Source organism: Simochromis diagramma, unplaced genomic scaffold (genome assembly GCF_900408965.1).
Source record: "Simochromis diagramma unplaced genomic scaffold, fSimDia1.1 OVJJ01000510.1, whole genome shotgun sequence".
NCBI lineage: Eukaryota > Metazoa > Chordata > Actinopteri > Cichliformes > Cichlidae > Simochromis > Simochromis diagramma.
Genome location: NW_024387326.1, coordinates 1159251 through 1279637, shown reverse-complemented (window position 1 = coordinate 1279637; position 120387 = coordinate 1159251). Strand labels below are relative to the sequence as shown.

Here is a 120387-nt window from a genome sequence, read left to right as displayed (position 1 = left end):
ATACCTTTACTCACTGATTCACAGCTACTTAATGAGCACTGGCATGTTTCAGCTCGCACTCACACCAAGGCAAAACGTATCCTCACCTGAATGAGTTTACCGATGTACTTAGAAAATCTAACTGAAAATTATAGCAAAGGCCTTAAAATTCCCTCTAATCATGGCAGCATACACCAAACATCCATAAACCAAAAGAAGAGAACAGTTAGTAACATGCATTATGCAATGGAGTTAATAGCAAATGCCAAAGAGGCAGCTTTTGTTGCAGATGCAATGAACACGTTTGAGCAGAGAGAAGGAATTTTGGCTTTAAAGTTGTTTTTTGCCGAATCATGCCTTCATACAGTAAAGCACCATGCACCCAGTATTTTTGTCTCAATGTTTTTGACACCAAACTTAAGTGATGGCAAAAAAAAAAACATTGTTCAGAAAGTTCAGACCTGCCCAGTGTGAAACGATTGTTTCAAAGTTTGACTTGGGATTTTCCTCATGTTACAGTTTGAGACATGCTGTATCCTGAGGGCCAACTCCCCAACATAACTGCATTTATAAGTCAATCCCTCTCTGGAGTTGACAATTTGCTTCAGGTGATAGTGTAAATAGTGTAAATATCACTTTACTGCATGAATGCAGATGACCTATTGTCTCAGCACCTTTATGTATAAAGCACATCTATGCCCAGAATCAGTTCATGAAATATGAATGAAATAAATATGTTTGAAGTGTGTAAAATCTGGCCAGTAATCACATCAAAATCCTCGGAAACTGAAACTAAGGTTTTCCAAAGTGCTCATGTATATGTTGTATGTAAGAAAACTATGAAAGCTGAGTGTAGCCCTCGAAGTAGCTGTAGCAAAAACTCTGATGTGGGAGGAGTTCATGGAACAAGACTTTCAGCCAACCTTGGAGGGATTCTGGCTAACCGCCCGGTGACTCACAAGGGGAAATTGGTGCTTGACTCCCATCGTGTAATGTGGGAATATGGCACTGCTCACTTTAAGATATAGTAAGGCGTTAAGTCCCACTGACACACTGGACGGGAGGGGGTGTATTTGTTTGTATTTGTGTGTTTATAGCATGCCTGTGTTTTGTCATCCTGCTTCCTATTTTCACACACAGCATTGCTCCATTTCAAGCACCAACACCTGTCTGATCCCACACATTCCCTAATATTTTGCCTTCTGCCTGTCTGGGAACTGCTTTATCATTTATCACACTGTCAATCTGCAGGGCCTGCAAAACCCCTATACAGGAAGTCTGCCTCAGCTCTCTCATAAAAAAATGTCCTAATCCCTAATCCTTTGGGTTTTACCCAATAGGTATGTGGTGGTCAGCTGGAGCCAATGTGGGTGAGGGGACTTGCCCAGTACTACCTACCTGGATGTTGTCCAGGTGTTTTTCCTGCTAATCCTGATAAGAAGAAACTGGAATGGTCTTCCAAGTCAAATTTGATTAGTCCCGCCTCTTGATCATGGGACTTGTTAACATGGCTTTGGTTGCCTGGACAGCAGGCTCCAAGGAACCAGTAATTTTAAAAACTTTTCATCCTGGATGACACCTAGAAAATCATCCTGATCAGGAGGTGCTGGGCCCGAACAGAGATAAAATATCTAATAATATGGTCTGTACTCCTTGAAACTGCGACAAAGTTAAACATTTTAAGATACTAAATATGCAGTGGGTCTGGTAGACCCACTGCATATTAAGAGAGCTAATTAAGCATTCACATCTATGGTCAGTTTACAATCACTAATTAACCTGATGTGTTTGGAGGACATGTCTGGAGTAGCTGGAGTGAATCCATGCAGACACAGGAAGATTATGCAAACTCCAAAAAAGGTCAGGGACTGGATCTGAAACCAGGGCTGTAAAGATAACACAAAACGAGTTGTGATCAGAAGTATCTAAATTGAGTAATCAATTGAATGATATTGACTGGAATCTGTGAGCTGTATCGGTGCACAGCCAGTGCTGGGAGCCAGAATTCTGGCTGTCTTGTGGCAGATCAATTACTTATTTCGCTCAAAAACATGCAAATCAATTCAAAACTTTTATATAATTTCTTTTGCTCCAGATTTTTTGTTGATATTCTTTCTCTCTGCATTAAAATGAAACTCCCATAAAAATGAGAGACTGTTCATTTCTTTGCAAGTGAGTGAACTTACAAATTCAGCAGGGGATCAAATAATTATTTCCTCCACTGTGTTTGTTGCATGCATATTTTATTTGCTATGACATACACAGTCATTCAGATCTTAATGGATCTGACTCTTGATGGAACTGTATAAATGACCATTAAGACTGGTGCTTTGCTTGTGCTCAACACCAGTATCAGTGCATCAAGCGCTATGCATCACTTACAGTTTTTTATGGGAGTTATGATATTTATGTCTCTGTTGAGCAGGGGATCTATTTGTGAGTAGTAATCTGACCAAACCCCCACTAATGGAAATAAATCACTGGGTGCTAGAAATGAGGATGATAGTTTGGAAAGAAGTAATAAAGAATTTAAATGAAATAATGACTGAAGAAAGTGTCAAAAGACCGTGGCTCTGACATGAACTCAGAATCACTGGCAGTGAAACATGTTGAACACGTTTTCACAAGCCCGTAAGACTCTGTGTTGTTCACTTTCATTCAGATTAGCAATGTGCAGCTATGTATGTGAGCTTATATGTGCAGTGTAACTGCTTTTAAAATATACTTTCATAGACCTTAAAAAACAATTTCAACCTATAACTTTATTTGGACATATATCTGTAAGAGAAAACATTTAAACCTTCTTTCAAAAAGTGCAGATAAAGCTGACATACGAAAAGAAATAACGCGTGACATTTCATGACATTTAGATTTTTTTTAGGTCTTGTCGTGATTTAGGTGAAAAAACCCACCCAGTCACATTAAAAAGGGAGTATATTTTTTAAAGCTTGTAGATAGACCTTTCTTAGAATCAAAGGTTCAAATTTACCTCCTTCACTAATGACACCCTGTAACATTCAGGGTCTCTTTTCCAACAACAGTTCAACATGCCGAGTCTCAATAAAGATGATTGGAATAAATAATTCTACCATAAGAAGAATAATCTACAAGTGGTGTAGATATTAGAATGTAGCAAATATATCCTAGAGTGGAGTGTTTGATATGAGAATCAGGTCTGATTGTTTTTAAATAGAACTTATCCTTTCACTTGCAAACTGCAGAGAGTAAACAAGTCTTGAGTAGTCCCCTGAAGATCCAGGCAATTAACTTCTATTCACCTACACCCTGTAGGCGAATAGAGGTCTCTGACACAAAGCTCCTAAACATGCCAAAGGAACCATCATGACAGGACAGGCCCCTGCATGGCATGTACAACGGGCAGACAAAAGAGTTGGCTGATATTGAGAAATTCTATCAAAACTGAGAGACAGCACTGAGGCACTAATCATGTTAGCACAGGTACGACATCTAAGCATAAGATCCATAGATAATACTATATATGATTACCATTTGGATTTATTCATAACTTGCTTCCAACACCTTTACAAATGGAAATATTTATAAGTTCAGCAAGTCAGAAAATAGCCAACAACGGTGATTATATGGAGACCTATAGGACAATGAAATTGCTTTAAAATTGCTCGCTGAAAGCAGGTAAAACAAAGCAAGTTTTAAAGCTCCCACTGCAGAAAATGTCTGCCTCTCATTGATCCTTGTCAGGGAGAGTCAAAGTGTTGAAGTGGCCTCAAAAATCTAAAGGCCCTCTTATCCGTGCACTGAGGTTCATGGGGTCTTCTAGGAATGAAGCAATTTTCCAGCAGGGTTTATATATAGTGGTTTCTTATCTCACACTTAACCCGCACCAAAGCAGGTTAGGTCTGCAGCATGAGTTACCATGGTGACACACTCTTTTATGAAGTATACTGCCTCTGTGACCCTGAAAGCCCTGGGTTTAACCTAGTGGCACAACGCTAAGCCCACACACCTTCGTTAAGTATGTGTCGAAACCCATGAATCACGGTAATAATTACTGGATATTTCCACAAGGGCGCTGGATATACGGAGATGTTTTAGTGCTTCAGGTATGTGCGCTGCCTTGAATGAAACTCAGCAAGCAAAGAAAGTTACGTGGGCTGAAGAACTGTGCACTCAGTCCCCTGATTTTCTCCCACACATCTTCCCCTGCTAGACACCAGGAAAAAAAGATGTAATATATTCACTATGACTGAATCTCATGATCACAAATATGAAGCTTAATACATCTGATTTTCTGCCAATACCCTAAAACATTCTGCATTTTCCCCAGGTGCATAGATCCCTATCGAATACTAACTCAGTGTTTGGTATAACACTTTTAAGACTTTGTGTGTGTGTGTGTGTGTGTGTGTGTGTGTGTGTGTGTGTGTGTGTGTGTGTGTGTGTGTGTGTACACCCTTGGGCATTTGCTTCTGTGAATTTTCAGCAAAGCAGAGCAAGTCCAAACCAAACAGTGGGAGGGTGAGAGAAACAGCAGTGGAAGCAGATTCTCAAGGGACAAGTAAACAGACAGAGAGAAAAGATGGTGAGATTAAGATAAGGTTAGATAGATTGAGAGAGGCTGTATGTGGAGAGTGCGGAGACGGAGGGGTCAGTGAGAAGATGATGGCTTATGACAAGAAGAAAATCAAAAGAAGATATTTATTGTAGCTGATAAAAATCCCAGAAGAAGAAGAAAGCAAATAAAAGAGAGGAAATGAAAAAGAAGATGTGAGATATTTAAGAAGGTCTCTGTGGTTAAAAGAAAGTAGAGCCAAAGATAGTTTAGCACTGATTTATGAGTGAAATCTTTACATCTAAGTAGAAACTTTTTTGCGATTAGGAAAATACAGGTCAATAAATCTTTCTCCAAATGTGCCCCAAAGTTAATATTTCCAAAACCCGTTTGCTTTGTATGAACTACAGTATTTTATTAACCAGTAGTTTCCCTCAGTCTGATTTTCACCATGTCGTTCCCATCCGAAAGCATAAGCATAAAAGAGTCCAGATTCTGGGATTGTGATGTCCCCTTGAGGATTTTTCATGAAAGAACACCTGAATTGAACCTGAATTAAGCTGGGAAATCCAATGATTAATACTCAGAGGGCGTCTTCTAAAAAAGGATTAGCATTTGAGAAATTATGTAATACGGTGTGGAACCCTGTAATTAAATGGAATTTCAATGTATTTTGTTTGAAAATAGAATGTAATTATACTAACAGGTAGGTACACTGGAATAAGTGAGTAACAAGTCAGACTTTTACCTGGAAACAAAGAAATAATTCAACTGCAAGTCAGTTTAATTAAGGTGTAAGTAATCTTAAGTAATGCATGACTAATCTGTAAATAAATGTAAATTAATTTATTAGTAATTTAGCAGGAAAACAAGCAACATGTCTGTATCCTACATCATAAGAAGGCTGTACTTTTTAGTATTATTGCTTTGAAACGTCTCACCTTTTCACATCTTCATCTTTATTTCATTTTCATTATGCTGATGTGAATGGTGGATGTTTTATTATTTAGCTTGCCTTTTATTTTAACAATATAAATGCGATCAGGACTGTTCTCTCCTACCATGTTACAAGACAAAAACAGTACTGTCAAAATTTGCAGGCCTATGTCACCACATAGCTATGTCTATGGAACCAATTTTGTTTCTTTCACAATCATTGTTCAAACATAACTTTCAGACGGAGTGACTCCTTTTCTGTAAAATCCCTGGAAGTCAGGCAAGGTTAAACTACTCCAAAAGCGCCAAAACAGCACGATGACAGGACGGAGCTGCTCGTGCTCAGTTGTGAGGACAGTGTTTATCATGTACATATCATGTAATTTGCTTAAATACCTCCACGAAACAGACTCCCAGAGCTCTGCAGGCCTATCCAAATGTCTTCTTGCACATTCAAGTCCTCTGTTATGTGCCAGAAATGCAAAACAGACCGAGGTTTTAAGCACGGCCTCCCTGTCTGTTGTTCTTCTAATATTCTTCTCTGATGTTTTTGTTCCTTTTTCTCCTTGCGCTCATTTTCTCAGCTGGTGTTTTCAGTTGCCTGCTGCACCATGTGGTTCAAACTCAGACACAATGCTGCTGTTTCTCTTAGAAACCAACACCTCTTAAATAAAGAAATGATTTCTTCTGTTAGCCTCGCCGTGTTTGCCGTTCAACCCCAACATGACACTGCAAAGGTGGGATTATTTACCTGAATCACAGCTGATGCACAAAATCCATGCTCGCTTTGCTCATTTGTGCAGCTGCATCTACATATTGCTTCCAAATAAAAAGACATGAATGACATGTGCATAAAACAAACATCATTTTAGCTCTTATAAGCACACAGACACATAATATGCTGTCTGTCATGGGTAACCCTTGCTGGGATTTTGCATTCTGCAGCCAGTCAGAAGAAGGCCTGTCATGCTGTCATTTTACAGTAAGTGAATGTGATCTCACCGGTGATGAATTTTAAATGTCAGCTTGGGCTCGTAATGTCAGCAGAGCCAGCCGAACTGGTCTGCGGGCCAAGAGCCAGCGTAGCAGCAACAGATATAGCCAAGACAAAGCAAAGCAAAAGCAGTTTCTATGGCAACAGAGGAAGCTGTTGTCTGTCGTTCATTAGGATGGAGCGCCCCCAGCCCCCCCCCCCCCCAAATAAATAAATGATAAAGAAATAATAATAAAATAAAGTAATAAACCAAATGGTATAGTAACAATAAATTAAATGGCTCAAGTGTCTAAAGAATGGTGCCAGATTTTATTTGTTTGTTTCCAGAAGCTCACTAGAATTCCTCATGGTGCCAGATCATAAAGCATCAGAAGAACCTTATCTGCTGATATCTGTTTTCCTTGCTTTTCCTTGTTTACTTGGTTATTTCCATCTTTAAAAAAATCTTATTGTTATTCATCTGAAAGGGCCAATCCAGCCACTACCTGCTGTAAACTCAGAGCTACTCACTATGGACTGCCCGGTGATGTGTGTTTGGAGTTTAGAATGAAGTCAACCTGTTAGTCTGCAGCATCTTATTTTAAAATGATCTGTGGCCTATAAGTCAAAACGAGGCTCAAAAGAGGACGATGACGCTCCTGTTGTTGTATTCTATATTCCGCCCTCTGGGTGTCGCTGCTGATCTGCTGTTTGCCTCGCAAGTGGAGCTGTCCTGGGTGCTGAAACGTCCCCACAAACGGAAACCTGCTGCTGGGGTAGTATGAGTATTTCTGAACACTGACTCCGAGTTGAAATTATTTGTGTTGCAGATTTTCCAGCTTTCATGGACGTTCTCAGCATTCTCAGGCTGAAGTTTTCCCTCTGCTCTGCTGCTGCAGCTTTGGATTCAGTCTATGAGTAAAGAACACTTCTCTATCTGCTCTAAACCAACAACAACTCCAAAGGTCTTTCCAAGTTGCCAGCCTGCACGACGGACACATTATTCTTCTCCATAATGGCCATCGTAAAGGTATTTTATAGAACACAGCAGCTCGTGTTCTTTTCTGAAAGGACACTTCCACCGTGTTTTATTCCCTTACAGCACACCGCGTCTTGTCTTTCCCGAAAGGCCACTCGTCATGGCATTATGCTTTGAAAGAGCACCTAAATATACACTTCAGTGTGTTAGAGTATTTTTGTTCTCCTAACAGAAGAGCGCCTATACAAAACCTCCAGCTCACCCTTATTACGCCAACAACTCAGAGAACCGCATTACATTTTCTGTACACCAGAGCGTTTCATCATGTTTTCTAGTTTTCCTTCACTTAAAGGACCCTTCTGAGGGCAATCGATTTCAAAGTGCTTGTAGAGGCGCTCCATCCGGATTTATCCACAACTGAGAAAAACATTACAGGACTGTGACGTGTTTTCTCCTTTTTGTTGGGCAATTTAAGCATCAGTCAGGTTCATTTTAATTATTGCAGATTTTTATTTTTTTATTTTTTATTTTGGTTTTTTTTTTTGGGGGGGGGGGGGGGGGGGCGTGGTGATTTGAAAAAATATATTAGAAATTATGTGTTTACCTTTATCCGCCCATTCATTTCCAAGAACGGTGTCAACTTTTGTATATCAGGCTGGATCAATAGATGGCGCTATCAGTAACGCATCCCCAGCTAAAGAGCCACTCGTGTAATAGGAACAGAGTCAGTGCTCCATCCACTCAGAGTAATTCAATGAACTCAGCAGTCCTGGGTTATTGCGCTTAATGCCGCGTGGATTTTCAGGACAATTAACCAGCACCGGAGCTACGATCATAACTTATTAAAAGAGACTATCACGGCTTACATCGGTCCCGGTTCGCTCCTCAGAAGGACCATCCACCCCGCTGTCTGCACGACTCACCGTCAGGATTTCCGCTGAACTTGTTCCCAGCGAACCGGGAAGGCTGAGAAGTTGCGTTGTCTTGGACGCACTTCCCGTCGTTGTCCAGGACCCCGGCTGAAAGTTATGCCTTTGACGCCGCTCGGCACGCACACTCGCACGATGTTAAACAGAGCCGACGCTTTCTGTGAGTGTGGAAAATGATCGCAGCCAGCAGCGAGCTTTCCATTATGCTGAGGAGATGTCTTCTCACTTTCAAACCGTTCAGGTAAGAACACATTAGTTTGGCTTTCCCACGGCTTAACGCACTAGCCTGCTGACTTTAGAAACGGTAACGCGAGAGTGCATTTCCTCTCCTTTTTGATTTTTAATATGACTTTATTTTATTATTCTTGCCGCAACGTCGTAAAAAATAAATGGGATTCAAGAGAAATATAGCAAAACCACTGCAAATTGATCGTTTAGTGTTTCCCAGACTGTGACCGATTAGTGTTTCTTGCTTTTCCCCCCACAGTAGAGCAAGTTTTAAAAGTTCAGAGCTTGTCGATTAATTGGAGTAAAGAAGCGGCCGCTGTGCCACAATTAAGATTTGCTTATTCAGCTAAAGCTTCTCCACACAAGCAGCTTGGAGAAGCAGTGGAAGCAAAGCCAGCAGACAGAAACTCATTAAAACTTCAGAGTTTGACAACACGGGCTGAACGTAAGCTCGTGAACTAAACAGCCCCGCGTAATTAGCAACCTTGACCCCGCGCAATTATCTCACATGCGGCTCTATCACAGACACTGAGGCTGTAGTTGAGCGGCTGCAGTCAGCTTTCAGCCTTGCCTTAAAAAAAACAAAAGGTGTGTATGATAGAAGTGCAGGACCATCCGACCTGCAGTTCTCAGCACGGCTCCTGGAGCGTTCAGAGGAGCCTGTCTTAAGTCAATCGCTCCAAAGCGTTTGTTTTTTAAGCTTTAGAAATGTCGTGCTTCTCTCCCACATGCAGCCATTTGCCTGTAACAGAATGCTTTTGTTTTGGATTTCTGCTCGCTGAGCGCAGTGTGATGCAGCAAACCCATACATGTCATTGTTAATTTGAAATGACACAAGAGTACACAGTGCCCCCCCCAAAAAAAGGTTTTGGCTTGACTGAGACAAAATGAATTTTGAAAAATAGGTCCAAAATGTCATGAAGTATTCAGTGTCCTAAGTTTGAACTGAACTCTGCTGCACTTCCTCTGTGACATTACTCCACCTGTCCTTTGTCTTCTGCTTCTTTCTGTCTCCTGAGCTCTATCCTTGGCTTTTGGTCTTATGTCACAAATTGCCCTTTTGTCTGTCTCCCTCTCCTGCAGGATCTTTGTGGTGGGGATCGGCTTCTTCAGCCTGTGCTTTCTAATGACTTCTCTTGGGGGCCAGTTCTCGGCCAAGCGACCCGGAGATTCCCCCTTCACCATGCGAGCTGAAGGTAAGCCTGCGGTTATACATCAGTGCCGCTCGGCAGCCTGTGACTTCAGTGGCTGTGCCCTGCACTTGTAATGAACAGGCTGGAAACATGCTGAGAGCTTCATGGGGCTTCCTTGATTACTGCCAGTGAACTGACAGACCTGCTCACTTTGCTCATCAGGAGTGCGTCAGGGGGTACCATCGCCTGGAGAGGCTCCTCTCATCTACACGCCATTTTTTTTTTTTCCTCGTCTGCTTTCACGTCATGACCCTCTTCTGACCCAGAGGGACTCGATTTTAGTTGTAGTCGCAGCTGAAAATTGACTCATGGTTTTGTCCATCTTTATGCCGGTTATTTTACCCCGCGTGTGGGCAAATAGTGCAGGGCCATACGGTGTGTCATGCAGAGGAAGTAATCTACAAGTCGGCCAGATCCCGCAAGCTCAGCCAAACAAGTATAAGCAGAGCATTTAAAAGTGAAGTAGAAAATGACTGAGGCTATAATCATATTTACTGGTGATTTCAAAGATAGTTTGATCAATGGAGGGCTGGAAGCTGCGTGTTTCAGGGTGACAGCTACAGTTTTCACAAGATAATTTTAAAATACCAACAAAGGCTTTACTGTCACAGAGATCCCTCAAATGAATTCCACTCCAGAAAGAAATCCGAACTATGCGCAGCCATCCCTCAGAGAAACCGGTTATCTTTCAGGGCACGTCCTCTGTGTTTGTGCTATGTGCCTCTGCATACAAACCACTACAGCACAAGCCATTTGGGAGAGTCATTGTTAGCTTTTTGGACTTTGTGTCTCTCACCTTTTTATCACCGCTTGGCACAATGTTGACACTGTGTGTCATCCTCTGTGACAGAGACCAGCTGGCATTAGAAGAAGCAATGCTCCCTATCCACTGCCACCCATCCAAGGACGCCAGTTGTTACCAGTTTGTGTTAGCAACACACCACACTGATGCCAATTCATTCCTATGTAAAGTAGACAACGGCATGAATTTAATCTCTGCTGAAGAATGCAGTTTGGCTCTGGGTGGGTGAGTAAAGGGCACACCGTTGTGTGGTTTTTGTGCATGCAAGCTGTAAAGATGTTGCTGACTGAATTAGTACTAGAAACGTCTTGGTTATTAAAACTAATAATTCTCAGACCAGGAAAAAAAAATCTGTGTAATTCTGTAGTGTAGATGGGAATGTTGTATCAGGTGTGATCATGGGTGATAATTTTAGGGATAGCACCCATTTATGAAAGGGTATACAGAGAAGTGGTTCAAGGTGAGGAAGCCAGAAAGGAGGGAGTGTAAGACAGGAGAGCTGTCTGATTAATTAATCGCTCACAGGCTGCAGTCAAGGGAAGCCATGAGGCCTCCGGCTCATTAAACGCTGCTAACCAGGGAGAGCCCAACCATGTAAAGGCTCATTCTCCATGTGCATTTGTGTGTTTATGCACACGTGCCTGCTAGGGAGTGAGGATTAGTGGACCAGGAGTTAGCATAATAAATTAAGTTGGGATGAGTTACTCAGTGGAGCGGCACCTCGAAGGCGATTACTGTAGCTATCGCACCCATCGAGCCTTTGCACGGGATGCTCTGGAGAGCTGCAAGAGCAAAGGCTGGATGCATCGGACCCCACATTGTAGCTCTTTTCAATTTCTTTGTGATCATTTCGTAAAAAGAGTAGAAGCACCTTAACGCCCACAGTACTTTTGTATCGATGAAAATGGCCAGGCTGTGCTGACAGGAACCGCAGCTCTGTTTACTGCTCGTCTTGTGAATGACAATAACTGCCTGAAGAGCAAAAGGTGTGGGGAAAAAAATATGTAATTACTGGGTTGCTACCTTCTGTTTCTCTCCCCTGCCTCTACATTTCTATCATTCTCTTGGCTCTTTTTTTTTTTTTTGTTGTTGTTTTTTGTGGCTCTGCCAGAGACGGAGAAATGTACTGGGATGCAAAGCTCTATCCAGATTTAAAGTGCATGCACTTCCTTCATTACTTCCCTTTGAAAATAGGGGAAACTAATGATGTGGAAAAAGTAAGGGGGGGAAGGGGGTGGTCAGAGGGAGACCATTTCTTCCAGAGTGGGGTGCATGAAAGGCGGAGGCGTTTGATCCTAGATATCTTAAAGGCTCCAGAGGCGTACCGTAGCTTTCTAATAAGCTCTTTGAAGACCACCTTCACAGTGTGTCCTTTTGCCACGGGGGTCTTGATGCAGTTTAGCCATAAAGAGAGAAATGGGCCTAGCGCGGTTTCAGGTTTTTACCCAGTTCAGAGCAAGACTAAATGGTTCGGATGTTAATGTGCTCTTCATTCTTACATGCAAGCTCCATTACCTGAGTTGTTTTTTTTTTTTAACTGCTTTTCCTGCATCCTGTGAATTTGAATTTAATGAATATTAATTAATGAGTGAATATTAAACAGTTTTGCAGAAATTGCTCCTAAAAGAATAATAAAGTCATACAAAAGGAAATAAGATAATAATGAATAACAATCAGCTGCTTACAAGCTGCTTTAGCCTCATAAAGTGCTGAGTTACAGCAGGGCAGCAGGTGTGCGGGGAGTGTTGTTCGGCACCTTGTTTACTGCCATCCTTTCACAGATACTGATGGAACTTTTTTATTTCACGGATCAGCGATCTTCACTACGTGATGGATGAAAATGAGCCTTTTCTGACATCGATCATAGCAAAGCAAGGGTGTGGCATCTGCACGTCTAGCAAAGCTGAAAATGCGAGTTTGTTTTTTTGGATTTTTGAATAAAAAGTTTGATAATGTGCTTGAAATCGAAGCACTGTCACTCCACCGTGTGTGTATTGGTACTATGAATAAAATAAACCCAAGTTTTCTACTGCTGGAGCTTCACCAGCAATTGAGAAGAAATAGGAAATGATTGTGCAGGTGACTGACTGGATCTGTGCCTGACAAAGAAGAGGTGTGGATAAAAGATGACTGCTCATCATTCACACTTTCGCCTGGTGAAGAGAAAAAAAAGCAGATTTTTATTTTTTGGCTTGGATTGTGAGGGGGATATGACAATGCAGACACTGATTGCTGTTTGTGACAGTTTGTGGCTAGATTCAACCGCTAACATGCTTTCTCAGATTGTTATTTACAGCTTTCTGGTGCTGAGCATCTTTTATTTAAAGAATTGTCATCAGGGTGTATTGTGGCTGATTTATTGCATGCTATTTCCCCCCCCCTCCCTTGTTTTTTGGTATTACAATAGACAGATTTAGGCGGAGATAATACTCATGCAGTGTTTTTGCTGTGAACTATAAAGAAAACTGTTATTTATTAGTTTTAAGTGGTTAAGTTGACTGGACTGTTGAATTTTGTGTGTACATGTTAGCTAATTAATTGTGACCTAGGGAAATATAAGTACAACACTTTTGATTACAACTTTCTGCAAATTAGTAGCAGTAAAATAATTGCTTCCATTGGAGTGTGGCCACAGTGCTTGTAAAGTCAAAATAGAGCAAAAAAAGAAGCAATGGATTTCACACAAGCAATATGCTCTTACACCATACCGAGTCCTATGCTAGATGAAATTATTATGGTAGGCTGGTTGATTTCAATGGCTTTTTTTGGGTGGAGAGGATACTGATCAAGTATTGTCACTTACGTGAGCTGCAAACTGGGTCAGGAAGTTCACTTTCTATTCTTGTTGTATCCCTTTGCTTCCATGTATTTTTGTGTCTGTGCAAAAACAGGAAATATGTTCATGCAGAATAGTAGGCAGTGAAAGCATGAAAGAGGATAAAAGTACTACACTTCCATCTTGGAAAATAAGTGGAGACGCTGTGCAGGCACACAGTATGTTTCTTAGTAAACTGAGCTTTAGAAATGTACGTTTCAGAAAGTGAATTTGGGAAATTCAAGTGTAATTGATTTTGTTTTTCATAGTAGGTCCATCTCGTCCAGGGGTGGGTGATTAATTTTCTCAAGTGGCCACTTGGGAAAATTAATCATCCACTCCTAAAGTAGCAAAGTCCCAGTTCTTAAGGTCCCAGCTCACTAGCATCATATGAGAAACCAAAACTGTTACCTTCCGCAACAGTCCCAGTTGTGAGCTGGTGCAGACCTCCACAACAGTCCCAGTTTCTCATGTGACCCCTTGACAAAAGCAGTTGCACACACCAGCTCCAGTTGGTATATTTTTAACCATTTTGAGAAGGTAATCACGTGACGCTATCACAATACATTTTCCAAAATTAAAGGTAGTATCAGAACAACCTGATGCATTGCGGTGACTGCAGAATGATCCGCAACACATAACTGCAGAAAAACTGCAAGTGAAGAAAAAAAATTGCCCTAAGATACAGAATTTATTTGCTGGTTGGTCATGTTTTTGTTGTTGTAATTATTCACTTCGAATAATTTGGCAGTTAGACTAATTATCTTAATTGCCCTAATTTATTTGATAAGGACCAATCTTGGAGTCATGATGTAGTGATGGGAAACATTTGTCACATGTCCTCCAGTGTATTGATATTTGTATCACGATTGGCTATCCCTACTCAACTGAACCATTTCAGAATGATATGACCTTACCACGGGTCTTCTAATTTCCCTGCAGCAACTGAACACAGCCTGGCTGCTTATTATCCAATCTGGGAGCTATTAGAGAAGCTCAGTGTGTTCCCTTGTCTGGGAACAGGGTTTAAAAAACAGGGTGGAGTGAAAGCGAAGAGGTGTTGTACACACTATACAGGTTACCAGTTAATTTAATGTTCAAGAATTTGGACTGTGAGGAAACTAGAAGACTCCAACATGAATCCAGAAAGGTTTTAACTTCGATCCTTCAGGCCCTGAGGCACGAGTACAAAACAATTCACCACCATGCAGCTTTCTTATAATAATCCGTAATTTTTCTCCCCACAGACATAAACACATTTTTTTCCAAGGTCTTTGCCTAAGCACATTCAATTTAAAATAATATACTGGAGACTGCACTAGAGTTTTTAAGGATCAGCTTTAATTGGAGTAGAATTAGAAAAATTATTCAAAGAGCCGCTTGTGGGATGAACCTCTCTCCTGGGAAGTCCAAACATACCTGGAGACATGCTTACCAAATGGTTCATAGGCAGCAGGTTGTTACTGGAATGTCAGTTCATGCACAAAAGAGTGAGTTTGAGTGAAAGTTAAGAGTTGTTATTTAGATTCGGGTTCAGATGCCTTTCAGTACAATGCATAAACATTTGGTCATGTGTAAGGGAAACTAATATAGAAGAGATGGAAAAAGGCGGTTACCACAGTGCAAGCTCAAACCCCAGTGACTTCACTTATAGAAAATCAAAGTCTGAAGAAACAAAACACAAACAAAAAGAGGAAAGCACTTGTGGGTGGCCATGACCCAAAAGAGCCAACAGATCCCATCCCATCTGCCGAACGTGGATAGGATCTAGCAGGGATCTTAAATGGCTGCCAATGGCACTGGCACACTGCTGACACAAGCTTCAGGATCAATGCAGATCTGTGTACAGGAGGATTCTTTAAGCTTATCTTCAGAAAACTGACAGAGTTGAAGGAGCAAATTTTATCACTCAGCGGGACAACATAAATCCTAAACCAACAACCTATGCATCCAAAGAGCTTTTCGGGATGTCTGACCGAGCCAGTCACCTTATCTGCTGGAGATTTGGGCTGTGAGACTTCACAGCAAGCAAAGCTGGAGCTTGCTCTGCTGAAGGTCTCAGAGATTATAGGGGGAGATACAAAGAGCTCCCAAACTTCATTGAAGATACAGGATTTTCCACAAAATAGTAAAATTCTTTACTGCCACCAATAACCTTTAGATATATTGTGTTAAAAGGGCTATATCTCACACATAGTTCTTTCAATATTAATATAAACCGCGGAGAAGTCTCCACTTCTTTTTCAAAATGTGCTGAAGTGCAAGGAACAAAAAAACTAAATATCTACAAGCTGTAAATTGTCAACCTATGTGCTGCTGCTCTGAATAAAAATCCTAAAAATCAAACATCCAATTAAAATATATTTTCACATTTGCAAATTGATAAAGGTGGAATTTCTGTGTTTCGCACCGTGCGGTGTAATCCAAAAATCATCATGCGTAGGACTAAATGTGTTGGTTTATCTGCACACTGTGGATAGAAGATTAAGGTTTTAATTGAAGTTAGAGGGAGTCGTGTTTTTAAAAAATAGTGCAGGTTGTTTCCATTTTTCCAGGCTGTCGGGCATAATAAGAGGTTGGAGCTGCACACAGGATAAGTGACAAAGGTTTTCTGCTCTAATAGCTTCTGGATCTGGCAGCTCCCTCACATGTGCCAAAAAGCAGAGAGCAACTCAATCTCAATCAGCCTTTTCTGTAATGAATATTTGAATCTGCAGCGTGAGGACGGGGGGAGGGTTAGCTGAGCATGTCTGAGTTCAGAGCAGGAGGGAATGTATGATTTTTATCCTGGTGACAGGTGAGGTGGAGAGGTTCAGCTCTAAGCTCCCTCACGGAGAAACCTTGCCAGCCAGAGTGGATAGCAGGGAAGATTGGATTTATTTATTTAGCTTTCTGTGGTGCTAATGGGGAAAAAGAATAAATTATTGAGTAAAAGTCAGACTTTAAACACTGCTGCAATCGATAGTTTGCTTGATAGTTTGGATTTGTTTGATTTTTTTTTTAGCATATGCTGTATATAGATAACAAAATCTTTAAATCCTTTGTTTTAACCTGACAAAAACCCAACATCAGTTGGGCTTTATTCTTAAATCTTATATTCTTAACTTATTCTTAACTTATAGAAATTATGTATTTATATATTTTGAAAGCTTCAAAAAAAGCAGTTGAACGGTGGTGCTCCTGCTCTAGCATTATTTCATTCGAATCAAACACATAAAAGATTTGGAAGTGATTCCAAGTGTTGAACTTACACTTGGTAGCTGTTCAGTGGAAGCGAGGGAGGTCATTAGGCTGAAACCCAAACTAATCCAATCAGGGAAATGGGGGAAAAAATAGGAGTAGCCAAATCAGCAATTTGGTTAATTATTTAAAAAAGGATGAATGCACTGATGAGCTTAGCAACACCAAAAGGCTGTGAAGACAACAGAAGACCGCTAAAGTGCATGATGACAGAATTATTTCCATTGTTAAGAAAAACAACTTCACAACATCTAAACAAGTCATTAACACTCTCAGGAAGGAAGGAAGGTGTCAAAGTCTAGAACTGAGAGACACCTTCTTGAATGTAAATACAGAGGGGATATAACAAGGTGCAAACCACTGGTTACACTCAAGAAGAGGAAGGGCAGATCAGACTTTGCCACAAAACATTTAAAAGAGACCGCACAGTTAAAGCGAGAGGCAACAACCCCATCTTTGAACCAGAATGACGGGGAGGGAAAAGTATGGAGAAGGAACAAGTCATGATCCAAAGCATGCAAAATCATCTGTCAGTCATGGTGGAGGTAATGGTACAGCACGGGCAAGTATGGCTGCCAGCGGAAATGAGTCACTAGTGTTTATTGATGATGTGACTGCTGATAGAAGTAGCAGGATGAACTGTGAAGTCTGCAGAGCTACAGTCTCTGCTCAGATTCAGCCAAATGCTGCAAAACTGACTGAACAGCACTTCACAGTGCAATTAGATAATGAGCCAAAGCATACTGCAAAAGCAACCCGGGAGTTTCTCAAGGTAAATAATGAGATATTCTTCAATGGTCAAGTCAGTCAGCTGATCTCAGGCTATAGAGCATGCTTCTTAGTCATTAAATACAAAACTGAAGGCAGAGAGACTCACAAACAAGCAGCAGCTGAAGGTGGTTGCAGTAAAGGTCTAGTAGAGCATCTCAAGGGAGGAAACGCAGCACTTTATTATGTGCAAGGGTTCTTTGTTAGATTTTAGGCTGTCAGGTATTTTAAACAGTCCTATTATGTAAAATGATCTAGGTTTGTCCAATAAATCCTCTGAAAATGGGGGACTGTGTATAAATGTCTGTAATTCTGAACCTGTTAATATAGTACTTAGATTAAAGCTGAAACTTTGCACTTTAGTCACATTGATTGAAAAATCCAATCTGTAAAAAACCAAAACTACAACAAATGTCATTGTACAAATACTCACTGGTCTAACTGTATGTCAGTACACAAAGCAATTAAAATCACTCCAACTAAAGCGACCTCAGAGTGCTGCCAATGTCCCTTTTATGCTTCTACATTAATCACCTAACAATGCAATAGTATAATGCTGGTCTATTACTGTTTTGACACAATTTAAACTTTTTTTTTTTAATGACAAATCTTCAACTCTATCTTTGTGTGCATGTTTTGCAGCTTCAGCTTTAGCTCTGGTACTCTTTGAGCATTTCTGCTGTACTGCTCTTCCTCTGTACCCACACAGATTTATTCTCTTTTTAATATTTCAAGCTGTATCAATGATTCTCATTGATCTACAATGTACAGGTGGGTGGTATGACCTAAAACATGATTCCTAAACCCACTATATTTTTCTCAGAGAAAAGGAAATTCTTCTCATTTATTTGTCATGTTGCATATGTTAAGAGTAAACTACCCATCACTTTATTACCTAGTTTTACCAACCCAGCCTTGATCATCAATGACAAGATTACAGCAGCGTAACCTCTAGGACTGATGACTAGCTGGAGATGGATTTCTTTGAAGGAGTTTCTGGCAGGAAGGACCCCCCCCCCCCCCCCCCAACTTTTCAGGGGTTAACCATGTCTGCAGAACCTTGTGTGGTAGAACGTCCTGAATCTGTTTCAAACGCAAGGCTGATCAAGTTCATCTGGACTTGTTAGAAATGCAGTACTCTGCAAAAGTCTTGAAACACTCCTCATTTATTTACATTTTGCTAGGAACATAAGAAATGCAATAATTTACTGAAAAATGCAAAATGCATAGAAATACAATATATAAGGCAAGTGAGCAAAAAAGCAGCAATTTGCAAAGAAAAACCTTGAAAGACCTTCAGAGAAGAACTATTGCTCGAGAACATTTTTTTTTTTTTTTTTTTTTTTTTTTAAAAAAGGACAAAGTCTGGAGGCAAAATGTAAAGAAATGGGGGTGGCTTAAGACTTTTGTAATGTTTTTGATGAGCTAAAACCAAAGTGAATGTATTTATCAATCTAATGATGGTATCATGATATCCATGTCTTCACACTAAAGATGGGATCCAAGCTGCTGTTTCTGCTCACAGTCATGCAGTCTAACCTGCTGCTGGCCTTTCCTGGTCTGCCTCCACACTCTTTTGTTCCCACTTACAAATTTGTTGCTGATTTAAGCAGACTTGCTCTTGCAAACAAACAAGGCTTGACCTTTTCCCTGACGTGTTTTCCATCATTGCAGTTCGTTTCTTTATATTGAATACATATTTTTGGAAATTAAGTAATAAAATACAAAGTCTTTTCAGCTTTTTCTTGTATGTAGTTCCTAATTACAACAATAGTCATTTCACAGCTATTTTTATTGTGTGGTATAGACTCCAGAACATTTATATAATTCAGAGGAAGCAGGTGCATTGCAGAGTCCTTCTAGCTTTATCTATCAGTGGGCTAAAGTTAAAATACCATCTTTCCCTTTAAGTAGCATCTGCACACTGCTCTTTCTTTCAAAACGGTGTACACGGCTGAAGTAGTATATGTATATAATATGACAACATGCATAAATAATAAATAAATCACCATCAATAAATGATCTTTAAAGCATTTTACTCTACACTGCAATTACTCCTAGCCAGGTAACCACATGTATGGGCCATTATATTAACCTTTCAATAAGTCTTTGTGGCAGTTTTGCATGTTCTTTCTGTGCCTGTGTGGATTCTCCCTGGGTATTTCGGCTTCTTCCCACATTTCAAAGACATGAATGTTAGGTTAACTGGTGATTTTAAACTGGCTCTAGGTGTGAATGTGAGCATAAATTGTGGTATTTCTCCTGTGATGGATTGGTAACCCGTCGCCCAGTGACAGCTGGGATAGGCTCTGTCTCAAATATTAATTTACATAGAATTATATGAAGTGCCCGTGTCATCCCCACGGAAACCTGCTGATAGTTTTTCTCCAGGCACACGTGGGGGCCACTTGCTATGCGTCTCTTTGTGCTTTATTGTCCTTACTTATCGAGCTCATTAAAGCAGTGTTCTTTAATTCATTTATTATGTAAGTATTTCTCTTAAAAGAGCAGTTTTTGCAGCCATGTCAAATACGGGGGGGAAAATGTGAAGACTGGGACTCTGTTAAAGTTGCCCAGAGGGTTGCAGAAGGCAACAGCAATCAGACAGAAAGCATGGTGTGGGCTGTACATGAGCGTGACATGTCCTACTTATTTTTTTATGCTATTATGCCAAAGAGTGCAGGGCTCTTTGTTTTTGTTTTTTTTGTTGTTTTTTTTATGTCTGCAACTAAAATGAACACACATGATTTGTATGAATTGTATGATTTCAACATTGAGGTGGTATTAAAATCAGTAAAGGCAGTGGCAATCTCTCTGTAAACAACTTAGGCTTCACACACTCACAGCCATTTTCCAAACATACCAACATTTTCTTGGCCCAGCAGAAATGCTTCTGAAAAGCCCAGAGGACGAGCTTTAAATGCCACTGACTTGAAGGCTGAACATGTAGGGTAAAAGCAAAGTTTGCAATTGTAGACTCAAACACTGAGGCTTGGATGGCACATAAACAATTTGCCGAGGAACTATGGCCAGAGGGCACAGACGCGGCCTAACACATTTCGCGGTGCTGATGAGAAAACTGTGTATGATTGTGGATCAAGTGATGGGGAAAGAATGGGGAAAACACAGAGGGCCACAGCTACAAAGATAAAAAGATGCTGTATATTGGGCGGACAGGCTGGGTAAAAACTGTGGTATTGAACTTCTACACGGAGCCTGTGGGTGTATTGGAAGGCAGTTGTTTATAGCCGGTCAGCAAGTGCTTTGGACACAGCAGGCTACAGTAAAGATGGTGACCTAACTGGAATTTGTTCAGAATATTGATTGTGCTGTGGCACTTCTGAAATTGAGCCTTTAAAGGAGATTAGCTGTTGTTAAATGTGCCTTTTATTAACCAGCTGATGAGAAATGACACAGAGGAGGCGCTACATTAGCACGTAGATACACTATCAACTCCTGCTGCACCGCTGTCGGTGCACTCAGATCTGCATGGGAAATAACACATTAGCGAATGTTTCCCAAGAGACGACAGAAAACAGGAGCAAAAGGCTATCTGATGAGCAGTTGATTGCAAACATATATAAGGTTTAGTGCTAAAAATGCACTGTGCAGGAAAGGTGGGGGTGGCGGGTGGGGTACAGTCTCAGTAATAGTGATTTACTTGCACAACGTGTGAGAGCTGGATCATTACTGTGGAAAAATGTGAATTCTTCCCACACTTTAGCCCAGGGGCTTTGTTTAGATTTACTGCAGCGAGTAGACGGCAACTGATAGGGGATCATCTGAACCTAGCAAGGTGTCTGAATCCCCCTTATTAAGAAACAGACTTTCCTTTTTGTTTGTTTTTTTTAATAGATGGCTTTAAGTAGTGGTTGCAATTTTCAAATAGACGTTTATTTATGTGGCCTTACATGCTACAGTTTAGACAACATGGTAATACACTAGCTTTCTTCTTTCTAATCTTCTTTTAAAAAAAAAAAAAAAACACTAAAATCCTGGTTCAGTGTTTTATAAAAGTGTAGTATTAAACTGCTGCTATAATGCTCCAAATCTTAAAGGGAATTCGTTTATTCTCTTTCTTTCTGCCTGTAGAATAAAAAATTTGTTGTCTAACTACTGAATTATTCAAAAGGAGACGTCTTTAGGCCAGTTTGACTGAGGATAATAGAAAAGCCTCAGCCAAAGAACAAAATATGCACAGGCAATGAAGGAAAGTATATCAGTGCAACATTTCTGTGAACCTTTTTTGAGAGGCACTCCTTTTTGGGGGGGGGGGGCACACATACTCTCACAAACAGCAGAAGAAGTTGAGTTTTTCTCCCCTCTCCTTATTTTATTTACTGGAGATGTAATGCAGTTTATTTATTTATTTTATGTGAAAGGTGACTTTTCCCTGCCCCGTGATAAATGAACCCTGACAAGGGAAGTGCAGCCTGCACACATTGCAGTTTCCAAAGCCTAATGCAATTGATGAGGGAACGCTCAAAGGTGAGGTTTTATTTTCACTCTCTGAGAACAATATGAGGCTATTGTTGGTTTCGGATATTTTCTTTTTTTCAGGAATTCAGGCTACAAATTCACTCCAAAGTCCCAAGAGTGGCACTCTTTTTCTCGGTTCTTCAATTTTTTTTTCTCATCAAAAGCGACTTAAGACCTACCGCCTGAGGCACGCCGAGCTATTTGTGTTTTCTTGGTAATTCGTGCATTTACATTTTAAAATGAATACTTGACGTTGGGCTTAGTGTGACTGAAGCAAACAGCAGAGGGTCAGGACCTTGGCTCAGCATTCTGCATTCTGGGACCTGCTTTGACCTGGTTGTCTGTTTCTGCAAGCCTGTTAATTGACTGGGTATTTGTAAACTGCACCCTTCTGGGTTACCACCAGTCAGGTCATTAATAATCTGAACTAAGCGTCAAAACAAGTCCAACACTGAGAGTCTAATTTGACCATTCCTTTGTTTTGCTGGGTGTGCTGGTTCCCAGTGAGCAGCTGGCTTTAGTTATGAGGGATGAAAGTACATAGAAAATTGACTGAGATGATGTTAAAGGTAAACCAGAGTAAACTGGGTAATGAATTAAAGTAATATCATAAGTAATATAGTAAGACAGGCTCTTTGAGAATCCATGAATAGGGAGCAAAAGAGGCTGAAGAGGTGGAGGTATGCTCTGGAGACAAAAAGAAAGAAAAGTCAGTAGAAGCAAGACAGAATACATTTGTGTACATGAGAGGGAGGCTGGTTTAACAGTGAAGATACCAGGAGCAGATGTAGTGAAGGTGGATGAGTTTATCTACATGTGGTCAAACATCCAAAGCAAAGGATGGTGCACACGAGAGGTAAAGAAGGATGAAGGCAGGTTGGAGTTTCAGGGGTAATTTGTTGACCCAGGAGAGTTCAAGATGTTAACATTTTCATTGAGAGTGACCGGACACTATTAGCAATGAGTACATCTGAGGGACAGCTCTGGTTGAGATAAAGGACACAAAGTTAGAGAGACAAGGCTGACATGTTTGGGTATGCCCACAGGAGGGATAGTGGGTAAACTGAACAAATGATGGTGAACATGGAGCTGCAAGGCAGGAGGAAAAAGACCACAAACAAGGTTCATAGACGTATTGAAGGAGGACATGTAGAGGTTTGGCTTGACCAGAGGAGGATGCTAGAGATGTGGTGAGATGGAGGCAGAGGGTCTGCTGTAGTGACCTCTAAAGGAGGCAGCAGTTTACACCTGAATGACTTCTGTGTTATTTCAATAAATTCTTGTGCCTTATCCTCTTGCTTTTGATTTCCTGATCTTCTCTGTGCCATCTTTCTGATTTTTTTTTTTTTGAGGTGTTATTAGTCACATAGTATTTATCTGTCTCTGTTTTTTGTTTTGTTTTATTTTAGTACTTGGTGGCCAAGAGTCTCGTGGGGTGCTGAGAAAAATCTGTGACATGCTGGAGGTAATAATGAAGAGGATGGATGTTCTGTCAAAACTGGGCAACACAACTGACACCCACAGGCTGGATGAGCTGAGCTCGGCGCTGGACAGGTACAGTATAGCACTGGCTTGCATTTCGATATGTGTATACATGGATATAGACGTATATATGATGCCAAGCTAGAGTTGTGTGTTCTGTGGTTTCCTTGGCAACTGACCTTTTCTTATGCCTGCACTTGCTCCAGGTTTAAGGATAGGAAGCTTCCAAGCTTCCTCCTTTTGGTGCATTTATTATTAGTTCCCCTGTTAGATATCATGTCCATCATCTATGTGTCTTCATCATAGACAGGAAATCTTTCCTCTCAGAATTCACTTCTGTTGATCTCTAGAGATCTGCAGGGACATTTTCTGTTTACAGTATGGCTTGTTCACTGTGTAACCGATTCGATCTGCATTTAATGAACGAAGGCAGATGTATAGTGCCTCACCTAACCTCAACCCTGATTTCACAAGTGTGATGGGAAAATATTTACTGGCTAAAGCTCCACATGTTTATATTTCTATGTTACAGTTTAGTTTCCACTGCAGAATGCTCCCTGAATACACCCTCAGTCTCACAGTTCTAACAATCATTTAATTGGCCTCTCAGGGACTAAACTGGAAATGTTACGGTGACAAAGGGCAAATAGTTTCAAAACCAACCACAAATGCTGATACGTATTGGGTAAAAGTTCACACTTGAGGTTAGCGTGAAATCTCCCAGCAAGAAAAATTTTGCTCACCTAGTATAATGCTGTGAAAGTAATTAAGCTGTCCTCTTGCTCTTCACCAGCTGATAGCCTTTTACGCTCCCAGATTCATGGAAATATGAGATGCTTCTGTGTGAAACAACCAATGTATGTTTGCACAATGAGAGGCTGTGCGTGTGACTCCTGTGCTCAATCCGGTCGTTAAGTCTGACGTCACTAGCCGTGTCTGGGCCTAAACTCCGCTGCAGGTCCATATATCAAACGATCACTATGGCATTACTGAGAGTTGAAAAACTGTCTAAAGTCTTTCATCTTTAATAAAATGACCAGCGTTCTGCTCTACCAGGTGTAACAATCGAGTATAACATTTAACGGAGTTAGAAGTTAGCTCGCTAGCTTCTATCTAAATACAATATAGCATGTCCTGACTGCGGGGTTTTGGAAACAAATTAAAATGTACAGCTCTGTTATCACTTCCAGCATAAATGAAGACAGAAAACTAAACAGCAGTGACGTTTGTAGGGTGACTGAAGTTGGTCTAGCTGGTATATAATGATGTGCTATGTGACTGCTAGCAACACAGCTATGTTAGCGTAATATAAAGAAGCTAACTTTTTTTCCACTCGATAAAAGTTAACGTGAGAGTTCTCGGTGGTCAGGAACAAATGTAATCGCATGGCAGGATGCTGTAAAAGGACCAAACTTCAGCCAGGAGAACAACTGAGATAATCCATCCACAATACGAGGTTAGTCATTCATATACTGCTGCATGGGCTGGGCTGTAGTTACATCCTAAGGTTTTAAAAACTGAGCTTAAATAAATGATTAGCGGTAATAAAAGCCGAGGGAGGTCAACAGTGATCACTGACTGTTGTAGGAGCTTTTTGAGATTAAATAGAAGAAAATACAAAACATTAAACATGTTACCAACACATAAGCCATATTAAACGCAGACTACTTTAGACCCGGAAGTGGGATTCGTCACGTCATCACTTAACGACCGGATTGTATATCTGTGTGACCGCTAATTAATCTGTGCTGCCCTGTTGCAACTTAAGGGATAGAAAAAGATCTTTGGCTGCCACTTGCTTCTTGGGTGCTGGCTCTGTATGGACTGAAGTGGAATGAGATTGGGTTTTAGAATTATGTTAAGTTATGCATATAAGCACAGTATGATTGCTTTCCCCTGACACACACGCGTGCACACACACAAAATAATAAATGCTGCCTAAATGAAATCAGACTTTTTCTGCTCGATCTGCATCTGGCCCTGGACCACTGTTTCATTTGTTTTTGCGAGTTTCTGCGGGTTTACATATTCAGAGCTGTTTAACGAGCAATATAAATTCCAGAAATACTACTATATAACACAAGTGCTCATTTGAATAATTCATTTAAGTGTCATGTAAAACAGCAATGATACACTGCAATAAAGTGGTTCCATTAATGAATGTTGGTTGGTTACAACGCAAGCAGCAACCGTCGTTAAAGTTGTGTGGTGATGTGCAAAAGTTTAAGGTCACGATGTACTTTTCTCTTAGTCTTTGCATGTCAGATGTTTATGAAGCAATGTGTTGAGCCGTGCAGAGACGAGGGTCAGGCCGCAAAGGATCGTCTTTAACCGTTTTAATAGTGTTCACCAGCAGCTGCAAACATAAAATATTTACTCTTGTGAAAACTCTCCCTGCAAGGCAAATCTAGTAATAGCAACCTATAATCGTATTATCTAACTACTTTTCTTTGGACACACTGGGCCTATCTGAAGTAGAAAGTGTAAATAAGTGGGGAAAAAACTGTTCTTCTCCACAGCATCAGCACTATTACACAGATTGTAATGCTACGAAATGCTAATGCTGAAGCTGTTATTTGCTAATTTGGTTAATCAATCAAGAGGATACAGATCTAACTTATTTCCTCTTCTCTAGTTACAGTTTAATCCACATGTTTTTGGACAGTGAGATATTTTTGTAATTTAGCCTCTGTACACCACAGTGGATTTAATTAGACAATCAAGATCTTCAGTATAAAATTAAAAACTAAATGTGACACTTCTGCTAAACAGCTTGAATTAAAACTGAAACTCTGCACTTTAGACACATCATGAATATTTCATTTAAAATCCACTGTGGTGGTGTACAGAGGCAAAGTTGTACACACACACACACACGTCATTGTCTAAATACTTATGAGAAACAAATGGTTTGGCAGGATCATTGTGTTACCTTACTTAACACTTATTTCAGCCACAAATGCGTATTACTTACTCACTTGCATGTATAACCAGAGAAAATAGCCAGCTAATGCTGTTTTCAGGTGAAGTGATGTCTGAAATTGAGTATTTAAGCTTAAAGGATTATTTAGTTTTTAGTTGTGTATGGTTACACTTGCAAGATAATATCCAGCAAGATATCAGGAGAATTATGTTTTTTGTTTTGTGTATTTTTTAAGAAAACTGATTTGGTTAATTACTACAACAAGAACTACTTCCTTAAGTTTAATGGAAGACCGTGGTTTGTCTTACAAATACACAATGCATTCAAATGTACCTGACATACATTACAAGTGAGTGAACACATCTTTTAGAGCAGTGTTTCCCAACCGCTGTGCCACAGCACGTAGGTGTGCGTGAGAAATGATCAGGAGTGCCATGGAAGATTGTCTGGCTCCACCTGATTAGTGCTGTAAGCGATCGTCGTGAGTAATGCGGAGTACAATTACATTTTTCTTCCACTAGAGGGCAGTACAACTACCTGCTCTAATTAATTGGAGGTAAATGATCTAAATTCCAGGAGCAGGACCACGCCTCCAAACACACCCACCCCCCCCACACCCTAACCGCAGCTCATTTCTTGATTAAGCCATTCGCCTTTATCTACTAAAAATGCTCATAAACCTAAAATGACGACGTGGGCCCAGCTAGTGAAATGGGTTACCAACTGTTAGTAAAACAGAAGAAGATGAAGAAGAAATAATAGTCATGCTGCGAGATGATGGCACGCGTAATAGTAATAGATAAATATTTGAAGAGAAAAAGTAGTCAATCTGACCTGGGTCCTGGAGAGAATTCGGACCCAGATGAACGCCCAACAGTTCATCAAAAAAGCAAAAAATGGTGCGCTTGGAACAAACCGAACCAATTCCGCTGTACCTGGTGCACGGAGAAAACTTATCAATATGTTTTTTGTGACATTTTTGTTTGGTGGTGTGCCATATGATTTTTCTAATGTGAACAATGTGCCATGGCTCCAAGAGCGTTATTAAACACTGGTCTAGAGCATATATGATAAGAGCAATCACACTGACCAAGAGAACTACAGTCTTCCCATAGTAAACAGGCCTGACAATTTCGGGTCCTTCTTTAGATTATTCCATTTAAAAGGTGAAGGATAATTAAAGGCCCTTTTTCCAACTGGTGTTCTGACTTTGAGAGTGTTGGCTGCACCGGTTATGTATTTATATGCACATGTACACAGATAAGAAAACGCCAGCCCAAGCAGAAAGGGATAATTTAAAAAGCAATTGGTAAAAAGTCTGTGGGCATACAGAGAGACTGTCATGTAATTTCCACATTCAGTAATAAAACATAAAGCACAATGGTAGACACTGATCAGATGCATTCAGAAAGAATAGGTCACTGTAATCCAAGAAATACTGGGAAAGAAACGTTGCAGAAATCAAGTATTTCCTCGCCTGGAGAGATGAACTAAATTTATTCCAAAGAAAGAAACTTAATTTAAGTTTCAGCTTGAACACAAGCTTTTCAGTGTGAATTTTAAATAAGAAATTCAGATCTATAATGATGCCTAAATATTTATATGTTGTAACCGATTCAATTTCAGTCCCTTGAGCTGTTTTCATGGTTTTGATGTAAGGGAGTTTGTGTGCCATCTTTTTGCCATTTAAAAATAAGTTGAACTAGACTTTTGTTTCTTCCTGCATTAAACATAAACTTTGAATTAAGTGCCACTAAACGACATCAAAGACAGGCTGCAGACCTTTCAGGGTTTGTATTCCTGAAGGGCATGAACAATAAATAACTGTGTGTTCTGCAGGTTGGGAAATATGGTGAAAAAGTTTTAAAACAAACTTGTTTAAGGTGTTAACCATGTGTATAAAAGTCTTTCTGTTCCAAAGTTTTCTAGCAGCAAGACCAGGAGACAATCTGGGTGCACTTCAAACTCTTGCAAACAAAATGACTCGCATAGTGAGGGGATGAAAGTGGATGCTAAGAAAAAAAAACAACATTTAAAGATTTTACACTTATTCTTGTAAACATAGACCTGAGGATTTCCTTTGTGTATTAAATTCTGTATACCTTTGGGTTTTCATATAGCTGGTTGGATAAGAGATTATAAAACATAATTCAGGGGACATTGCAGATCACGACATCTGACATTTTTTTTTTTTTTTTTTAATAAAATGATTTATACATCAGCTAAAAATCAAAATAATTAATGTCTGAGCTGCAAATGTTAGTAACATGTATCACAATTTATAGAAATGTATACACAGGTTTATAACAACTTACCGAATGCTCATACAAACAGTACATAACTACCTATGAATTTTAGACATCTTTAAAAAAGTGTTTTTTCAAATATCAGCAGAAACTCATTGATTTTTATGCTGAGGCATACCGGGGTTTCTCACAAGAGTATTTTATAATTCATCGCACAAATTCTTTAACAATTAATGGGGGCGTTCCCAAGGTGAGTAAGTTTATATTTTTGTAAACTTACTTTGGTATTTAGTTTTTTTTTTTTTTTTGTTTTTTTTCAGGTTCAGGTCTGGATTTTAACCGGGCCATCGCAACACCCTCATTCTTTTCTTTTGCAGTCTTTCTCTGCTTGACAGCTGATATGAGGTTATGTCTGTCCAAAGGACGTTATTCAAGAAGGCTTGTAGCTGGCTGAAATGCAAATTTGCAAACCTAAAGTGTGCTACCATGTTCTTCTTAGAGATGACAGGCTTTCTCCTTCCAACCAACCTAGTTTTTCATAGAGCAATGAATTCTGTGAAAGAATTTCTTTTTCAAATTTTTGTAACCTCTGGGTTGAAATGAAAGGTCCTGGATGTTGAAAAGTTCCTGATACTCCCCTGTTATTTTTTTATGTATTTAGTTTTGCCTGTTTTCTGGCATGCTACGAAATTATGGCAACTTAAAATTGCGATATTGCATAATGTTGCTGATTTCGGACTCTTCTTTTGTCTTCATCCTAGATGTTCTTTAGTTCATCCAATGCATCGTCTTCTCCATTGTAAATATTGGTTCCTGATCCTTTCGCCAGCAGCTTTTAGGCCACAGAGGTCAATTGGAGTGAAACACATTTGCTAACAACCTAATTGTCTTCTGTTTTTATTTCCCCAACAGACCCGCTTTAATATGCAGAGTTACTATATTATCTCAGCAAATAAATTATCTGTCAGTGTTTTAAAAGCTTTTTCGATTTCACGCCTCAAGATCTAGATAATTAACATTTCTTCTTCTGGTTCACACTTACTGTGAAGAGTGGGAAAACAACAAACTGAATGGAAGGAAGCTGTTATAGAAATATAGCGCTGTGTTTCATTGACAAGCCTATTTGTGGTTCACATTTAAGATATTTCGGGTCTTTACAAAGTGTTTGTGTGTGTTTTTGTGTTTCATATGCTTGATTAGGATCCAGCCCATTGGTCTAGTGGAGCGAATTCAGGCCATAGCCCAGAACATGTCTGACATGGCAGTTAGAGTGGAGCAGATCCTGCAGCGCAGCATGGCCTATAACAGAGGTATGATTTAAAATGCACACACAAACACACACACACACGAAGAAAACAAATACAGCCCCTCTGATGAATCTTCCCGTCAATCTCCAATCCATCCAATCCCACAGACGCCTTTCCTGCTGCCCACATACTATAAGCCAAACTGTCAAGTTTGGATCCAGTTTAGCACTTGGCTGCACAATTTATGTCTAACATCCACTCGCTTGTTGGTCATATTGAACATGATAGACATTATTCACAGAACATTACCCTGGAGAATAGCAATCCAAACATGCAATATCAAAACTACACAACTGCAGGACATCTAAATCACAAAGATGAATTGCTGCCTCGTTAATGGGATCCGGGTCTTGCCAAGCTTTCTTTATTGCCCTTCATTCTCAGTTACTTTATTGGGAAAAGAATAGAAATCAGCGTGATTTAATTCACAGCTCAGTTCCTCCTCTGTACCCCCACCTTGCACTTGACTGAAAACAATTCAACACGACGTCCGATTAAAATACGCCAGATCATTTTTCTGTTGACATAATGGGCGATATCACTCAAGTGGGGCTGATCTAGTTACTTTTGGTTACAGCTGAATGGCAGTGGCACTTTTCTTTGTGAGAGCTCTGTTGTTATCATGCTAATCAGTAAGAGTAGCTGGCAATTATTTGTCATCCATTCTGCTCTTTGATGCTCGGTAGGTGCTGGTGGAGGAGCTGCAACTTCTTCTTTTTTTTTTTAAATTAGGCTTACTAGTGCTGGGATTTTAGACGGGAAAGAGGAAGGGGAGAGATACTCAATGCAACAGGAAGGGGCAAGAGGGGAAAAGGGAAGCAGGATTGTGGTGGGGGCGGATTCCAATTTTTATGAATCGCACTAATGCAATCTATCTATAGTAAATCCAGTGAGCTGGCTGATGAAGAGATTTTGGCCATTTAGCAGGGGAATATGAGCTTTTACAGGAGCTTGTCTGTTATCTGCCTTTCTCTCTAATTTATCTCTGTTCATCCCAAGGGCTGGAGAATTTACAGTATGCTTTAATACAAAAAATAAACAGACTTGAAGCCCAGAGGAAAGACTGTAGACTATAGATCATGTGCTAGTCTTATCCTCATTTCAATGTGGCTGGGCTTTGTGCAGCTATATAAAATCTATTTTTTTAAAAAAATCTAATATACTGACAGGATTTCTAAAAACACTTAAAAGAAATATAAAGATTTTACTTTGGTTGACTGAAAACAGTCGAAATTTTGGTTGGACATTACCATCATGTTTCTCTTATCCTCCTCTACACTATATGGACAAAAGAACTGGGCCACCTACACATTACACCTACATGAGCTGCTCAGCCATGGAAAATGGTGCCATGAACCTCCCAGTGCTCAGGTTTTGTGCTGACGTTAATGCTCGAGTAGGTTTCAAGTTCTGGGGTTTTCGAATCAGCAGAAGGCGATGACTTTTACGCACTATGAGCCTCAGAACTCGACCTCCCTGCTCTGTAACTTTATGTGGTCTGCCACTTTGTGTCTGAGTCTCTGTGATTTCCAATAATAATACCACTTTCAGCTGTTGTGGAAAATCTTGGCGTGACAAAATTTCACAAACTGACTTGCTACAATGGCGGCGTCCTATTACTGTAGCATGCTCAAATACAGTGAACGCTTCAGGACTCTTATTGTAAATGTAAACAGTCGCAGCAGATGGCTGCTACTCCTTGACCTTGATTCTGCTGGAGGTTTCTTCCTGTTAAAAAGGAGGTTTTCCTTCCCGCTGTCACCAAGTGCTTGCTTATAGGGAGACTTTTGATTGTTGGGGTTTTCTGTCTATTATTGTGAGGTTGTTACCTTACAATATCAAGCACTTTGAGGCCACTTGGCTCTATATAAATAAAATTGACTGCATAGCTAGATTTTTATACAGCTGTGCCAATGAGACTAAAAACCCCTAGTATAGAATAGAATAGAATAGCCTTTATTGTCATTGTACAGAGTACAACGAAATTGGAGTGCCACTCCCTTGGTGCAAGATTCAATAATAAATATAAATGTAAAATATAAAAAGTACAATAAAACAATCGCAAGTATTCAAACAATAGTAAGTACGATATATACAGGATAGCAGCATTAATATAATGACAGTATGAATAGCAGCATGATATAATGGCAGTGACGGTATGGTATAGCTAAGCAGGTTCAATTGTTTTTGTGCTTATTTACTACGGTGATAGCTCTGGGAAAGAAGCTATCCCTGAATCTGTTTGTCCTGGTTTTATGTGACCTGTACCGTCGGCCTGACGGTAATAGTTTAAACAGTTGATTGCTGGGGTGAGAGTAGTCCTTGATGATATTGCCAGCTCTGCTGAGGTACCGAGAGTTTGCAATGACCTCCAGGCTGGGCAGAGAGCAGCCAGTGATCTTCTGGGCTGTGTTGATGACCCTCTGCAGTACTTTCCTGTCCGCAGCTGAGCACCCTGCACACCATGTTGTTATGCCGTACGTTAGGATGCTCTCTATGGTGGCTCTGTAAAATGTCACCAGCAGCCTCTCCTCCAGGTTGTTCCTCCTGAGCACTCTCAGAAAGTGGAGACGCTGCTGGGCCTTTTTTTTACCACCGCCGTGGTATTTGCAGTCCAGGAGAGGTCATCAGAGATCTGCACGCCCAGAAACCTCATGGAGTGTACCCCCTCCACACAGTTCCCGTGAATGTAAAGTGGGGCCGGGTCTGCTCTGCCCTTCCTGAAGTCCAAGATAAGTTCTTTAGTTTTCGTGGTGTTCAGTTGGAGGTTGTTAACTGAACACCACTCAGTCAGTCTGTTGACCTCATCTCTGTAGTCCGACTCATCCCCCCTTGAGATGAGTCCAACCACTGTGGTGTCATCTGCGAACTTTATGATGGTGTTTGAGAGATGGGTAGGGGAGCAGTCGGATGTGTAGAGCGTAAACAGGAGGGGACTCAAAACACATCCTTGTGGAGACCCGGAGCTGAGTGTGATGGTGCTGGACAGGTGGGGGCCGAGTCTGACAGACTGTGGTCTATTTGTCAGGAAGTCCTTGATCCAGAGGCAGATGGGGGTGGAGAGTCCCAGGTGAGACAGTTTCTGGACCAGGATCTCCGGGATGATATGATTGAATGCTGAGCTGAAGTCCAGAAAGAGCATTCTCACATAGCTTCCTCGGTGCTCCAGGTGACTCAGCGCAGTGTGGAGCGCTATGGTGATAGCGTCCTCGGTGGATCGATTTGTCCTGTAGGCGAATTGGTGGGGGTCCAGAGTGGGAGGCAGACCGGCCCTGATGTGCTGACAGACCAGTCTCTCAAAGCACTTCATCACTACAGGTGTAAGTGCAACAGGCCTGTAGTCATTTGGGCTGACCACAGCTGACTTCTTGGCGATGGGGATGATGGTGGAGGTTTTGAGGCAGGGCGGGAGTATATGTGTTAGGCTTTGTGTAGCAATATACAGCGTGAAAAAAATAAATCTCAACAATGCAGCTTTTCTTTGTTGATTAATGCTGGTGTCTAATGCGTGTAGTCTTTTGTCAGAGTGTGTTTAAGCATTGATAAATACCCTGCTTTTTTTTTTTTTCTTTTCTCCAGTTAGGGACGGAGCATTCGGACAGTGTGAGATTCCTAAAGATCCCCGTTATCCAGACTGCCCCAGTAAGATGGATGTAAGTCTTTATATCTCACTTAAGTCCAAACGCAGAGAGCAATCATCCATTTGTCGTGTTGTGGCGTTTCACCTTGGTGCAAGCCAATATAAATCTGCTCTAATAAGATAAGGGAATGTTTAACCTTCAAGCGACCGAGGTATTTTAGTGTCTAAAGTGAGGTCCTATAGAACACTACAGAGACCTTTTATTTAATGGCTCTATTTAAAGCTATAACACACATATAGATTTCCTCTATGATAGATATTCTAAGATGTTCTACTATAATTATGGTTTACAACCCATTTATGCCAAAAGGAGTTAAGAATACGAATTATAAAAACAAAATGTCTTTGCTTATATAATACTGGGAAAAAAAATACACTTTAAACTTTAAGGTATTTGAAGTTTGTGTGAAATGTATTTTATAGTGTGCTTATATTGTTTTACCAGCAAAATTTATAAAACCTGTGGCTTTGTAATACAATAGCGATCATAATTGATACTTATATGCTTCGTTGTACTTTAAATACTTGTAGATCTTTAATATTTAAAAGATTTTATGATTAAATATACAAAAATATATAAGTTACAATGAGCTGTTTTCATTAACAACCACTTCTTTCCATTTTCTTCACTACAACAGTTTTTGTTAAAGAAAGTGTGGGGGGGGAAATGAAAGGCACAGGAGACCTCAATTAAAAACTCAAAGTAGGAAACATTTTTTATGACTGAAAACATCACAATATGTAAAAAAAAGAAAGAAAAAAAAAAAAGCTATAAAAAACCCCATTTGGCCAAGTGAAGGCTAAAGGCTTCACGTGAAGCCTTTAGAAAAAGTCATTGTGCTTTATGAAAAAACTAAGCTTGTTCAGTATACTGCTGTCGCAACGAAGTGTGCTAGTATAGCTGTGTATCAGACATGTATACAGAGAAAATAGTTATTTGTATGTATTAAGCAGACCTTCATCCATCATCAGTAATATGCCATATGGATGTATTTAATATAGACTATGTGACAAAAGTACTAGACCACCTGGAAGATCTCCTCAGCCAGGAAAATCCATGCCACGAAGCTCCTGGTGTAAATTTTTTGTTCTGACGTTAACGCCAGAAGAAGTTTGGAACGCTGCATTTACTGAGTCGGCAAAAAACGATCTTTGGGACGGAGTTCAGTAACTGCAGCCTACTGTAGAGAACACTGGACGTGAAAAGTTTTGTTGAGTCAGACTTCCAAAACTTTTTTCTTTTTAAGTTAACAGCATCCTAAACTTGTTTCATAACGGGGATCATTAGATTATTTAATCTAAGATTAATTAGACTATCTAGCCAACCATTCTCTTCCTCTCATCCTTATCAGGGTCACGTGGGGGCTGGAGCCCAGCTACCATAGGGCGAGAGGTGGGGTACACCCTGGACAGGTCACCAATCTGACGCAAAGCCAATCAGACTAATTTAACTAAAAAAAAGTGGCATCACGCTGAAGCAGAAATGTGTAGACCCCACTGATAAACGGCAAAAGCCACACTCCCATGGTGATATCCAACATTATGGATTATTTAACCATCAATAACTTTGGAAATTTTTATTATTTTGTATTTACACCTTATCTGATCAGTATGCTTTCGTCTGAACTGGCCTAGTTGACAGAAATGTCTGTATTCCTGTTACGAGATGGTGATTCTTGGCTAAAGTCACAAGTATTTCCACATGTTGTGTTTTTTCTTTATAACATGCTTTTACTCAGGCTTTTGTCTTTTTAGAAAAAACATTTTTGAGGTTGTGGTAATGCAAAAAAATAATAATAACGTGATAATAATGTTGACAAGAGGCCTTCCTCAGTTCAAGGAGAACATGAAGGACAGTTTACAAAAACTGAATTCTGTAACAGCTTCTTTTGTTGGTGGTGTATTGGGCCAGTATGTCTTTAGTATTCAACCCCAACTTTTCTTTCCAGTGGATGCGTGCTCGTTGGACCTCGGACCCTTGCTACGCCTTTTATGGCGTTGACGGCTCTGACTGCTCCTTCCTTATCTACCTGAGTGAGGTGGAGTGGTTCTGCCCCCCACTGGCCTGGAGGAATCAGACCACTACACCTACCTTAAAGCCTCCCCCCAAGAGACAGGTAATATAATATTTTCACATCATTTCTTCCAATTGCTTCTGACCTTCTGGTAGCTGAACAATAACTTGGAACAGAGAGCAAAGTGACAGTGATTTAGGGGCTAAACATTCGCCCACTATGGCCCAGCCATGTACAAGAGCTAGGAGCTTTTCTGCAGAATAAAGGAGAATTCCTGTTGCTGAACTAAGGAATCTTGCTGGGTTGTTTTCACGGCTGTGCATTGATGAAGAAGAACTCAAGAGGGTGGGGGAGTGCAATGTTTTTAAAGTCGAAATTCTCATCGGCAGGTCAAAAAAGGGGCTGATGCTCCACTGAGGAAGCGCATGGTAATCTGCACTCGCATGAAACGCCACCTGTGGTGTCGATCTCAAAGTTATCATAAGCCTGAAATTGGCAAAAATATAAGAAAATATGTGAAATTGGCAAATAAAAAATAATGGTGTGAAATGGTGAGTAGTGAGTGCTTCGATGTTCGAGGATTCAGTGGCCATATTTGTTGATAAGTTCCCCGCGGAGGAGAATAAGCAGCTGTAAATTATCGCTTAAACGGTGCTAGGTGTCGCTCCCAGTTTTCACTGCTGTTTGCTTTCCTGCCTCATTTGATTTTTATTTTCGGCATCAACACGCGATGCGCTGAGCTTAGAATCACTCTGCTAGGTCTACCCATCCGTTCGCCCCCGTCCTCTCCCCCGTGTCTCTCCCCAGAGTAATGCACTGCCAGCATGATGGGCCCTGACGTGAAGTCTTTCTGCAGCTCTGCCTTCTGCTGTAATTGCCAGCCGGTACTCACTGGGAATACTCCCAATGTGTCCCTTCAGTGCTCTGCATCTTGTTTTGCTGTACACAAGTTGCTCTTGAGAGCAATAATCCACCTGTATTGAGAGAAGACGGTGCAGCTCTATGTATTTTTTATTCTTTTATAGTATATGTGTGTTAGGGAGAGACAGTTTGGGTTTGTGGTTATCAGCTTATTCTCTTCTAAGTTCTTTCAGCTCTTCCATGCAGTCTCTCCTTCGATTAACGATCCCATACTGGTTATGCCTTATAATGCAGTGATTAGAGTGGGTGAAAGAGGAAAATCTGGGAATCTCTCATGTGTCCTATCCAAGGAGTCTACCTCAGGCTAACAGTGGATAACAAGACACTGCACACTGTCTGTCACCTATAGATTTTAAACTACATTCAATGAAAACCGCTTTATTTGTTAAGAAAAAACAGCCATCATAATGTTTTTCTAATATCTCTCACCCGTTCATCTCAATACCAGCATAATCCCTATTTTCTGGTGTAAAATTCAGTAAGGAATTATTACAACAAAAGAATGAAATTAATTATTGGCTCATGAAAAGCCACATCTAATTTTCCTTACATTTCCGATACCTTTCCTCTCCTGTCATCCAGGCTGTTTTTCAGTCTGACATCGGGGCTCTGATGGAGCAGGTGGGCACCGGGAAGGAATCTTTGAGCTTCATGAAGAGACGCATACGCAGGCTGGCAGCACAGTGGGCCTCTGCTGCTCGGCGGCTGGATGACAAGCTTCGCAACCACTGGAAAGAGCAAAAAAGGGTGAATATGAGAGATTTTCACACGCAAATGCTTCTGCGCACACTGGAGGAAAAGTGTGCGCAGAAGGAGAAGGAGTCCGTGATGCGGTTTCCTCTTTTCAAAGTGTTGTGACAGCAACATACCGCAGATGAGTGCTCTGAATAAAAGCGTTTATCTACAGTTTTTTCCCTCGTTATTTTTTTTTTTTCCTGTCTTCTAAGTCTGGAAACGTATTCCTCAGTTTCTAATTTGATGTAAATCCATCTGGTTCGGCACTGAGGGGGAAAAAAAACCTCTCAGCACAGAATGTTTCTACTCTAACAAACTTGCCCACACACCAGACCAAGTTACCAACAACCGTGACACTCAGATGAACTTTTATGTTCTTCTTAATCTTTGCCTGCTTGGTGTTAATTACACTATGCTGAGGTACAGACATGAACAGATGCTGACTCAGAGTAACCACTGAGAGGCTTTCATGCACTTTCACCTCTGACAGCTGCATTTCCACCAAGTATCAAGAGATGTCCAGTGAAAAAGCACCGGCATGAGTGCATGGCGTATTTTGGCGAGAATTTAGATTGTACATTTGGGAATAAAAAGTAAATGTTCAATGCCTGTCGCAAAGATTGATGTTAATTATGGCATAAAATAACAATGTGTCATGCAGAACACCCACAAGATACAGCCATGGCAGATTTCCCCACCTCTAGACTTTTATCTGAATTGCTGTGGTGTTAGCCGTTTCACATCTTGATGACGCATTGATTAGCAGTGTTGAAACTTCTGTTGCTGCCTCTGGGGTGCCAGCAGTCTGCTTTGCCTTCGGCTGCTCATATGTTTTTGGGTTCAGAACACAGGAGTAAAAAAACCCACCAAAACAAAAACCCCACTGTTTTTAAACCACTACAACCAGTGGCTGAAAATTCACTGTAGCCTAATGCAAAAGCACACTTTTTAAAATATTAGCTGTTTGTTCTGTTCTTAATTGTTTTAATTGAATGAATTTTGTCTGATGCCAATCTGACCACAAAAATAGTAAAGTAATGCCAATTCCATACCATAATCTGTATATCAAAGATGGACTGCATACAGGATAAATCAAGCCTTAAAACTACTTTTTTCTCCAGACGCCACCAGATGGCAATAGCTTTGGTTGCAAAAAGTCTTGCATCCCATAGCAGTCACACTTTTCTACTGAGTTTAAGAACTCATTTTGTTTTATATTGAACAAAAAATTCAGTCCTTTTTCAGAAATCTTGAGGCCTTTACACACTGGCTCCGTAAAATCTGTAAAAATCTGTGCAAATATTTTGTGAGTTAAAAATATTTTTCGGACTCAAACATGAAATTCTCCCTGCTGTCGCCTGCTCGTGAGAATCGGATGAACCCAGAATCCCAGTTTCTTCCTTTTCTTGTTTAGAAACATCATGACCAGTTCATCATTGCTTGATGCCAACTTAATTTTTTTTGTCCATAGGGCATATTTTGAGGACGTATTTTCCGCAAAAATGCAAGTGTGTTGAGTTTGGATCTGAAAAATCTAAACTTTTTTGCAAAGGGCCTGAATTCAATGGTCTTTAGTGATACTGTGTTTCAAAATAGATGATTATCTGTGGTATAGCTAATAACTATAGTCTCATCTCGAGGCTACAGGACTTTAGAAACCTGCGGGTGACATCACAGTAGCTATGTCCATCTTATCCAATTGCTGCTTTTGCAAAGTCTCAGTTTTGGCCCATTTTGTTTTTTGCAGCAAGGGGTGACAGTGTTTAGATGAAGGTGTACTGCTAAATTCTCTCCTATTAAGTAAAGCTTGGTTAGAAAGGTACTTGCATAGATTGTAGGGGTGCATTACACAGATCCATTCTAACTAGTGCTAAGTGGTATTCTAATGAAATAACTTCTCTCACCAAAAATAGACCATGGCCTTCTTGCACAGGCTCTAAGGAAACATGGTTGAAACAATGACATCATCTCCCTGGTCAAAACTGGTCAGTGAATCGTAAACAGACCGATACTGACATTGTTTCCACATGGAACACAGGTCCAGTCACATCTTATTATTGTAATGAAGTAATTAAATGTCTGAACTAATTTGGTTTGAACATAAATATAGTCATATGTGATTATAGCCATACAATTACACATCCTCTCCATGTACCGTATGGTAAGTTATTTGCCATGCATGTTTGTGTGGAGCATCTTATTAAGAAGCTACAGCGTCATTATATGTGCCTTGCTTCTCATTATGCTGCTACTGTAGTCCAGATCTCAGTTTCATAAGCTATTTTTACTGAGATGGATGTAGGCCGTTCTCCCAAGACTGAACGAAATCCAGAATTGCTGAATTCTGTCTTTTGTAAATGAACTCACATTATCTTGGCATTATATTATGCGTGTGTATTTGTGTTGCTCTCATCAGCCAGTTTTCAACTGAATAAATCAAATTTCTCTCTATTAATAGGATTGTGCTCTTTCCAAATGCCAGCTTCTTTTTCCCCCACTGGGAAAAGAGAGCTTTGTTTACTGTAATGGTCTGTGTGACAGTAATAGTTACTGTCCATTAACCAGACCCTGCAAGCTTGGCTTCCTTTGCTGAAACACTGAGAGCTGTTGAGCAAACAGAAATGCACGGATTTGTGTGAAAGAGAGATCTTTATAGAGTGTATCGGGCCAGCGTGTCCAGTTTTCTGATGCCTTTACTGTTTCACTGTACTCTGAGCTTTTAGTGTTTGAGTGAAAAACTTGTCCTCACCTCCTACTTTATCGTTCAGTAGGTATGACTCGGCATTCATGTGATACTTTAGTAAGTCATGAGTAACTGCTGGTGAGTCTTTTGTGTTTGTTTATAGTCTAACTAGAAGCAAAAATCTTGATTTAAATAGAAAGGGTAAGGAAATGTATGCATTGCAATTGCATGCTCTTTTAGGTTGTGGGAACTGAAATCTGTTCTGAGTCATTCTTTGACAAGAAGTTAGAAATCGTGTCTGATATTTTTGGTTTGTTGATAGAATTAATCTGTTCAAATACAATTAATCTGCCTCTGAGTGGACTGGACACAGAATCATCTTCAGATAAAACAATAACATCAGCATCCTGTCAGAACAGATGGTCACACTGGACTAGAGGCTAACCTGCCATACTACCACAAGTAACATTAGCTTTGAGTCTGAATTCTCTTTCTTATCTAACTTGACTTGACACGTGAATTCATGTCAACCACTCACCTTTTGTTTGATTGTTTAATCCAATTCTACTTTATCCTAAACCAAAGTCCTTGTAAAAGCTAGTGATGCCACTTGACAGTAAACTAGTAGTGCCTCTGGGCATGGTGAATAACTGTCAACATGGATAAAATAAGATAAAAAAATATATATATATAAATATAAATATAAATATATAAATATAAAAATATGTATGTGTGTGTGTGTGTGTGTGTGTGTGTGTGTGTGTGTGTGTGTGTGTGTGTGTGTGTGTGTGTGTGGTCATCATGATGGTGCGGACTTTGCATGTCGTGTTTATGTTTGTGCAAGTTCCCTCTGGGTATTGCAGCTCCCTCCCACAGTCCAGTTCAGTTAATTGGCAATTCAAGATTTGCCATGAGTGTGATTGACTGTGTTTCTGTCTTAGCCTTCTGATAGACTAGTGATATGTCCAGGGTGTACCCCATGTCTCTCCCACAGTCAGCTAGGATAGGCTCCAGCCCTCCTGCAACCCTGACTTGGATAAATCAGGAAAAACAAACAGATTGATAGCTTTTTCTAGATAAACTTTACAGTTTTACCAGTTTAATCTAATAAAAAAAAAAAACCTTCTCCAGAGTAAAGTTTTAAATCAATTTTTTTTAACTTACACATTATACATTTACCACCATCATCACTGTTATGGAAAACTCCCACAAATTTCAATTCAGAAGTGAAAATGCTTTGCTGTTTCTTCTGGATGCTCGGTAAGAGATCAGCAGCCCGATCACAGTGTTTGTGCCCACACACTGTTTTTGATCACCTCTGAATGTGATGCTTCAGTCTAGACCAAACCATTCCTCTCTTCAAAAGCATTATCATAAGCGAAGCCCTATCTATTAAAAAAAAATAAAAGGATTTATAATATTTTTTCAAAGGATCCATTCTTCTTTTTGTTATTGTTGAACATATGCTGATAATCACTATGTCCTGTTTATGTACTTGGTTATTTTATTCTTTCAATGTTTGTGCAAATTATAAAATTAACCCCCCCCTACACCACCCACCCCTGCCCTTACACCAAATTGAGATCTTTTGTTTGTTTGGTTTTTTATTCCCTACCACAATTCGCACTGTCGTTGCGGCAGTGATTTCACATCTGATATGTGTGGCTCATATGTGGGCACAGCTCTGCATGCTAAACAGTTTCAAGGCTCAAGCTGTTTTGTGTTAGCAGTGTAGGAGACAATAAAGGAATCTGCGAACTGAAACAAAGCAATGCTTGCAATGTGTAAATTTACTTAGCTAGCATATGTGTGATCTACTGTGAATCTTTTTTTTTTTTTTTTTTTTTTTAAAGGGTTTTTAAAACACGTGTGATGGAGAAATAAAAAAGAAAAGTATATACTGCCATCTGTTGAAAATATTTAATAGCCTGTGAAAGCTATGCTTCCTGGTAAACAGTTTTAAAAGTCGTGCATCGTTGTGCATATTAATTATCCTCGCACAGGTCAGTTTTTATCTCGGCTTCATGCAGAGTTGAATGAATTGGTTCCCTAGTGTGGAAACGCAGCCAGCCTGCTTTTTCTTTCCTTTTTTCCTCATTCATTACATATTCAGTATTTAAAATGTAACCTCACTGATCCATGCCTAATATCTGGATACATTTATATGTGAAATTTTAAAATACCTAGGAAAATTGCTCTCACAATTGCTTTCAGTTATTCCCCATGCAGTGCTGGAGATTGTCTGAATAGCAAAAGTTGAAATTGATGGGGCCAAAAAAAAAAAAATCTCCAGTTCCCTACTGTAACAGAACTGAAACACTGCACGCATTGCATTAAAAAAACATTGTGCTGTGGTGCACTCAACTCCATTCCTCTCTTGCCTTGACTCTTCTCCTCTACCTTCTGCATTCAGATTCTCGTCCACGTGGGTTTTCTGACAGAGGAGTCTGGAGATGTCTTCAGTCCCAAGGTGCTGAAGGGAGGTCCTTTAGGCGAGATGGTGCAATGGGCCGACATTCTCACAGCCCTCCACGTGCTGGGACACAACCTCAAGATCTCGTTTTCTCTCAAGGAGCTGCATGGGTAAGTTAATATAAACCTTGCATTTAACACACAATAAAAATCTTATGTGAGGGTATCTGTGCTGGAGTCATCTGCTCTTTCGTAAAAGCAACAAAACAACAAAAAAAGTGAATGAAAATGCTTTGTTGTTCATTCTAGATGCTCTGTGAGCCATCGGCAGCCCGATCCCAGTGCTGTTGCCCACACACTGTTTTCGATCACCTTTGGCCACACACAGATAAGCTATCTCCTCCTGCTGCAGAGTGCTGTTTCAGCCTGAGGGCTTGACAGCATCTCTACAGCTTGTGCACCTCCTTCCTGGCGCAGCTCACTGACTCCTGAGTGATAACGGTCTCGTCACTCGCTGCACAGACATAAGGGCCTATGACAGAGGACATACAGACGTGTACACACAGCGTGTCTCGCAGTCAGGCTGGTGAACTGGTTTTATCTAAAAGCAACACTATTGATTGCCACGGCGATGAGGTGTAGTATGGAGAGTTCAGAAAGCAGACATGTCCAGTCCTGCCTGCTTGAACATTTACTCAGTGGCGTGGTGTTTTAGAGCTGCCCGGGCTTCACAGTGGCTGCTCAGGAAAATGACTGTGTACAAGTCTGGATTTGCTATTACTTCTTCTTCTTCTTTTTTTGGTGTGTGTTAACAGTGCAGTGGCTTGATGCCAGAGCAGACAGCCTGATGATGATATGCACTGGTTATCGAGCCATTGTTGTATGGAAGAGGCAACAGCACTGATGAGTTAGTGCAGACCTTTCATCATAAATTTCAGGCTGTGAAGAAAAGCCACTTTGAAAATACTAGGGAGATCAGTGAGGTGGGAAAGCCGCTGTGGGAATGTGTCTGCTTTCCATGCCATTATTTACCCCACTAATTGGTGTCATGGCAGCTTGAATCACCGCAGTCTCGTCTCCATTGGGAGCAGCATCAGAAATGTTTTGAAAATTGCATGAGTCCTGCAAGAGACTCACAAAGAGACATTAGCAAGGGTTAGGGACGATTCTTTCAAACAGCTCATATTTTGTGCGTCCAGTGTGTGCTTATATTTGAGTTTCTTTCTTCTTTTTTTTTAAACTTTTACCATTTCAGTAATCAGCAAATGAAATGGTCAGTCATTGAGAAAAGATAATGGAGAACTGAAATTAGCGCTTCTTGGACGCAACTCCCCAAAATATGGCAATTTTTAGATCTCCCTCTCCATTTCCACAGCCTTTAAAATTTGGCCATGACAGACGCCGAACATCCATCAATCCCTTTCTGTGACGATTAATGAACAGAAAAGGAGAACATTTCTCTCAATCCCTGTACTTTTACTCTCCCACACGCTATTAAATTGACAGATCGTTATGTGGGTTGCGCTCCCACAGATTCCCTCAGGCATGGATCTATTTACATTTCCTACTCTCCTCTTTTCCACCCAAAGAGCTTAATATCACTGCGTGGCCTGCTGTGGTGCTTATGTGGACAGGCCTGTTGCATATGTTCAGCACTCTCTCTGATAGGCATAATAGCCATATTAGGAATTCCGTTACAGTGGGAAGCCCGCTTTTGGTTTGTATCACACAACTGATTAGCAACATCCGTGCTCTCTGGTGGCTTCATTGTGTGGCGACTTTGGCTGGCATCTTCCATTTACTGGCCTGCTCAGACAAATCAATTATCCTCCCATGGTACATTTTTAGGCAGACGCTTGTTTACTTTCCCTGCAGATGCTCCATTGTGGTCTTTTTCTTTTGTGCTGAAAGATGCACTGATCACTCCTTCTTAAGAGTAGATGCTGAATTAATAAATAGAATAATTACAGTTTATATATATCTTTTTTTATCTGTTGTTTTTTATTATTGACTACCTGGAAATTATAACTTTGAAAACCTGCTTCTGTAATGATAAGTATTCTGTCTCTTAATGTTTATCCAAGAAGATGGGAGAACAACAGATGGCATAGGCATTCATAATTATCATCTAGACTTTGTTAGGTGGCAGGGGTGCGTATCATCCTAATGATATTTTTACCTAGGTCTCTTGGCAGTACAAGAAAGCCTTTTCCAGTGTGGCACCATCAGCACTTCCTGTTAGTGTGACTGAAACATCTCAAATATCAGATGGTTTATGTGAACTTTTGTACCTATCCTTTCACAGCTTTGACAGTCACAAAGCTGGGGTGGCTGTAGCTCAGGTGGCAGAGCAGGTCAGCCACTAATCCAAAGGTCGGTGGTTCGATCCCAGGCTGCCTCCTGGCTGCATGCCAAATATCCTTGGGCAAGATGCTAACCCCATGTTTGCCTACTGGTGGTGGTCAGAGGGCCCGGTGGCGCCTGTGTCCGGCAGCCTCGCCTCTGTCAGTGCGCCCCAGGGCAGCTGTGGCTACAATGTAGCTTGCTATCGCCAGTGTGTGAATGTGTGGGTGAATGACTGAATGTAGTGTAAAGCGCTTTGGGGTCCTTAAGGACTAGAAAAGTGCTATACAAATGCAAATGCAGGCCACTTTTCATGTGTAGTTTTGAGTCAATGTTAGCAGGTTGCTCTTAGTGCTAATTGGTAAATTTTCAAAACAATTTTGTCACCATCCGAATGTTAGCATGCTAATGTTACCATTTAGCTAACATTAGCCATTTAACCAATTTAGAAACATCTGTTAGCCTAGCATGCTAGTCTTTCGAAGGAAGTTGGAGTAGCCACAGAGTACACAAACACACATGTATACAAAGACATAAGAGAAAGTTTGGCAGTATAAGGAGTCAGTTTTAAGATAAGATCTAAAGCAGCGGTCCCCAACCCCCGGGCCTCGGACCGGTACCGGTCCGTGATTCATTAGGTACTGGGCCGCGAGAGTTGAGGCTCAGGTGTGAAATGTATGGTTTTCAGGGTTTTTATTGGTTTTCAGTTATTTTGTTATCATTTTTATCGTTAACTCGGTTTTCCTGGGTCTTTTCACGTGTGTTATGAATAAATCTTCTTTTTTTCGGTACCGGTACTAGTTTTATTTTGTTGTGTTTATCCGCGACACCTTAAATGCCGGTCCGTGAAAATATTGTCGGGCATAAACCGGTCCATGGCGCAAAGAAAGGTTGGGGACCGCTGCTCTAAAGCACTTTGGGTAAACTTAAATATGCTACAGGCTACAAATAAAAGGTCCTGTTTTTTTCAGTGGGCATGTTTGAGGTATGTATTTTTCTATTTCCAAAAAATAATTTAGCATGCCTAAGTGAGCTCAATTTAGTATCAGTCTGATACCGATAGCAACACTGGTATCAATACTATTGATACTTGGCTCCATACTCCCATTTCTACTACAGATTTCACGGGTCAACCACACAAACACAAATATCTGCTAATTAGGATGCAAAAACTAATAATAATGTCAGCTGTTAGCACAATTAAACACAAAGCAAGCCTTATCAGATGGTGGCATTAAAAATGCTCTAAAAGGCAACATCAAAAAAGGTTATCTCGTCCAGTTCAGCAGAGAGATAGCAGTTTAGTCTGCACCCAAAGCACATTGAGGTAAAAACAGTCCACATGATAGAAATGAAATACATATTGAACTTTACTCATTTCTTTATAGTAAATGCAGAATCACATGCTGGAAGTGGTGAAATATAAAAATGTGGAGATTAATTCAAGACATCAGCCTTGATGCAGGAGGTTGTCTCATGAAAAGATGAGCAAAAGGCGTATCCATTTAAAAGGAGACAACTATTACTAAAAGAACAAGAGAAGAAATGCAGTCTCTGTCACTCTTCCTCCCCGGATTTGCTCTAATTGAGGTGGAGGCTGAAGTGGCCTTGACATGATTTCTGTCTGTAACATCGGCGCTTGTCGTGCACAGAGGGGAGGGCCCTACAGTAGCTTGGAAAGGCGCAAAGACAGCTGTCTCTTCTGCTTGGGGATCTCCCCTCATCTCCTCCCAGAGCGACACAGGTAATTAGCCTGCAACAGAGCATGGTGTCTAGGCACCTGAGGAGCTAGGAAACACAGGAGGGAAAGGGGGGAAAAAAAACAGGGGAAACAACTACACACTGTCAGGTATAGAAATTTCTGTCAGCAGAGTGGAGAGGTAATGTAAGCAGACAAAGCAGTGTTGTCATCCAGAGATAATCTGAAGAAAACCAATATTTCAGTGTGCTTTTTCAAAGAGACTCCCTGTCCTCCACCCACAGGATATACACCTCAGCTACAGCTACTGCCACACATCTCCTGTGACGATTCCCGACACACTCTCTGTCCATCTCTTTCTGAAACAGTGTTGTTTGTTTGTTTTCTCAGGCTCCCCTGCTTATGCCAAGCATAGCCATTTCTAGATCAATTATGTCTAATCTGGATCTGTAGTGCACTTGACAGAGCCCATTAACACAACTGCCAGGTAATTTCACCCTGTTCCTGGCTGCAAACATGAAGACGTGCCTGAATTGTGTGATCGCTAACCCTTTGAAATTATTTAACAAATGTCAAATTCAGGGTCAAATGTGTCTGTAATCCAGCAGCCTACCCCGAAAACGTGAATTAATGGCAGACGTGAGCGGGCATTCAGAAGTGTAAAATAAGAAAGTTGAAATCAAAGCGTTTTTGTCTCCGAAGCTCCGGCAAAGACCCCCTCCTCCTGTTACACTGCAGTCTCAGGTTGTGCCTCTCCATAAGTGCTGATGCACTCTCACCCAGCAGCTTTCTGATTGATGTTTCTACGGTTTAGGATCAAAGGCAATACAGCAGTATTGTTAAAAATAGCCCGAGTAGACATCAGTGAGATAGCATCATAATGATTTGTCTTCGGTACAGGAAGGGAAATTAAAATAGCTCTTTTCCCCCCCTCAATGTCTGGCAACCATAGTGAGATATTTCTTCATTTAGATTATGACAGAACTTTCAGGTTTTTAAGGTTCCCGTTTTGGTTTTGGGGGGTTTTCATGCATTTGTGCTTACAAAAGCTATGGCTGAAGGGTTTTTGTCCCAAACTCTTTGGGGCTTAAAGGTGAACTGCTTAGAATTTGGCTTAGTCATTTCACACGGCACATTTTTGGTCATAACCTATAAATGTATATGATATTTGAACTTATATCTTATGCAGCGATTGTCAAACATAAGGCCCGTGGGCCAGAATCGGCCTGCCAAAGACTCCAATCTGGCCCACTGGAAATTGTGAAGGATGGCATCGAATTGTGACTTCTAAATGTATTTTCATAAGTTTTACAGCTTGTCCTCCTGATAAAGTCCCACACGGCCATCCATACTGCACTAAAGTAACTAAGTGATAGATAAACATTGAAATGTTTTTTTTTCTCTTTTTTTAATAGTTTGTCCACAATAAAAATAAGAACATTTTCTATGAATTAACAAAAACCTCCAGCTACCAGAACTTTTTCTGTAATTTTATTAATCTACTTCAGGCATATTTCCTCAATGTAGTAAAGCAGCATGTCTTTATTAGGTAGAAAAAACTCGGACGTACTGTTAAAATTGCACCTCAGTGTAAAATGAATTTGACAACCCTGATCTAATGGGATGAAATGAATAACTGATGGCAACTGATGCGGACAAGGTTAAAAATCAGTGCAACCTGCGGAGAAACGGAGGCTTAGAAACCCGAGCTGTTAATTCTCGTTACATATTTTCACTGAATTTTTTAAAGGCCAAACCAGATTTGAACAGATTTTCCCACAGATTTTTATGTCTCTAGACATCCATGGCTGTTATCATTTTTGCAGCACGAGGACACTTTCAAGAAGAATACGTTCGCTTGTGATTTTGACAGCTCAAAGTACGCCAAGAATAAAAAGTGTGGGTTTAAAAAAAAAAAAAAAAAAAAAAAAAAAAATTAAAAATGGGGAGAAACCACAAGTGAGCTGCAGGATTTGGACTCAGCTGTTTTTTATTATTGATATTTTCCCCAGAAAAAAACAACAACAGATGTTTAACAGTTTTATTTTTGCAGACTAGGATAGAAAGTCATATTTATACATTCACACAGCTGTTCAACATGAATATGAGGAAAGTGTTTATTATGTGCTGTGACAGCCGCCATATTTTCATTAGCCGTTTGAACATGAAGTTTGACTCAGACAGTGCACATCAAAGTGGCACATCAGCTGTTTATGATCATAACAGAAACAACATCTGAGTATTTGTCTCCTCCTCCTGCCTCAAGTGGTTGATTAGCATGCCAGACCCCATTCCCCTCTGCCAGGCCAGCTTTACAGAGAGAGTGGCCCATGTCATTCCCCTCACACTGTGAGCCCTCTTCCCAGCTGCCCTGCAGCCCTTGGCAACCTCCTCGCTCGCAGGCTCGGCTCCTCATATGTGTCTGAAAATCTGCCTCAGCCAATTCCCCTCCCTGCTGGACATATGCACCCTTTAAGAAGTAGCACAATGTGACTGTGAAGTCTCTTTCCCTCGTTTGTTTCTCTGGCTCTCTTCCTTTCCCCAAACTGTTGATTTGTTATGGTGCCAGTGGCCAGCTGTGCAACAGAGAAATTGTGCCCAGTGGTGGTTGTCAAGAGGAGTAAATTTATGCAAGTCTTGCACCTTTGTTCTTCACTTTGCAGTGTTCCTTTTATGCCGTCCTTATCTCACAGCTTATTCGTGCTCTATGAAAGCTGAGTGCCCCATTAAAACCCAAATCTTCTTTGCAGTGCAGCTCAAATGCATTGTGCGTGTGCAAAACAATGTATGCAGAGATTATTTTATCTTATTTTTAAATGATATTATCCTTCTTATAATTATAAGTTGTCCAGATGTGATCTACATCTTTGTGCATATTCCTTCATTATGAAGAATGTGGCATGCAATTTTCTATAACTGCAACTGCATTTGAAGAATACTTCTATATTAGGAAGGCGTCACTGAGCATGCTCATGGATGTACCGCCTGCTTATGAGGTGGAAACAAGATTGTGTTAAACAAAATCTTGTTTTATGTTGTGTATGTTTGATAGTGGAGCTGTATATGATAGACCGCGGCTGCACAGACAGCACTTAGGGGGAATTCATCGGTGGCTTCGGTCTTTTCATGGGATTTGCTGCTAATCATGAAAAAAGATAAAACTAATGCCAGCCTTATCCTCTAATCTTGTGTATGAGGGAGATGGAGAGAGTTGTTTGTGTACTAATGCGCGTACTGTATGCGAGTTACAGTATGTTTGCACTCTCATTTCCGCACTCCTAGGCCGTTAATGCACTTAAATCCCTCTACTCTTCTCTTAAAGTTTCCCTGGATTTGCATATATCCAATTAAACCTCTGAACAGCAGCGGCATTAGTGGATGTATGAGGAGCAGACTCACATACAGCTCTGCACTCAGTCACTGTAATACATCTGCTCTCACATTAATGCATGTCAGCATTACACTATGAGAGCCCATACAGGCCATAATTCATACTGAAACTCCTGCAGTGAAATCTAAGAGACGTACTCATGCAAAGTACCGGTGAGTGAAACCGCACGAAGCAGCGTGCAAATCTGTGGCTCAGTATGTGTGTATGTAGTAGCTGTTAAATAGCGTAAAAATTAATGTCACGGTTTTAAGTCATGCTAGGAGCACGGTCCTGTGACAGCAGTGTTGTTTAATTGACTAGTTGCACACCACGTTTACCTCAGAGTGAAATATTTTGATTGTTGGCCTTTTTTTTGGAATTTGATACTCATTTTCATGCTCTAGTGCATGTTCACTATTCACTAGATAAAAGATGGAAAATGGCCTGTATTTGTATAGCGCTTTACTAGTCCCTAAGGACCCCAAAGCGCTTTACACATCCAGTCATCCACCCATTCACACACGCAATCACGGCAAGCTACATTGTAGCCACAGCCACCCTGGGGCGCACTGACAGAGGCGAGGCTGCCGGACACTGGCGCCACTGGGCCCTCTGACCACCACCAGTAGGCAACGGGTGAAGTGTCTTGCCCAAGAACACAACGACCGAGACTGTCCAAGCCGGGGCTCGAACCGGCAACCTTCCGATTACAAGGCGAACTCCCAACTCTTGAGCCACAATCGATGGAGTGAGCCACCGTTTCAGGCGAGCCTCAAGCTGTTGTGTTTTGTGTTTTGGCTGTCACCATGTTGAAACCAGGCGTGACGGTAAATCTAACTGAGACCTTTAAAGAATCTGTACACGCACACAGTTGAAGCTGTACACCCATTTTTACCATGATGTACTCAGATTTTTGATACTAAAGGGGATTATAATATACAAAATGAGGTGGAAACTAGGATCTAAGTCCATAAACTCATCAGAAAAGCTTTTTCTAAGGTCATAGATCAAAGGAGCCAAAAGCTTGTACTCCATATGATTGAACTATTGTTCGCAACCTGCTGGCCGTCAGAAAGAATGCAGGTACAAGGCTCTCCAGCGCTGGCTTCCCTTTTCAGACTCAGAAGCTTATGTACAGTTTTAACGTACAGTCAAATAGCTCTGATAGCATGACTGTAAATTTTTAGTTATTTTTGGTTATGATAGTTTACGCCATTAATGTGCACAGTAGAAATACTTAGTAGAAATCTCGTTTTTACCTCTTAACAGTGCTGATCTTAGAACAGCTATTAAGTTTTGAGTAGCAGTGCAGATTTTTCTTAATAAATATTTGAGTCTTCAGATTAAAAATAAATAAATTTTAGAAACACAATACAGTAGAAATACAATATTAAAAAAATATACACTTCATGACCACATAGATTCAAATAAGAATGATACAAAATTCACTGTTATGGAGAAATGTTGAGGAAAACGTCCCATACATTTATATGGAGTTTATTAGTTTTACAGTATTCTAATCTACTTAATGTCTTAAGTCTAACAAATAATGTAGATTCACAGCTCAGGAAGTGACTCGTTTAACTTCAGTTAAGTTCCTTTGTGTTTACCTCCAAAAGTTTAATCTGTTCATCTGGACGTAGCGTTTTTTGTGGGAGAAACGTTTCGTCACTCATCCAAGTGACTTCTTCAGTCTCCCAGAATGCATCAGAATGCATCAAGACGTTCCTTTGTGTTTAGTTCCACTGCAGTCTGTAAAGGTCCACTTTTGGGAATGTTGACATCAGTCGAGGCTTTTGATCACACCTTGAAATGTTCCTTAAATAAACAGTCACATCTGCTTCTAATTATGATGATATACAAAGTCTGAAATGCTCTACTTTTTATTTTGATTACACCTAATGCTATAATAATGGTCCACTCTTGCTAAAGCAAGAATGTACTGTATGTATGTGTACGGAGATGCCTCAGGAAGAAATTGAGGTCATTAGTTTCTCATATACATATGATCTTATACATACAGCCCTATAGAAATGCATTAATGTTTAGATTTGTGGTACCAGAGAAAAATGCAGAAAAACATTTGTGTTTTGTTTTTTTTGTTTTTTTCTTTCTTCTCTTTTCTTTTTCTTTCTTTTTTTTTTTTTTTTTTAAATTACTTGAATTTCCATCTAAGCCACACTGAAGGTCAGACATGAACTAACAGATTGTGTTCATGTCTTTACTGAACACATTATGACTCATAGTGCAGGGAAAATTTTCCATTCATTTCAGTTTGTTTATATAGCGCCAAATGACGACAACAACAGTTGTCTCAAGGAACTTTATATTGTTAGGTAAAGCAATGATGCAGAGAAATGAGGAGAAATCCATGCAGTAGAACCTCACTACACTCGAACATTTCCTGTAGCCGTTTAAGAAACATGAAGATGAATTTTGGTTCATTCCTTGTCCAAAAGTCCAAGCAATCTCTTTTAAAAAAGGGTCAACATGGTCAGATACCTACACTGGTAGGAAGTGATGAAATGAAGTCTGACACCGAACAGACAAGCAGCTCAAACAACCAGCATCGCAGGCAGACGAGTTGCTACGGATCTTCATGAGTGAACCTGTGAACAAGCTTTATGTTGTTATTGTCATTGTGTGTTAGTCATGTTTACAGACATCATCCTCAGCTCTCTCTTGGCTTTCATGAATCTGTGAAATGCCTCACAATCTATTTAGTATCTGAAAAGTTTACTTTATTGTACATTTGTTGCCTGATTATGGTTTTGGTGGATTCTGTCCACCGGGCTGCATACTTCAATTGAAGGAGTATAGAGTGAAAACACAGCTTTAGTGAAACAGCCTTTTGTTTGTGTAAGCACAGACTTGCTTGGGTGTGTATCATCGACTGATGAAACTGCAGTTTAAGTATCGCTGGCTGACCCTTTCCTGCTCATTATTCCCGTCCACTGTTGAGGAACCAGCTGCCACGCTGGTTTCCACAAGGCTGCCGTGCTGACTAAATATGTTCTCTGTCCAAAGAAAGATCGATGGCTCTTGTTTTGCAGGTATTTGTGTGTATGTGTATGCTGCGTTGTGCATTATTTGCTTCTGAGCCAGGTAGTAAAAGAATGGTGAAATGTAAGGTCATGGATTTGACTCCAACTGCTAACAATTTTTTTTTTCTCTCAAAGAAATGCTTAAAACTTGTTTCACCAGACCGGTCAGCCTTTTATTGGTACTTCAGTGTTTTTTAGTGCCATTTTAATCACACATGATCTTTAGAAATAGATTTTCATTGCTTTTGTTCACTTTGATGACAGGCATCATGTAGGAAGAAAGAGCTTTGAGATGCTTATTATTGTTCAAATCTTAAAGATTGCATTTTGTGTGTTTGCCATTGACCTTAGGTGGGCTTTAAATTAAAGGGTTTTTATTCATTGGTCTTCACATACACATGCATTTCACTACTTCTGAGAAAATGTTTTGTTTAGTGCCGTCATATTGAGTTGTACAGAAGTAATTTATTGACTGACTGACAGGGGCGACTGCTTGCTCTGGTGTTTCCAATTTTCTTTTGATGGCACATAAAAGGCTAGTGGGTTTCTAACCTGCATCTATGTTCTTTTCATCTGTTGAGATTGCATTTGGAGCCAGAAGGCGCATACCAGTATGAAGACCAGAGAAATGATTGTGCCAGGAAAGAGTTCATCTTGGCGAACCACAGCAAAGGGAATCATGTATAAAACATAAACTGTCCTGCATCAACAACAGTTCTCTGGAAGTGATGATTATGCTGGAGTTTATCCCAGCTGCCATAGGGCGGTCAGACAGACAACCATTCACACCTCTGGGCCATTTTAGAATGACCAGTTAACTTAACCCCACTAACTGCATGTCTTTGGGAGTCTGAGTACCCGGAGAGAACCCACACAGACACGGGGAGAACATACATGAATGAATATTTTACTTACTTACTGAAAGGGAGACAGGCGCCCCCTTTAACAACTATCCTCAAAGGATGACTAAATGTCACCATTGCATCACAGAGCTATTTAACCAAATAATGACTTAAATTTCTTTTAACATTTATCTGTTGCAAAACAGCAAAAGGAGCTACTTGAGGTTGTTCGCGCTTCTGATTAGGATGCCTCCTAAACGCTTTCAAAGATTTTTTTTTTTTTTTTTTTTTTGGCATGTCCCACTGGGAGGATGCCCCAGAGCGATCCCAGGACACACTGTCTCTTGGCTAGCTTGGGAACAACTTGGTGATTGGATGGATGACTGAAAGAGGTGGCAAGGGTGAGAGAAATCTGTGATTCTGTGCTTCTTCCCTGCAATCTGAATAGATGGATTAGTGCTGCAGGACTGAGCATTTAAAATGTCTGTGTATAAAATAGACAAGTTTTTGTCTCATTATGCTTTGTTCTCAAATATATCTGTCAAAAGTAATCAAGAAAAATCTGCTCTCACTGGACTGTAACAAATATAAAGCTGAACAGGATTATTGATGAATTCAAGAGACAAATGTGTCAAAACTTGATCTGATTACATTTGTAAGGTGAATGGTTAGTTTTATTCTATTGTACCATTTCATTTTAAAAGATATATATTTAGGTGTGTGTCTGTCTGTCTGTCTGTCTGTCTGTCTGTCTGTCTAGTCTGAATATAGAATGCATACCCGAGTATCTTTTATACCAGAGTTTATTCTCTCAGCAAACTGCCTTCAGATGGTTTCATGTCACATTATCTTGACAGGCAGTGAGCTCTCTTTAGTATACAGATGATTTTACAAATCTTCACATCCAATTACACTTTGTCTTTTTTTTCTTCCGCGCTGTTTTGTGCTGTGGCGTCGGTCTTCAGAACTGCCGAAGTTTGACGAAATGGATCTTTCCTTTTGTAATGAAAATAGGCGCGCTTAATTGCTTTTTTTCTCGAACAAAGTGCAACCTTGATCCCAGCTGAAAGCCGGGTGCTCTGAAGTTAGATAGCACTTTGTGATAGCAGACACCAAATTTACATCTTCTGTCTTTCCTTTTCCAAAAGGCTCTTTTGTAATTGCCATTCTCCGATTTGATTTAAGCCTGATTTTTGTGTTTTATTTATTTATATTCAGGCAGCAGATTTTTCATATCAAGGCTGATCAAGCTGCAGAATAGCAGAATGACAGGCATCTTAATGTGGTGCAGACATTTAAAATTACAGACAGAAGGTGTGCACGTTAAGGTAAAAGATCTGAAGCCCCTCATCATCATGAGTATGGCAGATTGCACATGCGTAATGCAACCACCCCGTCATAGGTGTCGAATGAATGTGGTGTTTGCTTTGGGTAATATGTGTGCTTTGGTGTGTGAGCTGGAACAAGCCTGCAGACAAACTGGGTGGCTCCCCACTGCGAGACGTTGCTCCCTGGTAGTGCTAAATTCTTTGTTGTATGCTTGAATAGCTGCGCCGTCTCACTGAGAGCGCTGACATGCTTCACGACGTGATTGGGCTCTTTCATTCACTCTCTCTTCCTCTCACTCATGCACACATCTTTGTCATCTTATAAGCTCTAAGTTTCCTCTGCAGGAATATTACTGGAGCTGCAGTGCTTTCTGGGAGCCGGCTTCTTATTATTTTTTGATTAGTTTAGTTAGCAAGGATACTTTAACACAAAGGAGAATTTCAGAGAACTGAAAGGAAAAAAAATACATCACGGGAAAACATAATGAAAGAAGGCAATATTGGAAAACATCAGCAGAAGAACTGCTGCGGTTAGCTACAGGACAGTGTTGGTGAAATGTCCAAGACTTTGTTATTTGTGCCTCATGGTTTTTTAATTTGTTTGGCTCAGTGTGATGATGAAAGCCCACCTGACCTGTGTGCAGGTTTTTGGGTGTACCTCCAGGAAGAGGAAGCTGCCCACTGACGGGACCTCTGCCCTTTGACCTCATCTACACAGACTACCATGGTTTGCAGCAAATGAAGCAGCTCATGGGTCTTTCACTGAGGAAGCACAAGTCAGTTCTTTATGCTTTATTTTTCTGTGTCTATCAAAATATTAATTTGTTTATTTACCAAGATCTGAGGGCAGGCGGGTGGGTGGGGGGTCTCCTGTTGGTTAACAGAAATTTAAACACCGATCAAGGAGCCCCGGGTTCACTCCCTACAGTGGGGGAAATAATTATTTGATCCCCTGCTGAAATTGTAAGTTTGCTCACTTTCAAAGAAATGAACAGTCTCTAATTTTTATGATAGTTTTCATTCAAGGACAGAGACGGGATATCAATGAAAAATCCAGTGAAAGCTAATTACATAAAAGTTATACACCAACACGGGCAAGACCAAAGACCTGTCAGAGGGTGTCAGGGCTGGAATGAGCTACAAGACCATCAGGAAGAAGCTTGGTGAGAAAATGACAACTAGTGCGATTATTTGGAAATGTGGAAAAAACCCAAAATGTTCATCAATCACCCTCGGCCTGGGTGTACATACATAATCTTGCTTCTTGTGGTGATGATGATCATTTGAAAGGTGGTGGATAAGCCCAAAACTGGAGGAGCTGTTATTGATCCAAAGGCAGTTGGGACCACAGTCACCAACGTTGGTAACAAACTACGCTGTAATGGACTGAAATCTTACATCATGCACATGGTTCCCCTGCTAAAGAAGGCACATCAACAGGCCCACCTTAAGTTTGGGAGTGAATTAAATTACTTAGACTTGGGAGAAAGTGCTGTGGTCAGATGAAACCAAAATCAAGCTTGTTGGCATCAACTCGATCTGCCGTGAAGAGAAATGCAGAGTATGGCTCAAAGAACACCATCCCCACAATCAAACATGGAGGTGGAAACTGGCTTTGGGGCTGTTTTTCTGCTAAGAGTACAGGATAACTTCACTGTATTGAGAGGCCAAAATAAGATGGAAAAGTTTGGATGAGAACCTCCTCCCATCAGCCACAACACAGAAGACAGAACAATGACCCAACAAAGGAGTGTCTAAAGAAGAAGCACATTAAGGTCGTGGAGTGGTCTAGCCAGTCTCCAGACCTAAATCCATTAGAAAATCTGTGGAGGGAGCTAAAGCTTTGAGTTGCCAAGCAACAGCAAAGAAATCTAAGAGATTTAGAGAGCTTCTGTAAAGAGGAGCGGACCAAAATCCCTCCTGAGATGGTTACAAACCTGGTGAGAAACGTTTTTACCACTGTGCTGGCCAACAAGGGTTTCTTCACCAAGTCCTAAGTTATGTTATGTTTGGGGATCAAATACTTATTTAAATTACATGCAAATCAATGTATACCTTTTATGTAATGTTCATTTTTTTCTGAATTTTTTGATATTCTGCCTTTCTCCATTAAAATCAAACTGCCATAAAATTAGAGACTGTCCAAATTCAGCAGAGCATCAAAGGACAGTAAATGCAGTTGGCAAAGTTTTTGTCCTTGTCTTCCAGCTTTGCAGCGCTGAAGCAGTCATGGTATACAAGTGAATCCTCAATTTTTAAACCAAACAGGCGATTAAAAAAAACAGCTTTCAATGCAAATTGCAAATTTCGTCACAAAATTGATTAATGAAAAAGGAAACAAAAACAAAACACTCAAGCTATAGTCGTATGTAAATGATGACAATCATCATTTTACTCTGAATGCATAAGAGGACAAGGGTATTGTATTTATGAAATAAGTGGGTAGCACCCAGACACATTTCACAGCAATGAATGTTGATTCTGCTGCATTTTGAGAATTCTCAAATCAAAAGCCTACGCTGATTCCAGTCAGCATCAGTTCAAGGTCGGCTGATCGACCAATAGTCCTCTCCTGACAAAGTGACAGGCCAATACTTTGATTGCCTCTCCAGCCCTGACACTGATTAGAGATGCAAGCTATTGATAAAACGTCTCCAATTTCATTACATCGAACTGCTTCTTCCACTTCCCAGTGTGAATATTTACACCGAATAAAGTGCTGATGAGTAATTCTCTCCTCTTTAGCTTGTCATTGTTAGCTAAATGTTCTATTTTAGTTTGATCTTAGAGGACAATAATTATTTTGTTTTTCTGTTGATGCAGTCAAAGCGGTGTAATGTTTATCCACTCACTGCTGCTTTGACATTATCAGAGAGAACCTGAAGCATTTTCTAGTCAAAGCCCTGCACATGGGAAAAAAAGCCTCGCCCTAAAATTTATTTCTTCAGATTCTGGCCAGGATGGACCAATACCATATCATGATCTGTTACAGCAGCGTGTCCTGTGGTGGCTGTAAAACGAGTCTATTATTTAAGCTCCTATTGTCTCACCTTGTCTCATCTCTGCTTATTGGGGGTGATGGCTGGGGACGTGGACATCTATCACTACTGACAGCTTTACAAACCAAGACTCTGACACCCAGACTGTGTTAGAGTACTCAGACTAGCTCCCATAACTCAAAATTAGATTTTTTTTCCTTCATGTTTCTCTAGACTCAATCTCACTGTATGCACATGTGCTGTTCTGGCAAAGTACAAAAGGCTAAATGTATTGTTTTTCACTCAGCTAGAGGAGACAAATAAATGCAAGAGACAGCTTTGTTCTAATTTAGGCTAATTGTATCTCTTATTTTGTCCCAGATGCCACATAAGAGTGATTGATACCTTTGGTACAGAGCCTGCCTACAACCATGAGGAGTATGCAACTCTGCATGGCTACAGGACGAACTGGGGTTACTGGAACCTTCATGGCCAGCAGTACATGACCATGTTCCGTATGTGGGCTGCTTATTTCTCTATGATCTTTGTTCTCACTGAGATTGAGAATCTAAAGTCAACGTCTGCTTGAATTTACAGATGCTTTAAGTTGTTTTGATGCACATATGTGTGTGATATATACACTCATGAACCCTTTATTAGATACACCTGTTCAACTTGTTGTTACCGCAAAATAGTTAATCAACCAATCACATGGCAGTTTACAGAGAATAGTCCAAAAAAGAGAAAATATCCAGTAGTCCTCCGGGGCAAAATATCTTGTTGATGCCAGAAGTTAGAATAGAATGACTAGATTGCTATGAGCTAATAGGGAGGCAACAGTAACTTAAGTAACCCCTTGTTACACCCAAGGTATATACAACAGCATCTCTGAATTCACAAATCATCAAACCTTGGACATGGGCCCACATAAGATGCCCCTCCTGTCAGCTAAGAACAGAAAACTGAGGCTACACTACAAAAATCTCTGGGGAATGTTTACAGGATCTTGTTGAATCTGTGCCCTGAAGAATTAATGTAGTTCAGAAAGCAAAAGTGAGCCGAACCCAGTACTAGCAAGGTGTACCTAATACAGTGTCCAGTGAGTTAATGTTTTAAACTTAAAGTGTGAGCACACTGTGAGCTAATAAAGGCCTCAGGCTGTCACAGGCGAGCCTTTACAGCAGCAGGCAGGAAACTAATCAGTACAGCTGGGCCTGCACAGATGTGTAATACCTCCTGTGTGGGATGCAGACACACACACACCCACAAAGACCCAAACATAAAGGTGCAAAAACACAAGCACACACACGCACATTCATGACACTTTTGGTGAAAATTGTAGCAAAAGAAACTTTCTGATGTTTGTCTCCAATTAATTCAATGACAATAAGCAAAACCGTCTGTAGCCAAAACACTTGCTGTTATCACAAAGTCTTATACCAAAAGTTGTCAGCTTTAATTGAGTTTCTGAAAAATACAGTTTCTTTGCAAATCCCCGCTGCAGCAGACTTCCTTTGTGACTGCTAGCATTCATGCTGCTTGACTTCCTGAAAGCGGGCAGCTGAGGGGACATTATAGCAGCGGTTTTGTGCAGCTTACTGAAATAATGAAGTTGCACTGTCATCATCGACCGCGCAGATGTGACTCATCAAGTCGCCCGATCAGGAGTTAACAGCATCATACAAGAGAAGCATCCTCAACCCCAGCGAGTGCACCATTTCCTGCGTTTCCCTTTAGTCCACCAGATTAATGTAATACCAAATTGCTGAGAAAAACAATGAGCTTCGCTTCCCCTGAATTCCTGCCACGCTCTTTTGTTCTGTACCGTCCACGTGCACAGCACCACAAATCTTCACAGCAGCTGCACTTTGGCTACCTTTTTATTTATTTGTTTGACTCATGTAATGGACTTGAAACACTGTATTGCCAATTATTTTGTTTGTCCTTGGCAGCCCACACTCCAGACAACTCTTTTATGGGTTTTGTGGCAGAGGAGCTGAATGAGACAGAGAGACTGAATATTCAGAAGAACAAGGTTAAAAACATGGCTGTTGTATATGGCAAAGAAGCCAACATGTGGAAGGTCAGTATATCCAGCGCAAGCATCAATACACAAATGTGTCTAATCCACAGGAGGAGAAAAAGAATATTACATCTTGATTCATACCATGTAATAATTTTTGTTCCTAAATGTGAAATATATTTTACACTGTATAATGGAAGCACTTCAGATTTGATAAAACTCCAAAATATGATACTTTTTTAGAACCTCTAAATATCGCTTTCCTTTTTCTGTCAAACGCCCACTAGGTTTTACATTTCCTGCAAACAATTTCCTCCTCCAGGAATCAGGCCTGAAGTGTGATGCTGCAGGAACAATAGCTTTTGTTTAGAGTAAATTTTCCCTCCGAGCTGCTGCCAAGGCTGCTCCTTCTCTCTGTAACTTTGAAGCGTGTTGCAGCCTCCCTCAAGGTTTGTTTTACTTGAGTCTGGCTGCAGCTTTTGTACCTACACTGCCATGGCGCTCCCTGTTTTCTCAGAACAACTTGAGTTGCAGTGTAAGATTTGTGAAACAGAAAGATTGCTGTGTAGGAACCAGTAGTATTGGAATCTCCCCAGACAGAGAAAACCCCCTCATTGAGAACAGCCTCTTCTTCCAACTCAATTTTGAGGTTCACTTTAGAGAGTTGGACTTCTAAAGGTTCTATGAGAAGAAGCTTGACTAATGCTTTGCTATTCTTTTTGCTCCATACTGGCCTCCCTCGTTTCACTTCTCCCCTGCTTGCTTGTGGTGTCTCTCTGTGCTGTTCTGTCATTTCATGATGCATCTTTGATGGCTCCACACAGCTTCAAGTAAGTAGACCTCTTTTTTTACTTAACTCGATGCCAAATTTAAATCAAGTTTTCTTCCTAGACTTTATGTTGCCAAACGCTGCTGTAAAAGAGCCATTTCTGCAGAAACACCAGTAAAATAGTGCTGTGCAAAAGTCTTGAACCAGCCTGCATTTCTTTAGAATTTGCTAGGAGAATAGGAAAGAGCTACAGTGCCTTATTGAAACAGGCAACCATACATAGCAGTACAGTATATAAGGCAAAGTCAATATTTTGTATGACTGCCTTTATTCTTCAACACAGTCTGAGCTCTTTTTGGCAGTCTTCAGGAATAGTTCTCCAGGCTTCCTGAAGGACATTCAAAGCTCTTCTTTGGATCTCGGCTGCTTTTTGTTCTCTTCTCTGTCATCATGATCTCACACTGCTTCAGTATTGTTGAGGCCCAGGCTCTAGGGAAGCCAATCCATGACTGATAGTCCATTGTTTTTCTCTTCAGGTGTGCTCTTACTGCATGATGGATCATGTCTGTTTTAATAATTGCATCAGTTTCAATCAGATCCTTACTGGCTGACATGCAGGCCAAAACCATGACAGAAGCTCCCCTGTGTTTTATAGATGGCTGTGGACCTCCTGACCACATCCTTATATACTGATTATTTTCAGTCCAGTTCTTGTGTAATTTGACTTGCCTTAGTCCTTTCACCCTTCCACTGAGACCATTTCTGATGAGGCTTCAGTGAACAGTAAATGAATCAACAGATGTCTGTGTCTCAGATCCTGCGTCAGGTCTCTGCTGGAGAAAGGACATGACTTTCACATACTCTTCTTAGTTTTATTTAGCCTGCAATGTCTTCTTTTGTCCTCTACTTGTCAAGTTTCATCAGATTTTTTTTTAAGGACACTTTGCACACCATGTTGAGTTTTGCCTGGTTTGGAAATCACCCTGTTATCACTGCATTTTAAAAAAAAATTCAATTAAAGAAATGGGAACAAACTATGTGTTCATACAACAGGCCACCAGTAACAAAAGATATGATTTAAAATTGGTTGTTTGCCAAGTTGTCTATTGTGTTTAAGCACAACATGGGTTCATCTCTTGATTTAAGTGCATTTTTTATGTTTCAGTGATTCAGAGATCATTGTTAATTTGCTTAAATACAAAATATTGTTCTGAAAATGATCAGCTACAAGGACTGGACTGAAAATAAATTACAAGGCAGCCAATGTCCAAAGAAAAACTTTGAAAGACCTTCAGAACTATTGCTCAATAACACAATAGTACAAGAAAATCTGGCGCCTTGAAAGCAAAATATGAAGAAATATTTTGCTATGGACCTTTGTATATTACTCTAATCTCTTCCAATATATTTTAAATATGCAGAGACATGCAATATACCATCCTATGAAATTCATCAATTCATGAAGTTTTGTCAGTTGACTTTATTTTTAATCGGGACAGCCGGCTACAGTTTGAACTCACAAGTCGCCCACAGCTGCAGTTGTGAGTGAGAGATTAAACCGCAAACCTTTTCATCTTTCAAGTCTGCAGGCTTTGATTTTTTTGATGGTTATTATTATCACTTTCTGTAAAAGGAACTGTTTTCATCACCTCATTGCTTTAAAAGAAAAAGAAAGAAAGAAAGCCTGGAATGAATAATGAGCAGTAACACTTAGTTGACATTTCTAAATGATTTATGCCTCAAAGACATAGCTTTAGTAAATTATTCATAACATTCCCTCAGAAAAAAAACTTTTTAAGATAAACCAATTTAGTTTTTCTCAATAAAACTATTCAAGCAAATTATCCCCACGGGGAAACGCAGAGGATACAGTGCGCCCTGCTTTCAGTCTTTCATGTTCCTTTAAAATTCCACAGGTACAGAGTGATTTTTAGTTGCCAAGGTGATAGTGTTACTACTAGTATGTAGAGACTTGGCTCATTAGTCTGCTTTTAGCAGCCTCATTTCCATCAACCAGTACTTGTGCTCAGGTTGGGGTGATACTCTAGACGCTGTAACACATCTAGGTTTTAGGCTTACCTTTTGCAAGCTGCTGTGTGTGTAATTGTAAGGTCATATTTGAGTGATTTAAGGTGTGCAAAGTATTTAGGCATAACACCTTAGCAGAGGATGTATGTACTGAACATTTAAACAAAAAAAACAACCAACAAAAAGACCCCACAATTATACAAAGTTTCTAAATACTCAAAAAGGTTACAGGGAATCTTATAACCAGCTGCAACGTGTGCCGATAACAAGGCTAAGTTAAAACTCAATAAAATGGATTTGAAGGACTGTGGGGAAAAAAACGCTAATTTAAATGCAAATGCAGTTCACCCACCTTTTTTTAGTGTTTGCACAGACAAATTCATAATTCATACATTCATTTTTCATTTCTTGTCTTTAAGCGCTTCATTTTGCTTCCCTCTTGTTCGTGTTCAAGGGTAAGGAAAAATTTCTGGCAATCCTGCACCGCCACATGGAGATCCACGGGACTGTGTACTACGAGGCACAGCGTCCCCCAGAGGTGCCCGCCTTCGTCAAGAATCACGGCCTGCTGCCTCAGCAGGAACTTCAGCAGCTCCTCAGAAAGGCCAAGGTGCGCTTGCAATACCGACACGTCTGAGCTCTGAAAAAGCGTCAATGTTTGCGCACAGTTTCTGTATCCCAGTGGACTGGCGAAAACTTCCTGCTTTTGTAGAGTTGGAAAAAGGATTGATCTGATCAGGGTGTGAGCAGCTCTGTGTAAACACTCACAATCTGCTGATCTTTGTTGTATTCCGCACTAGTTATTCATCGGATTTGGCTTCCCGTACGAAGGTCCCGCCCCTTTGGAGGCAATAGCCAACGGCTGCATCTTCCTGCAGCCAAAGTTTAACCCTCCTCACAGCTCTCTCAATCACGAGTTCTTCAGAGGGAAGCCCACATCGAGGGAGGTAGAAACTCACAATGTTTGACTTTTTAAAAATATACAGAAGACAGTTATGCTGTCTGGTCTTAGCCGTGTTTATTGCCGGAAAGATTATTAATATATTCCACTTGTGCCTCCCTCAGGTATCCTCTCAGCATCCCTACGCGGAGCAGTACATTGGCAGACCGCATGTCATCACTATTGACTTCAATAACTCCGAGGAGTTTGACGCAACCATCCGTGAAATCATGAGGATCAACGTGCGTTCATTTTTTTGTGGATGTGTGTGTGTGTGTGTGTTTGCCATCCAATCTTAACAGCACTCATTCAACAAAATAATGGTCTTCTTATATTGTAGTCCTCCATGCTACTCACTGCTGCATACTAGCATACTGAGGTGAAAGTATAATTTACTCTTGCACACTTCACAGTGGGGTTTGACCCGCTTTTGAAGCCCTCTGAGTTTAATAGAGCTCTTAATCATGGCATCCGACGTTACAGCAAAATGCTTAGCTGGCTCCCGCTCTGCTCTCCACACTCCTAATTGCTTGAGATATTGAGCGGCTCAGTAGGTAAACTGTGCCCACACCTGAGTTTACGTGGCAGCGTTCCAGAGGCCAGCCCCACCGGCAGTACACATTGTCCACAGCAGATCTTATTAATCAATCGCACTGTGCTCAATCTGTCACCAGAACAACACAGAGCTACTGCCAAGCATCTCGCAGTTCCAAGACTCATGTGTGCCTCTACCTGTCAGGTGTGTTAAGCAGACCTTGTGTTGCCTGCTGATAGAGACAAAATAAAGTACCAGTTTTGGTATTGGTAAATGCTTTAAGTCCTAGGGGGACAAAAAAACAACACTAATCATATAAGATGAGGGAGTTTCAGTTAAAAATTTAAAAGCAGAAAGAGCAGAAGAAAACAGTTTTTGTTTTTTGTTTGCGACACGGTGGCATCATGGTTAGCACTATCACCTCACAGCGAGAAAGTTCTGAGTTCAATTCCACCATCAGGCCGGGGTCTTTCTGTGCAGAGGCGACCTGTCCAGAGTGTACCATGCCTCTCGCTCTGAGACAGCTGGATAGGCTCCAGCGCCCCCACGACCCTGACAAGGATAAGCGGATGGATTTTGTTTGTTTTGTTGTTGTTGTTTTTTTACCCTCTACATATTTAACAAGACACGGGTCGAAATGGAAGTTAAAAAAAAAAAAATCTGTTTACTAACCCATCAAACAAAACACTTTAAGAGAACTCCAAAATGTGTTTCATAACTTTTTTTAAAAGTGTGGTATTTTGGGTAATATACTTGAATCAGATTTGGAACGCTGATGCGGTTTTCATGTCCTTATAATGCATATGAAGTTAGTGCCAACAGCCAAGCGTGAAGACTGAAAAGCAGCTTGGCTCTGTCACAAAATCTGCCTACTAACACCTCAAAAGTTTAGTTATTAAGACATCACATCTTGTTTGTTATTATGCACACAAAAGCCAAAAATTGCTATTTTTCAACAGTGTCGGACTATTCCTTGATAGGAAGCAGTAACATCCCCCACTGGTTGCCTGGAAACAGGTCCCTTTGTTCACATTAGCAAAAAGAAACCTGTTTGAGTCTTTTTGCTAAGCTTAATTAACAATGGGGTGGTAGCTTCATATTTATTATACAAACAGTCGTGTAGGGTTTCTTATTTATAGAATTGTGGATCCAAGATGCACATTTGACTGAACCTCCAACTTCAATTTAGTTTTACATAATGCAACCGTCACGCTAGGGGAAAAGAGTGGTTGAACAGCTAAAAATATTGAATTTTTGTGCAATAAACTTGCGATCTCGATGCCTTTGAAATTATTGAGACCACTCGCAGTCAGCTACCTTCTTCAAACACTTCAAGACATCAAGACTGTGATAAAACTACAAGGTCGGTGTGCTATCAGTCTGTGATCAGTCTGCAATCGAATGTGGTCAGTTACTTGCAATAATGACACCATGGTGGTTAACTGGGATAAACTGGGAAAAATAACAAGTCTGTTTCCAGCTATATACACGGAAATTCACATAGAGATAGAGATGCAGATAGAGCGTCATAGATCTAAAACGGATATTCTGAAATTCCTTAACTGAGATAGTTCTTCCAGGATGGCGATTTAACTGGATTAAAACTATAGAGATGCTCAGTAACAACACATTCATATAAGAAAAAAAACAGAATACAACCAGCTGACAACCAGTCAAGTCGAGTCGCCTACTGCAAAGCAATGGATCGCAGAGAAGTTGAGCTCATTGGCAAGTATTTGCAAACTTTTGCCTGATAGCAATAGGCATTGGCATATTTGGAGACAGGTTCCCTCCCACCAGATAATTCATGCAATCACCTTGTGATTGAAAGTGACTCTGACAGCAACTCTCTGGGCCATTCTCGGCCACAAAGAGGTTGCCATCCTATTTTTATTCTTTTGCTGAAGCAGTAAGGGCCAGTCACATAGTCTAGGTTTGGTGAGTAGGGAGGTTAAGGAGCGTTGATTGTGTTGGTGTGTCCAAAGCCTCCTGGATTTTTATTCTGCTGTGAGGAGCTGCTCAGTGGCTCAAACACAGTACAGTCAAATTGTTTTCAGCTGAGAGCTCGTACTCTCGCACAGCTCAAGATGCTAAATTAGACATGTTCATTTACAGTGTGAAAAAGCCACGGTGCACTACCCTATTAATGTCAGAAAAATAAATGAATAAATAAGCAGGGAGCTCTTGACCTGATGTGCTGCTGTGCGCTCTTTCAGTGAAAACCGTTGTTTGGTCTCCCAGTCATGGCTGTAATTGTGGCTCCTGTTAGCAGTGTCAGGTCAGTTTGACATACAATTTAGTTTTTGCACCCTGTGAAAGTTTGAGATAGATGATAAAACTGCAGACACACATGTACAAGTGGCTAAAATAGGATTTTAAAGAAAGCAGTCAGAGTGCAGAGGTGCACTAGGAGATGAACTGAATTTCCCTTTTCAGTTCATCTTAAATTATAATTAGTTACTGTGTTTGTAAAAGCATTTCCTTGTAATACAATTACTTGGATAACTCTTCGGTTCGTGCAGAGTTTAAGCTCAGTGAGATGAGTCTGAGTGTAAAATTAGGCACGCTACATGTGTAGATGGCATTTAGTGTGGCTCACCTGGTTGTGTAGATTACATATTGTGAGTTTACTTACGCTTATTCACAGACAGCTCAGTGCTTAATGCTTTTTAGGGGTCTGTTCATATTCCTGCAGCTCATGTTATGGATTTAGATAGCTTAAAAAGCTGCTGGCTAAGCTTTAATGTTATTTTAATAGTACTGTGCCTTGTGGAAATTAAGAAATACTCAAATGTCTTTGTGTGTTTTTTGTCCTGTCTGTACCTACTACCAGCATAACTTGCCTCACAAATAAGCCATCGTTTTATGTCACTTTTAATGGTGTGAAATGATGAATGTTGCTCCCATTTTTTGTGACCAACCGCTTCAGTCAGTTTAGGTATATTAAATGTGCAGTCACATAAAGAATGTTTCCTACGGTTGAATTCAAATCACACTTTATGAAACTTTATTTTTTTTTTTTTTGGTCCGACTCGGATTCCATTATGTAAAGATGCCCAAAAGGCAAATTGCATTGTGGAATAGCTGATGAAGTGCCAGATACATTTCATTAAACTCAGATGAAATAAAGTAATAAGAGAGCGCTAAAAGGAACACAACGCTAAAAGGAGCCATTTATCAATTTAAGCCTGAGTGCTTTAGTGGCCTGATGGTAAACAGTGAGATCTCACTTCAGATACCACAGGGAGACATTCTGAGAGGTTTCTACACCGGGGATACCAGCAGAATCTGTTCTGTCCCGATATATTTTATAATTAGTCATGTGTTCAATCCACAGTCAGCCTCAAAAATGCTGTTATTGATATAAACACAGTCTCCAAAGATTCCAACCTGCAGTCATTATTCCCATCAGTTCCCTATGACCCTGCCTGCATCAAATATGAGAAAGAAGGGAAAACTATTGATCAGTGTTCTCTTTTGAGTTTTTTTGCATGTCGTGCCTTAAGAAAACAATTTGACAGTGATTGACAAGTCTTTACGGCAACACTATTAACTGCACCCAAAGGATCCAGAAGTCACCAAAACAGCCGTCTCAGTGCCGCGTGACCTGTGGTCCGATGTCGGTTTAATCCATTGTTTGACATATTGATGTAGTCATCACGAAAATTAATGAAATCAATTTTCCAAGCTGTCACCTGTGATGTATTAGGTCGTTGATTTTAATGCGAGGCTCGTGCCGTGATATAGGCCTTTCACAATTACGCTAATGAATGTGTCAACTGTGATTAACTATCAGATGCTCAGGGTCCTGTAATTACTACGACTTGGCTTTGCGGCCATGCGCGCATGCTCTTGTCCACTGTTTGCTCATCTGTGCACGCACGTGTGTCTGCAGGTGGAGCCGTTCCTGCCGTACGAGTACACCTGTGAGGGAATGCTCGAAAGACTCCACGCTTACATTCAGAACCAGGTGGGTCGCTCAACATTTGAATCGTGAAACGTGCTGGCACAAAGCTTAATAAATCTAAGAGCAATGATTTAATGGTGCACGTGACGCCTCCCAGCAGTTTGCTTTTTTTGTGAATAGATGTGGGCTTGAACCACAAGATTCATTGTTATGTGTCTGGCTCAAACCTTATGGCTCTCATGGAACTGGTGTTTATAACAGACACAGGCAGTAATTTATTACTGTTATACTTAAAAGAGCACTCAGGGAATGCAACACCGCCCTGTAGTGCAAGGGCTATACTGAAACTCTGATGTTTTATAATGTTTTTATTATAACATGCTGACGTCAGCCTGTTTTTTAACATTCTCTAATTCATGTGACTCTGACCTTTGACCTATGACCTTGAAGCATTACATGCTAATTAGTGAATTTTATTATCTTTATCCTTATGGTTGGAGGAAAATTGGCTGTAATTGGCTTCCATAAGCTGTGAAAACTCAAGACTTCGCAGTGTCATTGTAGCATCATAGGGCGTCCTATTGAAAAACTATATTGTTTACAGCTCTTTCCAAACACTTTCCTTTGATATATTACTCTGTATGGTTTCTTGAAATGTTTTTTCCAAGATCAACTTTGACCTTGGCCAGTTGTTCAGCCAACCTAGGTAGTCATGTCCCCCAAGGCTATTATACTGATGATAAATATTGAACATGATCAATCAAAAGTTTTGGGGTTTTGCTGATTTTCACAGTTGTTGTAAGTTTCTATAGCTTATCATGACCATTCGGATATCTTGCAACCAGAAAAGTCTTTAGAAAGTTAGGGCACTGAGTGAAGGCATTCAGGGGAAAAGGAAAATATGAATCTTTTAAGGATTATGTTTTATGCAAATTAAACACAAAACACATAACATGGTAATTACACAGCTTTAGACTAGTTAGTAAGGACCTTTTTTCCACATTTATGTATCAATGTGAGTGAAGCCTAAGAGACCATTTGATCCATAATGACTGTGTTCAGAGGGAAAAAAACAAAAGAACTTGACATCTAGTTGACCAAACTCTCTTAATTCCTCTTGAAAATGGAAATTAGTTATGTGGGAACTGTGCCTATTGCTAATATACAGTCAGTCAGTTAAAAGTGTGATCAACTGCACATCCTCTTGATCAGGTTGTGTTGACGATACATCAGTGAAACCATAAGAAAACTGAAACATGGAATAAGTGAACATAAAACTGCTAATTTTTGCGAGACCTCCCTTAATGTTTTGGTATTGAACTTGTTTTAACACCAACTAAGGGTATAGAGACAGTCACATGAAGAGACAAGAAGCCCAGTGTCACTCAAGGGAATACGCTGTAATATTATATTTTCTTTATGATTCAAATATAAAAAAGACAGAGGATGTAACACTGAATAATAAGCGCTTTGTTCTGGGCTGTAAACTGATGTTTTGTAAAGTCAGTTTCAATAGTTATTAATATTATGCACTGTATGATGCCATTGTAGAAACTACCGAATAATTCTTCTGAATACATTTAATCCATTCATTAGTTAATGCTACTTATTAGATATTTTAATAGATTAAGACCTGTTTTTATATCTATTATAAATCAAATATGGCTGCTAATGCAGTGTTTTGATGTATCAAACAGTTTTATTCAGAGTCATTGTTTGTTTGCCCTGAATTTATATGGATGTCACAATAATTATTATCACATTCATGAGTCTGTTGACGCTACTGACAAACTAAAGGCACACATGTGTGCAGTGTTGCCTCAGAGGACTAATCTGACTATGTGTGTATATGCTAATATATAAGAATGCAGGAGTATTGCCTGCATACTTGATAAAGGTCAGATGGACTGTTATGTTCTAGCTTATTAAAAATACCAGCAGTAAGTGAGACAGCATGCAAGAGTTCTGCTTAATAGTTTTCATGTCCACCTTTCAAGGTGTCTTAATAGAGGTAAATTCAGTCCTAGAGTGGATTATGGCTGGGGAAAAGAAGCGTAACATTTAAACACAAGGTTAAGAACAGAAAGGATGCGTTTATTTAATTCTGCTCATCGGGTCGATCCCCTTGACAGAAGAAAGGAATTAATTGGCTCTCATGTGAAGCTCCAGCTGTTTCAGAGGAGCGAGCTCGCTGTTGCATTTTAAATCTTTGTTCCTGAGCCAGTGCATTTTATTTTCATTATATTTTAATTGTTTTCAAGTATTTTAGTTATTAATTCAATCTATTTGAAGAGATATATACACTATATTGCTAAAAGTATTCAGTCTCCCATCTACATCACCGAATTCAGGTGTTGCAATCACTTCCATGGTCATAGGTTTATAAAATGCACAGAGGTGGCCAACTTCTGCAGAGTCAGTCACTGCAGACCTCCAAACTTCATGTGGCCTTCAGATTAGCTCAATAACAATGTGTAGAGAGCTTCATGGAATGGATTTCCATGGCTGAGCAGCTGCATCTAAGCCTTACATCATCAAGCACAGTGCAAAGTGTTTGATGCAGTGGTGTAAAGCACGCCACCACTTGACTCTAGAGCGATGGAGACGTATTCTCTGGAGTGATGAATCACACTTCTCCATCTGGCAATCCAACAGATGAGTCTGGGTTTGGCAGTTGCCAATAGAGCAGCAATTGTCTGACTGCATCATGCCAAGTGTGAAGTTTGGTAGAGGGGGATTATGGTGTGTGGTGGATTTTCAGGAGTTGGGTTTGGCCCCTTTGTTCCAGTAAAAGGAACTCTTAATGCTTCAACATACCAAGACATTTTGGACAGTTTCATGGAGAAATTTTTGGGGATGACCCCTTCCTGTTCCAACATGACTGCACACCAGTAAACGAAGCCATAAATGTCCATAAAGACATGGATGAGTGAGCTTGTGGAAGAACTTGACTGGCCTGCACAGAGTCTGTGCAGAGACTCCGAGCCAGGCTCATCCAACATCAGTGTCTGATCTCACGAATGCGCTTCTGGAAGAAAGGTTTAAACACTCCTAAACCTTGTGGTAAGCATTCCCAGAAGAGTTAAAGCTGTTATAGCTGCAAAAAGTGGGCCAACATCATAAAAAACTATATGGATTCAGAACGTCATGTCACTCAAGTTCATATATGTATATATAAGGCAATAATCTGTATCCTATTTTAAGTATTTATTTTCTTGTTCTAATGCTTCTCAAATGTGTGGTAGAAAGCTTCTTTGTCCTTGCTTATCTTGATGGTTGCAATGTTCTGGTGAAACATGTGTTGATGGTGCATTCATGTGATCCTGTGTTTGAATGAGTGAAAACAGTGTTTGAGGAATATCCTAACATGACCTTTGACAAGTCTTATTCAAGCTTTTATTTCTGAATTCACATACTGACCTTACTTTTAAAGGCGTTCCCTTTCTGAAGTTTTCAGTTGTTTGTCCACAATATTTATCCCTCTGCTAGACTGACTGGGTCAGCAATTAAATCCCTTTTTCCTGGCACCGGCTGCAAGCTCAACAGATGGGCACAGGGTTTGGTTTTTTTTGTTGTTTTTTGGGGGTGTTTTTTCGGCTTATATGTAATGTCCTTGATTTCTAACATTTGCACACATCAAAATGAGAAATGAACAATCACCATGTGTTTAACCGTATCTCTTTCTTGGTATTACTGCTACTTTCAAGTTATTTTAAAAAAGAAAATCATCTGAAATATTAAAACACACACACACACTCTTATCTGCAGAATGTTTACAGATGTCGTTGTCCTCAATGAGCTCTGTCATGTTTTGATGGTTGGTATATTGTCTGGCAGTGGCAGGTTAAGGAAATGTGTTAGCCTCTGTTCTGCTCTGACACCCTCTCTTCCCCCGCTGTCAGAAATAATACACACACAATAATGTACACACACACACACACACTCTCACTCTCACTCTCAACATGCCGTGACTGACTGAGACTGTGACTAGCCGCCTGGTGTGTACAAGGGCAGACTTCCAATCAGACTCTCCTCCCTGTTCTTTCTGCCACTTTCTTAAACCTTTTCTTTCCTCTTTTCCAATTTTACTTCTAACTCCTCAAGTTCCACACATCCTTTAGCCTCATTTTTCTACTTTCTGACCAAAACCGTCACACTCGTTATCTCCCACTATGAATACCCCTCGCCTCTGTTTGCTCTAGCAGAGCTCTAACTCCTCTCTGACCCTCATACAATAAAGTTTGATGGCAGCTCACTTTTTTTTTTTGTTTTTCTAAAAATGGTGTCTGTGTGATGACACAGCAGGGCGCAAACACACACACTTGCCGGTTACTTGGTTATTCCAGTTGCTTGTTATTGCAAGTATCTCATCAGCCAATCACATGGCAGCAACTCAGTACATTAAGGCACGTAGATGTGGCCGGGATAACCTGCTGAAGTTCAAAGCGAGCATCAGAATAGGGAAGGAAGGTGATTTAAGTGAGTTTGAACGTAGCATAGTTGTCGAGCCAGAAAGGCTGGTCTGACTGTTTCAGAAACTGCAGATCTGCTGGGATTTTTCTGCACAGCTTCTCTTGGCTTTACAGAGAATGGTCTGAAAAAGAGAAAATATCCAGTGAGCAGCAGTTAAATGCAGTGAAAATGCCTCATCGATGCCAGAGGTCAGAAGAGAATGGCCAGACTGCTTCAAGCTGATAACAAGGCCACAGTAACTCAAATAATTGCTTTTTATAGTCAAGGTATGCAGAATGCACAGCATGTCAAAGCTTGAAGCAGATGGGCTACAAAATCGGAAAACAGAAAATACAAAACGTTGCCTGCACTGATGGGTTTTGATTTTTGCTGCAACATTCGAAGGTTAAGGTCAGAATTTGGTGTAAACAACATGAAAGAATGGTTCCATCCTGCTTTACGTCAGTGGTTCAGGCTGCTGCTGGTGGAGTAATGGCGTGGGTGATATTTTCTTAGCACACTTTGGGCCCCTTAGTACCAACTAAGCATCATTTAAATTCCACAGCATACCTGGGTATTATTGCTAACTGTCCATCCCTTTATGACCACAGTAGATCCACCTTCTAATGGCTGCTTCCAGCTTGAAACCAGTTCATGTTGGCGCCATATCTCAAAGCTCAGATCCTCTCTAACTGGCTTCTTGAACATGGCGTCACTGATGGAATGAAGAATGTCTAAAAAGAATTACTGAAGATTTAATATAGTTTCAAGCCCTCCGTCTCCTCATCTCGCCCCTTTCACACTTTCTTATTTTGCTGATGAACACTGCATATGCGTGTGCGCGCGCGAGTATGCAATCAGGAATGTAGTCTGCTTTTAGGAGTGGAAGTACAGCAGAGATTGAGAGATTGGAAGTCTGGTTATTGCCTACGGGAACTGGGAGTCTATTTAATAAACGGGTCTGGAGGCCAGAGGGATATGTCAGAGAAATGTTATTACCTGGGTTTTATGAATAGCCCCAGCAAGGTGGGGAGGGGTCTAGTCAGCCTCTCACCAGAGCCCTAATTCTGCCTCCAAATCCTATTTACTACTGGGTGCCATGACTACATCCATGTTATTTCCATATAGGATGACAAGGACTTCCCACTTTTGATAAGCAACTCTTTGTATTTAACAGCTCCTTTATTATTTTAGTAGCATTTAACGTGTTGCTAAACATAAAGTACTTTTTTTTTTTTAAAATCAGAGTTTAGTTTTTGTTGTATATTTTACTTTTTCCCTTTCTTTCCACCTGCAGGACTTTTGTTCCCCTGAAGCTCCGTTTCCTCCCGTAAACTCATCTCAGGCTTGGTTGGGCAGTGCTCCCAGTCCTTTCAACCTCCTACCCAACTCCAGAATCCTAACCTGGGCCTCCAACGCCAGCTCCTTCTCATCCTGGCCTCCTCTCACTGCACTCCGTGTCGTGGCTTCACTCGAGAGCGAGTCGTGTGTGAAGGCATGCCAGACTGCAGGACTAATCTGTGAACCCGCCTTGTATCGTTTCATTAACATTAGGGAGACTTTCAGCGCGTAAGTCCTTTTTTCCTGAATTTGTTGAATGATGAATCGTTTTTGCGTGCACATCTCTTGCGTGCCTGTCCTAACTCAGAAAAAAAAAAAAATTCTCAGCATCTGAGTGTTTTTTAGGTTAATATGACAAGTTAATTTACAAACAAACATTTGAGGGATCCTGCTGGCATCACTAAAATAAAGGTTACAAGTTCCATAGTTCATGTTTAAATGTGAATGTGATGTAAATTTATTCTAAAAAGGAAACTTCAGCTGTGATGTGCACTCATCTGAAACATCTAGTGCAGTTTTTTTATTTTCATTGTTTTTTCTGCAAACTGTAACATCTTAAAAGTCCATCTCACTGAGCTCATTCTACAAATAATTATTTGATTGCATTCCATCAAAGCATCACCACGCCTCATTTGCACTTCTAGTTTCAGTATTATACAGTAGTACAAAGTACTGATGAAACAACTGGATCACCCTTTCCTCTGTTTTACTGCCATTATGAACAACAGCCGTAGTAAATACATTAAAGGGTTTTATTAGTGGGTTATTTATATATAAATTGTCATGAAGAAAGAGAGTCATTGCTCATAAAATGAGGTCGGATCTTCACACGTAGTTTGTTTTATTAATAATAATAATAATGGATTGGATTTATATAGCGCTTTTCAAGGCACCCAAAGCGCTTTACAATACCACTATTCATTTCACTCTCACATTCATTACACTGGGGAGGCAAGCTACAGTTTGTAGCCACAGCTGCCCTGGGGCAGACTGACAGAAGCGGGCTGCATATCGCGCCATCGGCCCCTCTGGCAAACACCAGTAGGCACGTAGGGGTACGTGTCTTGCACAGGGCCACAACGACCAGACAGAGAAGCCCGGGATCGAACCGGCAAACCTTCCGGTTACCGCTGCTGATTTCCCAACCCCCTGAGCCACGGTCGTCCCGTTTAAAGGATGGTTTCATTTCTTTAGTGAGCGTCCTGAGTAATCGTTCACAATACATGCTGGTAAAAGTAACTGAACTCATGAGTCTTTAGTTAATTGTGCGCCTCCTTCATCTGCAGCTCATCATGTTGCTTCAACACGTTGCTTTCAGACATTGCACGTCAATGCTTTGGGAATTTGAACCGTTCCTCCAACAAAACTCTCAATATTTCTCAGGTGTAGCAATTTATTGGCCTACTTGGGCACTCAAAGCACTTTATACAACATCTGTCGTTCACCTATTCACACAAACACTTTTTTCTAAGTCTAAGTGCTAACTACCTAGCATCCACAATCTGATGAACACACTGGAAGCAGCTTCGGGGTTCAGTATCTTGCCCAAGTTTACTATTTTATTCAAGGTTGCAGACTGGAGCTGCCAGGGATTGATCTACATCCTGAGCCACAGCTACCCTACAATTATCAGATTTTGCTTTAAGGTCAGCATTCCTACTTCAATTTGTTCATTTTTACCCACTTTCTTGTCTTCATATGACACGAAAGTGGGTTTTGGTCATCATGTTCCACAGTAGGCACAGTAGGTGTTAACACTGTGCTGTGCCTTTTTTGAGAAGTTTTGTCACCTGTCCACAGAACATTTCCACGGAAACCTGTTCCAGGATTACAAGTATTGCTCTTTCTCGGATTTTTGCAGGACACACAAACTTTAAGAAGTGTCATTAGCGCAGTGGTTTACAGTGCATTATATATATATATATATATATATATATATATATACACACACACACACACACACACACACACACACACACACACACACACACACACACACACACACACACACACACACACACTGTAAACTGTGTCCTCATCCTTTGTCTTTGTTCCCAGGCTGGACTTTCAATGTGAAGGAGTGGAGTCTGAGAAGAACCACCTCTTTCCTGCTTTCTCAGCAGAGCATGCTGAATGCAGCCTGCAGCAGGACCCCTTGCTGTTCAGCTGTGCCGGCTCCAGTGCCAAATACCGACGCCTTTGCCCCTGCAGGGATTTTCGCAACGGCCAGGTGGCATTGTGCAAGGACTGCTTATGACCAGAAGAGGACCTGGATGATGGAGGCTCTTTTGTAATCCTTGGGTAGGAAACTCACTGGCAAGAGACAGTGTGATAAAAGCAGCAAAGCATACACACTGACTGTGCTACCTTACCTCTGACCCAGAACTGGCTACCAAAGTAGGTAAGGTGTAAACGTCTCAGGGATCTGCATGATTGTACTTTGAGTCTGGAGGGTTTGAAGCTTCACTGTACAGATGTTCTGCATCAGTCTTTACAGAAATCACGATGAAATGTAAAACTTAATGGATGAGTTATATGAGTAATCAAGAAAGATTTGAATAAAAAAAAAAATGCTTGATTTTCACAAGTGTGGTTACTTGTTGTTGTGTGAATATTTACAGTGTCATAGTGGAGTTGGATATTTGTACTAGATGCACCCAAAGCCATTTACACTATATTGAGATGTACTATTTTAAATGTCCGTGATGAAATTTGTACATAAGTGTTGTTTAATAAAATACATACAGGAAACATCGTCTTTTTCTATTTAAAAAAGTACTCTACTGGCTATCAGTCTCTGTATCTAAACACATTTTAATACAGGTCTCTGAGGGTTTTGAGAGAGCACATCTTCCATCACGGTCAGAGCTCCTTCTTGTAATGTCACCATCTGAAATGTTCTGGATCCGCACCAAAATTTAATGAGGTCTGTCTTTTCAAATGCTTCAAATTTTCACAATTTCTGGCTAGACAGATTTCTTCAGTAAACTTGCTGATTTACAGACATGACAATGCACAAATCGTGATTTTAAAGTGAGGTAAAACTATCCATCTTTTATTATCTTTTTATGGCAAAATATAACAATTACTTCTTTCAGCCTGATTTATACGGACATAAAGCTTTGTTGGCACAGACTCGTTGGTTATAAAGTATACTTTGGATACAAGATGACACTTCTTGGTTTGATTCCTGCAAGAATATTTGAGGGGGTTTTTCCCCTATATTATATCCTAAGCTGATTTGTTATAATAATATATTCCTCATAAGGCACATCTCTGCAATCCTTGTACTCTATCCCTTGCAAAAATTTATACTGTCTTTATAGATAAACGCATGCCTGCTTAGGTAGCAGAACAAATGGCGAAAATAATGGAGTCAGACATCAAACTTCAATACTTGGATGATAAAAACACAGCTTCCCAACCCAAGACACATTTTACAATATGCTTCTATATCACTCATGGAAAGGGTTTAATATTGTTACCAGGTCGTATCAGAATAGTGTTCATTTGGTAACCGTATCTATTCTCCAGCTCACTCTGCCTATGAAATCACTCCTTTCCAGCTAAAGGTGCAGAAAATCTACAGTTTTCACCACAAAATTTCCTCCTTACTTTTTCAGCACTATTTTATGCATAGCAGGTGCAAGGAGGATTTTTTTTTTTTTTTTTTTTTATAACGAAATGATTTAGTAAGATTATGTACCTACTTGATTTAACTGCAGCCTCGTGTTGCTGTGGAGACTGACCTTCTCTTTCATTACAACTGAATAACGAAAGCTCGTCATAGTCAGAGTGAACTGGCTGAATGATTACAGGGGCCAGAGACTCTTTCAGTATGTGTGTGTGTGTATTTATATATATATGTAGATTAGGCTGGCAATGACGGAAAGATGGATTTTACCCAGGACGTATAAGAAACTGCATCAGAATTTAAATATTTAAATTATGTCAGCAGTAATGAGACACATTATTCAAGAGTGATATTCATATGCAATATGATATTGTATCTTGGCAGACTGGCAAATCAGTGATTTTATCTCCTGCTAACGTACATCACTCACTGTAATGCTGCTATCTGCTATCATCTTTTTTACATTTGCTTCTGCTGTTAAAGAAAATATCTTTATCTAGAAAAACAAAGCTATAAAAAGAGCATATATGTACAGACTATAAAGTATTTCAAATTTCACAGCATGGCACAGTGAAGATGGAAAATAGCTCTTTCCCACACACTTCTCTTTAAGTACCTTTTCCAGACTGAGGGAGAAAATATGCTGTATAGTATTTTTTATTTATTTATTTCAATTTTTTTTAAAGGGGTCTGGAAGTATAGTTCTTCAGGTTTTCTGAAGGTCCGGTCCAGCCCTCGTACCTAAACATTTTCACAGGAATGTTTTTTTTTTGTTTGTTTGTTTGTTTATTTTTTTCAGCCAATTAATGCTGACTTGTGAATTATTCGAGGAAAAAATAAGTAACTAAAAGCGAAGAACCAAATTTTAAAATTTTAAATTTCAAACTCACTGCTAAAATACTGTTGCACAAACACAGAATTGTTCCCATTTCTATAAAAACGTTTGATGCAAACAGTTTGACAGGCTTAAAAATTGTATTCTTGCACCAACAATGTGATTTCTAAAACAATATTAGCTGAAAACTTGGCATATTTCAATTTGATGTGCAGTGTATCAAGTGAAAACTGACAAACACAGGACAAAAGAAGATATTTCAATCCTAAATAAAAGCATGAACAGTATATAAACACATGTCATTAAGAAAGGACATGAAACTCCAGCAGGGACTTGACACAGAACCTCAGAAATTTATCTAAGCCTTAAGTTGATCTTTCTACTGTTCACTGAATCGTCATTAGAAATGGTCTCAGCAGAAGGATGGCCGGCGAGAAGCCATTCTTAAGGAAGGGAAACGGGGAGAAAATGCTGAGGTATGGCGAATTACACAAGAACTGGACTGAAAATCTGTTGTCAGTATGTATACAGGAGGTCAAGAGGTGGGTACAACAGTGCATGACTGTAGCCATCTGTAAAACTCGGCGGAGGCTGTGTCATGGTTTGAGGCTCCATTTCAGTCAGTGGTGTTGGGGATCTTCTCAGAACTGATGGAATTATGGACACAGAAAAGATTCACCACACAATACCATCCTGAAAACATCTGACTGTGATCATTGTCATTCTGAAAAATGGAACCAAGCACAACACAAGTGCAGTATAAACATCCCGGGATAGAAAAACAAAAAATGAAACACTAACAGTTATTGACTGACCATGCCTGAGCCTGGATCTCAACATTACCGAAGCAGTGTGGGATCATCTTGAGTGAAACTGGAACAAAAGGCAGCCAACATCCAAAAAGGAGCTTTAAATGCCCTTTAAGAAACCTGTGTTCAGGATGTGCTAAAGAATAAAGGTGGTCATATCAAACATTAACGTTCAAGCTGAACTGATTCTATTTATTACCACGTGTTTCCATTTAATAAATCACTCCATCTATTTTGTATTTGCATATTAAAACTTTTCCAGAATTGATCTCAGAATTCCAACGTTAATCTTAGAATTCTGAGGACAAAAAGTCAGAATTCTGAGATTAAATCTCAGAACTAATCTCAGAATTCTAACGTTTTCAGAATTCTGACTTTAAATCTCAGAATTCTGGAAAAGACGAAAAAAAAGGATGTGCCCACTCTTCTTTTTCTTCCGTACTTCAGTATGGTTTATGGTGGCTGTAGTGTATAGAATGCCTTCAACAATGAATCTCCATGTTAGCACACATAGGTGATCACTCAATTTTGGGCCAGTGGTCATTATAGTGTGCATTAATGTTTTTTTTGTTTTTTTTACAGTCATCATTATACTGCTCATTTGCTTTGATCTACTGACCGTAATGTTAGCATTTTTCCTTTATTTCTTTACTAACGTTGGCACACTTCCATGGGGCGCTAGCACCAATAAGTGCTGTGTGAGGCTGCAGTCCTTTGTGTTGATCTCATACCAAGTAAATTCAGGGTCAGTCCTGCTCATAGTGCATTGATCCTATTAACCTCCTATACTATTACCTGTGTTGGTATTGATACTATGGATATTTAGATCAGTTCTCCCACCTGTAGCATCAGTAAGCAGCTCTCTGTAACTTCAGCTTTAAAGACTCTTCAACGCTTTAGTCGATCTCGTTAACGTTTAAAAATGATCTGTTCTAACCTGATGTAGGCTGCTCTGCAAAATTTGTAGCAATATTTGATACTTTTTGATTTTGTTTGTGTGGGATTTATGAAACCACTAAGTGAAGTTGAATATTCAGAGCTATTTAAAATCACCTTTACAGATGGACATTTTAATATGCACAGAATGGCTGCAATGTCACTGAAGTCATTATCATGTGAGCCGCTGCTCCACTGAAGCTGAAACCCGTCACTATGATAAGAGGATTTTAATGAGAATCCTCTGAAGACAGAGCTCGAATTTGCCAGTTTTCATTTAATGACGGCGCTAGTGTTTCTTTGACTGATAGTAAGGACCATTTCACAATGTGCCCATTTCTCCTCTCCAATTTATAATCTCTAAACTAATATTGAAATTTCTCTTGATCCTCCAAAACCACAGGATGAAAATTATATGTGTGTGGCAAGAGCAGTCAGGAAGGCTTTGAATCTTTTAGGACTTTTATGGCGAGAAATGGAGTGTTGAACAAAAACCTCTTAGACTTAAACTCGCGTATAAAGAATATAAATGTAACACTTCAGAGGGTTTTTTTTTTTTTTAGATGGTATTTTTTTCTGAAGTAACCCTAAAAAGCTGCACCCACCTTTAAGTGCTTTTCTATTCAGCTCTCTTTTTCTCCATTTCACCACTTAAAAAATATCCCTAATATTCCAGGAAGAAAGAACTGCCACAGCAAGAAACGGGTCTTGCAGAAACCACGCAATGACGGGTTGACATCTTACAGATAAAATGTGCTTCTTTCACACATGTTTTGTCTTGAAGACCCGTTGACGTCAGGCCTCAGGCAAAATAGCCTGTGTGCTGCTGCCGTGTTCCAGAAAGAAGGCCTGCGAGCTCCAAGCTCAGCTGTGTGAAGCCCTTCTGCAGCCAAAGAAAGAAAGAAAATCTATTTCAAGTCTGCGTTTTACAATTTTACTGAGATTCAAATTGTGCACTTCAGACAGCTTGCAAGTTTTGATGAATATATGCACACAGTTTGGTTAAGACAGAATGCCAGCTCAAAAAGCCAGCCTTTTAAAGTTTTTAATGTTGGCTATAGCTAAATAATGTTGAAACATAATGTCTTTATCCAGCCATAGCCAGGGAAGACAGCAAGCTATAATTGTTATGTTAAGTGATTTTGGTACGACTGTTTAAGTTATTGAGAGAGCAAACTTATTAGTTAAATGTGCTGGCTGCAGTTCATCCTGAAAGTTAAAAGCTGACGAGAACAGCCTCCTCGTATCCAAACATTGGATACGAGGCTGAGTATGATGCCCTGATTTCCATTGGCAGTATCCCCAGCTTCCAAACGGCACAGAGATGCTTCAGCTAAGACAGTCCAACATTGTCCAAATTGTTTCACTTCCAAGTGAAGATAAAGATGAAGATAACCTACTCCTTTCAAATTTTCTAAATTTGGGATGGCACGTTTGGGGAATTCTCAAGGTTACGATTTAAAAAACAGGTCAGTGCAGCATTTCCCCAGATTTCTGAGCATTTCACGCCCAGCTCCACTCCTCCGAGACGGTGACACTGTGGGCAGAGTGATCACTTTAGTCCAGATCTGTCATCATTAAGAATCGCATGAAATCTCCTACATATGTTCAGTATGTGTTAGCTGTTTAAGCAGCAGTTTTAGCAACGGACCAACTTTTACACGTCACTATATGATTCATGGTGTGGCAGGCCACCTTTTTCAAAGAGAAAGATCACACAGACTAGGATTAATACGTTTTCTCAACGCACCGCAGGCATCTTCATTCGTCCCGCTTCACGCTCAGCTCCTCACCAGTGCCCCTCGCTGCTCCCTTATTCTCTTCAACTCCTCTTCGTTTCATCTTTTTCTAGTGCTTCTCAATTTACACAGGTTTCTCTTTCTCCTCAGCCTCTTTTGAAACCACCATCATCCCTTCCTCAAAATTGAAATGGTTCCTTTTTTCTTATTTCCTCACCCTATTTTTTTTAAAGAAAATTTCTCCATGACCAATTCCCATCCTTAACATTGCTGTAGTTTTGATACTATTTTTCAAACAGCCCCCCCCCCCCCCCCCCTCTCTCTCTCTCTCTTCAGCCCGTATCTTTTTAGTATGGGTGATGGAGTGGGGGCTGTGCTGCCTTCTGTTCATGCTGCTTCACCGCTGCCTCCCACAAAGATAAATGTATCACACATAATGGTTCTGGCCCCCCATGTGTGCACGCTATATGTGGATATCTTTCTCTATAACAATAGGTGTGAAAAACTGACACTCTCATAGAGAGAGTACTTGGACTGATGGACGTAATGGACTGAAAAGAAATATTAGTTAGATTGTGATCTAAACTAGAACAGCACTCAAAGTACTCGTCCTCCTTCAAACCCAGCGTCCAGTCACGTAATTTTAAAGACGGTGAACCACATCAAAGTTTTATCGGTTCACTGGTTTGCCAGACCCCACGTCTCCAACAAGTTCTAATTTTGATCTGATAGTTTTTGTGTATTCTTGGTGAGAGACAAACAGATCACTTGGCAGATGAACTGTATTGTTTCTGGTCATCAATATGTATGAAAAAATGATTTTCAAATGTAGTTCTGTTAGAGGATACCTCTCCAGCAGTCACTGCAGACGGTATCTCTGCCACAGTGAGAACCGAGCTAGTGGTATCTGGTCACTGCCTTTTTTGTCTTTGAGCATAATTACACATAATCTACCCCAGAGGTGACACATTGTTTAAGAATCCATTCAGTTTGGTGCAGATGCAGATAACTTCAGAAACAGTGAACTGAACTGCCTTTGGTGGAGAATGTCATCTGTGGGTTTATAGATTTACATACTTTTTCAGTCTGTTTGCTTTCCTTCATTTCAACCTTTTGTTATCAACTTGTTCATCACAACTGAATAACAACTAAGTGGGCTATCAGCTATAAAAAATAATTGATTACAGTATTGTTTGATTTGTGGATTTAGTCCATTATTACAGGGTTGCTATGCAACATGATAATGCCATATCAACCCAAATTAATGTTTTGTGGACATTCTAAGGTGTTATAAGTGCACAATGAACACTTTGTGGATTATGTGCGCTATGTGAACTCATTTTTAGGGTATGTGGTTGCAAATATATATATATATATGAACCTTCAGGAAGCAAAGGTGCATCTTTGTTCCAGTTTCAGTGTCTTAACTCCTGATCATCTACTCGGAGTTAGCAAAAAATAAAGCGTTTGTGTATTGTGGTGTTTATATACAGTCACAAATCAACTTGGCTTTTTAACATGGCACGCAAATTTTCAATAAAATTGAGGTCAGGGTTTTGTGAAGGTCAGCCCAGAAGCTTTATGGGTCATTCCTAAGCAACTGCAGACTCCAATATCATCACTTGAAACTACTGTTTGAAGTTACTGGTTATTCAGATGTGTCAATACTTTGGGTCTTCTTCCAGGACATGGCAAACTGTCACCCTCAGATGTGAGGGAATTGGTTAAAAATTCACCAAGGCTCAAGCCTGCCATGAACTGGAAAATGCTGATACACCAGTGTCTCTGTCCACTGTGAAGTTGTGAAGTTTTAAATCTCCATGAAACAAGAGGGTTCCAACCAAGGAAGAAGCTCCTGTTCCAAAATTCACACATTCAAGCTTGACTGAGATTTGCAGCCGTCCACATGGACGAACCTAATGCCTCCTGGAGAAAAGTGTTATGATCAGTGTAAACCAGTGTAAATTAAATCTACCAGTTATGCCAAGAACAGCGGTCAAATATACTGCCAGAATTACTCTAGTAGTTGGCTGATGAATGCCAAAAGTATCTTGCGAAGGGAATTTTAACTTATTTTTAGGGTTGGCATATGTAAACTTTTGACCCTGTATGTATATTTTTGGAGGTAATCCAAAATAAATTGAAACTTGTGCATCCAATTGCTGAATTTCAAAGTTGTTAAAGATTCATGCTGTCGAATAATTCCACTCTGGAAAAAGAAACGTTTAAAGAAATCATTAAGAGCCCAAAATTGCCATGACATTCATGTCCATGATGAGTTTATGTAAACCTTTGACCACAACTGTATTTTGTCTTTTACTAGCACATGCTTACTATTTTAAAATTGGTCTGCTGCTATATAGCAAAGTTCATTGTCTACCACAATAAAGCAGACCTCATTTTAACTGGAGGCCTTAGAGATATGAGAACTAGAAAGTGCAAACAGAGAAAGTATTGAAGCAAACAGACTCATGTTGATTTTTCAGCTTCACACCCTTCAGTACAGCCAAACCAGAACACACACTATAATTAAAACAGGATACGCTTCAAATTTGATCTGCAGTGTTGCCCACAGATGGTGTTAAAACTCTTTCATGGTTCGCTAGAAAGTTCACCAAAGGTTACACACTGTTGAGGCAGTTTGAGTCAGAAGAGGCAGAATTATTATTGATTGTTTAGCACTAGAAATCTATCATTTGTAAAGATTTTATATGTATTTTTCTAACACCATACATCTGCAAACATAAGGTACTTTTAAAGGGTGGATGTATGCTCAAAATAATGGATGACACAACAGTCATTGGTTTGATTAACCAACAATGATGGGACTGCATACAGTGAGGAGGTGCTAAACCTGGCAGCATGGTGTTCTACCAGCAATCTCATCCTAAATATAAGACAAAGGAGATTGTGGTAGATTTCAAGAAGAAAAGGGGTGCACAGAGAGTCCCCGGCTTCTAATATCTGTGGTTGAATATCACTAAGGTCATCTCCTGGTCTGCACACACCTCCACTGCCATCTATGTTTAAAAAGGCTGGGCAGACTTTCACAAGATCTCCTTTTTCCTGAAACTGTTTATCACTGCATGGTACTGCTGTACTGCGCTGCACTAAACAGGACCAGAGGTCTTTGCAGCGTGTTGTCTGGATCGTTGGCGCAGAGCTGTACGCAGATGCTCAGGACATCCTGGCCAATCTGAGAGATTGTGGTAGATGAGCCTTATTCAAGAAGGTGACCAAGAACTTGATAGCCACTCCTGACAGAGCCCCAGTGTTGATCTGTGGAGAGAGGAGAACCTTCCAGAAAGAAAACCATTTCTGTAGGACTCCATCAATCAGGCCTGAATAGTAGAGTAACCAGATGGAAGCCACTCCTCAGTAAAAAGCAAACGACAACCCACGTGGAGTTTGCTCATGTGGGTTGAAGGACTCTCAGACCGTGAGAGTTCCCTGCTCTGATGAAACAAACATAAAACTCTTTGGTCTGAATCATGTCTGGAGGAAATCAAGTACCACTCATCACCAGGGCAGTACCATCCCTACAGTGAAGCATGGTGGTGGCAGCATCATGCTATGTGGATGTTTTTCAGGGGCAAAAACTGATAAATGAGTTAGGTTCAAGGAAAAGATGAAAGCAGCAATGTACAGAGACATCCTTGATGATAACCTGCTCCAGAGTGCTCTGGACCTTGAACTGGGACAAAGGTTCATCTTTCCACAGGACAACAACCCTAAGCACACAGCCAAGATAGCAAACGAGGGGCTTTGGGACCAGTCTGTGAATGTCCTTGACCGGCTCTGCCAGGCTTGAACCTCACTGAACATCTCTGGAGAGATCTGAAAATCGCTGACTACATCCAACTCGATGGAGCTGTAGAGGTTCTATGAAGATAAGAACAGGCCAGAAATAGGTGCTTAGCTTGTAGCATTTTCTCAAAAAGACTTGAGGCTGTAATTGCTGTCAAAAGTGCATCAGCAAGGTCTGTGAATATTTAAGTATATGTTATATTTTTGTTTATTATTTGTATTTGTATTATTTTGTCATCATGGGTTTGTGCATGTAGAATTTTGAGGTGAAAAATTCATTTAATCCTTTTTGGAATAAGGCTTTATGGATCCACCTTATGTCTGTTTTCATTTTTTGTCCATAGAAGCAAGGGATGCATATCCAGTATAATTGTATTTGCACTGCAGTACAACAACAATATAGTCTTCTTTAGTCTTGAAACAGAGAAATTAGATATGACATGTTATTTTGAGGGCTCGTAGGTGTTAGATACTTTTGTTACAGCCAAGTTTGCCAAGCTTTTTTTCCCCCTAAATGTTTGACTTTCCCATCGTACGTATTAAGCTGTGCCATCATTTGTTTTAAAGTCAGTTTGTCGACTTTACAGAAATGTAAAGTCAAGCTGAATATGTAGATGTGTCTTTTTTTCCTAGACAAGGGGAGACGTGTGTGGTAAATCCTTTTTCACATTTGCGTGTTGATATTTTCTACATTTCCAGCCTCCTGCTGACAGAGTTATGGCCTGCAGGCTGTGCCTCATTCTGCAGGAAATTCCACCCTCTTAGAGTAAATCACATTTCACATTTGACATATCTCTATGTATTTTTTCAGTAATGCATGTCCTGAGTAGCAGCGTAGTGCACAATGACAAGTCAAGAGGATACTCCACAGTCATTCTCAGTTACCGAGTCATCCTGGCTTGAACTGCCAGCTGGCAATTGCAGGCACAGACTTCCAGGCCGCAGCCTCTGTACAATACCGAAAGCCACTCTGTCGCTGGATTTATTAGATCTGCATCTAAAGCTAACTAGAGATAAAGGAACCAATTCTTCATAGATCCTCAGCTAGGGTGTGGAAAAGTGGCAACTTTTGCCTGAAGAGCAGAGCTGGCTGTCTGTGGAAAATCTTTTGGCTTGATTTGAGAGCCTCTGTGACTGCATACATTCAGTCCTGACAAAAAAAAAAAGGTAGGTGGAAAGAGCAAAGGGAGGCAATGAGAGAGAAAGATCCTTATTCCTTATAGACAGCCCATCCGCCCTCATGACCCTGCTGTCTGATTGGACTGTCAAACTGTAATAGAAGTGATTGAGAAGATGTGAGAGGAATTAGGCATAGGGGGGGGAAAAGTGGAAAAAGACTGACCACCACCTGCAGAGAAAATGAATCAAATGGAAAGAAGATATAGACGAGAGACAGATGATTGAAAAGTAGGCTGCAAGATTAAAAGCCAGGGTGGCAATAGATAAGAGTAATGACAGAAGGGGGGAAAAAGGCAATGCGAATATATTCAAGTTTTTATTGTGGACAACCTCGAAGTACTCTACAAAGACCATACAGAGATACACAGGAAAAGGCGAGAGCTCTCAAACGGGAAATCATCAAAAAACATGTTTTCTTGGATCAGTGTTGGTAGGACCTTGATGTAAAAGTTTTCAGGAGGATCAAAGGTGTCTCGCAGTTTTACAGCCGGCACGCTTCGTGTCCTCATGAATTATTAAATAAACTTCGGATTGATGCGGGAGGTGAGAGGGCTGGGGAAGAGATAAAGATAGAGAGCGCCGCAGCAATCAGTAGCACAAATAGTTAAAGTGCCATGCCGGTGTTTAAACGCTGTTTGTCCCTGAAGCAGGAAAATTAAGTTAGCAGTCAATGAATACTTGCACTTAAACAGGTCATACTGGCCAAAAATGCCCGAGTGCACCAAAACAGAAATGGAAAGAAATAAGCTGGGTCTGATGCCCAAACCAGCCTAAGCATTCATTTTCATCATCTCATTTCTCACTCATGACCTGACCTTTGCCATCTTTCAAACTTCACGCCTAGCACTCATCAGTCACTGGTACAACCCACTTTGATCTTACGTGAGCCGAACGAGTGAAACTGAACATTCTGTCAATGTAAAGAAGCTTAACTGCACATTTAATCCCTGGGATATCTTAATATAAGATAAAAAAAAAAAAAAAACAGTGATTAAACAAGCACATCTCCCTTTTCTACATGACAAATGTGTAAAATTGCAGGAAAAACCTCTGGTAGCTCACTGTCCACACGGTCCTGTAGTTTTAAAAGTATCGATTTTGTTAATTATCCACTTTGGTGTTGTATGAATGGCTGCGGAGGACGTTACCAGAATCAAAAGCTGTAAAACTTACAAAAAATAGAGTTAAAAGCCACAAAATGTATGCCGTCCTTCATATTTTCCAAAGCCGTCCAGCGGGCCTGATTGGAGTCTTTGGCAGGATGATTTTGGCCCCCAGGCTTTATGTTTGACACCACTAATCTAGAATGTGCATGATTCTGGGCTATGACTTCTGCAGTTTTAAGCTACTGAAGAGGAATTATGACTTTTATGTTCAGTGACACACTGAAAAAGTCAGTGACTACAACAGTACTTTTTCATTTTTGGTACACTGCTATATTTTACTACTTCTGACCACAGTGACACTCATAACACATTATTATATATATAATATATAAATGTCACCCAGTCAGCTACAATTTATACAGCTCTTATTGTTTGGTGTTGGTTTATTAGTAATCGGGGAAAAAACACTCTCTTAGAGATCCACATATTCATTAAGCATAAAGAGACCCCTCATAGGTCTTTGTACCAAGACACAGATGTCAGGCTGTGATTGGACAATCTCTGTGCTCTCACAAAGCTTATTAAAAAGGTTGTAAATAGCAGTTTTAAGTCTAAATAACAGTAAAGACTTTTAGTTTGCTTTCTACAGCAGATTTTCCTGCACAGTGTTTCTGTCAGCCTTCCACAAGCCTTGTCATGGATGATGTCTCTAAGCGGCAAGTGGCGTTGTGCCAACATGCACATCCTGTGTGGTAAATCATTAAGATGTTTACTCATGATTAAAGACGTTCTTTCTGCCTGAAAAGCTTCAGATGTGTACCACGGTACACTAAGAGCAGGCGTAAGATGGTGTTTGATAAATGATTCAACACTCGGCTAATCAATTCCCACAAGATCCCGGTTGGTGCTTTGGATTAATCCGTGACTCAGTTATGGGTTGTATCACAGAAAGTGCTGCGTTTGTTTGTGCAGGTCCTCGTGGGACACGAGCTGACCTCTGTGTGTGATCTGTTTTTCTGATCTTTACAAATGAGATGAAAGCAGCAAGAGTGAATCCCATGAAACGTCTCTGGGTCTTCTTTCGCAGATTCTTTGGACAGACGCTTCATTTTCTGTCACTACCAATTCGTTTTTAAGAGAGAAACTAAGAAACCCATGATAATTATAAAAAAAATGGTACTATAAAAAGATGCTTATTCAATTGATTTAAGCTACATAAAAGTCTTCTTTTATTCCTGAAACTAGGTAGACCCAGAAAGAGGAAGGGAGTGTGTATGAGTGTGTTTCTTTGTGCGATATCAAGCTTGCTACCAAGTCTTGGTGCATGGATCAGACTGGCACGGACAGGTTTTCAGTCTGGAACATAACTGTCACGCTACCTGCTATAATGTCTTGCTTTGATTGGCCTTAATTGATCTAATTTAAGTTGTTAGAGCTTTCTGAATTGACGCAGCCATTATAGCCACTTTGAGAAATTGCTAAGTACATGTCACAACGATCATGCGACACCAAGTTAATTCTGGCAACACAGAATGGTCTCATAGCTTAATAAAGCTGAGACAATCAGAACACATGACTGAATATTGTCTCCTACACACTGTGCTCTATAGAAGAACGAATGTTGACACAGGTTACATTATGTGCTTTAAGCAATATTGAGCACTGGAACATCTTTATGAAAGTGAGTTTAATGTACTGCAATCCAAGGAACCACATGCCACAAGCTTATTATGCCACAACGCAGATACTTTAATAATTTACGAAATCCCGCAAACACCAAACAGCGACTGTCCCTCGAATGCGTGTCTCAGCCATGACTTGACCTTTCCCAAGTGGGCCTTTTTCACAGCAGACACTCTGACTTGTCACAGTGGGAAAAGCCTGGGGGCGTTAGTAATGACTACAATCTACTTAAGGGAGGGCCTGCTTTTGTGAAACATCAATACACCTGTGCTTTCCCTGGAGCCCCGAGTCAAAATGTCTGCTGTGAAAAATCACCTTCCAGCAGCCTGCCTGTGCTTAAAACACTGCCCCATGTGAACGCAAGATTAAAAAAAAAAATCACAGCAGGAAGTTAATTTAAACCAGTTCAGTCCCAGTCGATTTTCAAATGAACAAACTCAGATTCTGAGCTTTGCAGATGCTTAATCTACAGTCTGTTTCTCTTTAGAGTTTGACAAGCAGCTATTTAAAGTATTAGTTTGGCATTTGGGAACTGTACTTGTTATTTATTGATTTTAATGTGTGGTGATTTGCTATCTTTGGACAGAGGCAGACTAGCTGTTCCCTTTCCTGCTTTTAGTCATTACTGTTAAGCGTCTGATAGCCATGGCTTCAATCATCACCACCAACAAAAAGTAAAAAATAAGAAAAAAAAAATCCCCAACAATTTGTAGTTTTTATCTCTGCCTTTAATTGTGCCTTATAACAGCGTAAGGGATATAATATTTTCCATGAGCTAGTCACTACACAAACACCTCATGAACGCAAGGTCGTAAGATGGCATTCCTGACGTAATGGGTGAAAAATGTCCGATAAACTATTGACATTCCAGAACTGGAATGCAGTAGGAAGAGCAAACACGGCTAATCTGAGGTGGTGATCATTGCTGCTTTAAACCTCCTGAATGGGTTCACATTCCCGCAGCTGCCCAGATACTGTACGCTCCAGCGTCCTCCTCATTTGAATATGAAAGGGCAGTGGAAGCTTACATCAAGATGACTGATTCTGACACGAATGTCTGGAGACTCATTTGTCATTTTGTGTCTCAAAGTTCAGAACCCTGAATCTGTCTTTATATCAGAAGACCAGCACATTAAAGATTTACTAATTAGACCTCTGTGTACTATCATAAGACCTGAGTCAGAACTGGCTGCCAAGTCTGTAGAAAATGCTTGTTTTCTGGCAATTGCAGCTTTCTAGATACTTCCATGTGCACCTACTGTATACTAGCATGTGGCAAACGGGCTGTCAAAAAACAGTTGCATACTTTAAAGTTGCTCACTGTTTGTGCACCAAATGCCCCACTAATTGTAGTCATGTATTATTTCCAGGGCTAATATACCTGTTTTCCCTCAAAGAATATGAGATCTGATGTATTTTTCAGGATAGGTTTGCATGTGTGGGCTCGCTGATTGGTCTCTCATCTTGTTTCACTGTCTGCTGGGTCTGTTTCCTATTCTCCATAGCCTCTTTAATCTGATGTTGAAATGTATTCCTCTCACATGAAATTATTTTTGCCTGCTGCCAAGACATAGTAACATGATTTTCTGTCTTAGAGGCATTTTAGTCTGCAAATTTTAAGTTCCCCTACTCTGCTTGATGTTTCTCTGAACGAGTATGGACTACAAGAATCTTTCTTCTTAGATGAGAGGCATGGGATTTAATAAATCATACCTCATTTCTTTTCTGTTTCATTTTTTTCACCTTAGGGGGTGTAATAGAAGCTGCCACATTCTGATGTAGAGTTTTTACAGGGGATGGATGGCATGTATTTCATTACTGTGTGATTGTATAGAGCTATGGCTCTATACAAAGTGTGACCACACTGATGTGTGATAGACTGGACATCTGACACTGTGCTAAAAAAAAAAGCTTGCAGGTGACGGCTGGAGGTGGCACATTGTGCAGAAAATACAGGCTGTGAATGAAAACCTCACTACAATACTTGACATGTATTTATATACATATCAAGTACTAAACATGTGTATGTAATACTTTACATGTATGAGGAATGTCAAGGTAAAAAATAAATACATAACCCCTATTCTGCACACAGATATGACTTTTGCACCACCACTCCTTATTAGGTGCACCTTGCTAGTACTGCTAGTACCATTTTCCTTAATAACTGCTATAAGTCTTTGTCGCATTGATTCAACAAGGTACTTGAAATATTCTAGTCCACAGCGACATTACAGCATTACACGGTTGCTGCAAATTTGTTGGCTGCACATCCAAGATGTGAATCCCCCTTCTGACCATATACCACAGGTGCTCTGTTCGAGATCTGGTGACGGTTGAGGCCATTTAAGTACAGCTGTTATGTTGATGAAACTACTTTTAGATGATATGATCTTTGTGACATAGTGCGTTATCCTGCTAGAAGTGGCAATCAGAAATGTGGTCAAAAAGGGATGGACGTGCTCAGCAACATTTATCAAGTAGGTGGTGTTTAAATGATGCTCAGTTGGAACTAAAGGGTCTAAAGTGTACCAGGAAAATATCCCCCACACTATTACACCTCCGCTGGTTTGAACTGCTGAGAGAAGGCAGGACTGATCCATGTTTAATGTTGTTTACACCAAATTCTGACCCGAAACACAAGACTCAACAGATCAAGCAGCATTTTTCCAATCTTCAGTTGTCCAATTTTGGTGAACCCATATGAATTGTCCCCTCAGTTTGCTGTTTTTAACTTGCAGAGGTGGTACCCGATCCTCTGCTGCTGTAACCCTGCTTCAAGGTTCAGCATGTTGTGCATTCAGAGATGCTCTTCTGCATGACTTGGCTTTAACCTCTTAAGACCCGACGCCCCCTGATACGGGGGCAAAAGGCAGAAGATCAGGTAGGCTTGGGGCTTAAGAGGTTAAGGATGGGTTATTTCAATTAGTGTTCCCTTCCTGTCAGCTCGAAGCAGCTCTTCTGAACTCTGGCATAAAAAAGAAATTTTCTTCCAGAAAACTGCTGCTCACTGGATAATTTCTCTCTTTTTTTGGCCATTCTCTTGTTGTGTGGAAAAATGCCAGCAGATCAGCCATTTCAGCCCATCTGGCACTAACAGTCATGCTACATTCAAAGACACTTAAATCATCTTTCCTCTGTATTCTGATGCTCAGTTTTAATTTCAGCAGGTCATGATGACCATGTCTCAATGCCTAAATGCATTGAGTAGCTGCCATGTAATTGGCTGACTAGACATATGTATTAACAAGTGGTTGAACAGATGCAACTAATAAAGTGGCCATTCAGTAAACATATGAATATCTCTCATACTGTTTATATCTGTGAATCCGTTTCTGAATACATCTTTAAAATTGGTACATTTATTTGGACAAACATTAATCGAAATAATTCTGATCTGTTTTCCCAGAGAAAGTCAAAAAAATGCCTCATGCTTGTTGTTCTTTTTTTCCTCGCTAGCCTGATTTAAGATTAGATTCACGAATGTCTTCGGCAAAAGCATGCTGGTAATACACAGGCTAGTGTGTGTGGGTGGAGGAGGCCAGTGGAGGAAATTGTTGTGCTGTTCAAAAAAAAAAAAAGAGGAAAAAACATGCAGAATATCTCAGACATTGCATTTGTATTACACCAGTTAAATGAAATAGTTACACATTTTCCTCCCACTTCAATAAAATACCCAATAAAAAAAAAAAAACAAATCCCCCAGGCACAGGGCGCATGTGAAAATGTGGTTCTTCTGAAACTAACAGAGCAGATTGTGAACATTTGTACTGTGCAGGTCAATGAGTTTCCTTTCATTCTTACGTTCACACTTTACAATGTGCTATTGCTACACTGAAGCACCACTAACTAAAGTGGTAGGAATATTAAAATAAAATCCTGTTACACCTTTTTCTGTATTCTTGCAAATCTTAAAATTTACTTCATCTTAATCTCACAGCTAATAGAACCCAGAGTTGGAAACACAGGCTCCCGCACTTCAGATATGTTATGGAGAAGCTTCAAAAACTGATATTAGTCTAAAATTGGACATTGTGGTGAAGCATCATGCTTAGACAGTTTAACCTTGGGTTACAGCTTATACAGAACTTACCTCCACCTGTTAGGAGAGGGGTGATCTCTGTGTTCCAGGAGCAGTGGAATTAATACCACCGTAGAAAAACAAAAAACAATTAACCTCACATAAAATGTCCCTTTGTTTTGTTATTTTTTTCTAGTTTTTGCCAATGGACTGAGGACCTCAAGTGGATGGCAAATGAACAACAACCATCTATGTGAGTGCCACATGCCAGGAATGAAAAGGTCATAACACGCTGTGCTAATGGGGTTTATCAAGCCTGACATAATTGGCCTTGCGTTCCATCTAACGCACAATTTCCCCCATTCAAAGAAAAGCAGCTCTGGGGAGCTGCCATAGATTGAATGGCTAATAAATGCAGTCCTTTTATTTTAACCTTTATGTTGTCTGACTAAGTGTGTGAGGTCTCATCTGACTATCTGCCAAATCCTCAGGCCAGCATTCATTTGGGGGATGCATGTTGTTAAAGACTGCGTTTCTGTAAAGCTTTTTATGATAATGATAGCAAAACGCTCCTTAATTGGATCTCACTGAAAGCTAACACGGCACAGTGAACTGAGCTGAAATGCATCACAGCCACTACAAACAAACAGAATCTGTGTGGTTCCCAGTTGGTTACTCAAAGACTGTTTTAACACTCCATGTGGAATCCTTTCACTGTAAATAGAAATGAAACCTGAAGAAATAATACGTCGAACGCCAAAACAGTGCTGACCTTTCACCTTTTTAATGACAGCTTAAAAAACTGCAGTAGTTTGTTCATATTTTGTAATAAGTCGACACACATTTTAACCAAGTATTTTTGTAAGTTAAGTAAGTTTTCTTAACTGCTTACCCAGCTACAGTTGAGTTCAAACAGAGACTGGAACAACCATTTATACCCACATCCACACCTTCTTCCACAGCTACATCCTCAGTTAACCTTACACGGGTGCGCTGGACTGTGAGAAAAAACCGACCAACCTGTTGAAAACAAATAATGACTCATGGAGAACATGCACATGAAAGCTCCAGCTAGGCAGCAACCCTCCTGCTGTGAGGCAACATTGCTAACAAGTGTAGCTCCACCCTCCCAGGTCCTTCTGTTAATAAATAATTATAATAATACAATATTGCCACAGTTTATCTATTATTTCTACTTTCAACCATGTAATTATTACTCATGTTGTCTGACTTTTCCATCACTGTGTTTGGTTAAATACTCCAGTTACTTAATAACTGCTCAGCTAATTTATCACTCTTTCTTGTCCATTTCTAGTTAACAGGTGGGTTACAGCTGTGAGCTGAAAGTCAACTTGCTCATTTTTTAAACGTTTTGTGATCAGTGTCAGTGTTTAAAAGAATTCAGGAAAATGGAAAATGGATGCAGGTTTATGGAAATGTATACAAACAAACATACATACATCCACATATTGGTGATATTTTGAAGCAGAATGATCAGATTTGGATTCATCGATACATAAGATCTGTTGCTGCTATTTTTCATTTCAGCTGTTGTGGAATTTTTCATATTTCAACCTTTTCTCCCTGTTTTCCTTCCTTAAAAATGGCTACTGTTCATCTGGATAGTTTTTTAGGTTTGCCATTTCTCCATTTGCCCTCCACTTATCCAGTTTCCTCAGATTCTTCAAGGACACACTGCACACCAAGCTGAGATATGTGTTTAGTTATCAGCTGTTTGGCGATCATCATGTCAAAAATATCATGTCACACTGTGTTATCGTTGGCATTTTCAATAGATTCAACTTAAAAAAAAATGGGAACAAATTATATTTTTGTAACAGATAAAATTTATAGCTGGTTCTTTTCTAAACGTTCTGTTATGTGTGTGTGTTTGAGTTGGTTTTCATGCTTGAATGATTCATAGGTCCGTGTTTGGTGACTTAACAAACAAACAAAAAAACAAGAAAGCATTCCTCTGGCCAGGTACAAGGACACGACTGAAAATAAAGAAACAAGCAGTCAATATCCAAAGAAACACTTCGAAAGTCCTTCATGGAGAACTGGAACTCCTTGGAAGCAAAATATAAAGAGATGAGTGGTGGATCAAGAATTTTGCACAGTATTTTAATTAGGTGGTCCACACACTCGCTGGCAGTTGCAGGGCGTCCACCCCTTGCTGGGCGTCCTGAAAACATCCAATACTCGTCTTAAAATAAATTAACAGGTATGCATATAGACATCCAATTCACAGTGGAGTCTTTTTCATCCGCTGCACGTTGGGTATGAACAGGTGGGGGGTATTTAAATTGAATTTCAAATGATCTATTTCATGCTGCTAAACACGGAGCCTTCCAGAATAATTCTCTGTTTGTCTGAAAAGTATTTGAAATTCCTCACAGCTCGGCCTATTATTTTTCTCTTAAATAGCCTCCATTTTAATGAACACTGACTTGTTGCTTCAGGCGCTTTCCCAGGAGAAACAGAAGAGAAAAACTGTGAGGAACCTGTAATCACTTAAACTAATTAACTGCAAAGAGCCTCATCTGCATTACTGCACATGCATTTTGCTTATTCAATTAATGTTGAACAAAAATAAATAAATAAAAAATGTAATATATATTCCGAGCAGAAACAACTAAAATCCAGCTTCTCCTGATTTTTGTTTGATATTTATGGCTTTATGTGCTTTAAATACAGACTCTCCAAGGCCGTAAGGTGCTTTAATTTTGGAAACTGCGTGACAATTTCATTTGTGAGAATCATATTTGGGCATCCTTATTCATATCAAGCTGAAAGGCAGATCAAAAGAGATGTATTTATGCTCTGAATTACCAATGCATGAATGCAATGCTCTACTGTATGGTTGAAATGCGTGGAGTCATTGTGAAGTCTGGGCAGCATTGAAGACAGAAATAAATCTAAAGTGCTTTAGTCATTATTACAGTTAATTAGACATGGGAGCTGAGAAGGGACTGAAAAGAATGATGAGCTCAGAGAGGTGATGAGCCGAGCTCAAAGGAAACAATCAGTAAACTTCCGTGTGCATTTTCCCCCGTCAGACTATTACCACAAACATCTGAGGGTGTAGGTGATCCTTTTAGTCAAAGGGAGTAGATGAGTCATTGTGTTTGTGATATTCTTCGCCTAGGCTGTGAAATATGGCAGGATATGAATTTCAAAGTAATCATCTTTGTCATAATAGAGTCAAGGATGCTTTTTATGGCCCTTGATCATAATTAGAGTATCAAATGGTAGAGACACACCAACTTTTACACCCACGGGGAAAACAACTAAAACACCCACGCAGGAAAACAGAAAAACAGAAAAACTTGTCTTGGAGTAATGGCTGACTTTGGTTTCATCGGAAGTACACAGTCAGTTTTATGTAAAGCACATTTTATTAAGTCTTTCAGTCTCTAAGTACACTCGCCGTGATTTCATTTTCAGTTTTTTAGCACCATCAACAGCTGAAATCATAGTTTTGTAAATGCCAAACCTTTAAAACGGTTGACAACCTGACAAAGGAAAAAGAGAAAAAACCTAAACTAAACAAATGTCACATCTTTTGTGGTACTTTGCAAGAAATAAAAAACAGACTGACAGTGCAGTTGCACAACCGAGGTGCAGTTTGATCCATATTTTTTGCAGAGACAGTTGGTAAGAACAGCTTGCTCCGTGGTAACGTTATTCTTTGTGCCTGAGGCTGATTAGGAGAAACAGCTTATCTGAACTCCACTTCCCCCTCTCAGGATGTCCCCCGCTGGACCGCACTACCTTTTGTAGGCTGCCAGATCCAGAACCTTTGAATTCCCCCACAGATGCTGCTTCTGGAGTCTCAATGTGGGACCAGCTGTATCTCCATGGGACGGCAAATGTTAGGCAGCGAGGACACAGTAAACACCTTTGCAAAATAATGCCATGAAAAACGTGTCCCAGTAACCAAAGCCATGCCTGTCATCACTCTAACAAGGCAGAACAGCAGTGATGGATTTAATAAGCCTATTGTATATTCAGTGCAGTCCAAAGGTCTGTGGCCAGTAGCAAATAATCTTTGTCGTTTTAGTTCTTAACTTAATTGACAAATTGGCAAATGACAAAATGAGCTTAATAATTTGAGCAATGGCTTAAGTGTCTAATGAAATATACATGTGTTTGAGAAAGTTTTGGTCTGCAGAGTACACTCGTTGCCCCAGCACAATGTGACAGTGTTCCAGAGAGCTTCTTGTAATGTCTGGAGTGTTTGGCTTTATGCCCCACAAATCTTTAATAATGGTAGAGGTTAGTGGCTGATGATGGCATGGTCACTTATCACCTTCCTGAGTCTGATTTAGATACAACTTATCTGTTATCTACAAAGCCTTTTAGAGAAAGCTTCAGTCTAGTCGTTATCTGACACTTGAGGAGTCTCTCTTCACTTAGAATGACAATTTGACTTATGATAGTTTCACTTTGCTTTCATGCCATGTTTTATGTTATAACAGCACTACTTAGTGAGCAATGTCCTGCTGGAAACCAGAGGCACAGTTTAGAGATGATGAGCAATCTATTCAATCTGATTCATTTGAACAAGGCTTTGAAGAGCTACTCAGAGCTACGCTGTGCTCCAATGGAAGGGCTCAGCTCTAGGAAATCCAACCCTTTCTTCAAAGGGGTAAAGATTTTGGGGGTTTTTTTTTCACAGATTTTTAAAGCTGCTAGATTTGGACATCCTACCACACAGTCAGAATTCCCCTCTGCTCAGCTTTTTATTATTGGCCATGAGTTTATAATCATAATTCTCTTTTTGTTTCTATTACCTTAACTCTCATTAACACACACACACACACACATATTTATATATATATATATATAGTTTCACCTGTAGATTAGAGAACTAATCATGACCCCTCTTGTCTTTCTGACCCAATGAAAGGATCGTGACCTAAATCAACAATACTGGGAAATGAGCCACTTTTTTTTTGCAAATAAACATACCAATATGTGCAACCTGTTTGATCAAAATAACACATTTAATTCTATAAATATAATTACTGCTATTACTATGCTAAGTTACTATATGTTAATAATTATTGCTATCCATGAATTTTTCAATTTAGTTTTAAAAAAGAAGAAAAACAAGTAAAGCCCATTGTTTTTATTATTGTTTTCATTATTTTTCTATTAAGATGACAAATGCCAGCAATTTACATGCATTTCTGAACAGAATTCGTTTTAGTTGTTTAAATATTTTGTTTCATTAATTTCTGACTTCAAATTTAGATTAAAAATGTGAAGTTTGTCATTTTTCTAATAAACAACAATATAAACAAACTAATAAACAACAATACACATTATTTTTGTTTAACAAACTTTTGACATATTTTTTAAAACATTTTCCGTGTTTATCATGTCGTCTGGTAAGGTACAACAACAACAGCTTTAAAAAGCTTTGTATATATGACCTCCTACGTTTGTGTCTACGGCAGAAAGGCGGTAGAAAATATTCAATAATGTTAGACAGATAAAAAAAAAAAAAAATCACGAATTTACAGTCTTTTGTTCATTTCGTGTTTGTCAGTGTCGGATGAAATTTTGCTTGAAAATGTGCGCCCAAAACGACTTTTTTTTTTTTCAAACATCACGTTGATTTCCTGTTTGGCCGAAAGGGGGCGGAGTCAAAAGTCTGCCGTAAGGTCAAAGTGACGGGTAGGAAATGTTTTTCTTTTGCGGTTTTCATTGCAGGAAAGTAGACGAGAGGCTCGCTTTCTTCTCTCAGCCGACGACATGGACCCTCATATAGTTGGACAGCTACAGTAAGCCAGCCTGCCGGCACGGAAAGAAAACATTTCTGTAAGTCAAAGTGTCTTTCTTTCCGCTATAGAAACCGCTTGTCACTGTGTTTGCTCATGTGTCATTACATTGTAACAAACTTTGAACTTTGACATTTTCTCTATGGATCAAAACATCCCAACTGGTTCCAAAAAAACTTTCTGAAATTCTCCTTCTGCAGCACACAGCTTATATTTCAACCCTAATTATGGTCATGTGAATGTCACTGTCCTCTCTTTCTCCCCTCATTGACCTTTACTCAGCTCATGTTATGTAGACTTTTTTTAAGAAGAAGAAGACGTGCCCTTTCCACTAATCTATACTGACAGCTGCCGTGTCATATCCCTGTGGCAGTTTAACAGAGTTTGCTGCTGACTGAGCTTCAGCCATGGTGCAGGAGTACCAGTCCCCTGTTCGGGTCTACAAGCACCCGTTTGAGTTGATAATGGCGGTAAGTGACGTGCTTATATTGAGGAATCTTTTAAATTCACAGATTGTGTACGTATGTATATATGCAGCCTTCCAGCTCACAGCATTGAATATGAGCTTCATATTTGCAAAATATCCTTTATACACAAACTAGGGATCAAAGTTTGGCAATCTGCTTTTCACTCTAGGGCACTGACCTTTTGCAATCCAAATGCTGTTCAGCTTTTCCTCTCATGAAAATAAATAAATAAATAAATAAATAAATTTTAGATTTCAAAAGTTTTCCAGCTCATTCCATGGTTAGGTGGCAATGTAAAAGAGACCAGACACTTTCAGAAAATAGTCAGTAGCCTTGTCTGCCTCAGAGGGTCATTTGTCTCATTCTTGATATTCGCTTACTTGCAGTCTGTGCTGTGTGTTTACTGACTTACTGGAATGCTGCATATTTTTTCTTTCCTGCTTGTGCTGCTTTAAATACAATAACCTGAAGGGTGCTTTTCTTTCTTTTTGCATGAAAACACACAGCACAATAAAGACTCCTTTTTTCAAAACCAGACTTGCCATTTAGTGTTTGGCAACTGGCCTTGATGTTGAATGGTTATGCAAAAACCAGGGGTAAGCAACCTTTTTGATGACAAGTGCCATCTAAAAAAGTGCCATATCAACCGTTGCATTAACAATACAATACCTTGCTTCAGTTCCATGATGTTTTGCAGCTGTAAAAACTTTTAGAGTACTTGCTTGCTTCTCATATCTTGACACAGCACGTGTAATTGATTCAACTTTCTCTGCCTCATCCTTGATGTTTCGTCTCAAAATGTCGTTTAACACTGGAAGTCCGGCAAACAACACTCTCGAGGCAAAGGGCACATACAGCACGATCTTTCTGTTGCACAAAAGCCCAGTCTTCCGTCCAAATTGGCATAAAAGACCATTAGCTGTATTGTCATTAGCTCTGTGTGAGCTAATTTGTGATGTGCATTGGTGGCCCAGCCTTAGATATTTATTTTTAAATACACCTTCTCAGATTATTTCACTGCATGCCGTGCCATCACTTAACCCTTCACGCGTGCCACAGCTGTGGCACGCGTGCCAAGGGTTGCCGACCCCTGATATAGACACTCATCAGCCACTTCACTTGGTACGTCAGTTTAACTGCTCGTTTGGCGCAAATATCAAAAACGGACAAATTTCGGTCAATCTCGTTATTTCTTATCTATACAGAGTCTGGCAAATGCAAAGGTTGTGGGGTTTAATCAAGAATATATCAGGATGAGAAAGTCATTTAAGTAACCTTGAACGTGGCATCGTTCTTGTTCGGGGTATTTTGTAAACTGCTGATCTATTGTGATTTTTTTTTTTGCATTAGAATTACATTTCTTAGACTTTTTGTCTTATTTATGTCAGAAATCATAGGAGAATAACCAGACTGCTTTGAGCTGAAAGGATCCACTCCTTACAGCCAAAGTCAACCCAGTATCACAGCAAAACGTGTAATAAACACGCCGGTACACCCTGTCCACTTCTAACTTTGGAGAGGGAAAAAAGATAATTGTTGCATTACCGACAGGGGGAGATAGTATATTTAAAGCCAAGAAGTCAGTAGTAAGCAAAAACACAGGAAGTACATTCAAGGGTCCTTAATAACCAGAAACGATTAAGCTAGGTGGCTAGTATATATTTACATGTAAATGTGTTAATGATGTCAGTTTAAATGCTTCCTCCCATGATTATTTTCATGTTGGCTTGAAATAAAGTATCTCCCTCTGCTGTTACTGCAAGTGCTACGTGTGTATATTTCATTTGTAAAGGCAAAGTGTGAAATGGTCTTTTACATAACCCTGTGATACTGGGCTGCCAAAGTAAGCAGAGTGCACAGCACAGATGGAGCAGATGGACTACAGCAGCAGAAGAGCGCACCGAGCGCTGCTCCAAATAGCCAAAAACAGGAAACTGAAGCTCACCAATATTTGACAACAGAAGATTGGAAAACATTGCCTGGTCTGATAAGTCTTGAGTTCTTCTGCAACATTCAGATGGTGAAGTCAGAATTTGCTGTAAACAGCTTGAAATCATGGCTCCATTCTGCCTTGTATCAGCGGTTCAGGCTGCTGGTGATGTAATGATTGTGGGATATTTCCATGACACGCTTTGACCCCTTTAGTACCAGCTGAATATTGTCTAAACACCACAGCCGAACTGAGTATTGTTGCTGACCATGTCCAAAGCTGTATGACCACAGTTCACTGTACTCAACTGGCCGCCTCAGGTACCAGATCTCAGTCCAATAGATTGCACCTTTGGGAAATTCACCACAAAGATGTGAAATCAGCAAATCTGCAGCAACTGTGTAATGGTGTCATGTCCATATGGACCAAAATCTCAGAGGAATGTTTCCAGCATCTCAGAAATAATGTTAGTTCTGAATGCAAAAGAGTGTCCAACCCAGTGCTAGTGAGGTGTAACTAATGAAGTGGCTGGTGAGTGTGTATTTCAGGTGTCTGTAAGTCATTCAGCGTGGTTGTTGTTTTCTTATCATGTGCTGCCTGGGCAGAGGTCGGGAGTTCTCGAGTTGTTTTGTGGGATGGTTTTTTAGAACAGCTGTAAGTTATGTAAGTGCCTCGCTGACCAGTTCTCTTATCCTTTAGAAAGCAAACAAAATGCAACGCTAAGAAAAAGAGAGTTTGTCAGCAGAAAACTTTGCAGCTATATTTATATAACTCACTTTCCATTATTCCAACAGTATTCAATAGTTACACAGGGGGAAAAATCCATTAAAATTCCATGCTATAAGCTGGCTTTTCTTTAAATGGAACATTTTTTGTTATGATACTGATGCATTGCTTTCCCATCACTATAAATTGCAGTTTTGGGCTAAAACCATAAGCACAAGAACACCAGGCAAAGCAAAAGTAGGACAAAGAAAAATAAATACGGATTTCCGTGAGGGGCACCTTCACCTGTGCGGTCTGCTCTTGGTGTTTTCTCTTAAGTTACACATTAAGCCAAAGTGTTGCACAACATCCTTGATGAAGGGTTGTAGAGACTGCGATGCTGCAGCGGTTACAGTTTGCCGTGCAGCTGCTATACAGAGTTAACACAATAGACTGTGGTGTGGATAACACCTACACCAAAGCCATTTGATGCTTCCCCATGGAACATTTGCAGGTCTGAAATTCTTCCTGCGTCACTGCAGGTTATTGAAAAGACTCCCAAAATAAGCCCTTTGTGAAAGCTAAATAACAGCTCCTTTAAGAAGAGAAAGAAGCCTGTGACAGCTTAAAGAGGAGAATCCAAATGAACAGCTAACATCCTCTTCTGCTCCCATTTACCTCAGAGCTTCTCATTAGCTCCCTCAATGCTACTGACAGCTGTTGTTCAGGCTAACAGTGCTAATCAGTGTCCTGGATATTACTGAATGTTTAACCTTGACACCATTGTTGTTCCTGTCATGACATCTCTTAATGACTCTCCGGGGGCTTTATGTAACAGAGCTAGGTGCCTGTAAACGGACGACACTTGTAGAATTGCATTTGATCAATACCGGCAGAAGAGTAAAACATGATTTGAATGAGCTGGAAAGTGCTGTCTGTCTGACGTTTGGCTTACACAAAGTCGTCAAGGCTTGCTTTGCCTAAAACACTAGAAACCCATGTTTTATCCCCCCCCCCCCTTTTATATATATTATTAAATATTTTGTGCCTCCATTATGTGGTTATGCTCATAATGCTGAAGGGTGAATAGGCAGAACAGAGCTTTCAATTTGTCTGCAATCAGTGAAACATACTGTTTTTGTTAGTTTGCCTGTTGCACAGCGCCAGTCATTGCTGCTTAATTAGCACAGAAACATTTCCCAATAATTTTCTTAGTGAATAATTTCATCCTGTTGATTGGATTGTGCTGTATTGATGCGTGCAGGATGTGCGAGGTTGTCTGTGTGTGGGTGTGTGTGATTTTGAGAGTTTAGCTTTTTAAACTTTTAAAGTCTTAAGTCTTGGCTGACTTAGTGATTTTACTGCTTAACGCAGTTCCTCAAGACATTGACGGCACTTTTCTATCCCATGGTGAAATGCTTATCCCTCTATCCGCGCCATTACACAGGCAGCTGTCCGTATCATAAAGGTCTAGTTCATCCCCTGCTTTTGCTTAGTTGTCAATAGTTTGCTATCAGAAGCTGCACTGCCCCTTGTTAAGTAATATCTTTTACTGCAGATCTTGAAACGCCTGCCTGGCAGCTCAGTAAATGCATACAGGTAGCCCTGGTGATAGTGGCGAGGGCAGATGGTCACATGCTTTGGTCTTTAAAACACGTGGCAATTACTGCTTGTAAATGCTGCAGGCTGTTGGTGTCTGCAAAACACAACATTTTAATAGGCATTTACATAAACTAAAGTTGCTAACTACAGAAAAAAGCACCCTAACCTGACACAGTAGTTCAGTGCTATAAATCTATTCAGTCAGCCTTTGTGATTATAGTTTTCTATAAGCAGCTTTCCCTTCCTAACAGTGAGCTACCTCACTGAGGCAGAGCTCCCAGTGGAACAAACTGAATGGACCCAGGCAAGCCATTAATACAGACAACATAATAATAAACCCAATCAATCAATTTTTCTATATAAATGTCTTTCAGGCCTACGTGAGACGGTTCCCAAAGTGTCCATTGATTCCAATGTTTGTGGACAGCGAGATCATAAGTGAGAGCCAAAGTGATGATGGATGCGTGCTGGTGACTGAGAGGCGCTGTACGATCGACATCGAAGCCCCACGACTTCTCAAACGGGTACTTCCACTCTGACCTCATAGGGGATGAGGGCGGTAAAGCAAAGGAATTGGTTACTATAATGTGATCTTTCTTTTGTGAAGTACAAAAATCAGATGCTCCTTATTTAGTGAAATACTTGTAAATGATGCATTTCAGCCTTGCACATGTTATTGGAGGACAAAAGATGTGACTTTTTGCAGTAACTGTAAATGTAGCTTTTTTTGCTTCTTCTGCATGTAGATCGCCGGCGTGGATTATCTGTACTTCATCCAAAAAAACTCTCTGAACCGCAGAGACAGGACCCTCCATATTGAGGTTCACAATGAGACTTTTTCTAACAGAGTCATTGTCCGTGAGAGGTGCAGCTACACGGTGAGTCTGAGAGTCAAACGTGGTAATCAGGTGCTTAGAATGTGGCAGCGTGTAGGAGATTTATTTCTTTGTTTTTATATAAACTTTTACAACGCCTAGTGCTTGCCGGATGGTACAGAGTCCCTGCTAAAGGCAATGCAATATGTGGTGCATGAATTATTCATCTTAGGTGATCCTCCCATAGTGTGCTCAAGGCACTAAAGAGCTTGTGTCACCAGGTGTCTTTAAAGCTGCTGTTGTCTCAGTCAGAGTTACTATAATACTGCTCTCCCTGTTAAAAGATACTTCGCACAACTTTTTGATGTCTGCTCTGTATCATGTGGCAGTCTGCACAGAAGAAAGTAAGAATTTTGTATGACAGTAATTTTGCAATTACTGAACCAGCCACTTCATTAGGTATACCTTGCTACAGCTGCCTTCTCATCTTCTTTAACTCTTCGTGGCACAAATTCAATCAATTTTGGTTCATGTTAACATAATAGCATCACATAGTTGCATAATTTGTCAGCAGCACATCTTTGGCCTAAATCTCTTGCTCCAGCACATCCCAAAGGTGCTCAATTGGATTGAGATCTGCCGATTGTGGAAACCGTTTGAGTTCGGTGAACTCATTGTGATGTTCAAGAAACCAGTTTGGCATGATCTGAGCTTTCTGAAATGATGTGTTACGCTGTAGTCATAAAGAGATGGACAACAGCAATACTCCAACCCATCTGGCACCAATTTTCTTCCTCATTCAGACGCTCAGTTTGAGCTTTAGTAGATTGTGTTGACCATGTCTGCATGCCTGTATGCACTGAGTTGCTACTAAGTGATTAGCTGATTAGATATTTACAATAACAAGCAGTTGAAAAGGTGTACCTAATGAAGTGGCTTGTGAGTGTATGTGCAGTACCTGGCACCAGAACCTACCATTTACTTAAAAGGCAGTTAAAATTGTGATGACGAGATATGTAACCATGTATGCACTGATGTAATATTTTGTATTAAACCTCAGCTTGTGCTTTGTTTACATAACAAAGAGTTTGGTTGAACAGTTTGGTTCAAGTTCAAATTCATATGCGTGTCCTCTTCCACAGGTTCATCCAGAGAATGAGAGCTGGACTTGCTTCGAACAGTCGGCTAGTCTGGATATTAAGTCCTTTTTTGGTTTTGAAAGCACCGCAGAGAAGATAGCGATGAAGCAATATGCTAGTAGCATTAAAAAGGTTTGCATATTTTACTTCATTTGCCTTCACTTCTTGGTCCAGATGCTTCCCTAACTGTCAAAATTAATTCAGTCTTTCATTTACTTCAACTGATGAAGGGTAAAGAAATTATTGAGTACTACCTCAGAGAGCTGGAGAAAGAAGGAGTCACTTATATACCTCGTTGGACCTCCACTGTTGACTCTGGCACAGTCACTTGGAGGCACCAGCTGCCGCCCCCCTCTGCTGCCAGAGCCATCCCAGTGAACAGTGCCAAGGACGGGCTGCACTGTAAAGACTCATCATGTTCTGCAGAGCTAGTGACCGGTTCGCCTGACGGTCAGTGTTTGCTCGCTAATCCCAGCAAAAGTTTAATATAAATGTCCAAAGATAACACTACATAGAGTGAATTTACCGACTCAGATATTAAAAGTGTGGGAAATAGATCAGTGGGTGATTTATACAGCAGTGCAGGAATTCTCCTATAACTGCACTGCCAAAAAACCTCAAACAAACAGAAGCAACATTTTAAGTGTTTGATAAAAACCTGCAAAACTCACCGTGTCTAATTATTTTCAAAAACGCTGAAATTGCACCATAGTCTTCAGTCTGTTGCATGCAATATTGTGCAACATTATGCTGTTATTGTGTTTTTGCCTGTAGACAAGTTGGATGCTGACTACATCAGACGTTACCTAGGTGATTTAACGCCTCTGCAGGAGAGCTGTCTTATTCGGCTGCGTCAATGGCTGCAGGAAACCCACAAGGGCAAGGTCACAAATAAACAAACACAGTTTCTTTCATTAGTGAACAGTTGGTGCTGCGATATACAGTATGCCTTTATTTCTAAGACACTCACGCAACCTGTTATTTCCCTCTTGCTTCCACTCTTACTCTAGCTCAGTTTTGATGCTCAGAGACATACAGTGCTGTGAAAAAGTATTTGCACCCTTCTTGTTTTCTTAGTTTTTTGCATATTTATCATGTTTATCAGATCATCCAGCAAATTTTAATATAGGTTTAATATAGGTAACCCCAGTAAATACAAAAGGCATTTTTTAAATTATTGTTTTATTTATTTAAGGAAAAAAAGTCATTCAAACCTCCCTGGCCCCGTGCAAAAAAGTCATTGCCATCGTCTGCAAAGGGTTACAAAGCCAATTCTAAGGATTTAGGACTCCAGTCAACCACAATGAAAGCCATTATCCACAAATGGAGAAAATTTGGAACAGTAGTGAACCTTCCCAGGAGCAGATGACCTACCAAAATTTCACCAAGAGTGCATCAACAACTCTTCCATGAGATCGCAAAAGAACCCAGAACAACATCTTAAGACCTCCAGGCCTCACTTATCTCAAATAAGCTCAAAGTTCATGATTCAACTATAAGAAAGAGACAAACGATGAACATTATGGAAGGTTTGAGTCCCTTTGCATCTTCCTAAAACTAACACAGCATTTAATAATTAGAACATCAAACCAAGAGTCAGACATGGTGGTGGTAGTGTGATGGTCTGGGGCTGCTTTGCTGTTTCAGGACCTTTTTGCCAACGAAGCAAAACCAGTTATTCAGTTTAGGGCGCAATTTCTTTTTCACTGCACTACATGCAATTTGCAAAGATTTTCACCAGCAGAGCATTAAAAATTCTTTGGATTCATCAGCATCTTTAACGATGCACCTCTCATGTACAGATTCCAAAGGATCAGCATGTGCTACGCTTCCTCAGGGCCAGAGATTTCAACCTCGACAAGGCCAGGGAGTTCCTCTGCCAGTCACTGACCTGGAGGAGACAGCATCAGGTGGATTTCCTGTTAGACACATGGAAGCGCCCTCAACTGCTCCAGGATTATTACTCTGGAGGCTGGCACCACCATGACAAAGGTACTGAGTGAGCGATGCTGGTTGATATTGCCATTATTGTGAGGCTTTTTTACTCCAGGCAGAGGGAAATTTTATCAGCTAATCTTAAAAGCCACAGGGATTTAAGCTTTTGTGTTTATATAGTTCTCAAACAGCCTGTTAATTATTGACTGCAAAGTCTGAACACCATATGTCTTCACATCCCATGTTTGGAAAAGGTTTCATTGCTTTTAACAGCTCAGCTGATCCAACTGATCACAGTTAAGACTTGAACACAGGATGTTCCCCTTGAGTGTTTACATGCTAAACCGATACCCTTTCTAGAGCGGTAAACACCAGCTTTGTTTACAGGTGGAAGTGTGCAGTGCAGTTTGTGATTGTTCACTGTGTTTCCTTCTCATTCAGATGGCCGTCCTCTGTACATTTTGCGTCTGGGTCAAATGGACACTAAAGGTTTAGTACGAGCCTTGGGTGAGGAGGCGCTGCTGAGACAGGTGACATAATTTATGACTTAATTTACATGGAAACAAAGCAAAAAGTGAAGATATTCTAAATGAAGTTGGCGCTTAACTGTGACAATGTTGCAGGTGCTTTCCATTAATGAGGAGGGACTGAGGCGCTGTGAGGAAAACACCAGAGTTTTTGGACAACCTATTAGGTGCCTAAATCGTATTTAGTTTAATCCTGCCCGTGTCCCATTGGTTAATGAGCAATCAGCAGTGCACTTTAACCAAAACAATGCGATGTCTGTTTTTATGTGTCGCTAGTTCTTGGACTTGCCTGGTGGATCTGGACGGTCTAAACATGCGTCATCTGTGGCGACCTGGCATTAAGGCGCTGTTGAGAATCATCGAAATTGTTGAGGCCAATTACCCTGAAACTTTGGGTCGCCTGCTCATACTGCGGGCACCGAGAGTTTTCCCTGTGCTGTGGACCCTGGTGAGAATAAACTGACTGCATCACCTGAATATGGAAGAATTCATAAAGCTGTAGAGTACAGATGCAGAGATTATAAATAGCTAAGTGCAGTCCAGCCATGCTGGAAAAATGAGCAACTAATAAACAAAGAAAAATCAATTTATGGACCAGGAAAGATGACTGTAAAACTAAAACCCATAGGGGCACATTTAATCTTTGCTGTATGCAGTAGCATGGATGGCAGGATTGTAAGAAATTACAGAAAGAGAATGAGCTACTGGGACGATGATGTCAATATAAAATACTATGGATGCTTAGTAACACCATCAACCAGCTAACATGTGCATTTTTCACGCTTGAATTATTCATTGATTATGGATTGGCTTTCACAGTCCATAATAAGTGACTTTGCCCTTTCCTGCATGCTCTCTCGGTCTCACCGCCAGGTCAGCCCCCTTATTGATGAAAACACTCGTAAGAAGTTCCTTGTTTATGCTGGAAACGACTACCAGGGTCCAGGAGGTTTGGTAGACTACATCGACAGAGAAATCATCCCTGACTTCCTGCAAGGAGACTGCATGGTGAGGTTAAGTCTTCAGCTTATTGACCATACCTGTGAAAGTCAGTCTCAGCCCAGCCAGAAATATCATACCTGCAGTATGTGGTTTCACCAGCATGTACCAGTTTAGCATAGCTACATCTGGGTAGACATTTCTCTACAAATCCAGTGAACATCACCTTGCACTTCAGGTCCTTGACCCTGAGTTGTTTTGTTATGAAGAAATGATATATTGGAGGCCTGTATAGATTTTTGAGCTGCAGGTTGTCAGATAGGACCAGAACATACTGTACCCACTAGCCAGTGAACATCTGCCTCAGCTCAGCTGGCTCAGACTCAGCACACATAAAAGATCAAGTTTTCTTTTCTTTTTCTTTTTTTGTTGACATAAAGGAAAAAAATTGCATCTGGGGCACATCACGATGTCCTTACAGGAAGACTCGCGTGTTTGAATTCTGTGACAGTTCAGTCAGTTTTGTGAGCACTCAACAAGTTGTTGCTCAGCTGCAAACGTGAAAGTGAAAGAGCTGTAGCTAGTTGGAACTATAAAATGGCATTTCATACTGAGAAAGGTTATCCTTTAACTGAACCTGCATATCTAAGTTCATGGCATATGAATTGCAGTAAAACTTATTACATAAGATATTACTTTATTACACTATGCTTATTGTAAAACAAGCTAGTATGTCTACATATATTTTGATATATATTAGTAAGCGTTCTGCTTTAATCACATTTATTTCTTCTTCTTCAGTGTGACATTCCTGAAGGAGGAATGGTTCCCAAATTTCTGTACAGAACAGCAGAAGAATTAGAGAGTGAAGAAAACCGCCTGTTGACTGATTCCATCTATAAAAGTGCCAGTATCTACAAGGGGGCTCCATACGAGGTGCAGTCTCAACTTTTATGATTTGCCTCCAGTTTTATGACAATAAGAGTTAACAACAGGGCAAGAAAGGCGACATTTCTTTGCGTTTAATAGAGTTTATGCATTGTGTAATAGTGCCACCTACTGGAACAACTATGCATTGCATGCTTAAAATGTATAGCGTGATTAATGAATTGCAGTCTTCAGACCTGTGTTTCTAATCTTCTTACATCTTTTTACAGCTGCTGATAGAGATCACAGAGGCCTCCTCTGTCATCACATGGGACTTTGATGTGTCTAAAGGAGATGTGGTATTTAACATCTACCACTCCAGGAGAGCCCCTCAGCCTCCCAGAAAGGAAACTCATGGTATCGCTTCCCTAGGGGCTGTTAATCCACAGCTTATAGACAAGAGCTGGGTACTAGGCCAGGACTACAGCATGGTGGAGAAAGCCCTCATGTGTAGGGAGGGAGAGAGTGTGCAGGTGAGAGAGGACATAAAAAGCTCTTTTGATCTGTCTTTGTTTAACAGTCTCAGACAACCTTCCTTTGTCCCCGTTCGCCGTCTTAAGTGCTTAATCCTCCGTCACAGCGAACACAAATTGATCCTGCAGATTTCTCTGGTTTGAAACAGGGCTCCCACATAACACGCTGGCCCGGCTTCTACATCCTCCAGTGGCGTTTCCTAAGCTCCGCAGCCTGCGCAGCCTCCAGCATGCCTCGAGTGGATGATGTGCTGGCCTCTCTGCAGGTTTCCTCCCACAAGTGTAAAATCATGTACTACACCGAGGTCCTTGCCTCCTGTGACTTCAGGTCAGTTTGGTATTTTTATTTTTTTGGTGTTATACTGAGGCTCTTTTTCACTGCACGGGTCTTATGTAAGACTTTAAATATATATACAGGGACATTTATGCAAACTGTGTGTTCCTTATGCTTGTGCGCAAGCTGCCTTTTATTTGCCGCAGTGATTAGAATAATTGATTAGTATTTGATTGGGTGTAACTACGTCTTCAAGTTAAGATAATGTTGTTTGTCGATTTGTTTTTGTTTGTTTGTTTTTTTAGGGGTTCCATGACCAGTCTCGAGTCTTGTCACAGTGGCTTCTCACAGCTCAGTGGCACCACAACATCCTCTACTATTTCAAGGTAGCGTCTGTTAAGCGGACGTCCAGATGCAGCGATGACCAAAGCTCACTTGTATCCACCAGCTCTGCTTGTCCCTGGTGCCTTCAAAGAGAATTTTGTTTTTCAAATTTGAGCTGTGTCACTGAAGACTGATTTTTGTTTCTACCGGAGTACATTAATAATGTATACCTGATTAAAATGCACTTTCGTCTTATATCCTTGCAATACGACAATGCATAAAATGAAAAAAGGAGATGGCTCACACACAGTAGCGTTTATATATTCTTAGATTAAATTTTAAAAAAGCACACATGAGCTTCTGTCCTTGCTTCTGTTGTCCACAAGGTGTCAGTGCAGTCTGCTGGAGCTGCTCTCAAATCTGCAGCGGCAAGGCCGCTTGGAGTTTAACTCACAGTCTTCATTTGGTTGTCTATGAAATTGAAGGGAGAATTGTTCAGAATTGTAAAACAATAATAATCGATGTCTCTGGAGTGTCTTGCACCAAGTGTTTCGAACAGCACCTGCGCTGGCAAAGCTGTGCTGAAGCAATATCTTTGATTTATCATCGAGATTGTTATTGCTCTTCGAGCAAACGGTGAGGTTTTAGGAATGAGAAGCTGGTATGAAATCTCTTTTTTGAAAATCTGCAGCACACTCCCTAGATTTCATGTAATGTTTTTTGGGCTTGTTAGGCGGAGCTGCTTAGTTTTCTCAGGCAGCTAATTTAAATGCAATAAAGTACAGCCTCTTGTGATCTGGCGCTGGGCCAGGCAGACTACTGATTTACATAAAACTTTAATTTCCATAAACTTATCAGATGCTTCCAGCTAAAGCTTAATTGAATTTTCCTGCGTTATTATTATTATTTCCTTTTTTTGTCTTCTTGGTTGCAAACTTGTGTCATGTTGCTGTTTATCCCGGCACAGTCAGGTACGTGGAGTTTTTTCCTTTTGAGGCTGATTTACCAGCATCCTGACTTCCTGCTGCCATGCCGGTGCTGTTAGACAGAGAAAGTTCACCGACTTAGCCTGAAGCTTGTTTAGTGAATTATTCAGCCTGCTCTAACAACCTCCCAAAACCCACATTTTCCACACACAGAATAACACTTCTGTATCTTGATGTGCCTAATTTTCTTGTAAAAAATGTTTTTGTTAATATAACTGTTATATATTTTAAGGCCAAATTATTTTACTGGCTCACACTGGCTTGAAAATGTCTACATATGTAAAATTTCACAAGCAAATGAAATACTCGATAATACATAACATCATAATGTGGCCACCTGTTTGGTTGACCTGACGCCACCTTCTGAGGGAGTCCTGGCTGACCTGAAGCCACAAATCACTCGGCTGATTAATCATTACAGCTCGTCCTGTGTGCTCACATGCTGATGTTTACTAGGTACAGTGTAAAGTTAAAAGTGGGCAGGGGGAGGAGATGGGAACATTTCTTCTGCAGATATTTGTTGTAAACTGAATGAATTTCGACTTTATAACATCTGATAAAATGAAGAAAGATTAGAGATGTCCTGAATATCTATTCTAAGTTGTAATTGTAAGAAGCCTGAAATGTTTTGAAAGATTTCAAGCTACTCACAAAAAATGGGAATCTCTCTCTGTGCTAGAAGAGAGGTCTTAGGATCAAATGTATTGTCCAATATATTATATATTATCTCTCTTCCTCACCAGTTTTGACGAAAGAACTGATAAATGCACCTGCACTTTGACTTCTTATTACTTATTCGCTTGTTGCGCTGCTGAACATCCCAGATAAGTCTCCAGCAAAGTTATCTGGAATTTGCCTCCCCATAGGCACAAATGAAGACTCAATCCCCCTGTTATTTCCCTAAGACATTTCACATTCTCTCTCTAACCTGCCTCATAAGCGGCTGATTGAATGTGCTTTCCCACCACGGCGGAGATTGGACTTGTCTGAAGTAAGAGTCAAATTAAAATCAGTCTGGAATAAGACCGCAACCTAGAAGACTAGAACACTTTATTCTTTGGCGAGCACAGCAGGCAGGCAGGAGGAGGGCTGCATTCATAATATGCTGCTGAAATAGTCCTCAGACTTGTTACCGATATTAGCATCCCAGCCTTCACTGGGAATATGTACATGATAATGAACGATCTTTTCTCGGCTTTTCCAGACTCAGACATGGAAATAGGCAACACGGGGATGACTTTGAGTCTGTCTTTTTTTCTGTATTTACATCTCATGAATAGAAAAAATAAATAAATTACAAAAGGTAGGGAGGTTGTGCTTTGCAAAATAGTGATTCATGCACCGCTTACCCATGTCAACACATTCCTCTGAGTCTATTTGCAAGAGCTAACAAAGTTGATGCATTAAGAGAAGCCAAGGTCAGCTGATAATAGCGCCTAAAATACAAAGCGAAAAATAAAATAATAAAAAATAAGGTGAAAACCACTTATCGCTCAACCAGTTCTCTTTATCCACCACAGGCTTCAGCTAAAATGGATTTTTTTTCTTGTTGAACTCGATAATAAAAGAGAAAACCTTATCAGGCATAAGGTTATAGGCTCTCACTGTAGTGTGGAGCCTCATTAAAACCTAAGCCGTGTTTCATTTGCTTCCTTCTGACAATCTTGACCTTCCCACTAATTGAAAAGGAGAGCTCCGGATTAGTGCGCCACATTATTTTCCGGAGGCTTGATACACTGGCAGGAAAACTTTGCCCGGGATTGTTGGTCTCAAAACAACTGTGCGTCTAAATCGCGGCCCTGGTTTGAGTGTGATGTACGGAAGCTGAAAAACAAACAGTAAAACTCCTCCTTCGTTTGAGTTGTGGACCTGTCTGATTAGCTAATCTTATATTGGCCTGTTTGAAATTCATTTTCTGACTTGATATACTGCTGGGCTTGATTAATATGTCCACAAACAAATAGATACAGTCACATCTATTTATCTCTGATGTTTCATACCATCTCTCATATCGTGTTACATTGATTTCTCCCTGCTACAAGAGAGACCATCAATCTAGCTACAATTTAGGGCAATTTCTGAGCTCTGCCCTCATTTGCAACAGACTGTCAAGGTTCTGCTTTAAGTTGTGTTGTTTTCATCTGCGTTCGAATCACACCTGCATTTATTTCTCTGGGTTTCCTCGGCTCACTGACTGCTGTAGTTGACATTTTCATTCTTTGCCCTCTAATTGGTCACTGAACTGTGGAGGTCAATATGAGTTTTTGCCCCCCCCCCCCCCCACACACACACACACTCTTTTAAATGCTTTAGTGGAAACACTATAGCAGTTACTTATCTTTTTGCTTGTTTGGATCGATTACTAAGCTGTGCCGAGTAACTAATCTGTCTAATGTAAGAATGAACGCCAAGAGACATCGAGCACCACATCGCAGTCCCGTTTATGACACAACCACAAACATGTTTTGTGCTGCATCCCTTTCCTGTAATAAAGAAGAGTGCCAACTCACGCTTTATCGTCATGCCATTGATTGAATCCTGACAATAGCTGCCCCAGGGTTCACATAAAATATTGAATTACTTTCCTCTATAAAAAGACAACAGACCTCGAAGGCTGTGTGCAAATCAAATTAAGCCTTCCTCTTTTTAAAAAAAAAAAAGAAATTTAGAAAATTTAGAACAAGAAATGCTAAATTAGCTAAAATTCATGCTGGGAAAACAGCAGTGGAAGCAATATGCTTGGAGACTTGTTAAATTTGAAATGGTGGCTTCGACTTGGAGCAGGCCTGCAACTACAAAGCATCTACAAACCAAAGTGATAAAATAACATGGCAATAAGACAGAATCAGTCTGTGTGATGATAAAATGATTAACGATGATAAATTGGACACATTTTCTGAAATTCCTCCTTGCAAACTACATCCATCTATCCATCTATCTATCTATCTATCTATCTATCTATCTATGACATGAATGATGTTAAAGCATCAGGTGTAACTGATCAGATATGCAAGCCACTTGGCTTTAATATTTTCATTGGTTGAAGTCTGAAGTCAGACATACCACACTGATGCAGTTTAATAAAAATACCAGTGCTTTTCCTTCTATAAGAAGTCAAAAACTCTGCTGTGGAAAGGACACACTACTGTATATTTTAACCTTCTGCATGAGGTGTGTCCTATTAAATGCTACCATGTGACAGGAGGGAGCTAGTTCTTCCTGCCTGATGGTGCATGTCCCTTCTATAGACAGTAAAGGTTCCTCTATACTACTTCATGTTAGATCATGGGTAATCAATAGTGTTTCTGCTGGCAAAGAGTAAATGTTGACATTCAGAGCACCTGTCTTTGCTCTCCTCTCGAAGCAAGCCTCACCACCAGCTCTAAATGAACACAGGGCTGCCTTGCTGAAAGCCAGACTGTTGGGGGGTTGATGTGGGCACCTGCTGAGAGGCAGAGAGAATAAAGCGAGACAGACAGGTAGAGAGACTGACATAAAGGTGTGAAGGTAAGATTAAGGACGAGGGGAGCAGGACGATCAAGGCAAATGTAGATATTGAAGAGTTCTGTATATCTCATGGGAGCGTCTGCCAGCTCACCTGCCAGTCCTTTTTATCCTGTCAGACTTTATAGAGGGATGGCTCAGTACGTGGTGCCATCACCCCTGTATCCACTGCACATGCATACCTAAATTTTACTGTATTACCTCTTCCCTCTCTTTCCTATAGATGTCTCTGGCTTCTGTTTTTCTGTTCCTATGCTTTTCTGTTTCATTGTGTTAACGTCTCAGGACAGCCTATTTTATCACCATTATCTTCATAAGCTATTGTACAGTAATCTTAAGTTATGATCAGTAAGCAGTGTTTTTGCCAACTAATTAATGGTGAGGTGCTTAGTTAATTAATCAGTTTGGCCTAGTCTTTAACCAGAAAATTAAATAAGATGCAATCATCTTCTGCAAACACTTTTATTCAAGGACATAAAAGGACATTATTGCTGACAAAACTACAGGTAATTTCATAAAATCATTTTATATTTCTCTTAACAGCTTAGGCTAAAATGTAAATAATTTTTAAAAATGAATATAAAACAGCAATTCAGGTCAGTTCAAGACTCAAGGTGATACTATCAAATTATCTGAGCAGCACTTTAAGATGAAGACAGCAAATCTATGAGAACAAAAAGTGTCACCCAGTTTAAAAAAATGGCAGATCGGCTTCTGCAGACCGTCCAGAACAAGTCTGGTCTGTTCCCTGTGTTGTTTTAAACAATGCTTCACAGATGTATTGAATCAGAGAACAAGAGGAGATAAAAACACAGCCAAACTGTTGTCTGAAAATGTTTCCTGGCACTAGTGTTCACTGCTCTGTCTCCGTGTCTCTCTCCAACATTATGAGGTAGTTACTGTAAGCCAGGGCCGTAAGTGATCCCCAGATGCATGCTGGCGCTACACCACTCAGTGTGTTTGTAGCATCTAAGCCCTCCGTCCTTGTCTAAACTGCGTGTGTCAATGTGCTGTGTAATTAAAAGAAACTTTCCTCACAGTAAAGGGACACCTCTATTCTCAGGTGACAGTAAACTCATTTTCATTTGGAAAGAGATTAGTGGAAAACACAGAATGGCTGTTTGATGCAAACTGGCACACACTGCGGCTCAAATTCCCTATAGCCCATGTTATGAAGAAATGAAGAGGCTTCTATAACTTGGATCCTGTGTGGTTCTAGATGTAGGTAAGCATCATTTTTTGTTTTCTAAAATGCTGCGCTTGTTTCAAACCCGATGACCTTCAAATCTGAATTTTACAGAATGTTTAATCCATCACTGGTCAATGCAATTCATAATTCGCTCCATGCTGTTTGAATTAGAATCACAAATTTAAATACCTTTAGAGAAAAATTCCCTCCCTGGCAGAGAATTGCACAACATGATTAATACCGCTGTCACATCTATCCATATAATGTAAGGCTGTAGCCAGCAGCCAGTTAGCTTAGCATAAACAAAATCTGCCTACTAGCCCCTTAATGTTCAATAATTAACCCTCGTTTGTGTTTAATCCATAAAACATAAAGCCTGTAAGACTGAAAGGGAAGGCTGTACTAAGACTTGCTATGATGTATGGTTTAGAGACGGTGGCAATGACAAGAAGTCAGGAAGCCGAGCTGGAAGATGCTAAGATTTTCACTGGGAGAGGACAGGGGGACGGCTCAGGTTGACCAGTTTGGAGACAAAGAAATAGGACAAAGGATACTGGATATAGAGCTTCCAGGCAGAAGGAAAAGAGTAGGATCACAAAGAAGCTGCTTGGATGTAGCGATGGATGCAGAAGGTTTGTGTGACAAAGGAAGAAACCCCCAGCAGCCTAAGTCTATTGCAGTACAGCAAAAGCAAGATCAGGGTCACCTAATTCAGTCTCAATGATAAGTTTTATCAAAAGTTAAAGCCTAATCTTGAAGGCAAAGAGAATGTCTGTCTCCCAAATCCAAACTGGGAGCTGAGAGGAGCCTGAGAGCTGAAAGCTCTGCGTCCTATTTTACTTTTGAAACTTTAGAGAAAGGGGTGCTCTGAAATGTGGCTACTTTATTGAATTGATATACCTTTATTAGTCCCACAAGGGGAAATTTCATAAGGCTGCCGACCTATTGCACGCAATGGCGGTGCCATCTTACCCTCCGACCACACATACATTACACAAAACATCACATGGGGAAGACAGGTCAGAGAGGTATAACAATGGAAAAATGCACCACATGAGGAAAGATAATGAGAAAAAAATAACTCCCCCCAGACTGAGCTCCAACAGGGAGATCAGTTTGAGAACTTTAGAGTGAGTGTTTTCCACCATGCAAATTTCCTTGAATGAAGACCAAAACATTATCATAAATGTATGCCAGCACTATCCCTAGCATCAACTAGGGATCCATCTACCTCTTGTCTCTCCCCTCTAGCCTGCATCACTTAAGACCGGAGTGATTTCCAGCCACCCCCTTGGTGCCTTTGTCTTTACACTTAACACTGAACATGTAAATAAAGAATGTAAAAGTAAAATCATTCTCTGTGGTCTTCGTTTGGGTTCTGCACTTGAGCCCATTTTTCCACCGGTTTATCCAGTTTATGACATCAGGTAGGGAAAGACAAGCAGTTTAGCCATCACTGAATTTCATTTAAACAACTCATGTTTAAACAGTGCTGCCAGAAATTGGTTTTCATTTTTTTTATTATGCAGATATAAAAAAATCTTTTTTAGTTAGTTTGACTTCTCGATGAATTTTAAAATGCCTTCTTATAAAATTGGGTTACTGTTCATGAAGAGGCTGTTTCAAGACTCTGATTCAGCTGGTTTTTGTCAGTCCAGTTGGGCAAACTGCATTTAAAATTATTTATTACTACAGGAGAATATAGTTGTGTTTGTCTGTGTAGTCTCCAAGCGCTTCGAGCTCCTCGGTTATGATGCATACAGTAATTGGGGAGTGATGAGTAAATATCCCCATGGAGCTCAGAGGTGCAGGGACAGGCAGATGCTGAAGGTGGAGGGTTTTGAAACAGCAGGCAGAAATGCACTGACAGAGTATGTCAGACAGAGAGATGGGAAATTTTGCTGCTTAAATAGACCACCTAATTGACAGGGTATGCTTGGTATATCGTGTCAGGAGAGTGAGGCATGTCTAAAGCAATGCAGCTTGAGCTGAATGCCTTGACTAGGTTGGAGGATTTGCTCCATTTGGAAAGAAAAACGTGAATACAGTAATTTACTTCCTTTTAATGCTCTAACCTGTATTTGCTCTATCCTAGTATACTGCTCAAGGTTTCACCATGTCAGTGTTACATTTATAAACCTTTAAGGCAGGTGTTTTCAAAATGCAGATGTGGAAAATGTTTTTGACTGTCCCACCTGTAGTTGGGGAAAATTGCTTTGACAAGCAACAGAGATGAGATATAGAGCTTGACAGGTCTGCCTATTGTATGTGCCTGAGGGGAACTCATCACCTGTCAGGGCTAAAATAACTTTGGGCTGGTGTGTTACCTGTGTTTCTTGCCTTTCAGATCCTGATTTGGATATTGAAATGATCAATCTCCCCTCTCTGCATCCACACGAGACCGATGCAGAGAGTCTCAACAATGACAGCTTTAACTATCACCACCCCCGCCTCCCCCGGCTAATCCTCTTTCTGTCCGTCTTGCTTACATGTTGTGTGAAGGCATTGTGCTTGTAATTGCCTTCAAGACTGGCTTAGGCTCTTGACCAAGGATCTTTCAGCTGTGATCTGTTAAGCCTATTACATACTTGTTGCATGCAGACACACACTACCGTGTGGATGAAAGCCTGAATGTGAGAGCCAATTTGTGGCACTTGCTTTGGCAACACTGCTACATCCTGTGTGCTGAAATTTAGTGCAAGTCTTTTGTTCTGTGGATCATTAGCACTTCAAAACAAAAGAGACAATGCAATGTATCGAGGGCCTTTGACTGTTAAAATCTGTTGGTTGTTGAATGAGCTTAAGGAAAGGATAAGACAAAAAACATCAATTCATTAGATAGAAAAGAAATGAAATTTAATTCCGTTTTATTTATATAGAGCTAATTCACAACAACAAGTGCCTCGTGGCACTTTATATTTTAAAGACACTACAGTATTAGAAGGAAACCCCAATAATCAGACAACATCAATAAGCAAGCACTTAGCAACAGTGGGAAGGAAAAACGCAATTTTAACAGGATGGAACCACCTGCAGAGCCAGGCTGAGGGAGGGGAAAAGAGAACAATGAGACAAACTACAGGAGAGAGAGTGCCAGAGTTTAATAATTGGTAATAATTAAAAACAGTAATGTTGTATGAACACACAGAGAAAAGATGCAAAGAGGTGAAAACAGCTGAGTGAAGAGGAAATGCTCAGTGCATCATGGGATGCATTGAGCATTTCCCTCTCAGCAGTCTAAGCTTATTACAGCATGACAAGTGGTGGATTCAAGGTCACCTGATCCAGCCCTAACTAG

General features: G+C 40.3%; 2 protein-coding genes across 6 annotated transcripts; both read left to right on the top strand.

Moving 5' to 3' along the window:
- The first annotated feature begins 8023 nt into the window (after positions 1-8023).
- LOC120717839 (alpha-1,6-mannosylglycoprotein 6-beta-N-acetylglucosaminyltransferase B-like) lies at positions 8024-76545 on the top strand. Of its 5 annotated transcripts, none has more exons than XM_040006101.1 (19): positions 8024-8568; positions 9639-9751; positions 13464-13469; positions 23262-23406; positions 29704-29813; positions 33390-33463; positions 35400-35567; positions 36969-37133; positions 42218-42387; positions 55487-55618; positions 58202-58335; positions 59773-59903; positions 60668-60673; positions 63095-63250; positions 63441-63587; positions 63706-63822; positions 68011-68085; positions 73772-74043; positions 75874-76545. In XM_040006101.1, the coding sequence occupies exons 1-19, from the start codon at positions 8501-8503 to the stop codon at positions 76070-76072; spliced, it is 2388 nt and encodes a 795-aa protein (XP_039862035.1). In that variant the 5' UTR covers positions 8024-8500; the 3' UTR covers positions 76073-76545. The 5 variants fall into 5 exon arrangements, with proteins under 5 accessions (XP_039862035.1, XP_039862039.1, XP_039862036.1 ...); XM_040006105.1 differs by lacking the exon at positions 75874-76545 and adding an exon at positions 75384-75720; XM_040006104.1 differs by lacking the exon at positions 8024-8568 and adding an exon at positions 8919-9143.
- A 22664-nt stretch (positions 76546-99209) lies between these two features.
- On the top strand, positions 99210-114906 carry LOC120717879 (SEC14-like protein 1). Its single transcript, XM_040006169.1, has 16 exons — positions 99210-99393; positions 99727-99823; positions 104432-104581; positions 104804-104935; positions 106015-106143; positions 106242-106461; positions 106786-106895; positions 107814-108003; positions 108388-108476; positions 108570-108640; positions 108750-108921; positions 109347-109481; positions 110214-110348; positions 110570-110812; positions 110962-111140; positions 111392-114906. The coding sequence occupies exons 2-16, from the start codon at positions 99761-99763 to the stop codon at positions 111474-111476; spliced, it is 2103 nt and encodes a 700-aa protein (XP_039862103.1). The 5' UTR covers positions 99210-99393; positions 99727-99760; the 3' UTR covers positions 111477-114906.
- The last annotated feature ends 5481 nt before the right edge of the window (positions 114907-120387 follow it).

Bases quoted from the DNA above. Each gene is read 5' to 3' on its own strand.
- LOC120717839 (XM_040006101.1), top strand. From the start codon at position 8,501: ATGATCGCAGCCAGCAGCGAGCTTTCCATTATGCTGAGGAGATGTCTT. The intron at 8,569-9,638 runs GTAAGAACACAT...CCTCTCCTGCAG, and splicing joins CTCACTTTCAAACCGTTCAG to GATCTTTGTGGTGGGGATCG. The intron at 58,336-59,772 runs GTATGTGGGCTG...TGTCCTTGGCAG, and splicing joins GCAGTACATGACCATGTTCC to CCCACACTCCAGACAACTCT.
- LOC120717879 (XM_040006169.1), top strand. From the start codon at position 99,761: ATGGTGCAGGAGTACCAGTCCCCTGTTCGGGTCTACAAGCACCCGTTT. The intron at 99,824-104,431 runs GTAAGTGACGTG...AATGTCTTTCAG, and splicing joins CGTTTGAGTTGATAATGGCG to GCCTACGTGAGACGGTTCCC. The intron at 108,477-108,569 runs GTGACATAATTT...ACAATGTTGCAG, and splicing joins AGGAGGCGCTGCTGAGACAG to GTGCTTTCCATTAATGAGGA.